The sequence below is a fragment of the Acomys minous genome (genome assembly GCF_964271855.1).
Source record: "Acomys minous genome assembly, chromosome: 17".
NCBI classification, from domain to species: Eukaryota; Metazoa; Chordata; class Mammalia; order Rodentia; family Muridae; genus Acomys; species Acomys minous.
Genome location: NC_140500.1, coordinates 56539209 through 56661104, shown reverse-complemented (window position 1 = coordinate 56661104; position 121896 = coordinate 56539209). Strand labels below are relative to the sequence as shown.

The 121896-nt window shown below is 45.6% G+C and overlaps 4 protein-coding genes across 7 annotated transcripts in view; 3 read left to right on the top strand and 1 right to left on the bottom strand.

Annotated features, from left to right (window-relative positions):
* The first annotated feature begins 1299 nt into the window (after nt 1-1299).
* On the top strand, nt 1300-21031 carry NFU1 (NFU1 iron-sulfur cluster scaffold). 3 transcript variants are annotated; one of them, XM_084766012.1, is made up of 9 exons: nt 1329-1426; nt 2743-2841; nt 4483-4580; nt 5809-5944; nt 10409-10475; nt 11971-12085; nt 13835-13895; nt 19032-19206; nt 20663-21031. In XM_084766012.1, the coding sequence occupies exons 1-9, from the start codon at nt 1368-1370 to the stop codon at nt 20705-20707; spliced, it is 855 nt and encodes a 284-aa protein (XP_084622138.1). In that variant the 5' UTR covers nt 1329-1367; the 3' UTR covers nt 20708-21031. The 3 variants fall into 3 exon arrangements, with proteins under 3 accessions (XP_084622140.1, XP_084622138.1, XP_084622139.1); XM_084766013.1 differs by having other exon boundaries at nt 1335-1426; nt 2746-2841; XM_084766014.1 differs by lacking the exon at nt 2743-2841 and having other exon boundaries at nt 1300-1426.
* Nucleotides 21032-31458: 10427 nt separating this feature from the next.
* GFPT1 (glutamine--fructose-6-phosphate transaminase 1) lies at nt 31459-84208 on the top strand. Its single transcript, XM_084765252.1, has 19 exons — nt 31459-31624; nt 39385-39492; nt 42687-42794; nt 43529-43654; nt 46370-46428; nt 47572-47706; nt 49988-50049; nt 50873-50952; nt 54496-54601; nt 56238-56401; nt 57241-57336; nt 63410-63507; nt 66370-66490; nt 67027-67184; nt 74088-74202; nt 77608-77735; nt 78485-78652; nt 79243-79404; nt 80082-84208. Exons 1-19 carry the CDS (start codon nt 31618-31620, stop codon nt 80124-80126), a joined length of 2046 nt encoding a protein of 681 aa, XP_084621378.1. The 5' UTR covers nt 31459-31617; the 3' UTR covers nt 80127-84208.
* A 15894-nt stretch (nt 84209-100102) lies between these two features.
* On the top strand, nt 100103-104702 carry LOC311588376 (uncharacterized protein). Of its 2 annotated transcripts, none has more exons than XM_084765955.1 (2): nt 100103-100214; nt 103440-104702. In XM_084765955.1, the coding sequence occupies exons 1-2, from the start codon at nt 100198-100200 to the stop codon at nt 103891-103893; spliced, it is 471 nt and encodes a 156-aa protein (XP_084622081.1). In that variant the 5' UTR covers nt 100103-100197; the 3' UTR covers nt 103894-104702. The 2 variants fall into 2 exon arrangements, with proteins under 2 accessions (XP_084622081.1, XP_084622080.1); XM_084765954.1 differs by having other exon boundaries at nt 103437-104702.
* An 8728-nt stretch (nt 104703-113430) lies between these two features.
* Nucleotides 113431-121896, bottom strand: part of ANTXR1 (ANTXR cell adhesion molecule 1) — a 203424-nt gene continuing 194958 nt past the window's right edge. The window contains exon 18 of the mRNA XM_084765254.1: nt 113431-113679. Within this exon, the coding sequence (XP_084621380.1) occupies nt 113548-113679 (132 nt within the window). The 3' untranslated portion in view covers nt 113431-113547. The remainder of the gene's footprint in view (nt 113680-121896) is intronic.

Sequence of the window (121896 nt, the reverse complement as noted above, 5' to 3'; positions counted from 1 at the left end):
CCTGGTCTACAAAGTAAGTCCAAGGACAGGGCTGTTACACAAAGAAACCCTGTCTTGAAAAACAAACAAACCCCTCTGATCTACAATGGTGTCCTGCTTGCAAGATGCGCTAGTGCAATGTTGGCACGAAGCTTGAGGGAGTCACCAACCTATATCTGATTTGAAGTAAGGCCCGTTCCTGGAGATAGAGCCAACACCTGGCCCTGCTTGGGTGACCAAGATTCTGAAACCAGATAGCCCAGGGACCAGGGTACTAAAAGAATATACCAGTAAAACGACTCTACTGACATTCTGCTAGCAGCCAAACAGTAAGCAGAGAGTAAGAGATCTTGGGACACTCAGCCCCAAACCAGACGCCCCCATCAACTCCCTCCCCTCAAGACTCAGATAACCTACAGGGCAGAAAACGTGTATGAGCCAGAGGGGGTGGAGAACACCAGGAAAACAAGGCTGTCAATCAGCAGGCTACGTGCACACCACACACAAACTCCCCGAGACTGAGGCACCCTGCACAGGGCCTGAAAGAGTCTGCCTCAGATGGGGTCCTAGAGCTGAAAAAGGGAAAGTGGACATGTGCTCCCCTATCACTAACCCAGCAGCTGTCTTCCAATTGATAACCACTGGCAAATGAAAATCGAGTTTTCTCCAAGGGAGTCTCACTGGGGAGACAAACTATTCCTAAGCATAGGCCACATGCCCAGCAGGCAACAAACTCAACAGCATCTTTGAAAGTTCCTTACCTCATAATGTTAAGTCAGGGTGTGTGTGTGTGTGTGTGATTACACCCTTTTTGATACATGCACACATATATACATATGTATATGTGTGTATATGTTTGTTTTATCTCTCTTTCCTCCCTCTCCCTTTTGCCCTATAGGTCTTTTACATGTATTTCATGGCTTCCAGTTTTGTGTTTTCATGGGATTCTTGAGCATGTGAGCAGGTGGGTCTCTGCATTTATTTGTGTTTTCTTATGAATTTTCTTAGGCTCCTTTCTTCTGTTTGTTTTTTTCCCATTCTGATTCGTTAGTTTTTGTGTTATCGCATCATATTGTATTATGTTGTATATTATATTCCCTTAGAAGCCTGTTTGTTTTCTAATGAGAGACAGAAAGAGGGAGGATCCGGAGAGGAGTGGTAGGAAAACTGGGAGAAGTAGAAGGAAGGAAACTAATCAGGATATATTATGTGAGGGAGGAAATCTATTTTCAGTAAAACAAGGGGAAAAGACAGCCCCACCGCAGTACCGCAACATGGTCCTCGACCAGTAGAGGACCCAGCTCCAGTGACCGCCCTCTCCCCGAGGCCTGAGTCTGCGTAGGACTTGGAGGAAGGCGTGTCCGCGCAAGCGCAGTAGCACTGAAGTGATGGCGGCGGCCGAGCGGGCATGGGGAGCTGCGGTCGGTGTGTCCCGGCTGTGCAGGCGGTAGGTGTCAGCGCCCGGGCCAACCGTTCCCTGCCGCCGCCCTCTCACAGGGAGGCGTCTGAAAGGAGGAGCCTTGTCCTGGATCCAGGGCCCCAGGCCGGCCACCCTCCCCGGAGTCCCGTCCCCTTGGGAATCCCGTGGGGATTCCGAAGGGGAGAACGTTCCCGGGGTCGTTTCCTTCCCTTTCCCGGAAGGCACGTCCAAGGTCACGGCTCGGAGGGGACCCCACCGCCCAGGCCTATGCCAGCCGCGCCCTGTTCCTCTTCCAGAGCCACTCGCCCAGATGTCTGTCAGGCCCGCGGTGACTCCTGTGGAAAAGGGCCTAACAGAATGCTTGAAGTTTCAAATGCATCTCGTGAGCCCCCACACCTGTCACCCCAGCAACACTTGAGAGGTGAAGGCAGGAAGGCCAGGAGTTCAAGGCCAGCCTGGACTATTTATGAGGCACCCACCCCACCCCTTCAGTTAACGGGCAGTTACTGGTTACTGCATAGTGATAACAGCTGCCACCTACTGTGTGGCCTGGTATGTGCCTGCTTTGAAAGGTGTTCCTAAGGGAGAGTGATCTAGAATGCATGGCTTTTGTTTCAAACAAGTGCTATACAGCAAACTGTAAAGGTGGGAGACGGCAAGCAAGCATGCCCTGGGGGAGCCCCGGGGACCAAGACAGTTAGCTGGGGACTGGGGGGATGGAGGGGGTCCAAGCTGGACTGTCTTCTACTTAGCCATTGGTGTCACGGGTATTTTTATGTTGTGGGACTTAACGGTACCTGAGTCTTGTATTTTGGAAAGGTGCCTGGGAATGGGTGGCTTCCCAGCTGTGTTCAGGGCACTGTTTTGTTTGGTTGCTTGTTTGGTTGGTTGGTTGGTTGGTTTTTCAAGACAGGGTTTCTCTGTGTAACAATTCTTGCTGTCCTGGAACTCGCTCCAGATACCAGGCTGGCCTCGAACTGACAAGAGATCCTCCTGCCTCTGCTCCCAAGTGCTGGGATTAAAGGCATGCGCCACCACTACCTGGCCCTAGGGCACTGTTTTTACTCCAACAATTTGCCTTCCTTCAGGCCTCAAAGGCATGGTGTTTTTACTCTTGGGCTGTTTTTCTCTTCTGTTCTTTGCCCCAACAAGGGGTCTCAGAGGACAATTTTAAGTAAACACTTAAGGCCGGTAGATTGCTGTGTGTTCAAGGCCAGCCTATTGTACAAAGAAAATTCTAGGCAGCCTGGGCTATACAGCCAGACCCTCTCAAAATTAAGAAAGAAAATTTAAAAAGTAACTGGAATCCGACTAAATTGTGCTTTTATTTCCTTTTCTGGTAGCAGTTATTTTCAAAGCTCCCTTTGTTTTTACTTTGATGAAGTGTTGAAAACAGCCCGTCAGTGCTTCTCTGCCAGAGTGGACCGAGGCTCCAGCCCTGGGTTAGTGTTTCCCATCACACATACTGACTGTGGGCAGCTCTGCAGTGTAGAGGCCATTGTTTATGTGCAGTTAGACTTTAGACTTGTGGTGGAGGGGAGTGTCCTTTATCCTAAATATATCATCCAGTGGAGTTTCCGGCTGTAGGCTTTAGGACATTTGTACTTAGTGAGGTACCAGGGGATAGAACTCAAGTGTAAACACAAGACTTATTTTTTTCATGATCTCCTTTTTCCCTTACCCATAATGGAAATTGTATGTGTTGTTTCTAGTGGGCTTTGGCAGGCCCCTTACATGAGGTCAGGTATGGAATGGGTCCAAGCTTAGAACATTTCAGATTTTTGCTCCAGGATACCCATTCTTTACTCTTTTTTTCCCCACCCCACCCTCACTCCCCCAGCCCCACCCTCTACCCCCCAAAGCTCAAACTGAGGCCTTTGCAAATTCTAGGCAAGCCCCTTATATACTACTGAGCCACGCTCCAGCTTTTTACTTTGTTGTTGTTGTTGTTGTTTTTGTTTTTCGAGACAGGTTTCTCTGGGTAGCCTTGGCTGTCCTGGCCTCTCTTTGTAGACCAGGCTGGCCTCGAACTCAGAGATCTGCCTGCCCCTGCTTCCCTGAGTGCTAGGATTTACAGGCGTGCACCATCACTGACTGGTTTAGTTTTTAACCTTTTAAAAGAAAAAGTAAGCCAGCATTGATGGCATATGCCTTTAATCCCAACATTCAGGAGGCTGAGGCAAGCAGATCTCTAAGTTATGAGGCCAGCCTGGTCTACAGAGTGAGTTCCAGGACAGCCAAAGCTACACAGAGAAAACCTGTCATGAAAAACCAAAAAAGGAGGAGAAAATGAAAAAGCAAGCCATCATGTGATTGAGGGTCTGGGGCTATTTTGTTAGGACATTTTTGTTCCTGATGCCTGGATGTTAATGTGTATTACCAGTGTTTTTATTTTTTAATTTTTTATTTTTGGTTTTTCGAGATAGGGTTTCTCTGTGTAGCGCTAGCTGCCCTGGACTTGCTTTGTAGACCAGGCTGGCCTCGAACTCACAGTGATCTGCCTGCCCCTGCCCTCCTGAGTGCTGGGATTACTGACATGTACCACCACACCCAGCATTTTATTTTATGCATATGCATGTTTTTCCTGAATGTACGTATGTGTGCCTCTACATGCCTGACACCTAAGCAGGTCAGAAGAGGGCTTTGGATCACTTGGAACTGGAGCTGTATACAATTAGGAGCTACCAGGCAGGTGCTGGGGCTCAGACCTTCTACAAGAGCAGCAAGTGCACTTACTTAAGTGCTGAGCCATCTCCAGGGCCTTTACCTTCCTTTTTAATTGTTTGTATTATTTGCTGAAGTAGAAATAATGTTGCCAATAGAAAATGGAAAGTTAACTCTCTAATGGCTTATTGCTGGTTATTCTTAAACCTTAGCTGTTTTACATACACAAGAGAAATATAAATTGACTTTAAAAGATCATATCGCCAGCTGGGTGTGGCTATCCTGTCTATGACTGCAGAGGCAAGAAATCACGGAAGTTCATGAGGCCACCTTGGTGACAGAGTGAGACCCGGTTTCAAAACAACAACCAAGCAGATTCCATTCCTTACATTGTCACTCATTGTTTGTTTTCCATGTAGGTTCTGTCATGTGACTCCACACGGCTTTAAGAAACAACTCCTGCACCAATATGCATGGAGACCGCTTTTCCCGCTGCGCCCACCCTTGTATAACTCAGGTACGGTTTCACCTCTTCCGAGAAAATTGTTGCAGAAACCCATGGAACAGTGCTAGAGATACTGATCATAAAAGACATTTTAAAGTTTTCTTTATTAAAAAATTTTTTAAATTAATTTGTACATGTGTCACACTGTATGCGTGGGCTTGCTTGAGTCGGATCTCTTTTACCACGTGGGTGCTAGGGACTGAGCCCAGGTGTTTGCCTTGGTAGCCAGCAGGAGCCATCTCACCAGCTCAAGAATTTGTCAATTCTTGAAGATTTCATCCTTCAGATTCAAAGGGGTACCTAATGAATACGGTAACCTTAGTTACGAGTAAATTATTAAGACAACAGCAAAAACACAAACAAACAAGCAAAAACAAAGCCAGGCTTGGTAGCATATGCTTTTAGTCCCAGCACTCGAGGAGGCAGAGGCAGGCCTCTGTGAGTTTGAAGCCAAGTCTGGTCTACATAGTTAGTTCCAGGCTAGCCAAGGCTACACAGGGAGACGCTGTCTCAAACAAACAAACAAACAAACAAGCAAACCCACAAAAAATGACTGGTTCAGAATAGAAAGTAGTGGCTGTTTTTCATTAAAATTTTATTTCCAAAACTGTTCCCTTTAAAAGCAGACTCTTTTTTATTGAAGGCACAGATATTTTATTTTATTTGGTTTTGTTTTTTGAGACAGAGTTTCAGAGTATCCTTGACTCACTTTGTAGACCAGGCTGGCCTCGAACTCACAGCGATCAGCCTGCCTCTGCCTCCCAAGGGCTGGGATCACAGGCATGTGTTACCACACCCACGTAGGCACAGGCATTTTAATGAAATGCTTAAGCATCAAAGTTCAAGCATTTTAACTTTTTAGGTCAGCATAGGAAATAAAGTGTGGTGGGGGTGGGGCGTATCTTTTTTCTCTAATTTGTCTTACTTCTGTTTCTCTAAAACAAGCACTTTGGGGAGCTAGAGAGATGCTCAATGGTTAGAGCACTTGCTACTCTTGCAGAAGGTTTAGGCGTGACTCCCAGCATCCACATGGTAGCTTATAGCCATCTGTGATTGCATCCTATAGGGTCTGATGGCTTCTGCAGCACTGCTGGCACGTGGAACATACACACATGCAGGTGGAGCATTCATACATATAAAACAAACAAACAAACAAACAAATAAATCCTTTTTAAAAGAGCACTTTGTTGTCCAAACTTAAACTATTTCTTTCTAGCATAACACACTTTCTCTTTTTCAGTACGACTCATGTTTATTCAAACACAAGACACCCCAAATCCCAACAGCTTAAAGTTTATACCAGGAAAGCCAGTTCTTGAGACGAGGACCATGGATTTCCCCACGCCAGCTGCGGCTTTCCGTTCTCCTCTGGCCAGGTACTGTTTCTGCTGGCTTTTACCAAGAAGCAAAGCAGCGCCTTGTGGGTCAGGCAGCCTGGCAGTGCTGGGACATTGTGTGTGGCGCCCTGTGGGTCAGGCAGCCCGGCAGTGCTGGGACATTGTGTGTGGCGCCCTGTGGGTCAGGCAGCCCGGCAGTGCTGGGACATTGTGTGTGGCCCTGTGGGTCAGACAGCCCGGCAGTGCTGGGACATTGTGTGGCGCCCTGTGGGTCAGGCAGCCCGGCAGTGTTGGGACATTGTGTGTGGCCCTGTGGGTCAGGCAGCCCGGCAGTGTTGGGACATTGTGTGTGGCCCTGTGGGTCAGTCAGCCCGGCAGTGCTGGGACATTGTGTGTGGCCCTGTGGGTCAGGCAGCCCGGCAGTGCTGGGACATTGTGTGTGGCCCTGTGGGTCAGTCAGCCCGGCAGTGCTGGGACATTGTGTGTGGCCCTGTGGGTCAGGCAGCCCGGCAGTGCTGGGACATTGTGTGTGGCCCTGTGGGTCAGTCAGCCCGGCAGTGCTGGGACATTGTATGGCGCCCTGTGGGTCAGTCAGCCCGGCAGCGCTGGGACATTGTGTGGCGCCCTGTGGGTCAGTCAGCCCGGCAGCGCTGGGACATTGTGTGGCGCCCTGTGGGTCAGGCAGCCCGGCAGCGCTGGGACATTGTGTGTGGCCCTGTGGGTCAGTCAGCCCGGCAGCGCTGGGTCATTGTGTGTGGCCCTGTGGGTCAGGCAGCCCGGCAGTGCTGGGACATTGTGTGGCGCCCTGTGGGTCAGTCAGCCCGGCAGTGCTGGGACATTGTGTGTGGCCCTGTGGGTCAGGCAGCCCGGCAGCGCTGGGACATTGTGTGTGGCCCTGTGGGTCAGGCAGCCCGGCAGCGCTGGGACATTGTGTGTGGCCCTGTGGGTCAGGCAGCCCGGCAGCGCTGGGACATTGTGTGTGGCCCTGTGGGTCAGGCAGCCCGGCAGCGCTGGGACATTGTGTGTGGCCCTGTGGGTCAGGCAGCCCGGCAGTGCTGGGACATTGTGTGTGGCCCTGTGGGTCAGTCAGCCCGGCAGTGCTGGGACATTGTGTGGCGCCCTGTGGGTCAGGCAGCCCGGCAGTGCTGGGTCATTGTGTGGCGCGGCTGGGTTTAGAAGGATTGAAGTGAAGTCACAAAGACCTTCTGCATAGCGCAGCACATTTGGCAGCTCTAGCTCTAGCAAGAGTACTTAAGTTTTTATCCTACTACTATTAATTTTACTTAAGAAAAGTCCACCAAGTGGGTAGTTATGATAAATTTCTGACCCAAATCTTTAAAATTCTAAATGTTAAAAAAAATAATTAATGTGTGTGTATATACATGGGGCGGGGGAGGGGGGGGTCCGAGTATGAGCTTGTGTGAGTGTGCGTTCACACAAAGGCCAGAAGTCAACATGGGCTGTCCTCTATCGCTCCCCATTTTATTCTTTAGCCAGGGTCCCTCACTGAACCTGCTGCTCACTTATTCAGCTAGCCTGGCTCCTCCTGCCTCTGTCCCTCAAGTGTGGGCCTACAAGTACATACTGCCAGGCTCCGCTTTCTCACATGTCTGCTAAGAAGCTGGACTCGGGTCTTCATGTTTGTGTGCCATGGACTTTATCCACCAGGTCTTCCTCAGCACTTTTCAGATATTTTTGAGATTGGCATGTCTTGCAACCTAGGCTAGTCGCAAACTCACAGGTGTAATGGAAATTGGCCTTGAGCTTGGTGCCTCCTCTTCCTTGATATTGGGATTAGGGATGTGTGCCACTCTGCCCAACTTAAACTCTGATTTTCAAGGACCATGAAAAGGTGCTGCTTTTATTTTGGGTTTTTTTTTTGGGGGGGTAGTTTTTTTTAAAAGATGTATTTATTTGTTATATATACAGTGCTGTAGCAGCATGCATCCCTGCATGACAGAAGAGGGCACCAGATCTCATTATAGATGGTTGTGAGCCACCATGTGGTTGCTGGGAATTGAACTCAGGACCTCTGGAAGAGCAGGCAGTGCTCTTAACCTCTGAGCCATCTCTCCAGCCCTGCTGCTTTCATTTTGTAAGCAAGGGTAGCTAAGGTTCTAGACTGTCATTTGGGACCATAAAATGTCTACAGTTGTCGGATGTGATGTGACCTTTTAAAATCAATGAGGACAGTTTCTAAGGTCACAAGACACATGATATGTGGCAGAGTGGTAACGCATGCCAAGCCTCTTCTGAACATACAGCCAGGGAAAGCATTCAAACAAGACACTGGAGTCAGTGTCCGCAGAGCCCCACCCCACCCCCTGACCCCGCTCTCCCTCCCTCCCTTTTTTATTCCTTCCTTATTTCTTTGTTCTGTGCCAGAAAGCAACTGACTACAGGGTCTTGTACATGCTAAATACATGCTCTGCCGCTGAGCGGCACTCTAACACCAAAGGAAGTCTCTGTGCTGACGCTGCTTGTGGCGCACATGAAGAGGCCAGCACAGGCCCCCTCCGTGATGGCCTGTGTGCTGTAGACCTCATCCAGGCCAGGCACAAGGGAAGCTCAGAAATGGTTTTTCAAATTTCTGGTTGATAAATGTGTACAATTTTTCTGACTTAAACATGCCTTTTCTCAGAATGCACCGTAGAGCATTTATTTTCTATGCTTTTAATACCAACAACAGTAGGAAATGTGTATAACTCAGTGTACATACCTGTGTGTATGCTTGCATAAAGCAAGTGTTTGATGGGTGTTTCCACGCTTTGCACTTGTATAATAGGTAATAAGTGAGGTGCTTAAGACCAACGAGTTCAAATTTTCAGCTCTTACTCCAGTTCCAAGGGGATCCAGTGCCCTCTTCTGGCCTCTTCAGACACTACACTCATGTGCATACACTCAGACATGTATACATATAAATAAAAATAAAAACTGAGCATGATGGCACACATCTTTAATCCCAGGACTCAGGAGGCAGAGGCAGGTGAATCACTGTGAGTTTGAGGCCAGCCTGGTACAAAGTGAGTCCAAGACAGACAAGGCTACACAGAGAAACCCTGTCTCAAAAAACCAAATAATATAATATAATATAATATAATTACTTTTAAAAAGAACAACAAGTAATAGAGATTATCTTACTTTAACATTTAATTTTGGTATTCAGTTTACTTTTGTTTTATTAAATGTTCTGAAGTCCTCATCACTATTTAATTGATTTCAGAGCTCCATGCTGGGTTGTTTTTTGTTTTTTGTTTTTTAAAGAATATAACTTCAGGAAACACACACACAGGCATACAAGGTTTGCCTAGGGATGTTTACATTAAAAAAATGTTAGTGTAGCCTACTGTGGTGCTACATGTCCATAAGCCCAACACCTAGGTGTCATAGAAGGACTGGGAGTTTGAGGCTAGCCTAGGCTACACAGCGAGTCTCCCCGCCCATACACCTAGGTGTCATAGAAGGACTGGAAGTTTGAGGCTAGCCTAGGCTACACAGCGAGTCTCCCCGCCCATACACCTAGGTGTCATAGAAGGACTGGGAGTTTGAGGCTAGCCTAGGCTACACAGCGAGTCTCCCCGCCCATACACCTAGGTGTCATAGAAGGACTGGGAGTTTGAGGCTAGCCTAGGCTACACAGCGAGTCTCCCCGCCCATACACCTAGGTGTCATAGAAGGACTGGGAGTTTGAGGCTAGCCTAGGCTACACAGCGAGTCTCCCCGCCCATACACCTAGGTGTCATAGAAGGACTGGAAGTTTGAGGCTAGCCTAGGCTACACAGCGAGTCTCCCCGCCCATACACACACACCAAAAAAAACAAAGCAAAACACAGCTTCACCTGGGATATAGGGCTCCCATTGAGCATGGATTAGGCCCTGGGTTCAGGTTTTTTTTTTTTTTTACCACCTCCACCAGGAAAAAAATCCTGTTTCTTGTATTCGTAGAGTTTATCATCTCCAGCTAAGCAAACTGATCTTTTCTTTGTTGTAGTCCCTGAGCTATTTTAGGGACTGTTTTTGCTGTAAATTCCTGAGAAGAGGCCAGGCTGTCTGTGTCCTCTAGAACCTGGCACTTAGCAAGTGAGCATCAGTGTGTCCCACTTGAGGAAGACTTTCAGTCGCCTTTGTCAGTGGGTCTGTGGTGGTGCCCTCTTTCTTCACGTGACACTGCCCTGCATTTTCTGCATATACCCCAGCCTTTTCACTAATTGCCCGGGCGACAGACATGTTCAGGTTGGGGGTGGAGGGGCAAAAAAACCAAAAAAAAAAAAAAAAAAAAAAAACCAAAAAACCCTGATGTTGATATTCCCGTGCCTCTTTGAGAAGCAAATGTGTGGTTGTTTTTGGCCAAATACCTAGAGTGAGGCAGGTGAGCCTGGGAGAAGCAGGAACAGCTATCTTACATCAGTAGCATTTTAACCGGGGAGCAGCGTGACATTTCTCTCTCCTTCTGCATATGTGTGCCTTCTCTCATTATGTGTATTTCCTGTTCTGTATTTGCAGGCAGTTATTCAGAATTGAAGGGGTGAAAAGTGTCTTCTTTGGGCCTGATTTCATCACAGTCACAAAGGTACAGTTATCAGAGCATAAAACAAGACTAGCCGGTTTTTAGCTTTTTCTGAGTCCAGTGCCCCGCTCCAGAATTTTCTGTCTTTTTTTTCTTTCTTTCTTTCCTTCCTTCCTTCCTTCCTTTTTCAAGACAGTGTTTTTCTGTGTAACCCTGGCTGCCCTGGAACTCACTCCGCTGCCCTGGAACTCACTCCATAGACCAGGCTGGCCTCAGACTCACAGAGATCAGCCTGTTCTGCCTCTTGAGTGCTGGGATTAAAGGCATTCACCACTACCTCCTGGCTAGAATTTTCACTGTTCTCTGGTTTTCAGTCTTATCTTTCATAGTCTTGCTGTGTAGTACAGGTTGGCTGAAACCTGTGGCCTTCCTTCCTTGTCCGCCCCTGTTGCTGACATTACAACATGTGCCACCACCCCAATGTAGACTTTTCACTTTTTGGTTTTTGAGACAGAGTTTCTCTGTGTAGCCTTGGCTGTCCTGAACTCACTCTGTAGACCAGGCTGGCCTCGAACTCACAGAGATCCACCTGCCTCTGCCTCCCAAGTGCTGCGATTAAAGGCATGCGCCACCGTGCCCAGCAGACTTTTCATTCTTACTATGCTAAGGTTTTTAATAACACATGGTATTAAAATCTCAGGTGAGGGGCTGGAGAAATAGCTCAGCAGTTAAGAGCACTGGCTGCCCTTGCAGAGAACGCAGTTTAGATTTCCAGCTCCCACACAGCATCTTACAGCCATCTGCTACTCCAGTCCCAGGACATCCAGTGCTCTCTCCTGACCTCAGTGGATACCAGCCGCACACATGGTACATAGACATACATGCAGACAAAACATCCATGCATGTAAAATAAAATAAGTACATTTTTTTTAAAACCTCAGGTGATGTTTACTTCATTTACCAAGTTAAATGAAGGGCACATGGAGGTCAGAGGTCAGCTGACAGGAGGCCGTTCCCTCCTCCCACGGTGTGGGTCCCAGGCACTGAACTTGGGTTGGCAAACTTGGTGGCAAGCGCCTTTTCCCACTGAGCCATCTTGCCTGCTCCTACATAGTATTTTCACTAATTCTTTTCTGTGAGTTGATGGAGTAGGAAGGGAACCAAGTAGGCATTATGAACAAATTACCCATGTGTCTGTCCGATGACATAGGGCCCAGGCCCTCTCTGAAAGGGGGGTGTGCACAGTCTTTCTTTTGACACATGTTCACATAAGACTGATTTCAGATACACGTGTGCATTTGCATGGTTCACTGTTCTGCAGTTGTACCGTGGCCTGGGTGTGGTGGCACACACCTTTCACCCCAGCACTCAGGAGGTGGAGGTAGGCGGTCCTCTGTGAGTTCACCGTCAGTCTGGTCTGCATAGTGAGTTCCATGCCAGTCAAGCTGCAGTCTCAGAGATAAATTAATTAATTAACTAAAGTAAGATCTGGGGTGGGGATCTGGATTTGTTTTGTACTTGGCTGGACATGTTACATGTTCCTTCAACGTGATTATAGGAGAATGAAGGATTAGATTGGAATTTACTGAAACCGGATATTTATGCAACGATTATGGACTTCTTTACGTCTGGCTTACCCCTAGTGACTGAGGAAACGCCTCCAGGAGAAGCAGGTAGCCTCGCCTTGGGTCATCGGTGCTTATCTATCTGTTACTGTACTTCCTACTTTATTTGTATTTGCCTTGATTTCAGACTTGACCAGAATGTGGATTTTGTTTTTTACTAGAATATTTTAATTATACATAATTACGGGTTTCACTGTGGCCTTTTAAACACGTATGTGATGTGTTTTTTCATAATCACCCTTGTCACTCTTTCCTGTCTTCCTCACTCCTAACAGTTCTTGTCCTTTTTCCAGCTAGCCCCGGCCCCACCCTCATGCTGTTTGGTCATGTGAGTGACTCAGGTGAGGCTAGTTAGGGTTACAGAAGCACAGGTGGGTGACCTGCTGGAGCTCTGGCACCTTACCAGTGGTGACACCTCTGTGGACAATGTCCTTCTTCCCCGGCCATAACTTCATGTAGGTCCTCAGGGAGGGTGGGGCCTCATGAGACCCTCCCCCCTCCGTGTTCAGGGACCAGAACATGTATATGGGTATTTGGCCAGCATCTACGTCCGTGTACCATTTGTGTGCCTTGAGGCCACTGTTACGTGCCAGTGGTGGCCAGGAGAGGAGTTACAAACAGTTGTGAGCCACCATGCGGATGCTGGGAATTAAACCGAGGTCTTCTGGAAGAACAGCCAGATAGTGGTCTACAGCTCTCCACTCCATCCTCCAGCCCTTACTGTCCTTCTGCCCCTCCCCCAACACCCCATGATGGGCTCAAGTCGTGCTGGGGACAACCATTTAGGGCTGAGCGTTCAACAGTCACTTAGTCTCAGCTTTGACAAGTTGTGAGTCCCTGAGTAACTTTAACCTACTGCATGAAGAAGCTTCTCTGACCAAAGCAGATAACAACCCTAATCCGTGGGCATAAACATGATTATTTCAAGAGAAAATTGGTGAGCACATCGTGCATAGTTAGTAAAACAGTTGTAGCGTCCCCACAGGGGCCCATGACCTTCCTGCCGCAGGGTTTTGACCCAGCTGCAATAGCAGATACAACTTCCCGCCTGTGGAGCTGGGCTCAGTTCCAATCAGAAAGCATTGGTTACCCCGCATCAGGCTTGCCGCTGTCTCACTGGTGGCCTGGCTGGTCAGTAGTGTAGCAGTGGGGTCCACAGCTGAGTGAGATGGCTGACACAGTTCTCCCCAGCAGCCTCTGCACGCCGGCACTGTGGGCCAGCCAGCAGCAGGGAGGGGACATCAGTCTCAGCTCCAGCTTCTGTTCTCTGCACCCTGCGACCAGTGCGTGTGCTGTCGTCAGCCGGAGGACCGTACCGTCCAGTTCTGGGGGACAACCAAGAGCAGCGGGAGTATTTTTATCCTTGAATGTATTTGTCCCTGGAACCAATTCTAGAAGGGACAAAACTTCATATAGAACTACATATAGTCTGTTTTCTCAATTTTAAAATTTGTGTGTATCTGTTATACAAAACTAAAAATTTTAATTAAGAAAATTTTTGAGAATTCAGAAAGACCATACATAAGGCATGAACTTGCTTTCACTTAGAGTGAACAGCTGTTAGCTCTTCAGGAGTGCTCCAAGGAACAAGCAAGTGTCAATTCTTCTGTAGTTGTTTTAGACTATTTTTGAATGACAGGGTTTCTCTGTGTAGCCTTGGCTGCCCTGGACTCACTTTGTAGACCAGGCTGGCCTCGAACTCACAGAGATCCACCTGCCTCTGCCTCTCGAGTGCTGGGATTACAGGCGTGGGCCACCACACCCAGTTTAATTCTCTTATTTATAATTTTTTTCTAGGTTCTGAAGAAGATGATGAAGTTGTAGCAATGATTAAAGAGCTCCTGGACACTAGAATACGGTATGTATTGGCACCCCTCACTCCACCCTCAGCCCCCTACGCCTACAACCTAGTGCTCTGGAGACAGGTCTCATTGAAGCAGGAGACTGCAGCAGAGCTCCAGATGACCAGTGTAAAGCCGTCACTGCACCTGAACTTCGAGCCTGTGCCTCAGCATTCAGTCCCGTCTTTACAGCTGTCCACATGGACAGTCTAGAGGAACTCCCCTCACAGTCCATGTTGAGGAGAGAGAGTGCACTTTGGGTTCATGAGCTTGTGAAGAGAATAGCATCACCATAGCAAGTGCCCAAAGAGGGTAAAGACAAAAGCCAGGCGTTGTGACATCTGCTTCTGGTCCCTAGGGAAACAGGTGGGAGGATCTCTGTGAGTAGGAGGCTAGCTTGGTACACACAGTTAGACCTTAAAAATCAAGAATAAAAATAAGACTAATGGGCAGCCTTTCTCCATTTTTCTCACAGCAGACTAGTAAGTTCAGATTTTTAAGAAAACATTTTCTTCTTTAGTTATTTTAAGGAACAACTTAGAGGGGCTGGAGAGGTGGCTCAGAGGTTAAGAACATTGTTTTTCCAAGGACCCTGAGTTCAGTTCCCAGCAACCACATGGTGGCTCACAACCATCTATAATGAGATCTGGTGCCCTGCAGGCACACATGCGGCCAGAATACTGTATAAATAGTAAATAAATCAATCAAAAAAGGAGAAATAGAAGAAGAAGAAGGAGGAGGAGGAGGAGGAGGAAGAGGAGGAGGAGGAGGAGAAGAAGCAGCAAGAAAAGAAAAGAAACAACTTAAAGCTGACCATGGTGCCACATGCCCTTAACCCCAGCATGCCGGAGGCAGAGGCAGGTGGATCTCTGTGAGTTGGAGGGCAGCCTGGTCTACAAAGAGAGTTCCAAGACAGCCAGAGCTGTTACACAAAGAATTCTTATCTTGAAAAAAATATAATAAAAAAAGAAAAGAAAAAGAAACAACCTAGATATGTAGTAGTAAGAGGCTGGCTAAGTGGCCAGGTGTGGTGGCACATGCTTTTAGTCCCAGTAGTTGGGAAGCAATTATTAAATTTGTTGACCTATCCAAAAACAAACAAACAAACAAAAAACCAAAAAAAAAAACAAACTGAATTTTACCTTGAAACTGAACAAAGAAGTATATTAGAGATACTGTAGCTGGTGTTTAAGATAGATGATTAAGATGTTAGATAAAATAAATGAAAAGATGAGGAAGTCCTGTGAGAACAGGAATCTGTAAGAAAATAATAATATTTATGGAACTGAAAATATAATAAGTTAAGAACTCTTTAGATTAATTTCATGTGAGATGCAACACAGCTGAAGAGCGGCTCATGTCAGAATATAGAGCAGTAGTGAGAACCGGGTGGAAGCACACAGAAAGGAGGAAGTGTCCTGAGGGTTAAATGTACAGAAGCAAGAGAAAGCCGGGCACTGTGGCACACGTCTGTTATCCCACTACTTAGGGAGGCAGAGACAGGTGGATCTCTGTGAGTTCGAGGCCAGCCTGGTCTACGAAGTGAGTACAGGACAGCCAAGTCTACACAGAGAAACCCTGTCTTGAAAAGCCAAAAAAAAAAAAAAAGGAGGGCGGGAGGGGCAGAGGAGGGGGGAGATGAGAAGTGACTTAAATTGAAGCTGAGTATGAACAGAAGTGTTCTAGTCTTGGCATTGTTTGAGACATGGGAAAAAGTAATCATTCATAGTAGAATCAAAACCAGCCAGTAGGTATGTTGAAAGTGCCCGCCGTGTAGAAGGCAGACAAAAGAGGACTTGTTCAGTGCAAGAGAATGCGGATTGGAAACACTGACAAGATGACATTGTGCCTGAGGATTTGCAGGAACATTTAAAGGTACATAGAAAGGCTAACAAAGGATGACATTGTCAAAATGTGAGAAAACCAACTACGTGCTTCTTTTCAGGACACGGAACTTCACTATAAGGACGGAAATGCACAGCAGCTAGACAGTGTAGTAGCAGAGCTACTGACGTTCCCCAGGCACCAGAAGACAGGGTGCCGACGGCTGTAGACGCCACCACACAGTGAGGGCATTTGCTACCAGGAATATACTCTAATCATCTACTAGCACAGACTCAAAATAAGTGAGGAGGGCTGGAGAGATGGCTCAGAGGTTAGGAGCACTGACTGCTCTTCCAAAGGTCGTGAGTTCAATTCCCAGCAACCACATGGTGGCTCACAACCATCTCTTCTGACCTGCAGGCAGAATGCTGTATACAATAAAAAATAAGTCTTAAAAAAAAAAAAAAGTGAGGAATGCTTGACTGAGATGAAGAGACACAATTATGTGAAGAAATCAACACTTCTCTAACAAAGCATAAAAATAATCAGGAAAGAGAGTTAAAATGTATTATTTGAGGCTGGGCATGGTGGCGCACACCTTTAATCCTAGCACTTGGGAGGCAGAGGCATGTGGATCGCTATGAGTTCAAGGCCAGCCTGGTCTACAAAGTGAGTCCAATACAGCCAAGGCTACACAGAGAAACCCTGTCTTGAAAAAGAAAAAAAAAGAAATTATTTGTATTTATGTATTTTTGAGACAAGGTCTTACCATGTAGCCCTGGCTGGCCTGAAACTTGCTCTCTATCTACGTGGTTGATCTCTAAGTCACAGAGCTCCCTCTGCCTCTGCCTTCTGATTGCTGGAATTAAAGGAGTAAGCGACCATACCCAGGCACGATAGAGTTTTAACATGTGATTCAACAATCGGGTAAATGTTGGCTTATGTGTAACACTCGGCAAGAGTGAAGTGTTACTGTCGTGCGTGCATGGCTCGTGCACTGAAGCAGCCCTTACCTAGTGTCAGGGGTTTGCTGTCTGGTGCGCTGCGAGCTCCACAAGCACGTGCTCTGCTGCGGAGCCACATCCCCAGCCCAAGAATGCCGGACCCCACTGCAGTGGACTGCAGCCTCCAGAGTGCTGTGCTGAGGCTGGGGTGTTGCTCAGCGGTAGAGTGCTGGTCAGGAGTGCCAAAGGCCAAGTCTGGGGGTCGAGGAAGGGTGGAGTGTCAGTATCATTCTAGGTCAACAAAGAAATCATGCTGGATGCTTAAGATGAGATGGCGTGGGGCCAGGGAGACAGCTCCCTGGGCTGAGGTACTTGTTGCCAAGTTTGGTGGCCTGAGTTTCATCTCTGAGACTCATATTGTAGAAAGAAAACACTGACTCCTGAAAGTTATCCGGTGGCCTTCACAGGCACACAGCAGGATATACACACCCCAAACAAATAAGTATCATACATTAAAATAATTAATACCATGTCAGGTGGTGGTGGTACACACCTTTAATCCCAGCACTTGGGAGGTAGATTTCTGTGAGTTCAAGGCCAGCCTGGTCTACAGAGCAAGTTCCAGGACAGCCAAAGCTGCACAGAGAAAACCTGTCTCAAACAATAAAACAAAACAAAAATAATTACTGTCTGCATGACCTTGGACAGGCAGATTTTGTTGCTTATTTTTTATTCACAAAGGACACAGAGAATTGGAAGAATCAAGGAAAAGACAAATTAGGCAATTGTACAATTATGCCTTTCTCACAAAAGACATTATAGTACATAGGGCTGACAAGGTGGTTTGGTGGGTGAAGGTGCTCGGTGCTCAGGTTGACAACCCAGGTTCTAGCCTCAGCACCCACAAGGTGGAAGGAGAGAACCAGTTCTCACAAGTTGTCCTCACCTCCACACGGCTGCTGTGGCGTATGTGTGCAAGCTTACACACGTACACCAAACAATTTTTTTTTTTAATTAGGAGACCAAAGAGATGGCTGTGTGGTTAGGAGCATTCCCTGCTCTTCACCCGAACCCAGATTCAGCTCCCAGTGTCCACATGGGAGCTCACTGCCACCTGTAGCACTAGTTATAGGGGATCCGATGCCGTCTTCTGACCTCCAGGCCTCCTGCTCTGTACACATACAGTACTCAGGTACATACACTTACACATAAAATAATATCTTATTTTTTAATTTTTTAAAGATATTTGTAGTGTGTAAGACAGAATACACAAGAACTAAAAATTGACAAGGGAAAAAATAAAATAGAGGCTGGAGCAAGAACACGGCAAAAGACAGTCCGCAGACAGCCGCTAACATGGAAGCGCGCAGCTGCCTACTCACGTAAGTCCCAGCCACGCTGATTGCCAGCAGAGGTGATGAGAACAGGAGGCCATGGGCTGCTCACCTCTCTGCCGGGGGCTGTAAGGATGGGTAATCCTAGGAAAGCTTTGTTTACCAAATCTATGTACTTACGCTTTTGTTGAGACAGGTTCTCACAGTGTAACTTGGACTGGCTGGGAACTGAGTTTGCAGCCCGGTCTCCCCTTGAACACCTGGCTTCAGCGCTAGCAATTCAGGCGTGAGCCTCACGCCTGCTTACATTCAGTCTCCCAGTGGCAGTGCCTATCCGTGCCAAAAGATGCCACATTGCGTGTGTATGTCAGGTACCCATCAACTGCAGGATAGGTAGCCACCCGCATTAGCATAGTGGAATACTGTGCAGCCGTGAGATGGACGGGCTCTGACACTCAACAAGAGTGAGCCATACAGAGAGGAAAAGACGCTGGACACATGAGTGGTTTCAAGTTAGAATTCAGGGCCAGTGAGGATGCTCAGGAGGAAAAGTCAATCGGTGCCTGCTAACTTGAGTTCCATTCCCAGAACCTACACAGAGAAGGAAGTGACTCTGGAAGGTTTCACCTGATTACACATGTGTCATGAACATGCACGTGCTTGCCATGTAAGCTCAGTCAAGTTCAGTCCCCAGAACTCACATTAAGAAAGCCAGCACGGGATGTCTTTGTGATCCAGTGCCGAGGGCAGAAAGAGTTTAGCCTACTACACAGATTCCTGTTCAGTGAGAGACCCTGCCCTAAGAAACAAGGTGCCCAGTGCCTAGACTGCCACTCAGGGTTCACTTCTGGCCTCTGCGCATGCTCATGAACTCCAGTGAGTGAACTACACACACACACGTACAGAAACACGTGTGTGCACACAAGCACATACATGTAGAAACACGTACACACACACACAGAAACACATGCACAAAACAATGAACAGTCTTAATCTTTTTCATTGAAGGCATCTGTTGTTTTAAATGTGTTCTGACTGTCCGTGGCCACAGGCCTACTGTGCAGGAGGATGGGGGCGACGTGATCTACAGAGGCTTTGAAGATGGCATCGTGCGGCTGAAGCTCCAGGGCTCCTGCACCAGCTGCCCCAGCTCCATCATCACCCTGAAAAGCGGGATTCAGAACATGCTGCAGTTTTATATTCCAGAAGTGGAAGGCGTAGAGCAGGTAGGCAACGTTGAGGCAGCTGGGCTTAACAGCAAAAGGGACCAAGTCTGTAACCCGTCTTTATCTGGGAACGCTCCATAGGCGAGTCTCTCCTGGTTGCAGATGTTATGAAGGGGTTCACAGCCCCACGCAGTTATAGATGGAGGGACTCACATAATGTCCCACTTCTTATCCCGCCCCTTCTCCATCTCCACCATCAGTTTTTTTTCTTTTAAGATGGGTTTCATGTAGCACAGGGTGACCTTGAACTCCTGCCTCCCAAGCGCTGGGATTACAGATGTGTGCCACCACACCTAGAATTTATTAAATTTGCTTATTACATGTATGTGAGTGTGTGTGCATGCTTGTGTATGTGGGTGTGCACACTGGAGTGCATGTGCAAGCCAGAGGGTAACTTGTGGAAATGGTTCTCTCTTTCCTCTTTATGAGGGTTTCAGGGATAGAATTCAGGCCTTCAGCCTTGGCAGTGGCTTTTCCCTTGAGCCGTCTTGCTGGTCCCAGTCTTTGTTTAATGAAATAATCTCCCTCCCTAATCTAGGCTGGCCTGGAGCTTCCTGTGTAGTCCAGCTTGGCCTGGAACCCATAATCCCCCTGCCTCTGCCTCCTGAGAGCTGGGGTTATAAGCGTGTGCCACTAAGGAAGCGTACTGCTGTACAGTGAAATTAGTACAAGTTGGGCTTTGGCTGTAGCATTTTGGGATGTTTTTTTGTCTCCAAGTGAATAAGGTTATCACAGTGACACTGAAGGGATTGTCACTAAGAAGCAGGGCTTTCTTAAGAAAAGGCTATCAAGCTGGGTGTGGTGGTGCACACCTGTGATGCCAGCACTTGGGAGGCAGAGGCAAGAGCTCTGTGAGTTCAAGGCCAGCCTAGTTTACAAATCGAGTCCAGGACAGCCAAGGCTACATAGAGAAACCCTGTCTGGAAAAACAACAACAATGACAATGACAAAGAAAAAGTTCTTACTGTGCTAGCCTGGCCACCAAGTTCTACCCTTGAAACCCACTAAAGGTAAAAGGAGAGAATTGACTCCAGTAAGCTATCCTCTGACCTCCACAGGTGCCCGAGGCATGTGCACCACCCCATCATACACACGCACGCATGCATGCACTCACACAAACACATTTTTTAAAAACAGGGAAGTTAGTTAGTCTTCTTACTGAGGAATGCCAGCCATTTTCAGTCTGCCCAGCTGAGGTGCTGCTGCCAGAGGCCTCTCTTTTGAGACTAAGAAAAGGGGCCAGGTTCTTTTATATGTTTTTATTGTTTAGTTTGTTTTTATTAACTTAGGATCCCAGGTTCTGACTGAACTTGTGCATTGGGCTGTTGATGGGTCTGTGTCTGTTGAGGAGTGTTGTGCATTGTCATAGACTATTTCAGGTAGGCAAGTGATGTTCAAAATAACAGTGTCTAACCTTTTTCTTAGCTTTTGAATTCTCTTTCTTTTCTGGCTTTAGGTGATGGATGACGATTCAGATGAAAAAGAAGCAAACTCAACTTAAATAATCTGCATTTTCTTTGGCTACAACGGTTGGACTTGACTTTACTGAGGCTGTATAATATCTGCTTTGGAAGTTGATTAATGAACTGTTTCCTTCCTCCAGAAGGATATAAATATCACTCGCTTCACCTCACAAGTTATTTATGCCATCCTGAGTCATCATCCACACACGTGGGTTTATCCAGGGATACTATTTTTGTTCTTCATCTCTGCTGGTTCTTTCTTTGCAATCTATGTGAAACAGTCTAAAATACATTTCCCATTTACCTCATTTGACTTTTTTAAAAATCAGAAATAAATAAAATGCTTTTAAAATATCCTAAAATGGCTTAGTTTTTCCTATGAGATATCTAAAATGATTTTTTTTACTGAAATTTTTAGTTATTAAAAAAAAAACTGGGTTGTGGTGATGCACACCTTTAATCCCAGTACTAAGGAGGCAAGGGTAGGTGGATTTCTATGAGTTCAAGGCCAGCCTGGTCTACACATCAAGTTCCAGGACAGCCAGAGGTACACAGAAAAACCCTGTCTTGGAGGAATAACAGAAAGAAAGGAAAAAGAGGAAGAAAGCAAGCAAGCAGGGCTGGAGAGGTGGCTCAGAGGTTAAGGGCACTGGCTGCTCTTCCAAAGGTCCTGAGTTCAATTCCCAGCAAGCACATGGTGGTTCACAACCATCTATAATGAGATTTGGTGCCCTCTTCTGACCTGCAGGTGGTACATGCAGGGGGACACTGTATATATAATAAATAAATAAATCCTAAAAAGAAAGAAAGAAAAGAAAGCAAGCACTAAATAATTCTGGTTCTGGTTCAGTGTTCTGAGAACACTGCTGTGAGATGCACAGAGAGCAGACCGCTGAGTACAGCCACGAGGAAGGAGAGCCTGGGCCATTGGAGAGCAGCCTGGGCAGAGCTCAGCTAACAGGGCCTGCCTTCCTCCTGGCGACTTTGTCTGTTTGTTTTGCTTTTGGGTTTTTTGGTTTTCAAGACAGGGTTTCTCTGTGCGAGAGACCTGGCCATCCTGAACTCTCTTTGTAGACCAGGCTGACCTCGAATTCACAGAGATCTGCCTGCCTTTGCCTCCTAAGTGCTGTGATTACAGGCATGTGCTACCGCACCCAGTTTATCAGGAATTCTGGATTGCTGGACTCTAACAGATGAAGACAGATCATAGAGCTCTTGTCAGCAGTTTTACTGGTTTGTGATTTGTGGCAGACTGCCAGGTGTCAGCCTTGAAATTAAATAAATACACACAGATTTTTTTTTAATTAATTAGAGCTAGAAACAGTTGTTCTGTTAGTGGCCAGCTTATAAACGTATCATTTAATCAGGTAATAATCTTTATTGTTGAGCCTGGTGTAATGTACGCCTATATCCCAGCATTCTAGGGGTGGAGAGGTTTCAGGTCAGTGTGGGCTACATGAAACCCTGTCACAAAGGAACCAAAATCAGTGCTAATATTGACTCAGTTGTGTTTAGCTAAAATAGAAAATAGAAAAAAGTTCCCAGAAATGTGTAAGCTATTGTTACATAAATACTATCGAAAATGCTTTAGAAAGGCCAGCTTCAGGCCTATAATTCCAGTGAAGGCAGGAGGACCACACAAGTTTAAGACCAGCCTGGGCTACTTAGCAAGGTCATGCCTCAAAAAAAATCCAAAGGAGGGGCTGGAGAGATGGCTCAGAGGTTAAGAGCACTGACTGCCCTTCCAAAGGTCATGAGTTCAATTCCCAGCACCCACATGGCGGCTCACAACCATCTATAACAAAATCTGTATACGTAGTAAATAAATAAATAAATCTTTAAAAAAAAAAAAATCCAAAGGAGAAAGATGGAGAGAGAGCAAATGTGAGGTACTGATGATAGGCCACCCACAGGATGTTTCCCTAATATGTATATAAAGCCCTAAGTTCGATTCCCCAGCACAGGAAAAACAAAACGAAGCGAAACAAAAAACAGTCAATGTAGGACAATTTGGTAGGTGCTTGAAAGTAAGATCCTTCATTAATAGCAAGATAGGCTCTGAGGGTAAAGGGTCACAGATTCTTCACAAGCCATTAAGGTTGAAATGCTGGGCAGAGGGTCCATGTATAAGGCCATGTGGGAATAATTTTGCCGACAGCCTTTGTGGCCTCTTGCCCCCCCCCCCCCCCCCCGCCCTATTCTTTTAGCAACACTTCCTCCTTTCCTTTGGAAAATTGAGCTGTCAATCACTGTTTCCCAACCCTCATTTTCACAGGAGTAGAGTATCTGTCTCACACTGGCCTTGAGCCCTTACCTAGAAGGCAGGAAGCAGGGGTGGAGGAGGTGCCTCAGTCTTGGAGTGGAAGCTACAGATGTGGCTCCAGAACCGAGGTCATTTCCCTGTCCTCATGGTTAGAGGCAACAGAGTCCTCCAGCCTTGACTGCGGCTTCTGTGTAGCTGTGTCTTTGTCTTCACACTTAATGTTAGCTACTAAGTCCCTCCTTCCTCTAGCTTACATGGGTTTCTGTTGTCATTTATGAAGTAAAGAAAAAAATACATTCAATTTTGGGGGAAAAAAATCAATACAATTATTGGTTTTCTCGAGTGTGCATGTGCATGTGTGTAAAATATGCGGAGGAAGATCATGTGCACACACAGGTACATACAGCAGTAGAGCCTGGAGAATCCAAAATCTGAAGGAAGGGCAGTTGATCTGGCATCTCAGGGCATCTGAGGCCTGGCCGCTCCCAAGGTCTTGCTTAGGGAGATAGGACTTCGTTCCAGTAGGACCTTCAGCCACCCTCAGCTGCCTGCTCTGACTACACAGAAAGACATGCTCATCTCATCCAAAACATCCTTCCAGAACCACGCAGAGTTATTTGACTAAATATCTATTTACAATGGCCCAGCTAGGCCGGTGCATACAATTAAACCATTCCAAGCCCACCTATTGTCCACTCAGAACCTTTATGTATCTCTCTCCAAACCGTAATCTCCAAAAGGAGCCACAGCTGAAACCCTGACCCCCAGAAGAGGGCGCCGAGTCCTTCCTGGATAGTGTGTAGCCTGAATGCTATAATGCAAAGTTAAATTTTATACTAATGGAGAGACAGCTTATGTTACCTGAAGGGGGTGTGAGGGGAGAAAACTTACCTGAGTGGAAATGCACCTGTATACATAGGAAACAGGACAGCCGCAGCTCTCTGTAACTGGTCACATGCTTGTGGCTGCTGTTTACTGCGGTCACACAGCTCAGATTTCCTTTGTCTTCAGCAAAGGACTCGGCTAGGTGTGGTCTTGACCCAATGAGGCAGTCCCAGCTTTCTTCCTTGAGGTGTGCCCCTATTGGCGGTCCTGTGTGGATTGCATTGTTGTTAACTTCCTGTTGACATTAATAGCGGGTGGGGGAATGGACGAGATGTCCTGCTTCCAGATGATTCCTTTTCAGTCTTGTGAGATAGTAGTCCAGTCTCTACCCCCATAGGATCTTTCATTACTACTGGACACCCTAACCCCTTTCTTGGCCTTTCCTGCCTACTGATTTAGAGGCACGAGGAGCCCAGAGCGAGTGGCAGGGTGACAGTCACCCTCTGGGTCAATGGAGTCACTATTGTGTATCCTCATATGGGTTTTCCTTCCTTAGGTACTAAGACCTCTTGACCAGGAGAGAATAAGGAAGCAGAGTTTTGTTTGTGGGTCACTAGGGATACTAGTGACTAATCACCCCCAGATGGAGCCCCTTTTCTGGCCCTTTGGCCTTGGTTATGATAGAAAAAGAGTCAACACCCTAGGAACAGCCAGCCCTCGAGCCCCTTGCCCTGGCATAGCAAGGAATTCTCTTCTGGTGCAGTAACTAAATCTTCGAACGTGATTTCAGTGTTCTGTCAAGCCAGCCGCTTCAGGTGGGACCATGGCTCAGTGAAGCCAATGAGCCAGGCCCACTGCTGCCCTGCAGCTGTGAGGTGAGTTCCCTGGTCAAAGTGCTGCTGCTGCTGTGTGTAATCGGGTGGTTGTAAATCCGTGGGTGGCGGTTTTGCAGGAAGTGTTGTATTCTAGGAAGGCAAATCCTCATCTGGAGTGTTGACTCCTGTAATAAAACACCATGACTTCCGTGAGGATATAACTGGGGCCATGGAAAGGCTCCACCGGCGCCCAGAAGCCTCTGTAGCTGGGCCAGGTATGAAGGGTGCTGGTCTGCGTTTCTGAGCCCATGGTGGGCCCTGTCCATTCTTCCACTGTCATTTTGTAGACGAGCCCATCCGGCATTGACAGAGCATCTGGGAAAGAGGCTTCCTGCTGTCCACAGAGCAGGTCACCTTCCCCGCTTTATTAGAGTTGTCCAAGGCTGGGCTTCTAGAAGCAGCCACGTGGGCCACAGCTTCACCATTTGTGGCCCAGCAAGAAGGTCTGCCCACATGCTTCCCTCCCCCCGCAGACTTCCTTGCCTCCAATGTCCAATCCTGTTTCTTCCATGACCACGGACATCTAGCCAAATCATTGTCTCATGAAAATGCCCGGCTTCTGCTCCCTGTGAGAATGTCTCTCCACCACTGTCCTCAGGGGCACATCAGGAAGGGTCTATCTTGCTGAGTGTGTCTACTTTGAGGGCTGTTGGTTATCATAGGTAACTGTGTGTAAGTCAGCCTTCTCTTCCACATCTGCTCAGAGTCTTGTCCCTTCCTGGTGGGGTCAGGCTGAGTGAGAGAAGCCAGTGCAGTCCTAATGGGGCTGGCATAGGTGGATTCCTCTTCTTTATGTGACTTGTGCTGTTGGGGCTGCTGAGTCTGGTTGCCTGTGACAGTGGAGCGCTGTCGCACGTGCTGAACATTACAGCTCAGGGAGTTGCCTTACAGGTGGTTCACGTTGGGGAAAGCGCTTAGAGGCCTGTGAAAGAGGAAGACTTATGAGCTGGGGCTTCAGCAGTTAAGAGCCCTGGATGCTCCAACCATCTTTAGTTCTAGCTTCTGGGGATCCAATGCCATCTTCAAGGCTCCACAGGCACTGTACTCATGTAGTGCACAGGCATATGTGCAGGCAAAGCACTCACACACATAAAATATAAATAAATACATTATAAAACTTTCCCCCCTGCCGGGCGTGGTGGCACACGTCTTTAATCCCAGCATTTGGGAGGCAGAGGTGGGCGGATCGCTGTGAGTTCGAGGCTAGCCTGGTCTACAAAGTGAGTCCAGGACAGCCAAGGCTACACAGAGAGACCCTGTCTCGAAAAACCAAAAAAAAAAACCAACCAACCAAACAAACAAACAAACCAAACTTTCCCCCACTGGGCGTGGTGGCGCATGCCTTTATTCCCAGCACTTGGGAGGCAGAGGCAGGCGGATCTCTGTGAGTTTGGGGGTAGCCTGGTCTACAAAGCAAGTCTAGGACAGCCAAGGCTATATAGGGAAAACTTGTCTTGAAAAACAAAACCAAAACCAAACAAACAAAAAACAAAACAAAATGAATTTTTTTCTAGGGATGAGACTATGGCGTATGGGTTGTAGTGGTTTAAAGGAGGACAACCCCCATAGGCTTATATGTTTAAATGAATGGTTTCCAGTAGGTAGAATTGTTTGGGAAGGATTAGGGGTGTGGCCTTGTTGGAGGAGGTGTGTCACTGGGTATGGGTTTCTTGCTTTCTCTCTGTGCCTTCTGCCTGTGGATCAGGATGCAAAGACAGCTACTGTTCCAGTGCTGTGCCATGCCCACCTACTCTGCCACGCTGGTCATGACCTAACCTCTGACACTGTAAGACAGTCCCCAATTAAATACTTTCTCTTAAAAGTTGCCTTCGGTCGTGGTGCTTCAACACAGCAATAGAACAGTACCTAAGACAGAAGTAAAATAAAAAGAATTTTTATTTTCCTCTAGGGTTGGAGATATGGTTCACTGTTAAAGCTTTCTTCTTCTTCTTCTTCTTCTTCTTCTTCTTCTTCTTCTTCTTCTTCTTCTTCTTCTTCTCCTCCTTCTCCCCCTCCTCCTCTTCCTCCTCCTTCTTTCAGTTTCTCTCTCTCTTTTTTTTTTTTGAGAGAGGGGCTTTCACATAGTGCTTCAAACTCAACACTTAGTCGAGGGCAGCCTAAGTTGGTCCTGTTTCTACACGTTGAGCGCTAGGATTACAGGCTTGCAGCACAGCACCCACTGTCTGTTTGTCATGCTGGGGGTCAAAGCCAGGGCTTGAGGGGTCAGGACCGTCAAAGCCCTCGTCACCGTCCTACTCTAGGACTCTTCATTGTTTCTGCTGTCTTCTCAGCAGGGCCTCCCACTGCTGTGCCACATCCTGGCATCCGCACAGTACACGTGAGACTTGTGCTCACGGCGGCCAGGACCTGTGCCAAAGTTCCACTTTTATACTGCTTCCTTGATGAGGGCGTTGGTCCTATCTTCTGTGACGCTTGCCCCGTTGTTGTAAAAGATGAGGGTAGAGGCCTGAGAGGAGGCCATGGTGGGGGTAAGGCAGGGCTGGTTCTGCCAGGCATGGCTAAGTGCCACATGAGTTGAGGACCTCATCTGTCATCCCTTTAGTTTTCTCATTAGGACCATGCTATCATATGGCAGCTTAGGGGGTGGGGGTCCTTTTTATTGAGTCATTGGGGGGGGGGCAAAAGCAGATGTCAAGAACTAAGTGTGGTAATGTATCCCTGTAGTCCCAGCACTAGGGAGATGGAGGTGGAAAGGTCAACAGTTCCAGGCTGTCCTGGACTATGTAGGGAGACACTGTCTCAAAAAGAAAGAAACAAAAAGCCAAATTGTTAAAGCTTGAGATGGTTTTATTTTCTCAGAGAACTTCTAGGGGCTCAGGATAGGTGGATTACAAGGTGCTGGAAGAGTTTGGCAGGAGGGCCACCGGCAAAGGTGCTGGAGGAAGGCCTGGAGATCTGTGTGTGGGCTGAACCCTGTGGGGAAGGTGTGGGGAGAGGTGAGCAGGTCTATATTTGCAGGGTTGTTCTGGGGAGAAGGTATGTAGGTTAAATTGGAGTAATAGTGGAGCCAAAGGGGGGTTCCAGTTCTGGGGCGTACAGCTCACTGGTGTCCTTGCCGTACTGTACTTGTGCGCGTGTGTGCATGTGTGTGTGTGTGCATGTGTGTGTGTGTGTGTGTGTGTGTGTGTGCATGTGTGTGTGTGTGTGTGTGTGTGTGTGTGTGTGTGTGTGCAGGTGCCTATGGAAGCCAGGAACAGGCGCTGTATTCCCTGCACCTGGAGTTACAGGTGTAGTGAGCCACCTTACTTGGGTGCTGGGAACTGTACTCAGGTCCTTTGGAAGATCAGCAAGCACTCTAAATTTCTGAGCTGTCTTTCCAGGCTGGTGTGTCTTTTGAGACAGGGTCTGGGGCTGGCCTGGAACTTTCGTGACAGTCAAGGATGACCTTAAACTTCTGACACTTTGCCTCAGCCTGGGTTTTGGTTTTAGTGTTTTCCTTCTCACGGGCCTCAGGCTGTTTTTCCTTTGCTATTTGCCAACCATTTTTTTCTACCCACTGGATAAAATTTTCTATACAACTCCCTAAAATTTCAAACATATGTATTCTAGCACCTATATTTTATACAATGATATTTTTATTGCTATTGGACTTTTTTTTCCACATGTGAAAAAATGTTTACATACTTTTATTGAATGTCTATGATTTACACATCATACACCAAAATCCGTCTCCTCCCCCCAGTAAAATAAAACAGTCTTGTCACAGAAGCTGTAGCCTTTTGTCCACAGATGTTTACTTTCAAATGTTCATTGCTACGAGTCATGGGTATGGTTGGAGGCCTACATTATCATTACCGGCTCCTCACTGGGACTGCTGTTGGATATCCTGTTGCTGCCGTGTGTCAAGGAGATTCTTAATCTTTGAATCTGCAGGTTTGGCCCCTTCATGTGTTCCAGCAGGGCATACATGGGGTAGATGTTGGGGTGAGGTTCACTCAGAGTCCTGGATCAGGGCCCACTCCCATGTTCTCAGGGCAGGGTATTGGACTTTGGGTAAGGGGTAAATGTAGGGTAAAGGAAAAACACCGGGACCCCAAGTTGACCTCATAACCCTGACTTCACCCCAAGACTAGGGCCAAGAAACAGAACCCCACCAATCCATAAGCACAAAATCCAACCTTTAAGATCAAGCCCCCAAGTCCTACCAGTTCCAGGCCACCCTGAAAAGCACCCTCTCCCAATCCTATATAAAACCTGCCATCGGCTGCTTCTTGATCCACCTGAGCCAAGGTAGCCACCCTCCTGGGTTCATCTTCTCCCCATAAATCTCCTGTGTGAGGTTTGTTGTGCAGTGTGACTTTGTAGTAGTCCTTGGCTGGGGATTGCCAAGATGGGCTCTTTGTGAGACACTTTGTGTCTCCTGGTGCTGGAACAGAACTGTAACACTTTAGCTGGGGGAATACAACTGTTACACTTACCTTGGGAAAGGTTCCCCCATAGCCAGCGCAGAGCTGTACGGCTTGTGTAGGAAAGCCTTTCAGAACTGCAACACTTACAGGCATCAAAAATCACAAAGATGGGCCGGGCATGGTGGTGCATGCCTTTAATCCCAGCACCCGGGAGGCAGAGGCGGGCAGAGTGCTGTGAGCTCAAGGCCAGCCTGGTCTACAAAGCGACTCCGGGACAGCCAAGGATACGCAGAGAAACCCTGTCTTGAAAAACCTTAAAAAAAAATTGCCCTGTTTGAGTTCCTGTCCTGGTTTCTTTCAGGAATAGACTATGACATGGAAATAGAAGCCAAATAAACCCTTTTCTCCCCAACTTGCTTTTTGGTCCCGATGTTTCATTGCAGCAATAGAAACCCTAACTAAGACAGAGCCGCTCCTTTCTCCAGTCCTCGTCTTGTTTGTCCTTAAATTTGTTCAGTGCTGTTTAGAGAGAGAAAATCCTTTCCCTGATCTCAGATGTTCAAGTTAGACTCAGATGGCCTCTTTCCTTCACACATCACTTACTGTGTCCTCTGGGCTTTATTTTTCTAGGCCCAGAGAAGGCAGAGATCTAGGTGGAGGAAGGGCTGTGTCTCAGCCGGCACATGGTTACAAAGCATCCTTTGTTGGGGTGCTTTAGCGAGTTTGCTCAAGGCTGGGCTGGAGAACATCGGCCTTTTCAAGTTCCCTTTCAGCTGATGCTGAGCTCCTCCTACCAAGATAGCAGTCGAATGAAGATAAGAGACAGTGAGCGATAGCAGGCAGAAACGGCCCAACAGGTCTAGTTGGAACACTTTGCTGGCACTGTTGCCATCTTCTTTGTGGCACCAACAGGTTTGCTGCCAGCAAAAAAGAGAGGCTGTGTTGGAACCACACCTGGGCTCCTCAGCAGTATCATCCGAGTCGTCTCCCAGCTGAGGGTCTTTAGACGAAGCTGTCTATCCAGGGGCCCATTGCCCGTTAGTGAGCAGTGCGCTGTGTTAACTTTGCCAGGGTAATCTAGGGACATGTTTAATGGTTTGGAATGACGAAAAGCTTTTAGATGAGACACACCTTGATTAAATGTTCTAGCCTCTATTTGAGGTAGGTGATGAAAAATAAAAACCTGAAAAGCCTTGGCCTCCTTGCACGGACAACCAGCTGATGGGGTCAGTTCTGTGCCCATGGCTTTTATCAATTGTTCAAAACATTTTGTAACATTTATTTATTCGGTGTTGGGGGTAAGGCAGGGTGTGTGTGTGTGTGTGTGTGTTGAGACAACGCCTTTGGAAGGCTCCATCGATGGGGCTCAGGTTTCTTTGAAGTGTCTCTATCCCCTGAGCCATCTTTCCAGCCACCAGAACGGTTTTGATTCATTACCTCTTGCTAGGGTCTATTACTAGGCAGGTGTTGGTTATACAAAAACTTAACCCATCATAAGGGAACTTACAAGCTTACTAGGGGTGATGGTGGGGGTGGGGTAAAAGCCTTAATACAGGAGCCTATTGTATAAGGCAAAGGATGAGACGTTAAAAGCCCTCTGGGAGCGACCCAAAGAGGTCGCATTTAAAAGTGACAGGGATGTGGGTCTCTGCAGAATAACCCAGATGTGCAGGTTTGAATGCTGGCGCAGGCAGAGGACACACAAGGCTCGGACGAGCTACTGACTGAAGAGTGGTCAATAGTGGTAACCACACCAGCTTGTTGGCCATATTCATCGGTTCCCTTTAGAGCTATAACTGCCTACATTTGCCCGAAGGTACTATTTAAATCTTGAAGCAAACGTCTCACTAACTTTTTGGGGAACAGGGTCTCTCCTCTTTTCGCAAGAGAGAGTTCATTCATGGCATGAACGATCGCGGGCGCTATGTGGCCTTGGATTTCCTCCAGTGCTCTCAGGTGGGCCGTTTTCTGAGCGCAGGCGCAGTGTTGGAACCGCTGAATCGTGGTACCCAAGAACAAGAACAGAAGGAGGAAGGCAAGGAATGGGGCGCCCAGCGCCTCGCCCACAGCTCAGGTTATCAACGGAAAGGCTGCCCCAGGGCGGCCAACAGGCTCGCGCCACCCACGCAGTTCCGGCCACGGTTCTTGTTGCACACTGACGCATCTGTCCCAGGCTCTCCTTTCTGCTCTCCTGCCTTTCTCTCAGACTCGGTGTCTCCTCCCGCCCTCCTGAGCTCACCTCGCCGGACGTAAGCTGTGTGTAAACATTCCCTTCCTGCCCTCCTCTCCCCTCCCTTGCACGTCTCGCCTTCGGCGGGCGGCTCCAGGATCCTTAGGCGGATGCCTGTCGAGCCCCTGCCACGTCTGCCCGCAGGTCTGCGTCTGCGCACAGCGGGGGCGGGGCCTGCGCGTGAGCGGCGCAGGCGTGGCCCAATGGGAGAGCCGCGGCGGCGCGCGTTACCGGGGGGCGGGGCGGCAGTTGAGGGGCGAGCCGCGAGTCCAGCAGTCGTGTCTGAGCTGTCGCATCCCGGAGTCCGTCTCATCGCCGCCACCCCGGCCTGAGCTCGTCCTTGCTTCCGACACTCGCGCCCGGCCTTCGCTCCTAGACCAGCATCATGTGCGGTAAGGGCAGCGATGGGGGCGTGTGACGGCCGCAGGGCCCGCGCAGTGAAGCCGGAGGTGGACCACACGAGTCAATGGAGCGGCCTTTGGGGCGGGGGGGTCTCGAGGAGAGAAGTGGCCTGTGGGGCGGGCGTCCTGAGGGTCCAGGGGAGAGCCGGGATTTGGAGGAGATGGCTTTCTAGGGAGAAGGGCTGGGGGGGGGCAGGGACTCCAAGATGAGGGATTCCTGGGTTTGAGGGGGCGGCCGGAGCTAGTGTGCTTGAGACGAGGGGCCCGCAGGGCAGATTGGGGGGGCCTCAGGAGTTAGAGGGGCTACTAAAGGGGATGCGGGGTGGGGGTCTGCAAGGCCATCAGGGCGCTCAGGGGCCACCTTTGCGTTAAGATCAGAGGATAGCTAAATGCCTACTTCAGAAGAGGTACGGTGCGGAAAGTGCCCACGGAGGAGTTAGGGAGGGACGCCTGCAGGGGGTCCACCAGGTGAGTGAGGCAACCTGTGAACACACTCTATGCTCTGGGGGTTAAACTCATAAAGGCAGCTTGCTAAGTCAGTAAGCTGTCCCCTAGCCACACCCCCTGGCCTTTCTTCCAATTTTAGTATGTGTGCTGCCCCGGCCTTTCTTGATCTTCCCCTTTTCTTTTTATTTCTGGGTCCCACTTGGTAGCCCAGGGTGTCCTGTCTCAGCCTCCCAAGTGTTGTGGTTACAAATATGGATGACCACGCCTGTCTGGTAGCAGCATTTCTTGAATCTATTTCTATTGCATTCTTAAACTACTAATGCTAGTCACTTTATTTTAGGCAGGCCTACTAGAACTCAAGGTAGAGCTTTGACAGTGGTATTATTACACATTACTTCCTGCCACTCACAAGCTTCTCAACAGGAACCATTACTAAGTCAATAACTTGATGAAGTGGGCTCGGAGCTGATCTTGTGGAGAAGACAGGGCAAGAGGCCTGGCCAGAGATCACATAGCATGCATGTATACCTGTTTAATATATGTCTTTACGAGAGCCGTTTAAAAAGTAGGTTCTTTTATTCCCTGGGTGTATAGTTTTTATTTTATTTAATTATTCTTTTTTATTCTTTTTTTTTTTTTTTTTTTTTTTTTTGAGACAAGGGTTTCTCTGTGTAGCCTTGGCTATCCTGGACTCACTTTGTAGATGAGGCTGGTCTCGAATTGACAGCGAATTGCCTGCCTCTACCTCCTGAGTGCTGGGATTAAAGGCGTGCGCCAACAAGCCCAGCTTATTCAATGTTTTAAGAATTATTATTTAGCTGGGCAGTGGTGGCCACGTCTTTAATCCCAGCACTTAGGAGACAGAGGCAATTGGATTTCTGTAAGTTTGAGGCCAGCCTCATCTACAAAGTGAGTCCAGGACAGCCAGGGCCACACAAAGAAACCCTGTGTCAGGGGAATTAAAAGAAAACAAAAAAACCTATCAGTAAGGACTTCATGTGCCCACCCCACCTCCTGAATAATGACAATTATTATATTTATTTTTAGTCTTATGGCACTAAACTGGGCAGATTCTAAGTTATTTTAACCTGGCCATACTGTCCTGGCCTCCTGCGTGGCCTGTCCTGGCCTCCTGCGTGGCCTGTCCTGGCCTCCTGCGTGGCCTGTTACCTCTCCTTCCTTGTCTCACCCTGGCACGCACTTCTTCATCTGTGTCTAGCTAGTGACCTCTGCCTCTCTCTGGTCCCCATCAGGGGACCCACCTCTCTCTCCACCTGGAAGTCCCACCTCCTAATCCTGCCTCAGCTTATTGGCCATCAGATTCTTATTAAAATAAATCAGAAGGTGATGGAGACCAGTGTTCACAAAACGTTGAGACAAGAGATGCTTCATAAAAATGACAGTGCCAAAGTCCGGCTGGTAATCTGATCTGCACCGGTAACAGAAACATTTGAATAGTGCAGGGATAATCGTTACACAGTGCACAACAACATCACTCCAACAGAAGGATTATCTAAAAGTATTACTGGAAGATAACTAAGAATTATATATGATACAACTAATGATACTCTAAAATAGCAATGAGCTATTAATAATCCTTAAAAAGGTATATTCTCACCTTTCTGTTTAAAATGGACAATGTTACTAGAAGAAAGCATTTTTAGAGATAGCGTCTCATGTCGTTCCTCATGAGATCACGATTCTCTTTCAGCCCCTGAGTGCTGAGATTCTAGGCATGAGCCACCATGCCTGACTCTCCAGAAAGGACACTCTTTAAAGAGAGGTATTAATATAAGAGTCGAAGCTTTTTGAGAAACATCCTTTGTAGTCTTTCTCTTGGAAGAACTGAGCAAGAGGTGGGTTATACTCATTGTGTTTTCATCTTTCTGAAAATGAAGAGCAAGTTTAAAGATTCTAGATTCTAAACATCAAAGCAGAAACACAGTGTATTACTGAATTCGTTGACAGAGAACTGACTTCCTAATCAATTATACTTTTACTATTTAACTAATGGATTGTTTTTGAAAAGCATATATAAATGATTTCCAAGCTGTAAGCAGTGAGTGTACAAGCTGGGTGATTACTAGTGTGTGGTATTTGGTAGTTAAGTGTCTTCTCCCTTGGACTAACTGCAGAGCTGAACATAACCTTGAACTCCTGATGCTGCTCCTCCCTCCAAGTGCTGGGCTGCAGGACTAATAGCAGCACTCCCCTGCTCATGAGCTGTTTGAGTGATGAGTTGTGAACCTAGTCAGGTTATTTCCTCATCTTGTTCCAGGAAGAATGGTGTTCATGTACCGTAAAACAGAAAGACAGGAGCTATCAGATCTAGCTCAGGGAAGCCTGTGAAGGAGGCGACTGTTAGTCATAGTGGCCCCTAGTGCACGGCAGCCAATAGCCTGAGTTTCACTGATGATGAGTAAGTATGCTAGCACACAGTATTGGAGGCATTTCTGGTTTTGTTTTTTGAGACGGATTCTCTGTGGAGCCCTGGCTGTCTTAGAACTAGGACCAGGCTGGCCTTGAACTCATCAAGCTCACCCTGCCTCTGCCTCCCAAGTGCTGGGATTAAAGGTGTAGCCACCACAGCCTGCTCCCAGTCCTTTGTTAACCATTGCGCCATCTCTCCAGCCTCCCTGGCTTAATCCTTTAAAATACTGTGTCCATTATATTTGTATTAATTTTGGTTTTGTTGATGATGTAGCATCAGGTTATTTAAACTACCCTGCTTTTCATAGGTTTGCTGGATTTTAAATAAATTGGAGTTGCATCTTCCTGATCTGATGCTGTATATGAATGACATTTTATAATGATACTTTCTACCCCCCCAAAAAACAGTGAGAGAACTTGCATTTTGAAAGTATCCTAAAATGAATATTTTTAAAAGCGTTATTTTTGTAATTTATACTGTCTAGCTGTTTTGAAGGTTGTTGAGGGATGCTGAGACTGGCTGCTAGGGTTTGACATCCTTAGAAGTCATGGTGGAGATAATAAAGAAGCTGCGAGGGGAATTAACGAGATGCTTGATGCTCATTTCCTATGGAGGGGAGAGGTTAATAGGTGCTGAGGTTAATAGAAATGAGCAATAGACGATGGGAAGAGTTTTGTAATACTAGTTTGTCATCATCTGCTCTGGGAGACCCAAACTTAGCAAGACTCCAGATTCTAGAAACCTTCAGAACTAAGCCTGATAACTTTGATCCAAAAATTTTAAAGCTTTTAATTAGGAAACCTTTATCTTACCTCTTTTTAGCATTGAACAAAATTTAGTGTTGTTTCCTGTGGCTTGGGAATTTGTAACTGTGTATTTCAGGTAGCTAGAAAGTATCAAGAGGTGTTAGAAAGTGCTGGATAGCATTGTCTTTTGGAGAGATGGCTCAAAGGAGCTGCCTTCAAGGGATTGTTCTTTGGTCAGAGGAAACAAATATGAATGCAGATTTAGTGGCTGCAGGGGCTGTGACAGTCCTGTCTGCAGCAATCTGAAAATTTCAGACATTGGAGAGCTGTGTACCTCTCTGTTAGACCTGGACTGTTCCAGTGATGAGAGGTCTCTTCTCTTGATGCCCAGACCAGTGACAAGGGAGGCAGTCACGGGTGGTGGTGTCTCCTTTAGTGAATGTGAGTAGAAATAGATTGAGAACTCTTGTTTTTGGGTTTCAAGGATCTAATAGAAGTGCCAAGAAGAGAGTCTACAGACTGGTGATCTGATGTAGAGCATTTTCAGGTGCGGAGGTAGAAGGGGGTGGGGCCTGCTGGTGAGTTGGCTTAGCAGGTGAAAGGAAACCTTTTGTGGTTTGAATTTTTATTCAGTAATAAACGAAAATAATTTTTATTCAGGGGGCAGTGCTTAGGAGTGCGAATCAGACAATGGACATGCAGTTAACTTCTTAGTTAACAGGGCAGGAACCCAGGTGCGAGAACTCACTTTCACAGGACTAAAAGGACTTCATTCTGACAGCCGTTGTCATTTCCACCATCCTTTTCTTCAGTGCAAATGCATATATTTCCATCCATAACATTCAAATTCTGTTACAGCCAAATCCAGCTCACTTCATTCTTTTTGTTAGTTTGTTTTTTTCTTTTCGAGACAGGGTCTCTCTCAGCTCAGTGGCTGGCTGTCCTGGACTTGCTTTGTAGACCAGGCTGGCTATGAACTTACAGAGATCCGCCTGCCTTTGCCTCTGCCTCCCTGAATGTTGGGATTAAAACCATGTGCCACCACATCCAGTCCTATATTCTAAACTTTTAAAATAATATGTGGGTTGGGTGTGGTGGCGTACACCTTTAATCTCGGCACTTGGAAGGCAGAGGCAGGTGGATAGCTGTGAGTTTGAGGCCAGCCTGGTCTACAAAGCGAGTCCAGGACAGCCAAGGCTAACACAGAGAGACCCTGTCTCAAAAAAAAAAAAAAGTGAAGAAAGTTTGAAAGTTAAACAAATAATGAATTAGCATGATTGGTTGGCAGTTGGCCAGACCTCTATGAAAGTAAACTGATTTGGATGGATGAGTTCAGCATGGCCCTCATGATTGTTTTGATTATTCTTAAGTATCGTTTCTCTCTCTCTCTTTCTTTCTTTCTTTCTTTTTTGTGATTTTTCAAGATAGGGTCTCTCAGTGTAGCTTTGACTATCCTGGACTCACTTTGTAGACCAGGCTGGCCTCGAACTCACAGCGATCTGCCTGCCTCTGCCTCCCGAGTGTTGGGATTACAGGTGTGTGCCATCACGCCAGCTTTATTTATTTCAATGTGTATGTATGTATATCACATGCTTGTCTGGTGCCCAGAGAGGTCAGAAGAGGGCATTGGATCCCCTGGAAGTGAAGTTAAGGATGGTTGTGAACCACTTTGTAATACTGGAGCAATTACAAAAGGATGACTTTTTAAGCTTTTTTTTTAAAAAGCAAGACTGCATGTTGGAACATTTGAAAAGACAAAGACCAAGTAGTGCCTTCTCTCTAAGAAGTGGCCATGTGAGTACGAGTGTCTCTGTGGCCTTGCTCTGACTGCTGAGGAGGCGTTTGTAATCATCTTTTCCTGGCTGTTTTGAGGTAACAGACAATCCGATAATCCTAACTGGTGCATCTCCTTCCTTCCTTCCTTCCTTCTTTCCTTTCTTCCTTTTTTCTTTTGAGGCAGAGTTTCTCTTGTGAGTTTGATGCCAGCCTGGTCTACAAAGCAAATCTAGGACAGCCAAGGCTACACAGAGAAACCTTGTCTCGAAAAAAAAAAAAAAAGTCAGAAGATTATATACTGGGTAATTTGATTTTTCTACTGGAAGCCTAGCATCACTGCAGAAACCTAAGAGAATGTACCTTCTTGATCCATTGTTGCCCCTAACTCTAACATTGGGGCTTTTTGACTTATGCATCCCTAATGCAAGGGATGGTGGATCAGATTAGATTGCATTGTGGAGACAACTAACTCAGAGAAGAGGCGTTTGGCCCACACTTGGGGAAAATGGGATGTTGTAAGGAGACTGCGACGTGAAAGGTGGTCCTTCGTTAGGTCTTCCTGTGAGGGGCTTTGGATACTAGGGAACATCACACTAGATGGTAATGCTGCGATTAGGTGCGATATGATTTTGTAGGAGAATCATCCTAATAAAAACTTTTTTTAACATTTCTTTTCATATGTATTTCTGATCTACCTTCATGTATGTATGTGTGGGCAGTATGCATGAAGGTCAAAAGAGAGTACTGGATCTCTTTGGACTGGAGTTGCAGATGTTGCCGTGTGTGTGCCTGGTGAGACCCTGACTCAAAAGGGTGACAGGAAGATGAGCCAGAGCATAGAAGTACTTGCTCTGAGTCATATCCCGGAACCCATGGTAGAGGAACCCACTCCCAAGAGTTGTCCTTTGACCCCCACATAGGCCCTGTGGCATGCACACACCTTCACTCACATCAGGTCTCAGAAACTAAAAATAAAAGTGCTTCCCAGTAGTGGCGACAGTTCCAGCAATTGCACTAGTGGGCATTTGAGATACCAAAGCCAAAGAGAATCTCAGCCCCAGTTTATTTACAATACAAATATATAAATCGTGCCTTTCATTGGATGAATGGAAAGGAAAGTGTGTGTTTGTACAATGGAATACTTTTCTGTCATAAAATAGTGAAACTTTGGCATTTGCAGGATCATGGGTAAAGGACTTTAGGACATTGTGTTGAGTGAAATCAACCGGACCCTGAGTGGTAAATAAATGTTCTCACTTACATGTGAAAGTCAATATCGTCTTTCTAGAAGTACGGAATGGGGGGGGGGTAGCAGGGAAAAGAGGGGCTTTGGGGATGCAGAGGGGTGCTAAGCTCTTAACAGGAGCCACACCCCAAAGACAACTAAGTGATTCTCCCTCAGAAGCCATCAGCTGTTCATAGCTCTTCAGTTAGGGGTTCATGAACCCCTTTCCACTCCATATTAGAACAGGCAACCACAGTTACTATGCATCCATGAGTACAGGGGTTCTGTCCCATGTTGGAGACACTGTTTTGCTCTAGTCCTTCCCCCCCTACCCCGTGCCCGGCTTCTACAGTCTTCTCTTCCACAGTGGTACCTGAGCCTGATTCAAGATATTATGAGGCAGTTGTTTATTTAAGTCAGATTTTTTATTACTAGATTATTTTATTGGGTTGTAATTGAATGGTAGACCACTTGACTTAAAAGAGGTCTCTAGCTCTGGGAAAAATTTAGTTGTGAGCTTTTGTTTTGTTTTTAAACATAATTTATCTCCAAGCTTTATTGATTGTAGAAGTAAACAGTCATTTTAGCTATATAGTTGTAGGAAGTGTTTGTGGCTGAAAATACTTAATAAAAGGTATGTGTGTTTAATGTAATAGTATATAGGATATAGCCCAAAATTTGCTTAATTTTTAAAAAATACAATTTACTTGACAAAATGGCAGTTAAGGAAATAAATGGCCAGCTTTATAAGCTTTGTTGAAAACAACTAGACATTTATTTTAGCATATTTTTGTTAATCTTTTTTTGTTTTTGTTTTTTTGAGACAGGGTTTCTCTGTGTAACCTTGGCTGTCTTGAACTCGCTTTGTAGACCAGGCTGGCCTTGAACTCACAGTGATCCGCCTGCCTCTGCCTCCTGAGTAGTGGGATTAAAGATGTGTGCCACCATGCCCAGCTTTTGTCAATCTTCTGTTTACAAAAAGTTCCCCTTTGAAAAAGTTACATAATTTGAGAAAAGGGTTTATTTTTAAAAAATGAAATCTAACTTTATATTTTTGATAGCCTAAAGATAATTATGTTAAGTTTGATTCATAGTTGTGTATTACATATTTATTTATTTTTTGCAGGTATATTTGCTTATTTAAATTACCATGTTCCCCGAACAAGGCGAGAAATCCTGGAGACCCTAATCAAAGGCCTTCAAAGACTGGAGTACAGAGGATATGATTCTGCTGGTATTTCCTTTAAAAATATATTATAGAGTTTGCAATGGTTCTTGAATCTAAATAGTATTTTTATTTATTTATTTTTTTAGGAGACTTAACTGTGTGTTTGCTTTGTTTTGTAACTCCAAATTTTTACCTTTTGTCATGTCTAAGGGTTTGTGCGTGTCATTTCAACAGTACTATCAATTTATGTGGATATTGTTTCTTAGTAATTTCCTTTAGGAAGAATGTCACTCTAAGGCTGGGGGTGTGGCTTAGTCTTTAGCATACTGGAACCTTTGGGTTCATCCCTAGCGCCACATACGCTGGGTTTGCTGCCTTATACCTGCGGTCCCAGTCCTGAGGAGGTAGAGCAAGAAGATAAGTTCAAAGCCATCCTTAGACTTATACTAAGTTTGAGGCCTGCTTGGGCGACAGGAGACTTTGCCTCAAGAATCAGAGGTTAGTTTAAAACATAAATTATGGGCCATTTTTGTAGGAACAAGTTGTAGAACACCTTACTCTATAAATTATTTGTCCTTTCTTTTTGAAAGGTTTATTTGCATTTTTGTGTGTTTGCACACATGCGTGCAGGTGTTGGAGTTACATGTGTTTGTGAGCTGCTCGACATGGGTGCCAGAGACTAAACTCAGGCTTCCTGCAAGAACAGCTCTTAGCCTCGGAGCCGTCTCTCCAGCCCAGCTCTATAAACTGGTTTTTCTTTCTGTGCTAGAGATTAAGTTCAGGGCATTACGCATGCTCAGCGAGCACTCTATTACTTAGTGATATCGCTGGCCCAAGGATCTTCCGTTTTATTTAAATGCCAAGCCAAGTGAAAATTACTTTCTGGCAGAGTCTGATGGACTCAGGCTCCCTGTGTCGGGGTCCACCAGAAGCTTGCGTTGCACGGTTCCTAGTGACTCATGAGTCTCAGCAAGGAGCCATGGCTCTATGATTCACTGCAGCAGAGGAGTCCAGAGCAAGATCAGGAAGGGGAGCGGGCGTGGGCTGGTGTCTACGGGGAGCAGCAGCAGTTGAGATAGTACAGGTGAATGTTGTCTGCCAGTAAACTGGCGCCGCAGAGCTCAGAGCACAGTTTGCCAAGCACTTAGCGCAGGCCATCCCATCCCAGAGGGATGCGCTGTTTCCGTGAACAGTGTTGGCACAGGAGCCACACTCACCCCTTTCAGGTGGTAGGAATCCTCCTGAAACCTAAGATCCTAGATGCCAGTCAAGGGCCAGCCTTGAAAGTCTGTCTGAGGATAGCAGTGTTGTCTTTCCTGTTTGAGTGGTCCTGGGATGGAAGGCAAGCTCGCTCGTGCCAGGGGGTGCTGTGTACTCACAGTCCTATTCCTGTGTCATTCAGATGCTCCATGGTGAGCTTTCCTAACAGCACAGCTCACGGGGGTTGGTATGTTCTGCCAATTTTGGAGGTTCCTTTTCTCTTTTTTTAAAGTTGGAAGGTTTTTTTTTGTTTTGTTTTGTTTTTTTTTTAAGATTTATTTATTATTATGTATACAGTGCTCTGCTTGCATGTATACCTGCAGGCCAGAAGAGGCATCAGATCACATTATATATAGATGGTTGTGAGCCACCATGTGGTTGCTGGGAATTGAACTCAGGACCTCTGGAGGAGCAGCCAGTGCCCTTAACCTCTGAGCCATCTCTCCAGCCCCGAGGCTCCTTTTCTTATGTCTGTTGCTTAAATAGGAATTTAAAAAAAAGATTTATTTACTTATGATGTATACAGTGTTTGGCCTGCATGTACACCAGAAGAGGGCACCAGATCTCATTACAAATGGTTGTGAGCTACCATGTGGTTGCTGGGAATTGAACTCAGGACCTTTGGAAGAGCAGTTGGTGCTCTTAACCTCTGAGCCAACTCTCCAGCCCATAAATAGGAATGTTTTTTAAGATTTTTTTTTCACTACTTATTTGAGATTAGGTCTTGCTCTATATAGCTCAGGCCGACCTTTTCTCTCAAGTGCTGAGATTACAGACGTGAACCACTACCCCAGCCACTGAGGTTGTTTCCTTCGCTCACTTGTCTTAGTATTTTTGTGGTGAGATGACTCAACTCTACATTGTGATTTACAGTCCATGTATTTTGTTTGTTTAAAGTTTTTGAGACAGTCTTTTGTTGTAGACCACAGTGGCCTCAAACTTACCATCCTCCTGCCTCAGTCTCTGGAGTGCTGAGATTACAGGTATGTGCTACTACATTTGGCTTATGTAGTTGTAATCCAAATGTACTTCTCAAGGTGCAGCCCTGCTTCCAGCTGCCCTTCAGAAGTGCTTCCTGGGTCCCACAGCATAGTGCACTTTCAGGTTCAAAGTTGAATTGAGTACACTGTAGTCTTCACTACGTCCCTTACTTGTCTGTGTCCCCTCTGTCAGCAGTCATCCCCCAGTCCTTTGCACCCAGGAGAGAGCCTTGCCTGCTGTCTCCTCATATCCCATGTAGGCCCTTCTGGTCCTCTCACTCATCTCTTGAGTAAATCAGGCCTTCTACAATTTTGCTTTGCTGCAGCTGTAATGTCATCTTTCTCCCTCGCCAACCCATCCTCCTCTCTGTGCCATTTCAGAGCATTTGCTAATCATTCTTGCCATATTATTTTTGTTTGGAATGACCTTCAAGATCTAAGTAAGTTTTCAAGTTCTTAGTAACTTAAGTAAAACTTCACAAGATGCTTTCCGGACCTCCTTGTTTTCCCTTCAGAGGTGTATGCCTCACTTCTGCACTGTTCCCTTATGCCTGTGGCATTTTATAATTTATGTAGCAATTGCTTATATATATAATAATTTTGATTGTCATTATTCTGAGTCTGTCTGTTTTTTTCAACAGACCGTTAGACAAGAATTGAGTGCTCCTAACCCCTTTCCTGAACTCGCTTCTTTTACCTTCTTTCTGGTGCTGGGTTTGAATGCAAGACCTGTTCATGCTAAATAAGCTCTTTACCACTCAGCCTCACTCCAGCCTTATTTTCACCTTCTGTTTTAAGCAGCTGTCACTTACCTCAACAATAATAGATTTTCAGAAAATCTACTTGGTAAATGAGTTAATTAGATGTATGTATAATTTTCTTAAGTTGTTGTTACTACTGTTGTTGTTGCTGTTGTTGTTGTTATTATTATTATTATTATTATCATCGTTCGTCTCATATTGATACTCTTAACAACCAGTTTCCAAGTCTTGCCTTTGTGCCTCCCTCCTGCTACCTTAGGTGTGGGACTTGACGGAGGCAATGACAAAGACTGGGAAGCCAATGCCTGCAAAATCCAGCTCATTAAGAAGAAAGGAAAAGTTAAGGCACTGGATGAAGAAGTTCACAGTAATGTACTTAATTTGATTTTTCCCATCTTCCCATTTTTTGGGACCCATTTTTAGGAAGACTCAAAGATTGAAGAAAAGGAAGAAAAGTCATTTTGTTACTTCCTGGGTTTAAATTGTTTCTGAGTTTCAGGGGAAAAAAAAACCGATCATAGCAACAAGGAAATTAGGTAGAGTGGGTCCAGGGCAAGCCACACCTCCCAGTGGACAAGCTTGAGACCGCTGTCCTGAGGACAGGCAGGGAGCCTGCTCGCGTGTGTCCACGTGGCATGGAGTTACTCTGATTGATAATGGTCCCACATGCAAGATGCTGATACTGATTTGCTGGTCTGCCAGAGAAGCCAGAAGGTGCTTCTCGTGACGGAGAAGGGGAAAGGCCTTAAAAAGGAAAGAAGAAAAATGAAATGCTGAGTTTGCTAAGAGTGTGGTAAGGAGGAACCTTCTGTCTAAAATGGAGAAGAAAAAAACCAAATTGGTGCTCGTTCCGCTGTCAGGTCCCCAGCTGAAAAAGCTGTGGCCACAGGCCTCTGTGTGGTCCATTAAGGTGGAACACAGAATGCCACCGCAAGGAAAGGCACGCTGTGTTGAGAGCTCAGTGCCACGCGCGTTCTCAGGTGTCTGCTGCATATCTTGAACCAGAAACCTTGTGGATAAGGGGCTGGGATAGTGACATTTAATATAACTTATATCTACAGCATTATCAAATACTGAGATACTACATTTTATCCTCTACAGAACAACAAGATATGGACTTGGATATAGAATTTGATGTACATCTTGGAATAGCTCACACCCGTTGGGCGACACATGGAGAACCGAGTCCTGTCAATAGTCACCCCCAACGCTCTGATAAAAATAATGGTACGAATAGATTGTGTGTGCTTTCAGCTGATTTTAGTGGGCCAGGAGTGGGGGAAAAGTGAGGTCGTATGTTATTATTTTAATTTGATTTTCATCTGGGAAATTTGAAACACTGAGAGAGTACAGAACTTAATCCCATCCTCACACTCCAGCAATCATCCCTGTGTAGATTATTTTGTGATTCCACCACAATAAAGATTGGTACTCTTCAACACGTCATTCTTTTAATCCCCTTTTCTTGTAATTGAGTGTTTTGGTAACCGGTGAGTTTCCTGTAGTCTAGGTATTGCTAATTATATCTACTACTGTTATTTATTTGTGTCTTTAATTTTCTGTCTTTTTTGCTTGTTTGTTTTTAGAAACAGTCTCACTCTGTAGGTCCGGCTGGCCTTGCCCTTGCGTTGCTCCTCCTTCCCCTGCCCCCCGAGCACTGAGATGATAGGTGTGTTCCCCCTCACCATGTGGGCCTTGGGTGGCCTGGAGTTGCCCACGTGGATGAAGTTGGGTTCACAGTTACCGAGACCTGCCTGCCTCCTGAGTGCTGGGATGAAAGGCGTGCACCACCATGCCTAGACTTCTTTTTATATTAACGTTTAAATTAATTGTTCCATCATGCTCTGCTAAACAGACGTATTATTTTACTTTTATCTTCCCGCTCTTGGCTATTGGACCCAGGGTGTATTGATACCAGGCAGGTCTCTACCATGAGCTGGGTCTGCAGTCCGAGCATTTCTCATAAATGATGGCTGTGGTTATTTGCACATGGAGGTTTGCAGTGTTCTTTCTGTTAGCCATTGGTGATTATTGCATAAATGATAGGGATTGTCGAATGCCAGGAGTCTGATACCTTAAGTCCTCTTTCTGTTTTGACCTCTGGCAGGTTTATAAGGAGAAGTTTCTGTCAACTTCTTGGTCACCCTGAGGTTTAGCTTGTATGTGAAAGGCAGGGTGAAGGTTTGTTTCTTTGCCTTTATTTCCCATTTTTCAAACATGAAGTGATGCTAACATTATCCTGAACAATGTTTTTCTTTCATGTTATAAACTCATGGCAATTGTTTTGAGGGCCTTTAAAGTTGATTTTTGAGTTAGCATACAAAGAATGTGTTTCTGTGTGACATTCATCCATGTCTTCTTCTTAATGTCTCCTCCTCCCGCACTGACTGCACGCTGTCATTCACCCCCCCCCCCCATAGTTCCTGAGACGGATGCAGTATGCACTGCACGCCTGAGGTACCTCCGAGTAGTCTGTGGTAGGAAGGCTTGATTTCCTTCAGTGTACTGCTGTAGCCCTCTGCAGTGCTGCAGCAGCAGTTTTCCTGTTTTGCCCCACTGGGAGCTTATTCCAGTGGGTCCCTGTTTGTTTTTGAAGTGATCCCAGTAGGCTCAGTAGTCTTGATTACTTTTCTTTCTTTCTTTCTTTCTTTTTTTTTTTTTTTTGAGACCCAAATGTGAGATCTTTAGATATATTGAGAACATTTTGAATACTGTAATAGAAAATTAGACTTAGGTCAGGTGTAGTGACATATGCCTCTTGTTCTGGTTACAGAGAAGGCTTGGGCAGGAAGAGTCCTTGAGTCTAGGAGTTCAGGCCTGTCAGGGCAACAAAACCATTGTATTCAGTAATAGTAATAATAATAATAATAATAATGGTGGTGGTGGTGGTGGTGGTGGTGGTGGTGGTGGTGGTGGTGGTAGTTGTTGTTGTTGTTGTTGTTGTTGTTGTTTTGACAGGGTCTTACTTTGTGGCCCTGGCTGGCCTAGAACTTGCTATGTAGATCACGTTAGCCATAGAAATCCTCCTGCCTCTGCCTTCTGAGTGCTGGGATTAAAGGCGTGAGTCACCAAACCCAGTCATAATTATTCTTTTGATATGTGAATTAAAAGCCACACTGTGTGCTGGCATGGCTGCACATAGTAGTGTCAACTCTTGGCTATCTATTTTTAACATTTTTCAGTCATCATTTAATTAAAATAGATGAAATTGATCTCAAGATTATATTTATTTGCTCTTGGAATGCTACTCTGACATTTTCATGTGACATTCCAAGTTATCTGGACCTTACACAAGTCAGTTTATAGAACTTGGTAATTATGGTATTAGTTCTTAGACTTTATTTAGTGCCACTCAGATTCTTTTAGTTGGAAAAGACTTCTGTTTAAACTTAACCAAAGAATACATGAACAGAGAACCGAGAGTATTCAAGGTGGGGGTGTTCTGCATGTGAGGGTACAGGCGAGGAGACCTGCTGCCTTCATTCCCTTATGTTAGGGTAGTAGTTTAGTGTAGCAGAGATCAGAACATGTGTTTTTCCCTCATGTACATGCCCACGACATGTGTGCAGCGGCATGGACAGTGCTGCTGAGCTGCCTGATAGCACTCAGGGACACCTGCTAGTGGATTACTTTTTGACTTGAGAAAAATCTACTTGACCAGGTGTGGTGGTGCATGCCTGTAACCCAGCACTTGGGTGACAGGCTAGGTCAAAGCCAGCCTGGGCTACACAGTGAGGCCTTGGCTCAAGAAAATGAAAGAGCAGGGCTGGGAGGTCGTTCAGTGGCTGAGTGCTTGCCTAGCCTGTAGGAGTTCCTGGATTCAAAGCCTAGCTCCACCAACACAGCAGTAAAGGAAGTACAAAGGGAAATCTATCCATAATAATAGCTATTCACAGCATTTGTCAGATTCTAATGTTTGGTCAATCCTTTTCTCTCCTATAGAATTTGTTGTTATTCATAATGGAATCATCACCAACTACAAAGACTTGAAAAAGTTTTTGGTAAGTGACTGCAGCGACCCGCCTTTGAGAGTCGGGAGGTAGTTGGTTGGGATGGTCTTGAGCTGCGATGCCTTACTGTACTTCTCTGTTGACGGTGGAGCAGTTCTGATGTCTTACATGGCGTTTTGAGGACTAGCTATGTGCTGTTCTGTGACAGGGCCACCGCAGTGGCGTCTGTTGGGTTTCTGCAGTGATGGGAAACTGTAGCATAGTGGGAGCTGTGCATATGGGACCGTTGAGCTGCTGTGGCAGAGAGACTGGATTTTAAGTGTAAAGTTAAACGGCCATGTATAACTAATGGCTTTTTATTGAACAGCTGAAGATCACTAAAGACTTGTTATTCATGAAATTGTATTTTGAATATTATATATTCCACTGATTTTAATTATTTATGATTTAACTAATATGAAGCATATATAAGTTAAGTCTTTTGAGTTGTACTCAATAACACGTTATTTTGAGTTCTCTGGAATCAGACTTCAATGTTTATTAAAATTAATTTTAATAAATTTTATTAATTATATGAATTGAATCATATTTATTAAATTTATCATTATAAATTAAATTTAATAAAATTTTTGACTAGAATAGTTTCTGTATGACAAAAAAGAAGTTGGTAATTAATAAGATCTCAGGGGCTGGTAAAGGTGGCTCAGTGGGTCGAGTGTTTGTAACTGAAACTTGCCAGCGTTGGGTTCGTTCACTGAAACCCACATACAGCCTCCAAACACACCCTGTGACATCCTTCTGCCTGTACTGACATTCCATACGTGCACAGACACACACATGTGCATCACAATTAGAAATGTATTTGGTTTTTGAGAAAAAAAAATTCTAAAAAACATTTTCACGGGGCTGGAGAGGCGGCCCAGTGGCTAAGAACACTCGTTGCTCTTGCAGGAGCGATGCATGCGGTTCCCGTCACCCACCTCGTGGCTCAACAGCTGTCTGCAGCTCCCCTTTCAGGGCCTCTGCTACCCTCTGCCGACCTCTGAGGGCACACACGTGTGCAGGCATCTATGCAGGCAAAATAAAATGAAACATCTAATAAAAATTTTTAAAAAGTTAACAAAAAGGGACCATTAAGTTAAAAAAAATTTTGAACTTACATATATTTAAATGTCTTTTTTTCTCTACTTGCAGGAAAGCAAAGGCTATGACTTTGAATCTGAAACAGACACGGAAACCATTGCCAAGCTTGTCAAGTACATGTATGACAACTGGGAAAGTCAGGACGTCAGCTTTACTACCTTGGTGGAAAGAGTTATCCAGCAATTGGTACAAAAGCACACTTTTAAAGATTCTGTGGTCAGGACTGAGGGAATGGCCCTGTGTGTGGGGGGGGGCAGTGAGGAGGGGGGCAGTGAGGAGGGGTGGGCATGCAATGCAACTGTGAGGATGAGAGCTTAGGTCCCCAGCGCCCACATACCTGCTGGGTGCATATGGAAGCCTTTTTGTAGTCCCAGCTCCCAGGAGGTGGAACTGGATTCTGGAGCAAACCGTCTGCTTGGTTATACTAGCTGAGCGAGCAAATTGTGGATTAAAGTAAGAGACACTACCTTAGTTTATAAGGCACAGAACAATGGACGAAGATGGCCAGCATCGAACCTCTGGCCTCTACCTATACTCATACACGTGCCTGCACACCTGCATATGTCACCACAACCATGTGTGTGGATTCCCTGCACACACATACCACACACACACACACACACAGAGTAATTATGCTAAGACTAATTTCAAGTACCTTTCTTAAAATGAGGTTTGATGAACAGGAACTATGCTGATTTTTTTTTTTTTTTACTCAAAGGACCTAAGACTAGACAGGTAAATTTATGAGATATTTTATTGTCAGCTTGCATACATGTGTGTGTAAGTGAAAGCTGGAGGCTTGTGTTGGGTATATATATATTTTTTATCTTTATTTTTTGTTTTTTTGAGATAGGGTTTGTCTGTGTAGCCTTGGATATCCTGAAACACTCTCTGTAGACCAGGCTGGCCTCAAATTCAGAGGTCCACCTGCCTCTACTGCCCGAGTGCTGGGATTAATGGCATCCACCACCACGTCTGGCTTGAATATCTTTTTTTTTTGTCTCGAGACAGGGTTTCTCTGTGTAGACTTGACTGTCCCGGACTCACTTTGTAGACCAGGCTGGCCTCGAACTCAGTGATCTGCCTGTCTCTGCCTCCTGAGTGCTGGGATTAAAGGCATGCGCCATCACCACCCGGTCGGGTATCTTCTTAAAACTGTGTCCTGGACAGCTTTTTATGTGAGTACTAGGGATCTGAACTCAGGCTTGTGTGACAAGCACTCTACTAGCTGCGCCATCTCCCTGGCAGCATCTCTCTTGGCTGGTTTCTAGGCTTTTATTACACACACTTGGCGCTTGCACGTGCATGCGCACGCGCGCACGCACACACAAAACAGTTCAGTGCAGAGAATTTTGAGAAACGGTTGTCTGACATTAACTTGTTTTCTCTGCATTTACCATTCCATCTATTTCAAAATAGCTCTACTCTAAGTATTTCGCTCTAGTTAGAGGGTAAAAAGTCAATTTTGACTGGCAGGGTGACTCAATAGGAAAAACACGTGCTGTGCAAGTCTGACAACCTGAGTTTGATCTCCAGAATCCACAGTGGGAGGGAACCAACTCCAGAAAAGTCTACATGTATGATTTTTTAAAGGATTTTCCCCCCCCTTTGGAGCGGAGCGGTGGTGTTACACGCCTTTAATCCCAACACTTGGGAGGCAGAGGCAGATGGATCATTGTGAGTTCTAGGCCAGCCTGGTCTACAAAGTGAGTCCAGGACAGTCAAGGCTGCACAGAGAGACCCTGTCTTGAAAAACAAAACCAAAAACAACAAAAAAAGATTTTTTAAAAATGGAGGTGGTTTTGTGTGTGTGTGTGTGTGCATGCGTGCATCTAAGTTACACACGTGTGGAGGTAGGTGTCAGCATTAGTGTCTGTGGAAGCCAGAAGAGCTAGAGGTTCATGCGAGCTGCCCAGTGTGGGTGCTGGGAGCTAAATTCAAGTCCTCTGCGCCAGCAGCACGGGCTGCAGACAGGGAGCCATGTCTCCATCCTATTTTAATAACTATGATTGCATATAGCTTTCAAGTCCAAGACTGGGGCCAGAAAGTTGGTAGTGGAGTGTGGCGCTGACAGCCGAGGGTGGCTATGGATGTGGAGCTTGGATCTTTGCTAACTCTGTCCTCCCCGAACAAACTAGTAGTCTGAGAGATACGTGTGCGTTGAGAAGTGTGCCGTGCACACAGGTGACTTTCCAGGTGCTTTGCCTTCACAAGGAGTGTTTGAAAGTAAGCGTAGTGATAAAAGATGGTCTCTTCCTCAGAGCTCAGCGGTCAGTGTTAGTAAAGTTCGGGTTTGGGTGTTATGGAGATCTTGCTGAGTCATCTTACATGGAGACTTTTTGAGAACTAGTGCAAAAGAGCACTAGTGTGAACAAGAAGTGTCTATGTAGAAGCCAGTGTGATTTAAATGTTTTTGTTTGGTAACTGCTAACAAGAAATATTGCTGATGTTCCCTTTTCCTCCGTAGGAAGGTGCTTTTGCACTTGTGTTTAAAAGTGTTCATTTTCCTGGGCAAGCAGTTGGCACAAGGTATAGTAGACTTTTTAAGGACTAACGATGACATGCACTTTGAAACATTCAGGTTACAGGATAATCTTCAGAGGCCTGTGAGCGGCCCCTCGCTGTGTCCTGAGAGGCGTGGCTGTGCTCAGTCCTAGACACTCTTGCTTCTTTCTGTACTACTCTTTAACAGAACCTCTGAGGGAAGGGAATACATTTTGGCTTGTGATTTGTCTTTGGTGAGCACAGTGGGTTGTTTTTTTTTAATCAGTTTGGATATGGGATATTCTTTAATTTCAGACCCAAAGCATTAAGTTTCTTCATATATATTGGAAACGTGTGCCAGACAGATTTCCAAGGAATTGCACCACCAGTGGCTTTGCAAGGACATTTAGAGATGATTGTAAAGTTCTCAGAGCAGTAAGGACACGCACAGCTTTAATCTGGAGGCAGGGTGCTGAGGATATAGTGGTGTCTGTGGAACTGAAGGAAAAGACTCACTCTCTTCCTGAGTGGGTCAGGGAGGGAATGCTTGAGTGTGTTGCGACGCACGGCCTCCCTGCCCACGCTCAGAGCTGCTGTCAGGCGTGAAGGCTGCAGGAGAAGGGCCTCACTGTCTCAGTGAGAATTCAATGCAGTGGTAATTTGCAAGTTGCAAACTGTTTGCTACAAGCAGGCAGGTGTGGCCTAGGGACTCAGTTTTCTAATGTAGTTTTTGTTTGTTTGTTTGTTTGTTGGTTTGTTTTTTGTTATATCTTTAGTTCAATTCAGAGGGGAAATTAAATCATTTGAACTTCATTGTTAGTGCTTCATTTATGAAAAAGGTTTGATTCTGACTCGTCTTGCCTTCCAGGCGAGGGAGCCCTCTCCTGATTGGGGTGCGGAGCGAGCATAAGCTTTCTACAGATCACATCCCCATTCTATACAGAACAGGTAAGCCGTGGCATTGCCGTGGATGTGCAGCGCAGCAGCCGAGAGCCCTGCTCCAGGCGCTGCAGTGCGTGCTGGCCGCTCAGATCTGTGTGCACACGTGCCTACAGTCACACAGTTCTGTCTAGGCTCGAGAAACGTGTTGTGAACACTCTGACAGGAGGATTTTTCTCTCTTGTACATCCTTAGCTAGGACTCAGATTGGATCACAATTCTCATGGTGGGGATCACAGGCAGAACGAGGTGGGAGTGCACTCTGCATGACGGAGGGCGTCACCTCCTTCCTTCAGTTACTAATTTGTTTTTGACATGAACCGAGGCTCTAAAAATGTGCTTATTTTATGGGGAAATGTTTTGACAATTTTCTAATGTGCAAAATATATTTTGTTTGTTTGCTTTTGCCATTTTGGAAGTTGCATTATTTAACAACTTTGTTTTTTTTTAAATGGGAGGTTTGAGGGCTATTTCATATTGATTTTTTTTTCTTTCTTTTCCTGTCTTAAAATCATGCAGGCTGCCTACTTAGATTAGGAAAGGAACCCTGAACCTAGGCAGCCATTTCCTGGTGATTTACCTCACTTTCAGCTGGACTAGATTGAAGTGGTCTTTATTTAGTGCATGACGTTTTACATTTTATATTTACATTGGTATTTTGATTGTTGTATTTTAATTTGGAGTCATTTTATTATGTTTGAGAGTTTGTGACTATTTATTGGTCCTGGGGTGTGTTTTTAAGCCCAAGCCATATGTACACTAGGCAAGCATTCTTCCACTGGCTTGTATTTCCAACTCCCAGGTTGAATTTTTTTTTTTAAAGATTTATTTTTAATGATTATTTATTTTTATCACATGTAAGCATGCATGTCTGCATGTGGGTGTGTGCATGAGAGTGAAGGTACCCTGGGAGGTCAGAGGCATCAGATCCCCTGGGGCTGGAATTATATATGGTTATGAGCTGCCTGATGTAGATTCAGGGAGCCTAACTGGGTCTTCCTGAAAGAGCAGGAAATGTTCTTAGCTGAGGAGCTATCTCTCCAGTAACAGTTTCTTTACTTCTTTCTGTTTTTTTGAGAGGAGGTTGAAACAGGATCTCGTATATAGTCTGCACTAACCTCAATCACGCTGTGTAGCCAAAGCTGTCCTTTAACTCCTAATTCTGCTGTGCCTCCTGAGTGCTGCGGTATACCCCACTGGCATGTCTCTATGCAAATCGTCTTATTGAATTACACAGAAAAAGAAAACAACAGTGTCCTTTTGTTTACTTAATGCCAAGAGCTTTCCATGCAGCAGGTAGGGGAGTGCTGTGTTCAGAAAATTGAAACTTTAATGACTGATAATGTAATTCTTGCCTTCTTGACCTGCTCATCTTTGGACAATTACTTGCACATTTTACTTGAGAAAATTATTTCCTTAAACACTCTTCAGTGCTTGCTGTACTCTCTTTTCCTGCTGTGTCACTTCTCTCCCACCCACCCCAGAAGAAAGACTAGTCCACCAGCGAGAACGCGGACTCCGGAGCTGCGGTTCCAGAGTCCTCTGTCAGTAGTGCAGTCTTGTAGGCGGCTTTAGAAATAATACTTGTTAAAAAAATTGGCTGAGGTCTTCAAAAGTTGGAAGAAGCATTTATTCTGGGAGGTGACACTGGATAGCTGTGTTTCTCTGGTTCCACTAGGTAGATGGTGTGGGGCTCGGTGCCACGCTGTCAAGAGAACAGTCTTGGTGGGGGAGGGGCCTCTCAGGCTTTTGTGATAGTCTCCAGCTTAAAGCCACCTCTTTACGTGAAAAACAGGTGATGCTGTATTCCATTTCAGTTAAGTGAGAGAATCCCCAAATGGGAAAGGATTTAGACATTTATAGGCAGTGATGCCTCAGCTTCTTTGAAATATTTCAATCATATACACTTCTCTTAACAATGAAATTCTAAATATTTGGAGTGATTCTCAGCTTTAGGACATGTAGTAACCAAGCTAGTTGTATTTTTGTTTTTGTGTTTTGATTTTCGAGACAAGGTTTCTCTGTGTTGTAGCCTTGGCTATCCTGGAAATCACTCTGTAGACCAGGTTGGCCTCGAACTCACAGAAGTCCACTTGCCTCTGCCTCCTGAGTGCTGGGATTAAAGGAGTGCGCAACCATCACCCAGCTAGTTGATTTTTAAAATGTTGGTTCTGAGCTTTACTTTTACTTGTTTTTCAATTTAGATTGTGTGTGTTGGCTACGATTGGTCTCAAACTGTTGATTTTCCTGCCTCAACTTGCAGAATACTAGGATTAGGGGCATACACATGTGATTTTGCTCTTTTTAGAAACAAACAATTTAGTGGGCTTTTATTTAAGACTTATTAAAGTTTTTTTGAGATTTTATTAATTTTATGTATATGAGTGCCTATACATGTCTATGTACCACATACATGCAGTATCCATAGTGGCCAGAAGAGGGCAGTGGGTCCCCTGGCTCTAAAGTTACAGATTGTGAGCTTCCTTGTGGGTGCTGGACATCTAACCCAGATCCTCTGGAAGAGCAGCCAGTGCTGTTAACCAATGAGCATCTCTCCAACATCTCGCTACGTAGGTCTGACAGGCCTGGAACTTGCTATATAGACCATGCTGGCTTTGAACTCAACAGAAATCTGCCAGCTTCTGTCCCCTCAGTGCTACTAAGCTCCTTGGCCTAAAATTCAATTTTTTGATTAGTTTTAAGACTTTTTCCAAAGGCAGGTAGCTATTTAATTAGCACTGCAATGGAATCCCCTGGAGCTGTGCCTTTGTGAGCAGTTGCTGCCTTCCTATAGTAAGTCAGTGTCTACTTATGTTTTAAAGTTGGACAATCTTCTCTGCTTTTGAGTTTGACTGGGAAGTGCTGTTTTGGTTTCATTCTTAAATTATTCCAGATAGTCACACTGGACTCATTTTATAGACGGGGCTGGCCTCAAACTCACAGAGATCCGCCTGCCTCTGCCTCCCAGAGTATTGGGATTGCAGGAGTGGACCACTGCGCCCGGCCCTACACTAGTCTGTCTTTATGTCTTCATTTTCATTGCATAATATTGATCGTGTTTTTTAATTTAAAAGTTTTATTTTGTGTATGAATGTTTTGCCTGCCTGTGTTTATGTACATCACGAGTGTACCTGGTACCCAGGGAGGCAGGAGAGGGAGTCTGGATGCTATGGATGGATGTGAGCCCCCATGTGGGTGCTGTGAGCCAAACATGGGTCCTCTGCAGTAGCAGTGAGTGTTCTTTGTCTCTGAGGCATATCTCTAGTTTGAAAAGTTATTATTAATATATTGTTGGATTTCTACCTGAAAGGAATTAGCATTGCAGAGTTCACGATGCGGCACTGTGGCCTGCCACGAAGGCTTTGTAGTTGCTCTTTTGTTCTTACTGGCTTATTGCATGGATTTCCAGTGAGCTACCTCACGTTTGAGAATTACCGAATTAGTTTTCTGTTGCTCCTTTTTTCTTTTTGTTCATGACTTTATGAACATATTTATGACATTTGTAGCGTGATTGTCAGTGCTTGCTGATTTTATCTTATGTGTGTGCTCTAGGCAAAGACAAGAAAGGAAGCTGCGGTCTCTCCCGTGTGGACAGCACGACATGCCTTTTCCCTGTTGAGGAAAAGGCAGTTGAATATTACTTTGCTTCTGATGCAAGGTGAGCTTACTTCATTGACTTAAGAGAATTTTAAGGAAAACTTCCCCAAACCATGAAGCCGTTTTGTAAAAACCTATGTGCTGTATCACTTAGTCTACCCTTAAGTGTTGCCTCACTCAGAACTCTCTTAGTTAAAAAAGTATTGGCCACCTTGCTAGACATGGGGCAGTAAAAGAATGGTTTTCCTTAGAGATCTATTCTAGTGCATTTATTTTGGATGTTTTTGTTTTGTTTTATTTTTAGGAGGTGTACCCAGAGGTTACAGGGAGGAGACACTGCTTTTCTACCAGTTAGAGTTGCTGAGATACTGCAGTTCGGGTCTCATGCAGGCCTTTAGCTCTTACAGTTAGAGTTAACTTACAGCATAATTCCTCTACAAAAGAAGACTGAAATTCTAAAAGAAAGCATAGTGGAATATTTAGAGGCATTGGTAATTCAAATACTGTAGGAGTAAAATAGAACCACCAATTGTCTGCAGATTCTTGATTCATTCACTGTGATTGAAAATAAAAGGAAATAAGAAAGAGAAAATGATACCACTTAGTACTTGAGGGAATGTGTTATCTGAGTGTCTCTGCTGTCATTAAGTGGTTTGCTACAGAGAACTGACAGTCATGACTGAACTAGAAGTTGCATTAGCATATCAACTTTTGATTCATTCTTACATGCTTATTGAGGAAAGCTGTACATATGCTAGCTTCAGGAGAACGGTAAGATGAACAGACTACTTGGTCTGCCATAGTGGAGGAGACATTTTAAGGCAAATGTGTGGAGTTCCTACTGTGACAAGAGCTACACAGTGCCTATAACAGGGTCACTTAACCCCTTGTGAGGAGATCTTTTTTAAGGGAGGGAAGCTCAGTGTGAGCTAAGAGGAGATCAGGAGCTAATTAGGTGAAGGGTTGGGGAGGAACATTGGCGCTGCAGGTGGTACACCTGTGAGTTTGGGGATGCATTAAACAGCGTGACTAGAGTGAGATGGGCATGCAAGGCAACTGGAAGTTTTCCTGAGAGCCAGAAGGAGGCAGAAAAGTGATTTGTTGGGTGAAGAAAATTTTTGGAATAGCATCACCTTTTGCTGTTGACTTGGGCAGAAAAGGAGAACAGGTGGCAGTAGGAGACAGTAGAAGGTAGCTGTGGAACCAGAGAAACACAGCTGTCCAGTGTCACCTCCCAGAATAAATGCTTCTTCCAACTTTTGAAGACCTCAGCCAATTTTTTAACAAGTATTATTTCTAAAGCCTCCTGCAAGACTGCACTACTGACACACTGTACTGCAGAAGCCAGACAGAGAGCTGGCAGCAGCTTGTACTCGTCAGTGGCGATGACATGGAAGGAAGCTTTTAGAAACATTTAGGGGTTAAGATGGTAGGCTTTGCTGAGAACTGGAATGAGGTGGAGTTAGCCATGCCTTCCGGTTTTGTCTAATTGGTGTTTTAGGTTACTGTGCAGAGCTCCACTTTATTTTTTGTTCACAATGACCACATCCTTAATATGGCCCTGTGGGAAGTGAAGGCATTGCCAGTTCACATGAGGTGTAGGGCGAGGTAGTGCTGGAGCGTGGTGCATATGTTAGTATCCCTGGTGACAGCATCCTTGCTCACTGAGAACACCTCTCTCCCCGACCATTTTGTAGTGCTGTGATAGAGCATACCAATCGCGTCATCTTTCTTGAAGATGATGATGTTGCAGCAGTGGTGGATGGCCGGCTCTCTATCCACCGAATTAAACGGACCGCAGGAGACCATCCTGGCCGAGCTGTGCAAACCCTCCAGATGGAACTGCAGCAGATCATGAAGGGTGGGTGTCTTGTGATGCTGGGACGTGGGGTGCATTCTGCTTCTCATACTGCTGATGAAGCTGGTGAAATCATCGTGTGATGAGCGGAGGGTCAATCCAGAAAAGGATGACTCTGGAGAAATTATCTGCTGGTTTTAGAATAGTTCTTGAAACTAACTTATGGCTTGTTTTTAACTTTGTAAGATGGACATAGTACCAAGCGTTTATGAGGATGCTCTGTAAGGGTAAATAGCCTCCCGTCTGTTCAGTACCCTTGTGTTTTCTCTGTATCTCAGCCTTCTCATGTATTAAGAGAGGAAAATAGAATCCATCTCAATAAGGTTATGTTGAGGATCCAGAAAGCTGATGTAAGAACAGTGTCTGATAACAGTGTGCCCTCCATAGTGTGTACTGCTGTTAACTGCTAGGAGGTTTAGTCTCCTTTCTGATTGGAATTACACTGTAGAACTACAGTCTGTACAGTTCCATGAGCCACACGACAGGCCACACTAAGAAGTAAGTACTGATCTTACTTATAAGTAAGGAGTTTTCCTGGTGACATAGTAAAGGAGAGCTTGAAGAATTGAACTTAAATTTGACTCAAAATTTTATTTTCATGCTCCTCTTCTGTGAACTATGAACTTCCAGCTATTAAGCAAATAAAAGTGAACTTCCTTGTTCATTTTTTTTATGTAGCATAAAGTACTCATCCAGGCTTTTTGGAAGTCAGTCTGAATATTCCTTATCACATGACCTTTTGTTTCATCTATCAAGATTATGTGAAAAGAGATAGACTTAATTGTGTACTGATTTCTTAGCTGCTTGCTCTTGTTTTAATCCTATACTTTCTGTTTTTGTAGGCAACTTTAGTTCATTTATGCAGAAAGAGATCTTTGAGCAGCCGGAGTCTGTTGTGAACACAATGAGAGGAAGAGTCAATTTTGATGACTACACTGGTAATGACGCTTGTATTTGTCATTTCAGTCTCTTGTGGGAGCGCCATTAGCAACCTGAAAATGTATTGTCTTTTTATAGATCTATGGGACAACTGAGACCGCCAGATATCAAAGTGTGGCTGCCCCTTAGGGTGGAGTCAGAGTAATCAGATTCAGAGACAGGAAGTGGGTGGGAGCAGGTGCTGGGCTGATGGTGGAGAGTCATGGTTTCCTAGGTAGTTTCCCCTGGGGATGATGGAAAAACTCTAGAGTTGTTTAGTAGGGATGGGAGCCCAACAGTGTGATATGTGTAACCCCACCAAGTGGTAGACTTAAAAAATGGTGAAAGGGGTCGCGTCCTGGGTTCCTGCTGTGGCTGTCAGGGCCAGTTCTTTGTATGTCTTGGGCACTGTGGATTCTGAAAAACAAAACAAAACAAAAAACTGTCTTCTTGTTCAGGTTTCATGTGTCAACCAGGCTAGGTTTCTTTCTAGAATTTTCTTTCAGATCTATTTGTTTTGTGTGTGAGAGAGTGCTGCCTGCCTGTGTGTTTGTGCACCACATTCATGCCTGGTACTCTTGGTGGTTAGAAGAGGACATCAGATCTTCTGGAACTGGAGTCTGTCTAGTTGGGAGCCATCATGTGGGTCCTGGGAACAGAACCGAAGCCTTGTGCAAGAACAGCAAGTGCTCTTGACCGCTGAGCCATCCCTCCAGCCCCTAGGTTTCTTTCATAAGTTGTGAAGCATGAGCTTCTTTCTGCAGAGGTCTTTCGTGTTTGCACTTCACTTCACTTTGAAGGTAGAAATCAAAATGCAGCACTGGTCTCTACAGCACACATCACAGGAGCTTACAGACATCTATGACCATGGACTCTCGTCTTCAACTCGGGTCAGAGGAGTAGACCGTAGCTGGTGTAGTCTTGCCCTCAGTATTTTAATCGTGTGCCATGTATAATCATCAACTTGAATAAAAGTAAAACATGATCCTAGCACTAGAAAATGTGTAGAGTTGAATATTGAATTTAGGAAACATGGAGGAAAAGGATGCTGCGGTGAAGGAAGGCCTCACGAAGTAAGAAGGTACGGGTTTGGAAGCTGTGAGTGAGTGGCGGTCGGATGAGAGCGCTCCGCAGGCTGGAAGAGCGTTAGCTGAGGGCACTGCTGGGGACTGATCAGGAGGCTGTGAGTGCAGTGAGCTGTGTGTACAATATGCTCCAGAGCTGGTGTTTGAAGAGTTGCAGAAGAAAGTACGTCTAAGAAAGAAGGGAGAGGAGCTGTCCAGAGGAGGTGGATGGAGGCCGGGGCTCAGTGTGGTGCCTCTGTTATAGATGGGCTTTAAATGACCACTGGGTCAGGGAAGAAATGGAAAAAGAAATTGAAGACTTCTAGAGTTCAATGAAAATGAAGGCACAACATACTCAAACTTATAGGACACAGTGAAAGCAGTGCTAAGAGGAAGGTTCATAGCACTAAGTGCCTTCATAAAGAGATTGGAAGCCGGGCGGTGGTGGCGCACGCCTTTAATCCCAGCACTCAGGAGGCAGAGGCTGGTGAATCGCTGTGAGTTCGAGGCCAGCCTGGTCTACAAATTGAGTCTGGGACAGCCAAGGCTACACAGAGAGACCCTGTCCCAAAAAAAAAAAAAAAAGAAAGAAAGAAAGAAAGAAAGAAAGAAAGAAAACAAAACAACAACAACAACAAAAAACAAAACAAAAAAACCAAAAAACAGAGATTGGAAACATCTCATACAAGCAACTTAACGGCACACCTGGAAGCCCTAGAGCAGAAAGAAGCAAACACACTCAAGAGGAGCAGATGCAGGAAATAATCAAACTCAGGCCTGAAACCAATGAATTAGAAACAAGGAGAACACTACAAAGAATCAACAAAACCAAGAGCTGGTTCTTTGAGAAAATCAGCAAGATAGACAAACCCTTAGCCAAACTAATTAAAACAGAGAGACAGTATCCAAATCAACAAAATCAGAAATGAAAATGAGAATAAAACAAACACTGAGGAAATCCAAAGAATCATTAAGTCTTCAAAAACCTATACTCCATAAAATTGGAAAATCTAAAAGAAATGGATGATTTTCTTGATAGATACTACCCACCACAGTTAAATCAAGATCAGGCAAACAATGTAAATAGACCTAAAACCCCCAAGGAAATAGAAGCAGTCACTAAAAGTCTCCCAAATAGAAGGAGCATTGCCAAACCTGTTCTATGAGGCCACAGTCACCCTGATGCCTAAACCACACAAAGACTCATGAAAGAGAATTTCAGACCAATTTCCCTGTTGGCCTCCTTCCCCCCCCCCCCCCTCTTTTCTTCTCTTTGTAGCCTTGGCTGTCCTGTTGTAGACCAGGCTGGCCTTGAACTCACAGAGATTCACTTGCCTTTGTCTGCTGGGATTACAGACGTGTGCTACTGTGTCTGGCTTCTTGTCCTTGATCTCCAACTGCAATCCTAGCCTCTCTATTGTTAGACTGTTTGCTCTTTTGGGAGGTGTGGGGAGGAGTGTAGCCCCAAATGGCTTGGAATTCACTTTGGAAGACCAGGAAAGCCTTAGATGCACAGATATCCAGCTGCCCCTGGAATTAAAGGTATGCCCCACCGTGCTAGTTTGTCTGTTTTTATATTGTTACCTAACTAGCTTTTCTATGATCCCACCTCAACCTCCAGTCTTTGGTTTTGTTTTGTTTTGTTTTATAGCCATACATTTGGTTTTGAATTAATGAGTTTATTAAGTATATGGCAAGCCAAAGAAAAAGAGAACAGAATACTAAATTGGGCACTCAAACATCTAGCAGAAACTGACGGCGAAGGCCTCTATAACACAGTCAGTTGGGGTTCAGTCAGGGTAGAATGGCTCCTCAAGTGAGGGAGGCTTCCAAGTAACAACAGAGATGACATCAAATTGGGTACAGCAGAAACTGACATGGGATGTTGTGGCGATCAGCTGACATTCCCATTTTAGCTTTCTCACCATGGCTAAGCTTCTGTGGCTAAGTTTTCAGCCTTTGTTCCCCCCTTGGCAGTAACAACTGTTAGAAGGAGCTTTTCCTTGGAGACAATTTTATTTCTTTTTGTTTACTCTTGGACTTTTTACTGTTTTCTTCTCTTCCCTATCACAGAGATGGGGCGGTGGGGCGACCCATCTTCAGATTTTAGAGAACAAACATTCTTGTGTCTGCAGTGGTGTGGAGGGGGGTAACCCCACTTCCAGAGGTAATTTCTTAGTGGGTTCAACAGTACACAGCAATTTCCCAGAGTAACACATGTTACATTTCTTAAGCCCTCACAGCCTACTCCAAGGCTTGTGGAAACAGTGTGCTGCTACACTGTGGCTTGATTAAGAGCAGGCCCAGGAGGGACCCAGGTAATGATCACAGGGGACTTGAAAACCGTAAGCAGTGTGGTGCATGTGCTAAGTCAGCTGGGAAACCAGTAGCACTTCCTGTTGCTTTGTTTTGTTTTCTACTTTACTGATGTGTAGGGATCAGGGGGTGTTAGTATATGCGGGCAAGTGTGTTTGTATGCATGTGGAGGTCAGAGGTCAGAGGTCAGAGTCTGTCTCCACCTTCTCAATGCTGGATTACAGACACCCATCATACGCCCGGCTTTTCATGCGAGTACTAGAGATCCGCAATCAGGCCCTCAAGCTTGCACAGCAGACATCGCCGCCGAGCCATTACCAGCCTGTTTTGGTAATTTAAAAAAAAAGTTGCTGAGAGAATGTTGGGGTCATCGATTTTCATCCAGAGAATTTCAATAGAGGGCTGTGGTAAGTGTGCAGAGAGGAGAGATGTCCAAACAGTTCAAGTGATGCCAACATTGGAACTGGAGCAGCTAAGTCAGTGGCGATGACAAAGGCTGAGAGACGAGTGGGTTTGTGTACAAACAGCACTGCTGGGTTCCTACGTCAATACCACGTTAAAGAGCCTCGCAGGGAGACCAAAATACATCAGTGTTGCATCAAGGAATGAGAACAGAAGCTCCCTATTAGAGTAGTTTGACCAAGAATGAGCTCAAATCTGAGTTTTCTGCTTTCCCCCGTGTCTTCTGTCTGTGGCTGCTGGCCTGTTGGTGGCATGTCTGTTATATATGACTGACCGGTCTGTCAAGATTGCTTCTCTTTTGTGTCTGATCTGTCTGCATGTGCTGTCCCTAACAAAGGACTTTGTTGAACAACATAGAAAACACGGTATGGGAAAGAAATGAGTAATCTTTATACAAATCTTTTGAGTTTTACAAGGGAGGAAGTAACTGGCCCAGAACAGCACTCAAAACGACAAACAGCCTTATATGCACATGTTACTTTCAACATATATGTGATATTTTGTTTAAGGTTGCTTTCAGCCTGTTTGCTGCTTTTGGCAAATGATTAACTACAACACACATGCATTATTCTGGGTCTGATCCATGACCTAGTACATAAGGGTAAGGCTATGCATTTAGCTAAAGTTGTAAAGCTGATTGCATGGGATTCCAACACATAATAAAGCTGGTTACTTTATTCTCTAAGGCAGGGTGAATGCATAGTCTTAAATGATCTCAATGCATATTACTCATTTGGCTGCAGGGTCTGGCAGTAGTTTAGTCTCTTTGAAGACAAGAAGTATTTTTAGAAAAGTGTATCACCATAATTTGGAGTTTGTTATAGGAATAAACATAATAAAGCTCATTTTCTAGGTAGGTTTATTGAACTAGACCTAATAAAAATAATGATTTTGTATGTTTGATTGTATTTACCCATGCTCGTGTGTTTAGGTAGGAGGCAGGGGTGTGTGTACATACAAGTGTGCCTGCGTGTGAGTATGTGGAAGCCAGCGGTCAACCTTGGGTGCTGTTTCTCGGGCTTGTTCCACCTTGTTTTTGTTTTTATTTTTTGTTTTAAGGTAGCGTCTCTCTCTGAGACTTGGTAGCCAGGCCCTGAGCCCCAAGGATCCTTCTGTCTGCTCTCCCCAGAGCTAGGATTGTAAGCATGCCCCTCCACGCCCAGCTTTTTAAGTGGGTTCTGGGGGCCACACTCATGCTTATGTGGCAAGCACTTGATGGATTAGCCCATCTTCCCAGCCCTGCACCTATCATTCATTTTCTTAGCTTGGCTGGTGTGTGTATGTGTGTGGGCACATGTGTAGGCTATAGGTAGAGGCCCGGACAGCAGGCAGGCGTTGTTTCCCTCCTTCTACCCTGTGGGTCCTGGAGTAGAAGTCGGGTCGTGAGGCTCGGCAGCAAGTGAGTGCCTTTACTGGCTAAGCCATCTCACCTACCCGAACCATCATTTAAAAACAACTTTTAGAAAAGATTGACTTATTTTGTGTGTACGGGGTTTTTGCCTGTGTGTAGGTGTGTGCACCGTGTGCATGCCTGTGCCAGAAGAAGGTGTCAGGTATTCTAGACCTGGAGTTTAGAAGGTTGGGAGCTGCGCGTGGGAGCTGGCTACTGAGCTTCTGTCCGCTGCAAGGGCAGCAAGTCCTCTTGACCACTGAGCCGTTGCTGCAGCCCTAACCTCATCACTCTAAATGTAGCATTCTGTTTAATTTTCTTTCTGAGACAGGCTCTTGCTATGTTGCCCAGGCTGCTCTTGAGTTACTAGCATCAGCTGACTCTGTTGCCTCAGCTTCCTGATAAGATTTTGGGTTTAACAGACCTTTGTAGCAGTCACAATCATGATCTCAGCAGAGTCACGCCAACAGCTCGGTCACTCTGAAAACGTCCTTATGCCCTGTTGGCATCCTCTCTCCCAATCCAGCTTCAGTACCAACTCATCTGCTGCCTCTGTCCCTGTAGTTTTTCTTTAAGGTAAATTTTAATCTACAGAGAGGAATGAAAAGTGACTAAAAATAGAATTGATGCCTGTTTGTACTCCTTGGTGGTTGAGTGGGGTGAATGCAGATTCGGTGAGGAGCCAGTAAAACCTCGAACTGTTAATTTACATAACTTCAGCAAATAAGTCTTCCAAAAAGGAGTGTGAATTGCTTAAAACAGTATTAAAATTTCAAACTGACAGTGGATACTGATAAAAAGTGATTGCCTGTCTTATACGCTTCTTTTCTAAGTAATTATATACACAAATTTCTATTTCAGTGAACTTGGGAGGTTTGAAAGATCACATTAAGGAGATCCAGCGGTGTCGGCGGTTGATTCTTATTGCTTGTGGCACAAGTTACCACGCTGGTATGGCAGTAAGTGGCCCCTACACATTTTAGTTATGCTGTGGTGAACTCAGGATATCTGCGGATCAGTTGTGTTTCTGGTAGCATTTCAAGGCTGAAAGTCTGTGAAAGGGACTTATGTTGGCTGTCAGTAAAGACAGGGGGACATGCTGGCCTCTTAGCTAATTGGATCCAGCTGTAGTTACTTCATAAGGAAGCAGGACACACACTGACATATACAGGTCTCTTGCTTTAAGATTGATTTCCAAAGTTGTTGATAATTTTTTATTTGCTGCAACACTAGTATTTATCTCTTACAGTGTAGGAGCCAATTTATTTTCCTCCTAGATAGAGTTTCTCTGTGTAACCCTTAGCTGTCCTGGAACTCAACTTTGTAGACCAGGCTGGCCTTGAGCTCACATGCCATACCAACTATTTAATGAATGTGTTAAATTGTCTGGCCGGCACCTTCGCATGTCAGCAAGCTTTACTTTTCTCCAAAGATCCTCTCCCCAAATGCTTCCTCACCTGAGAAAGTGGTATTTTAAGCATGAAGAGAGAGTAAGGTAAAGATACTAGTGAAGCATTAAGGAAGATGTGGATGAGGTCAGCGCTGTGTCAAGTCCATTTGTAACCTAGTCGTCTGCTCAGAACAAAGCATTTGATTACATTCTTCATTCAACACTAGCCCTCACTTTGGATACAAAGTATTGCTATGCTAGAATTCGCCCAGTAGTTTATCCTCTCTAAGAATGAAGATAAAATTAAGGAAAACACGTAAGAAATGTCTTGTGGGTAGAATATAAAATAATGCTATTTATTCTATTCATCCTAGACTGCATGTTTAATTTTATGATAGAGTCAACTGCGAGTAACAGACATATGTGACTTCTTTCAGTGTATCTGGAGCACAACTAGTAACAATTGCCTGTGCTCGAATTGTTCTAAAATTGCATGCTTTGCAAATTTTAATTACCTTCTGGGTTTTTATTGCCATGTAATGGAATTTGCAGCATTGATAGTTATTTTTGCAGGTTAGGATGAAAATGTTTAATAATGTGTATTTGTAAAGGATTGCTTCATTAACATATATTATTTGAGATACTTTTGAGTTATGCTATGTTAAAATAAATATTTTGTAGGTTAGGTTTGTTTGTTTGAAGATAATTCCAATGTAATGCATCTGTAATCTAGGGTACAATTTTTTACTTAACATTTGTTTGAAGGAAGACATCTAGTTTGCTAGTGTCAGTAACTGATTTACAAATAATTATAAATAATTAGACCAATAGGAAAGTAATTAAAAGTAGGAACACTTAATTTTCAAATACTTGGCATTCATACTGCTGTAATACTACTTAAAACTGGCGAAACTCGAATAATTGTGGAACCAAACAAAACAAAAACAATGTTGTTTCAGTCGGTGGGCAAGCAAAAGTTCAAGAATTGTGAAATAAGGATAAATTTGCAGGGGCTTTTTGGTTTAAATTTCTGTGTGGGGATGCGGGGCAGATAAGTCAGAAGGGCGTGTAGGATTCCTTGGAACGAGAGGTGGGCATGGTCCTCTGGAAGCAGCTCACCTGCTCCAGCCTGTGGAGAGGAGGCTAGAGGTGGGCAGGGTGGGGCTGGACTGTGGAGAGGAGGCTAGTGGCAGGCAGGGTGGGGCTGGCCTGAGGAGAGGAGGCTAGTGGCAGGCAGGGTGGGGCTGGACTGTGGAGAGGAGGCTAGTGGCAGGCAGGGTGGGGCTGGCCTGAGGAACAGGGGAAGAGCTGCTAGGAGGAAAATGTCTGTTGTCAGTGTTAAAGTACCACCACATGACTGCACATCTGTATGACTTAAACAATTTTGGTGCCTAAAAGCGTGTGTTCTGTTGTTTATAACTAACTTTCTTCTTTCCTTTCTTTCTTCTTAAAAAATGATTTGTTATTTATACAGTGTTCTGCCTGCACATACTAAATCTTATTATAGATGGTTTATAAGCTACCATGTGGTTGCTGGGAGTTGAACTCAGGACCTCTGAAAGAGCAGCCAGTGCTCTTAACCTCTAAGCCATCTTTCGAGCCCGTTTGTAATTTCCTAACGTTTAGAACTTAATGACAATGAGCTTCAGTAAAAGGACCGAGTTTCCCTTGAAACAGAAGTGTATTGCTTTCTTCTCTTTCACACCATGCTCTAGTGCTCCAAGTTGAAAAGAATGAGCTGCCTTAAACAGAACTTCTAAAATGTATTCACTTTTTGAAATAGTTTTATAAATATAGTACATTTTTTAAAGTGTTCAAAAGTTTACTAATTGCAATATTAAAAAGTTATGTTAAAAAAGTTATGTTTAATTTTAAATATTTGGAATTAGAGAATTAGTGATCACATACAAATTGACTCAGAATAGTGCTTTTTCTGCTCAAAATGTTTCATACTCGTGTATATATTTGCTTATAAGAATGTTTGCATGCGCTTGAAATTATGACTCACACTTGTAGTCCCAGCACTCAGGGAGCTGAGACAGGAGCCTTACTGCAAATTTGAGGCCAGCTTGGACTACATAGTGAGGTCCAGACCAGTCTAGCCTTACATAGAACATATGGATTGTTCTAAAAACTTGTACTAAAGAGTTAGCAATGCTTATCTCTTGAGTAGGGGGATGCTGAATACTTTTAATTTCGTCCTTTAATTTGTATTATTTAATGTTTTCCAAATTTATGCCTTGTTTTTCTTGTGTCAGTGCTGGGGTTGGGACCCAAGGCCTTGTGCATGCTAGGCAAGTGCTTACCACTGAGATACACCTCTAGTCTGTGTGCTAATTTTACAATCAGAAAAGTAGACACTGTATGTTAAGAGCAAAGAAGTTCAATGAAAAAGCATGCCTGAATGCGGATTGTGTTCTCTTCTTTGTAGACCCGTCAGGTCCTGGAAGAACTGACAGAGTTGCCGGTGATGGTGGAGCTCGCCAGTGACTTCTTGGATAGAAACACTCCAGTCTTTCGGGATGATGTTTGCTTTTTTATTAGTCAATCAGGTGTGTTCATTTTAGACTTGAAGGAGAAAAAAGTCATTTGAAGTCATTCCTATAATTCCTAGCATATTTTATAAGAACTGATACTTAAACTTGTATTTCAGATGACCTGGTAAATACAGACTGGCTTTAGTCACACTAATGCATTCTTTATGACTTAGTAAAAATGAGCAACATTTTAACTTAAATTGCTTAATTTAAAATAACTTAAAGAGCTTAATTTTCAGGAAAGAAACAAAAAGAGATCCTAGAAAGCCTACATCTTGTAAATGTATGGTTCTTATTGTGGTTTGAGATGGGCTCTCCCTGTGTAGCCTTGGCTGGCCTGAACTTGCGAGGTAGACCAGGCTGGCCTCCAACTCAGTCATCTGCCTGACCCACTAGGATTAGCTGGCTAGATCTTGTAAATTTAGTAAGAGCAAGCCTCATGCTTTATTTAAAGCAAGTGAGAACACTGAAAGTGTGGCCAGTCGCCTTTTCATGTAAGAACCACATCCCCTGAAACTGCGCTGTGTGTCATTTCTGTCCATTTTGCACAGGTGAGACAGCTGACACCCTGATGGGCCTTCGCTACTGTAAGGAGAGGGGAGCCCTAACCGTGGGGATCACAAATACAGTCGGCAGCTCCATATCAAGGGAGACAGATTGTGGGGTTCATATTAACGCTGGTCCTGAGATTGGTGTGGCCAGTACAAAGGTAAATCCTTGCTTTCTTCCATAGAAGTTACTTAGCCATACTGTTGGTGAGTATGTGGTGGTTGTGATCTGTGGGCCAGTTAATAGGCTCTTTTCCTTACAGCTTGACAAGGACAAATGTTTAAAAGTCTTCGGACAAGATCTCCGTTAGTTTTTTCTGTTCATCACTCACAGTCCACTCCCTCAGCACAATGGGTGTATACATCCTAACACCTTCCTGTTACCTGGTGTATTGGGATTAGAAAAGCAGCAAGTTAAAGATGCAGTTTAATCCAAATAATTATTGATGTTTAAAAAAAAAAAAATATATATATATATATATATATATATATATATATATGTATATATATTCCTAGTTTCCTTAACTATGTCATAATGTGACCCCACTTTTGAAATTTTATAATCAGGAATATACTTGGTAGAATTGACAATTAAAAGAAAGAGCTGGGAGCTGGAGAGATGGCTCAGAGGTAAAGAGCACTGACTGCTCCTCCAGAGGTCTTGAGTTCAGTCCCCAGCAACCACATGGTGGCTCACAGCCATCTATAATGTGATCTGATGCCCTCTTCTGGCCTGCGGGTGTACATGCAGGCAGAGCATTGTATACATAATAATAAATAAATAAATCTTAAAAAAAAAAAAAGAGTTGATTGAGAGCTGGGGAGATGTCATTTCAGAATGCTGCTGTATAAGCTGGAGACCTGAGTTCAAGCCCCTTGCACCCATGTAAAAAGCCTGGCCATGCCTGCCTGTGACCTTTGCTGTGGTTGTGGGTGTGTGTGTGGAGACGGGAGCATCCTGGAGCTTGCTAGCCACCAGCTTAGCTCCAGACTCAGTAGCGACTATGTCTCAAGGAGTAAGGCAGGAGTGACAGCAGGACACCGATGGCCTGCTCACCTTTGTACATGTGTGGATTCATGTATGTACACTCACAAATGCACACATCTCCCTCCCCACACAGTCAAATAAATAAAGCATTTTTTTTAGCTTTCAAAAGTAGACATTATATGACAGTGTCTGTTTCTACTTAGATAGTGCATCTGTTGAAGCTTAAGAATACTTTTGTTTTAAAGGTGTATAAAGCTGCTTTGCTCTCTGAAGTTGAGATATGAATAAATATAAGAAATATCAAACTCTTTGCAAGTGTATTGAGATAAAAGATTAACAAATATGTTACTTTTTATGACTTTGAAATTTCAATGAATCTGCTTTTCTGGTAATATTAATATTTTATGTGATTCTATGATATGACACATGTCAGTGGTTTAGGCTTCTACCCTCAGTGCTCTTACAGAAAGCTAGATTCTTGTGTTTAAAACCCCAAGTTGTTTGTCTTTGTTTTAATTGAGAGCCTTGTTATTACTATAATTTGCACATAGATGAAATGTGGATTTTTCTCACATGGTGATTGAAACATTGTACGATGCTGTTCTCAGGACCCATTCTGTGCATGATTGACAGCTCTGACCAGTGTGGGAACACACGGCTCCTTATCCACAGCACATGGCAAACCAGTGCGCTTGAGCATGGTGTAAGGATATAGGGTGATGAATTGAAGGGAAATACTTAAAGAACTCTTAATTCTTTACCCGATGAGAACTTTAATTTTCCTCCATCATTTTATTATGGAGGTTCGCATGCATGTAGTAGTTATGACGGCCTAACACCCATTTTTCCGCCGCCATTAATCTTTTTCTACAGCTCTGTGAAGTTTGCCCTGTCCTGTGGTGAACTTGGTTGTGCAGCACTGACCACATAAGTTTAGGAGACTTGCTCACACAACAGCGTTTGTTCCTTGGTGCCCTAGCCAATCAGTGCCTACCTCATCCTTTAGCCTCATGCTCATAGCTGCTGCTTTTGTTTAGGAACTGTGCCATTTTCCAGGTACTTTTCCTGAGTGAGTTTTATGATATGCCTTCTGTAACTGGCTTTCACTTAGCATGAGGCCTCTGAAGCTTGTTCATGTTGTTAATAGTATCAGGAGTTCTTTCTTTTAAAGTGAATTAAATTAAATTTTTAAAAACGTAAACAACAGATTTATAGGAAGTTGCAGAGTTCTGTCAGTCAGCTTCACATTGTAATAACAAAATACCTGAGGCAGCTACTTTTGAACAAGGTTTATGTTGGTTCATAGCTGGAGTTTCAGGTCTAAAGTTAGATAGTCCCATTGTTTTGTGCCTCCCTCTGGCAAGGCTGTCACATCATGGTGACAGGAATGAGCCAGGAAGCAGAGATGGTCTCATTGCCATAGGTAACCAAGGCACTCCTCCCTAGACCAGCTCCCTCCAAGAGGAGGAGGCCTTACCAGGAGTGCCGCCTGGGGACCAAGCCTTAGCGCGTAGCTCCAGTGCAGAGACGTCTCAGGTGCTCTTCACGCAGTTCCCCAGTGCTGCTTACATCTCGGATAAAGAAGCAAACATCTCTTCACTCTATGTGGTTTCTTTAAAGACGGTCAGTTTTAGTAAGAGTGAATATTGGCAAGATGGCTCAGCAGGTAAAGATACCCACTACCAGCGTCAGCCGAGCCTGATGCTTGGGCTTGCCTCCCAGAGCCTGGGAGGGGAGGGGAGAACTGACTGACTGTAAGTTGTCTTCTGACCTCCACGCCCTCTAAATAAGCCAATATAAACATTTTTAATAATTATGGCAATATAACATAGTTTCATTTTTCTTGGATTTCAAAGTAATTTTGTTTTCAACTGTCTTAGATACTCTTGGCTTGGAGTTTTATAAGATAAGCTTTGGGATATTTATTACAGATTATTACTGAATGGTAAATGTGAGTTTTTATGTTCTAAGTAGTCACAGAAGTTGATCATTGCTCCCCATCACTGGCTCAGCGACTGTATGCAAGTTTCTAACTCTGGAAAAATGGTTGGTTTAGAGGGCTGTTACTGACTTTCACATAATATCAGACCATAGATAATGTGGTGTTTCTTTAGGAATTGATGGTGTCTGTGTGCAGAGTTTGCAGTTTTTGTTATTGCAGGTGTTTAAAATCTTAACCACACTGCTGACTTAGGGTATTTTTTTCTTTTTTAAAATGTGTCCAAGTAATTTTGCTTTTGGCTGAATACAAAGAAAATCAAGTTGAAAAGTTCAGTCATCATTTTCTGGCCAATAATTTTTTTCAGCTCTCAGTAGACTGTAAGTGTGAGAGGTAGCTTATTTTTATCGTCATGAGCGTCTTGCTATGTACTGAGGAGATGAAGACTGGTGACTGGGATCCACACGCACTGGTAGAGGAGCAGTTTAGTGGTAGTCTGGAGGAGCGACAGAGTCCTTGTTACCAGATAAAAATGGATCTGAAACAGCCTTTCAATCTAAGGAGACCAAGATACTGGCCGCCGTTTGCCCTGTTGGTGATTCTCTGCGACCCACAGTGACAAGAGGGGGTTCAGCCCTGGAATGTAGAACGGGGCTCTGTGGTAGGGGGCAGGGGCTATGTGCACACTTCAGTCTGCTGGGGGATGCGGTGGCACAGGTAGCTGTGGAGGCTCCGGCAGAGCTGCCAGGGTCTCAGGTGTCTCCTCAGCACGACAGGAGCACAGTCAGTGAGGAGTTGATTCAGGGAAGAGTGCTAGGAACTGACCTGTGCACAGCTCAGCATGCCTAACAAGTTAGTACTGAAAATTAATTAAAAGCTTCAAAGGCCTAAAACATGCAAGCTTCCTTTGAAATAATAGTCAGCCGGGCATGTGGCACACACCCTTAATTCCAGCACCAGGGAGGCAGAGGCATGCAGATCTCAGAAATTAAGGCTAACCTGCTCTACAGAGAAAGTTCCAGGACATCCAGGGCCACATGGAGAAACTCTGTCACACACCCCTCCCCAAAAACAAAAACAACAACAAAGCCATTGTGGTGACTCACGCCTTTAATCCCAGCACTCAGGTAGGCAGAGGCAGGTGGATCACTGTGAGTTTGAGGCCAGCCTGGTCTATAAAGTGAGTTCTGGACAGCCAAGGCTACACAGAGAGACCCTGTCTTGAAAAAACAAAACCAAACAAAAAACAAGGAAGGAAGGAAAGGAAAAGAAAAGAGGAAAGAAAGAGAAAAAGAAAACCATGAATAATAAAATTGTCAGAAGACAGAATATGAGATAGCTAACACACATGAAGAGAAATCTTAATTTCCTTGGACTGAAGCTGAGCGGTGGCTGTTTGGCGGCATGCACCTGCGGGCTCAGCTGCTGGGGTGCTGCAGGTGGGGTCACTTGAGCCCTCAAGTTTGGGGATCAGCTTAGCAATAGGGAGACAATGTCTTAAACGGGGTGAGTGCAAGTTGGCTCAGTAGAAGAAAGAACTGACTCCCACAAGGTGTCCTCTGACTCTCACATGCCTGTCAGGACAAGCCTGTGTGGCCCAACTCCAAATAAATATTTAAAGAATGTCAAAATGGTAGTCATTTGTCTAAAAGATAATTCTGACTTTTTGACAAGATGTGACAAACGGGCATCTTGTGTTCACATACAGCTGACAAGAAAGCAGCTTGTAGCATCTGTAACTGCAAGAGTCACACTGTATTCATAGTAAAAGAAATGTCTTTCAGTGCAGGTTTCTGCCAGCGTGCTTTGGTGTGTCTGGTCAGGAAGTGTACTGGTGTTTTCTGTGTCTGAGCTAATTCTCATGAGTAAGTTCTTGAACCCTCAGCATATAGGGCATCTGAGGCTATGGGGGAAAACAGCTCAAAGTTCTTTCACACCACTAAACAAGGAAGGTGCTTAGGTGTTAAGGGTAATAAGCATTATAGAACATTATAAAATACTAGATTTCTACCACTCGTGCCTATTTTTTTTAACTGAATAATTTTTGAAACAGGATCTCATTTGTCTCACTCAGGCTAGCCTTGGCCCTGCCTCATAAGTCTTGGGATTATAGGTGTGTACCACCATGTGTGCACTCAGCTTAATAATTAGCTTTCTTTTTTTTATTGAAAATAGATTTTTTTCATACTTAAAAAAAAAAGAAAAACTGGGGCCAGCAAGGTAGCCAAGTGAATAAAGGAACAGGCTGCCAAGCCTGATGGCCTAAGTTTGATTGTTTGGAACTGACTCCTAGAGGTTGTCCTTTGCTCTTCATTTATGCTCAGTAGCGCGCGCGCGCACACACACACACACACACACACACACACACACACACACACACTGTAAGACTGAGACCTCCAGAGAGATCTTTAGTCTATTCCTGGAGTCCCCACTAAAAGACGGAGTCTGTTGTTGATACAAACACATAGGAATTAATTGAGCCCATGCGACGGGGTCTGCCCAGCTCTTTCAAGCTGCAGACCCCGAGAAGCAGAGGCATGGGCCTTTTATAGGTTTTAGACAAAGAAATGAGTTTTACAGTATGTGACTGGTTGGCATTTGGGCAGAAAAGCTGTAAGCAGAGAGTTACAAGCCTTGGTGTTTTGTGGTTGGATAATGGGTGGAGGGGCAAGTTGACCTATGGAAAAGATTGGTTGAAGCAGTCACAGGGACGTTTAGGAACTTTTTTAGTTGGGGAGGGTTAGTCGAAATTTTTAAACACAGCTGGTTGTCCTTGAGTCAAGTTGGACTCTTCAGGGTTTTTCCTATCCCTGCTACACATACACAGTGATCTGATAGCTGTCTGTCTTTGGTTCAAGCTGGACCCTCTAGAAATTTACATGCTTTGGCCTTAATGGGGTCCTTAAGGGAGGACTGGGTAGGCTGACTTTTTCTAGACTTTGGCCTTAATGGGAGTCCTTAAGGAAGGAGGGCTAGTTCCTCTCTCTCTCTCTCTCTCTCTCTCTCTCTCTCTCTCTCTCTCTCTCTCTCTCTCTCTCTCTCTCTCTCTCACACACACACACACACACACACAAATAAGTAAATGTATAAGTTACAAATATGTCATTGCAGGTTCTTACACATATTTAGACTTACTGAATTTTTTATTTGTTAAAAAAAGTAAGAGCAAGGATCTATGCGGGGGATGGCTCTGTCAGGACGGCACTAGGCAGTCAACAGGAGGATCTGAGTTCAATTCCTAACACCAACTTTAGCAGCTGGGCCTGGTGGAGTGTGCTTGTCATCTCAGCACTGGGGAAATGGCACTAGCTGCCTCCCTGGGGCTTGATGTCCCCAGATAGAATAACCAATGAGCCCCAGGTCCCAGTGAGGACCATGCAGGCAGCTCCTGAGGAACACCTGAGGTGACCTCCGGCCTCACATATACACAGAGGTAAACCTTTCCTCAAGGTGCCCTCTTCCCATAAACTCAAACACAAAGTGAAAATGAGCTAAGTGTGGTAGCTCTCGCTTCCACTTTTTGTACTTGGAGGTAGGAGGATTACTGTGAATCCAGCCCAGGGTAATGGAGTATGACCCTATTTTTTTTAAATATATATTTTATTCATTTATTCATATTACATCTCTATTGTTAGCCCATCCCATTCCTCCCTCCCTCCCGCTTTCTCCCTACTCCCCTCCCCTATGACTGTGACTGAAGGAGACCTCTTCGCCCTGTATATGCTCCTAGGGTATCAAGTAGGAAAAAGTGAAAATGAGGAAGAGCTAGTAGGCAAAGGTTGAAGGTGTTTATAGCTATTCAACGATCTGTAGTTCCAGGAGCCCTGGACCTGTCTTTTGCTTTGCTGGGATAGGCACACTCAGGCTAGCCGTGCCTTCCTTCGGGCTTTCCCCCTTTCCTTCCTTCTCATAAGTGTTTTGTGAGGCCGTGTGGGCCTGAGAACAAGAGTCAAGCACTTCGTAATTAAAATAGAGATAGAGTCCCAAGGACTGAGGCAGGCCAGCTCACGGGCTGTTCCTAGAGATGGGCAGTGTGCACTGTGAAAGGATTACGGTTTGATGTCCATTTTTTGTTAAAGTTTCTAAGTTCTTAAGCTTCACCTGGAGCTAATTCTTCTGTTTCCTGTGGTGTTTCAGGCTTACACCAGCCAGTTCGTGTCCCTTGTGATGTTTGCCCTCATGATGTGTGACGACAGGATCTCCATGCAAGAGAGGCGCAAAGAGATCATGCTTGGGCTGAAGCGGCTGCCAGGTGTGAGATGCTCATATTTTTAATGGGTTTAAAATATAATTTTTTCTTAGCACAGAAAATAATGTTTCTTTCTTTTCTTTCTTTGTTTTTTGTATTTTAATTTTTCAAGACACAGTTTCGCTGTGTAGCTCTGGCTGTCCTGGACTCTCTTTGTAGAGCAGGCTGGCCTTGAACTCACAGTGACCCCCGAGTGCTGGCATTACAGGCGTGTGCCACCATGCCTGCCTGCCTTCCTTCCTTCCTTCCTTTCTTTCTTTCCTTCATTCCTTTCTTCTTTCTTCTTCTTCTTCTTCTTCTTCTTCTTCTTCTTCTTCTTCTTCTTCTTCTTCTTCTTCCTCCTCCTTCTTCTTCTTCTTCTTCTTCTTCTTTCTTCTTCTTCTTTTTTTTTTCTTTTTTTTTTGGCGAGATGGGGTCTCACATAGCTAAGTCTCAAACTTAGCTCCATGACTGAGGATGATCTTGACCTTGTGCTCTCCCTGCTTCTCCCTCTAAGTGCTGAGATCACAGGTGTGTCGTCATGCCTGCTCTATGCAGTGCTGGGGACTCAGCCTGGGCTGTGCACACGCTAGACAGGCTGCATCCCAGCTCTGGGCTGCTCTCTGACTGTAAATAGGGATCTGCTGGGTCACAGGTGGCAAAGACTCACTGTGGAGGCTGTTTCTTCACCCTGCTCATTGTTTTCTTTGTTGTGTAGAAGTGGTTTTAACTAGCAGTAATCACACCCCACGTAAACCTCCCAGCTGCCATACTGCATGTGCAAAGCTGCAGCAACAGGGATTACACGTGTGGTCATTCTCTGCATTAGCGGGGTCCTTTTGAGGAAGTCCTTGCCTTTGCTTATGGCAGTATATTGAGATATTCTCACAATATGCTTTTCTCTAGTAATTTCAGAGTTTCATATCCAAGATATAGTCTTTGGTTTATTTTGAGTAGGCTTTTCTTCAGGGTGATAAATAATGGATCTAATTTTATTTATATGTCAATATTTAGTTCTCCCAATATGTTTCTTAAAGAGGTAATTTTTCTTCAGAGGTGATTTTTCTCGAGTGTATTTTCTTGACCTTTTTGTTAGCAATGTTGGCTGCAGCCATGTGGTCTATTTCTGAGTCCTCTGTTCTGTTGCTGTACACGTTGGGTTTAAGTCTGTGCCGTGTGTTGGTCACTGTCAGTCTGCAGTGCAGTGTGAGATTGGGTGCTGTGAAGCCCCCTACAGTACTCTCTCTGCTTAGGATGGCTTTGGATAGCTGGAGTCTTTTGTGCTTTTTTTTTTCTTTCTTTTTTCTTTTTCTTTTTTTTTTTTTTCCCGGAGAACAGTGCTTCTCAACCTTCCTAATGCTGTATCCTTTCAATACAGTTCCCATGCTGTGGTGCCCCCAACCATACAATTATTTTCATTGCTATTTCATAACTGTAACTTTGCTACTGTTACGAATTGTAATGCAAATATCTGTCTTTCCTAATGGTCTTAGGTGACCTCTGTGAAAGGGGGGTCATAGCCCACAGGCTGAGAATGCTACAGCTTCAAAGTTCCTGCCTCTGTAGGAGTGAACAGCAGAGCTGGCCACAGCCTATTAACATCAGAGTTATTTACAGCTAATGAGGTCAGCTAAACAGTGCTACCTTTTCGCAGACACTTCACTGCCTGGACTCAGCCTCCTGCTGCCTGGAATTTTGTCTTGTCAAGAGTCTAGCCCCACGCTCTCCAGCTGCCTCCCACTGCTGCCTCTCAGCCGGTGTGGGGCAAGTTGAACTCCGGCTCCCTGGCATGTGATTGTTCTCTGTACTTAGACCCAGAGTAGTTCAGTCTTTAAATTTAATTATGTGTATAGGTTTTTTTCCTGTATGTACATCAGTGCACCATGTGCATGCAGGTACCTTTTAGATGCCAGAAGACATCAGATCTCCTGGAACTGGAATTACAGATTGTCATGAGCTTTAGTGACAGTTTTGGAATTTTGGTTTCTTTAAAAACACAGAAATATTATAAAAATGTGTTATAGTTTTAATCTCAGGTGTGGGATATAGGGCTGCTTCAGACTGTCCACAGTCTGTGATTTGTCTCATGCTCTAACTGAGGTGTGGTTTTGCCAGTTGCATATAGTTTCTGTGATCATGTGACATTTGGAATATAATCCTAGCGCCCTGATAGGTGTGGTTGGTGGTCGTTTAGGCAGGCTGGTTGTGGTTTGTTAGTGTCATGGTCAAAGAAGAAACAGAAGGAAAGAATCAGATTCAGGGATTTTCCTAATTCCACTCTCCTCTCTATCCTTTCTCTCCTATCTAGTGTTAGGGGGCGAAATCAGGAGAATAAAGGATGGGGAAAAACAAAGTAGCCAAGACTGCCTATAATGAGCTGCCTGTGGGTGCTGGGAATTGAACCCGGGTCCTCTGAGAGAGCATCCAGTGCCCTTAGCCAATAGTCTGTTTCTCCAGGCCTGGTTAGCTCAGTTCTAGGTAGAGTTTTTTCCTAAGATGGCGTCTGCCGCTGCTCTCTGAGCCATAGAGAATGACAGCACGGAACCGTGTTGCGGGCCCATCTGCTGTAGGAATCACTGTCTGCACACTAGGGCCTGACTGGGGGCCTTGCGGGCTCCAGTTTGTCCTGTGGTAGGCCTTCCCGTCTCTTGTCAGGGATGTCTGGCTCACCTCTTGGATGAAACTTGTTTCCCTTCTCCCAGCCTGGGAGCCACGGGCCAGAGAGCTGTGCTCCACGCTCCGTTTGCTTCTGTTTTGCCTGGTGGCTCTTCTGATTCTTTGTGTTTAGAAGATCTGCCTCTCTCTCTTTGTAACAGTGGGTGTTGTGTTTTGTTTTGATTTCTGAGACTGAGTCTCACGGCCTAGGTGGACTTTTACTCAGTGTGGAAGAGAGGGTGACTTTGAACTCTTGATCCCCCTGCCCTCCCTCCTGAGCACGTGGATTGCAGGTGTTCTCTACTGTGCCCAGTTTTATGCAGTTATGTCGAGTGAACCCAAGCCTGTGTGCATACGAAGCAAGCAAACAAGCACCCTACAGCACCACAGGTCCCTTGAGTCAGTTCTCCCCGCCCCCCTTTATTTCTAACTTCTCCCTGACTGTGTCACAGGAGGCAGCTAGCTTCTGGCCCACCATCCTACTTGGAAGTCCAAACAAAGGCTTTTTATTTTATTTTCTGTACATTAGATTTGTAACGGAGGGAACAATGGATGAAATTCTCATCTTACTCTTGAAGCTGTGGTTTGTAGTTGCAGAGTTAATAAGATCTTTTCTGGTTTTGCCTCCATGTGTTAAGAGCATTTCCTACTGATAAAGCACAGAAGAAAGGAAACACTGGTCATTTTGTTGTTCGCTACCAATATACTGTTGCTGCTTTCTCAGTTGGGTGTATTGCTCATTCTCATAGACTGGGCTAATCTTTATCTTCACAGACCTGATTAAGGAAGTGTTGAGCATGGATGATGAAATCCAGAAGCTGGCGACAGAACTTTACCACCAGAAGTCAGTCCTGATCATGGGACGAGGCTATCACTACGCTACATGTCTTGAAGGAGCCCTGGTGCGTTTCCTCACTTAGAGTCGATTTTCCTCTGATGACTTCGGACAGGGAGCATACACTTCTATTTATTATGAGGGCTGGGGATTTAACACAGAGCAGGCAGCCACTGTCTCACCGAGCCTTGCCTTTCATTTCTTTAGTGTGTATGTGCCCTTCTGTCATGGGAGTGGGTGGGAGGTGGTGTGCCACAGTTGTCTCCTTCCACCCTTCGAACCCTGGGCAGTGAACTCGGATTGCCAGCCTCGGTGGTGGCATGCACCCTTACCTGCCGAGTTATCTTGCCGACCCCCTTACATACTTATAGAATAAGAGAACTGAAGTAGGTAGAGTGGGTAAGATGCCTCTGTGTGTGTTCGTTGTGGTTTATTTACCTAAGAACATGGCACGGAATTAATTCAGAAGTGAAAGCCAAGAAGAGTGTTTACAGGATAACTCGGGGTTAGCAGTTTAAGTTGGGTGTACATCTACTGAAGTATGAACAAGGCTGAGATTCAGGAGGTAAAATATAAGGCGAGTGGACGAGTGTTTGCAGAGCAGCGTGACTGCTCTTGATGTCTGAAGTCCTAAGAATACACCTGTGGAGCTCCAACACTGCTCGTTGGTGTTCTGGTCTGTTAACCTGATAGCTGTGGTTACCAGTCAGCAGCCCTTTAATTCTTCTCGGTAGACTAACCATGTCAGATGCTTTGCATCCTTAAAAGCGGAGTGTTGGAAAGTGAGCTAAAGGCTTGCCTGTTCTTTCATGCTAGAAAATCAAGGAGATTACGTACATGCACTCTGAAGGCATCCTTGCTGGTGAGCTAAAGCATGGCCCTCTGGCCTTGGTGGACAAGTTGATGCCTGTCATCATGATCATCATGCGAGACCACACTTACGCCAAGTGCCAGAACGCTCTGCAGCAAGTGGTTGCACGGCAGGTAGGTCCGGTGCTGGGCGGGCACCTAGAGATGTGAGTGGGTTATTTTATCCGGTAGACAACTACAGAACACGCTCACTTGTCAACTCCTGTACTTGGCTCTTATGTATGGGGAGCCAGACCCTTGGTGTTGATGGTCAGGTGCCATCTCTCTCATAATCAGCTCTCAGACTAGAAGAACCAAATCAAAACTAGGCCCTAGTCTCCAGATTCTTTCTCCTGTCAGTTAGAACAATGCTTTCTCCTTTTACCTTAACATTATTATTTACTTAGAAAGAAACCCTAATGTTTAGGGTTTACACTAATATCATGAGTGCTGTGGCTGATAGCCCTCACCTCAATCAGCTGGTTTATGTTATAATTCCAGAAGATACGTCTCCCTAAGCACAATGTACTGGAAATAAACTTGAACTTCAAAGGCAGACTAAGGAAGTACTAAGCTTGACGTTTATGTCTTGTGTAAACTTCTGAAAGATCTGCTGGGTCCACAAAACCTGTTTGTGCCTGTGTAAATCCACAGTCTGAGCATTTGCCCACCTGTTGCCCGGCATCTACTTCCTGGTGACTGTCTGCATGTGGGTTTCTTCCTAGGGGCGCCCAGTTGTGATCTGTGATAAGGAGGATACCGAGACCATTAAGAACACAAAAAGGACAATCAAGGTGCCCCACTCAGTGGACTGCCTGCAGGGCATTCTCAGTGTGATCCCCTTACAGTTGCTGGCTTTCCATCTGGCTGTGCTGAGAGGCTACGATGTGAGTGACCACCTCTGTTGAACTTGGGAATGGCTTTTGACTTGGGTATATTTTGGTACCCAGGATGTTATTGGCTTCTCCCAACTTTTTTTTTTTAAACATTTGTTTGTTTGTGTAACAGTTCATGGGCGAAGGTGTGGGGGGGGGGGACAACTTGCAGGAGTTGGTTCTCTCTTTTTACCTTGTGGGTCCTAAGTAGTGAACTCAGGTTTTGTAGCAAGCACCTTTGCTTACTGCATCATCTCACTAGGCCCTCCCAACTTAAGAAAAATCTATCTGGTTTATGTTAATCACCTGCTGTTTTTTTTGCAGCCAGTTCCTAGTTTACATGTAGGACTTGAAGAGAGCTTGGCATTCACTCCAAGCCTGACACGCCCTGGGGTGGGGCTGTTTTCTTACCAGGCAGTGATTGGTATTTTGGGGTGGGAAGTCTATATTGTTTGGATCTGTCCCACAGTAAGGGCTGTAAGACTTGCAGTGCTCTTAGTCCTCTTGCTGTTGTGAGAATCAAAATACCTGGTTGTGTTTCCAGGGTCCCCAGACAGGGCCGCTGCCATAGAGGGACCAAGGGAGCTCCCCCCGTGTGTGTTAGCACCTTTCTTCCATCGCTTTTCAGTCACTTTCCAAGATCAATTATGTAGTTATATTTTCTAATAAAGTTCTTTTTTATTTTGCAGGTTGATTTCCCACGGAATCTTGCCAAATCTGTAACAGTAGAGTAAAGGAAACCTGAAGCTTAAGACAGTTAAGCAACACAAGACACCTTTTGTATTTAAATTTTTGATTTAAAATATTGCCTCCTAAAAGCCTTTTTTAGTAAATTCTTATTTATCAGTTATAATTATCCCACTCAACTAATGATTTTTTGTGCAATTGCCTCACTTTCAATAATACATGGGGAAGTTTGATTAATAGAATTTAGATCTGAATCTAAAATCAGAGAGATTTTAGCTATAGTTTGTTTAAAGAACTGGATAATGAATTTCCAGGTCCTCCACTTCAGGCAAGGAGGACTGCTGAGTGTTTGAGCTCCCTGTTGTTTGCTTTAGCATGACTTGATTCAGTCAGACTGATAAAAGACCAGTGCATTCAGTTGGGATAGTCCAAGTCAAAAGCCAGTGTGTGGAGTGCCTGGACATCCTTGGAGGCTTTGCTGTGTCGTTTATAAACAGAGGATGCTGTGGTTTATCTCGAAGCTTAAAGCTTGTTTCCGTTTTGTTTTTAAGTCAAACTGTACACCTAAAAACTTGATGAGATTTGTATCTAAGTGTAGTTAAATTAATTCAGACCTGGCTGCCATCTCTGTAGCTGGAACACAGGGAGCAGTGTGTTACAGTGACACTTGACTAGAAGTTCAAGTGCGGAGTTTTGTGGCACTGCAAAGCTGACCTGCTTTAGATACTGACATGTGACTGGACATTTGAAGATAGGGCACGGGGCATCCGACTTCTTGTTCCTTCATCTCCTAAGAGTAGTTGGCATTTCCTTGTAACTGGAGAGCTTAATTAAAAAAGAAATACTGATTGCCATTGAAATCTTAGCCTAGAGTTGCTAGCAAGCATCTCAGATTGATACTGGCATACTCAGTTCTTTCTTCAGCTTTGTCCGAGGAAGAATTTCCTGCAGGTAAGTTTAGCTTCCTTCCCTGCCTTGCTGCATCCCTTTGGTGCCAGTTTGGAAGTTCTTTTTAATTGCTTGGGAGCTTTGCACACTTCGCCTGGTCATTTGACCTTCAGTGTTTGTGGTAGGTTAGGCTTAGAACATCACATACTTTGCACTGTGGAATGACATCAGATTTAGGGTTGCTTTCCAGATGTTTTCCTCTGCATTGTTTTGACTCCTGATTAGGACTGAATGCAATATACATAAGTGATACTGACATGTCTTCAGCTGATTGTGTCAGAAATGGAAGTGACGATTTGAATAAAATATCTAAAATAGAATATTAGCTTGACACCCCAAAAATGTGCAGAGTAATTCACAGAGCTCTTTGGGCTGTAGGGTTGTGTGGGCTGTAGGAAGATGTGTTTATGCAGGCCATTTCCTTCAAAAGCTTTTACGTTTACATCATGAAAGTGCATGGAGTTGGTAGCTCTTGCTGTGTGTTTGAACTTGACAGTAAGCAGTTAAAACTATGATCGAAGTGCAAGCTTCTTGTGGAGAGGGTTGAAGAGAGAGTTTGTGTAATTTTAGGCATTTTGGAAGGTTTCACTCATTCAGGGAGACTGGAAACCTTACTTTTAAAAACGTAAGACAGACAGAGCTACAGTTTACACCCATGTAGCCGCTGTAGTTATATTTCTTTGTTCTAATTCTTAGTTTGGTATGTGTGGTGCCATCTTTATGTCTGATGTAGTTGCACTGCTGCTCATGCTTGTGTGGTTTGGTTTTGGTTTGGTTTTTGTATTTCTTGTGTTGCTCTGGAGCACAGGCTGACGTTGGTACGCTGAGGCATTATGAAGCAGCGCAGTGTTCACAGGTCATCGTCACCTCAGTCACTGACCCAGAGTCCTGATGCAGCTCTTCCTACCTAACTACCCAGCTCAGTTTTGCTGACCACCCTCCGTGTGATGGAACGTCAGAACTCCTCTGTCCGGCTCTGCCTCTGCACCTGTTCACCGGTTTCCCTCCCATACACACTCGAGGCTAGAATAAACCCTAAACCAAACAGTCAGAAGCCCAAGTGAAGACCGGAGGAGTATTTTCTAAACAAATATTCTCCTCTCTGTCCCATTTTACTTTCTGCCCTAAATTCTTTTATTAATTCTTCCTGCCCCCCGCCCCAGACAGATTTTCTCTCTGTAGCCTTGGCTGTCCTGGGCTGGCTTTGTGGACCAGGCTGTCCTTGAACTCACAGATATCACCTGCCTTTGCCTCCCAGAGTGCTGGGATTACAGGCATGCGCCAACATGCCAGGCTTTAAGTTAATTAATGCCCAGATATTTTAGTGAGGCAAACCACTGGGTGAGTGAGTGGGCCCAGCTAAAAACGGTAAAATACAGGATATGGAAATTAATTTCTCAAAACAAAAATACCATGCAAAAGGAGGCTTTCTATTAAAGTTCTTTATTTCCCCTGCTTTGGTTTTTTTAAGACAGGACTTCTCCATGCAGCCCTGGCTGTCCTAGAACTTGCTCTATAGACCAGGCTGGGCCTTACAAAGAGATCCACCTGCCTCTACCTCCCCAGTGCTGGCATCAAGGGTCTGTGCCACCACTACCCAGCTAAAATTCTTTTATATAGTGTGTTTGAAAGTTTAAGTTCACACATACACCCTTACTTAGGAGTGCTCTCTAGGCAAGGACGACTGTGAGGCACCTGACACATGGCCTAATTAATGGTTATTACTTTGAAGTCAGCTTTTAAAAAGAAAATCTTTGCCACAAGAGTGAAAAGGTTATAAAAAGTACACTGTTGACTCTTAGCCTGTGACTGTCAGCAGGTGTGTGTGAGCACCTGCTATGAGCAGGTTGTTGTGCTGGGCAGCAGAGCTACGTCCTCAGAGCAGGTCTGACTGTCCCCAGTGGACCTGTTCTTGTGAGGCACCAGTGGGAGGGTGGAAAGGTGGAGCTGGGCTGAGGAGCCGAGTGCTGTGAATGGGTTTACAATGGTCCACACTTTAGAACGTGTTGATAAGCAGTTGTCTGTCCATGGTAACGTGTATCTATGGTACTATAAAGAACAGCGGTTAATAATATGACACTCAGCTGTGCGTCCCTGCTCCTCAGAGGGTTGTCACAGGGTACTGTGCAGGAGGCTAACACCAGCTTCTCTGTGCGAGGCAATGCCGTCATATCCCTTTGAATCCAGGGCTCTTACCTGTGTAGTTCTGAAGATGGGAGGAAAGGAGTCCGTTTATGGTCCCTTGTAATATTCCTCTGACATCATTTTTGTCCTTCTTTAGAGAAGGAAACTAGCTGGTCTTTAACAAACACACTTTCAGTCTTTGGGGGTTAGTCTTTTATCTTTTTTTATAATTAGGATATTCTAGAGCAATAAAAGAAACCAAGGTTACCTGTTTATTATATACTATAACTGGTAAGATTTTTCTAAAAAAAAAAAAAAGCACAATGTCATTGGAAAGTGTTTATTTAAAAAAAGAATTTATAATTCACATTGAATTTGGGAAGGCCAAAGAAAAGGAAAAGAATGATAAAGTTGTTTTGGTTTACCATATCCATGTGTTTAGTGAGTTGTGTAACAGTTCTAGTATTTTAAGCTTGGAGACAGATTTCACATGGCTTTGTTTACTTTCAGATTTAAAAGTTTTAACATAGTTGGTCTTACTGTATTTAAAGACTGTTACTAAGCATTTCAGTATCTTCATAGCTTGATGAATTTAAACTTATCTTCAGATTTGGGATGTGACAAATAATAAAAGTAGCAACATTGGCTTTGAGTAGTAGTGTCCATAGTTAAGCAAGACTGTTGAGTTCGGCTGTGTTAACCGCAGGTTCACACTGGCTTGATAGTGATGCTATAAAGGCTGCTGAGGACATCTTAGGAAGCTCTCACAGCACCCTGCCTTCTGTACTGGTTTCCAGAGTGGCTGTAGAAATGGTCCTGTAACTTTTTGAAGGTTTTTTTCTGTTGAATGTGTTTTTCCATTAATAAAAGTTTTGATATTTGTTTAAATTATACTTCTGTGGGATTGGGGGGGGGGTTAGAATAATCATTGCTCTGTCTTGACTTTGTATTCTTTTAAATGAATGTTTAGTTTTCTGAGCCAGATGGTTATTTCATCCTTGTGTCCTGTTAAATCCAGTGACTGCACCGGAACTGTGAATAAATTACCTAAAACCTTGCTGTGTGTTTTCTTTTCCTTTTTGGGGAGGGCATGCCGGGCTGACTCACACCTTCGGTCACAGTCCTAGTGTTTCATTTTGAAGGATTTATCAGTATTTGAAACACACACATACATGTAGCATTTTAAAATTAGTGGTGTGTTAAGCAAGAATCTAGTCAGGGTTTTACTTTCATTGTTAGTAACATTGCTGATGTTTCATTTCTGTTGCTTTAAAAAAATAAATGATTGTATGAATGTCCAGAGCCACATGTCTGGACCCCAGCTTCCCAGTAGTTTTATGAAGAATCACTGGATAAAACTCTGGTACCACTTTCTCATAGCACTTTACTTTTTTTTTTTTTTTTTTTTTTTTGAGAAGGGTTTCTCTGTGTAGCCTTGTAGATCAGGCTGGCCTCGACACTTAATGTTTTTAAAAAATAATTCTTAGCAGGTTTATTGAACACACAGTGACCGGGACATTTAAAGTGCATTGGTAGCTGCAGGGGCAGGGAGCGTGAGGCGAGAGCTGTGGTCATACCTGGCCTGGCAGAGACAGGATGCCCTTTCTAGAGCTCCAGGGATCATGGACCCTTTAGCCTCACCATGGTTTTGATATAAAACTCAGTTTCTTTAAATTTGCTTCAATTGAGTGTTGGTTCTGCTGGGCTCTTACTAGAGCCGGGAAAGTACAAGACAGGTTAACTCCTGGCAACACCCAGCCTACCTCACAGAAGATGATGAGCATCAAAGAACCTCCTTATAGAGACGGCTTCAAATGTGGCAAACCAGCCACTGAACAAAATGTCCTCGTTTCAGGCACAGACAGAATTCTGCCTGAAAATGGGCAAGCTTGGGTACAGGCAGAGTCGACAGCCAAACTCTGCTAAGACAGGGTAAGAAGGTCCTCAGTAGTTCCTGTCTCACAAATATGTCATATATACTGGGCCAGAAGGCTGAGGATGATGCTCCAACGTTATGGAGAATTTTGGGTGACTGTTCAGTCAGCAAACTGTCATTTTCTCATTTTGGAAGCTGCTAACCTGTACTTCTTGTTTTTTAGGTAATTAAGTTTTATTCCTCCTCAAGTCTCTGATGAGGTTGAAGCCCAGATAGTTTAGTTTTACAATTAGGCTTAGTTCTTTAGGGGTTAAGATGCTTTTAGGTCTAGATAGCTGTTTTAAGTTGATAGAGGTGAGATATAATAGATACTGATTTACATTCAGAATTTTAGACTCACCAAGATAGGAAAGATGTTTTCTTTAAGGCTGCCAAATGCAAATAGCCAAAACACTATGAATGTAGCATGTATATAATTCCTGATTATTTCATGTTCCTTCTTGCTGTATGTAGTTTATTATATTTATGTGTAATAATATAAATGTATATGTAAAAAAAGAAATATAATTAAAAAATTTTTTAAAATCCACTTTCTCTGAGGTGGTGCTGAGAACAGGGTGGTTCTTAAGCTGCCTGGTGACAGGATGCCCCAGCGGCAGATTCCTCACTGGTCTCAAGGTAAATTAGTCTCTCTTTGTTTCCAGTTTACTAACACTGCACCTGCTGAAGTCACCAGAAGCCGTTGAGCTGTGAGCTGCTTGCCCTCTCCTGCTTCCAGGAAGTGAGTATGTAAGGTGTGAGGTAGCCATTCTGTCACTATGAGCAAAACAAAGCAGTCCCAAGACCGCAGGGCGCACAGGTTGCACAGGGTGCGTGTCCCCGTGCACTCTGTGTTAACCCTTTGCCTCAGATGCCAAGGTTCACCTGGGAATTCTGTCAGAGACCAGAAGAGAGGGGATCCGATTCCCCAGAGCTGGGAGTTACAGGCAGGTGTGAGTGGCCTGATGTGGGCGTTAGAAACTGAACACTGGTCCTCTAGAAGAGCAGCAAGTGCTGTTAGTGGCTGAGCCATCTCTACAGCCCCCCAAGATATTTTTTAATGGTGTGTATTATAAGTTATAGACAATAATGGTTCCATACTCCCCCCCACACACAGTATCTCTTGCCCTTTCTCACATACCAGTATCTCTTCCTCTTTTCTCAACTAGCTTCTTCTACTTTCTAGTCTTTTTGTGACTTAGTTTCATTAGAGTTGTTTATAGGAGCACAAGCAAGGGTTTGTAAATACACATGGGCCCTTACCAGTGGCTACACCACCAGAGAAATGTCTGTTCTCTCTTCATATAAATCATATAAATCCTTAAGGGTAGGGTGGTGTCCCGTGAGTACCTTCTCCCTCCACGACAGGATGTTGACAAGCCCAGTCCTGTGCAGGTAGGAAAGCCCAGCTGCTGTGAGGTCAAGAGTGCCACAGCAATGTGATGCCCAGATGTCAGTGCTCCAACCCCTCCCTGTCCCCTCCAGCATTCAGGTGCTTTGCCCTTCCATGATCCCTAAACCTCCAAGAGGACGCTTTAGAAAACGCGGTTAGTGCAGCCATTTCTCATCGCTTTAACCAGCGGTGGGGTTCTGTGTTTATTACTGGCCCGTCAGAAGCTTGTCTGACGGCAGCTCTCTATAGATGTAGCATACTTACTGAGAAGGCAGTCTGACTGCAGCAGTAGGTCCCTTACTAGGGCCTATGGCCTCCCCAGCCCTGGGCCTCTGAGTGGCTCTACCAGATGTGAATTCCCTTCTGTGGAGAAGTCTCAAAACCAATAAAAAGTAATTTTTTATTGCCCTCAACTGGCAGACTTGCCGTTTGCGCCAATGGGCCCATTTACTGATAATTCCCCCTCAGCAGTCTGTATTGCACCTTCCAGCACTTGGAGGGCTAGCCTCAAGAAAGAGAAGAAAGTTACCCATTGCCTGTATTTTTCAAGTGTTTGCTTAACATACAAATGCCCAAGGGTTATGGTTTTATATATACACACACATAGCCTGTTGTGCACCGTGTCTTGTGACTCCTAGGAGACCAGGATGTGAATTTTACCTTTCTAGCAAGGTTGTACTGTAGAGTGTGTGTGTGTGTGTGTGTGTGTGTATAAGGACGGCAGTACTGTCGGATGGGCAGGCAGCCAAAGAAACTTCTTACTCAGAAATCTTAGGCTGGATAAAAAATGAAAGCAAAAAGGAACTTGAATCCCCCTATTCAATTCAATAGATAATCTGTCAAGAAAGAAAGGCATTCTAAGAAGCAGCACCAGGAGCAGCATCTTTGAGGTGTCTTATTTTAGTGGCTGTACACCTAGTCAGGAAACAGGTGAAAGCTGAGAAAAGACAGGAAGTCTGAGCAAAATAGAACATAGCATCCTAACAAGGTCATGCTACAGGCGAAGGTGCTCAGAGACAGGCATGAAGGGGAGAATGCAGGCCTCAGCACGAGTGGGAAATGACTCCTGTCAGAACTCGGGACCAGATGTTCCCTTCCCATTGTAAGCGGAAGTTTCCTGACCTGCATCCTGAAAAGCCTTCAACTGAGGGCTTTATTTACTATGACTCTCCTAGTTCCCCAGACACTGACGAAAAACAACCACAAAGTTCTAGAATAATATACCTTAAACACAAGCTTCAGGTCAGTTCCACAAGCTCAGAATCCAGAAAACAGGATGACAAATGATAGACCCAAATTCCCAGAGCCTCCAAAATTGTGTCAGAAGCCACAGGAGTAACACGGCAGAGGGGTAGAGTCAGGGAGACCTCAGCGACAGCCCAAAGGAAATCCAGACCTGCAGTAAGAGTGCAGAAGGAGACAGTGGGAGAAGCTGAGCTGAAAGGACATTACACAGAGCAGTGTTCCCACACGGATGACACTATTCAGTTCCAGAAGCGTGGGGTACCCGCCCCCACCCCCACCCCCTCACCCACCCCCAAAAGGATACCACCGAACTGCACCTCCAGTCCCAGGAAGTTTTTAAATTAATCCTTTACTAGTTTTGCTTTTTGTAAGGTTTTTGGTTGGTTGGTTGGTTTGGTTTTTTCTTTGCTGTTTCTCCTCCCTCCTTCCCTTCTCTGTTTCCTTTTTCTTATTTGCTTGTTTGAATGACAGGTTCCCTGAGTTGTAGATTGTCCTTGAACTCAATGTACCTGAGAATGACTCTTAATTTCAAATCTTGCCTTTTGCTGGGATTACAGTTGTACACAGTGGTAAGCAGTTTATACACTTCATGTATGCTAGGTAAGCACTTTACTAACCAAGGGACATCCCTAGCTGTTTGTTTATTGCGCACGCGCATGTGTGTGTGTGTGTGTCCTCACAGTCCTGCCTGTGCAGACAGAGGCTAGACATGTTGTGTGACCCTCCACCTTACTCCTTTGAGACAGGCTCTTTGACTGAACCTGGAGCTCTGTTTTGTTTTGATGAGGTTTGCTGGGTCCTCCTGTCGCTGTCCCCCACACCATTGTTTGGGGTGTTGTGTGGCAAGACATGTCTTAGACACAACACACATCTGCTCACCCCAGATAAGAATCTTTGACAGACCAAAATAGAGACACCGCCAAAGTCCAATTTGGTGAGCTAGTGAGTTTTATTGGGGTTACTTACAGGAGTGTGGGTGAGGGGTGTGGTGGCTTGAATAAAAATAGTTTCCTTAGGTCCATAGGGGTTGGCACTCTTAGGAGGTGTGGCCTTGTTGAAGTAGGTGTGGCTTTTGGCGGGAAGTCTTAGAAGCTCAAGCTAGGCCTAGTGGCTCAGTCCTTTTCCTGCTGCCTGTGGATCCAGATGTAGAACTCTCAGCCCCTCTCCAGCACCATGTCTGCCTGCGTCCCGTCATGCTTCCCGCCATGATGATACTGGACTAAACCTCTGAACTGTAAGCCAGCCCCAATGAAATGCTTTCCTTTATAAGAGTTGCTGTGATCATGGTGTCTCTTCACAGCAATAAAAACCCTAAGACAAGAGGTTACTTACAGGAGCAGAAATAATCCAGACAGCTGTTTTGTCAAGGTACACCCCAGCATGGTTGACCTAGCTCACTAAAGCTGGGAAACGTGGAGCACAGTGCTCAACCAGGTCAACGGGTTGGAGACTGTCCTTTCCAGGTGGCTCTGATCTAAACCTCTCCCAGGCACCTGGACTGGTTTCTGCTTCCCTGAAGCTGGTCTGATCTTCTTCTTTACCGTTCAGCTTCACTTACTCTGGCAGGGAGGGTCCCAGTGAATCTGCTTAGAATTTCAGGGACTTCCTGAAGCTGCTTTGAGTTGTTTACCTTCCTGTTGAAAGAGTTGCCCCTCAGGATGGAATGTTTCATTCTTAGCGGAAACTGTTGCACAACATGGGCTTACAGGTCCACCACCAAGCCTAGCTTTTATCCGGAAGTTGGATGACATTGTCTTCTGGGATAATCAATTTGGTTGTTTTGGGACTACAAATTTCCATTTATGTGTTGCTTTACATTATAATGTACGATATCTGAATTAATCCATTACGGATATGTTCAAATTGGCAGTATGAAGCTTTTTTTGACTCACAGTTAACTTGCATGTGTTTCCTAATTTCCAGACATGTGGCTTTGTTTATCTCCTTGTCACTGAACTCTAGCATGGCCAGGGTATGTGCTCTGGGGTGTTGTCAGTTCCATTCTTGGAGCTCACCAATGTGTTGGATGGACAGTGTTTTCAAGTGTTTCTTTGTGTTAGAGTTTCATACGGGAGTTCTGCTGGTGCCCACTGGGTCGCCTGTTATTTTTCATGCTGTCTTCACTGAATTCTTCTTTTTTATATACTTGTTTTTTTGAGACAGAGTTTCTCTGTGTAACAGCCCTGACTGCCCTGGACTTGCATTGTAGACCAGGCTGGCCTCGAACCCACAGCAATCCGCCTGCCTCTACTTCCCAAGTGCTGGGATTAAAGGCGTGCGCCACCGCCCAGCCTTCATTGAAGTCTTGTTGTTGTATCAGCTACTGAGAGAGGTGCTTTAGCATTTCTATGTGTGCTTGTCTTGTTTCTTCTCAGGTTACTATTGTGTGTGCTTTTTTTTTTTCTTCATGTTGATACTATTTTTTGGTACATGCACATTTAAAGTTGCTATGAATTTTTCTCGGGAAAGAGATTAATTAATCTATTAAGTTATAATTTCCACTTTAAAAAGTAGTTGTTGACTAGGAATGTAATTCCCTAGCTTCTTCCTGGTTGACCTTTGTGTACAGATACATATTTTCATTATTTGTTATTTAGTTTGTTGGAGATAGGTCTCACTAAATAGTTCTGCCTGGCCTGGAGCTTACAGGAGCATGTCCACCTCTACCTCACAAGTGCTGGGATGACAGGCGTGCACCACTCCAGGCTCAGCTGCTGCTCACTAGGGCTGGGATGACAGACGTGCACCACTCCAGGCTGTTTGAATCTTTATCTCAGACAAGGTATTACTGGGCTGAAAAGAGCTTGAAATTATCTTTTACCTGTAATACTTTTACATTAAAAACACTTTACATCTGTGATCTTATTTGTGTTTTCTGTCCGGCCCTGTATCCTCTTTCTGTTCGTCCTCTCATTCTGTCATTCACAACATCTCGTTCCAAACCCAACACATCCAAACCTCAAGGTCACTGCTTTGCTCTTCACCTCCCAGCGAGGATGACCTCAGAAAGCATCCTCCATATGTCTTCCTTACTCATGTGTCATTGATAACGTATGCATTACATCCCTACCTACATCACCTTATGCTGTCAGTGTTTATTTAGTTCTCCCCACATTTTGCCCTCTCTTATCCTTCTTGTATGCGATGGTGTCCTTTGGGTGTTCATGGTACAGGTGTGCCCAGAGGTCAGAGGTGTTGGATTCCCTGGAGCTGAATTTACAGGTGCTTCTGAACCGCCTGCGGTCGGTGCAGTCTGTGCACTTGACTGCCGAACCTTCTGTACAGCCCCATCAGGTCTGTGAAGAATCATTTCCTGTGCTGTGAGTTGTGAGCGTTCTCACAGCACAGCACTGCGGTCCATGCGCTGACTCTTAAATGTCGGTTATCAACGGGCTATGTTTGTGTTCTTTTGAGGCAGGGTCTAGGCTAGCCTCAGAGTTGCAATTCTCCCACTGTAGCCTCTTACACCTTACTCTTTTTTTTTTTTTTCTGTACTTTCAGCTGGGTTTATTTTGTTTATGTGCATCTTGAGTCATTTCCCCCCTTGAGGCTATTTCTGAGTTCACCATTTTTACTTCTTTAAGCACGATAGGCATGATGTTTAGGTTAGGAACAGGTATCGTGCCGTTCACACTGTCTGATACTGGGCCCTAGTGTTTGGTCTGTGTGTGCTTTATTGTTCTTCGGAAATTACTTCTGGGAATTCTTTGAGAGTGTTTGGTTTTACGATGTGCCAGAGACTCCTGAGCCCACAGCTGCCTTCTGCCCTCATGGCTTTTGGCTGCACATTTCATGATGTGAATTTGGGTCTCAGATCTGCACAGCTTTGCCTCCTCAAAGGCTGTGGTGATGTCCTGGTCATCCCTGGTTCCCAGCACAAGTGCAGCGTCACAGAAAGAGCTAGCTCTGAAACGCTGTTGTGTCTCAGAGACTACAAAAATGGGAACAGACTCCTGGTGGACAGGAGAGGCTCCCTGGTAGGAATCTGCATTTTTATCAATCTCCAATGATGACCAGATATAGTCTGCAGAGGTGCACTTTGAGAAACCTCATCTTTTGCTCTCAAACTTGAGTCCACAGTTAACAAGAGTGTGCAGGAGGCACAGCTCCCGATCTTACTGCAGGACTTGCAGTGAGTACTGTTCACACACATGGGCGGTCAACTCATGTCTATTCGGACCTCCAAGTCTCTGAGTGGAGGGAGTCTGCAAAGGAGACCAGACCTTCCTTGCCCTCATGCTCCAGTGTTTGCAATACTTTGAGGAAAGTAATGATGCAGAAATCCTGGCAGGTTCCAAAAAGCCTAGCTTCTCCCTCCCTGCCAGAGCAGAGCAGTGGTGTCCTTTCCTGTCTATGGGACCGAACCTCCGGAGTGTGAGAATACGTCTCTGCCCATCTTGATTCCCAGCTACCCGTGATGGAGTTGGGCATGTGTGGCTGGGTGCCTGAGCTCCAAGCAGATAGCAAACTGGAGTCTTTTTGTTTGTTTCGTTTTGTTTATGGTTTTTCGAGACAGGCTTTATCTGTGTAGCCCCGGCTGTCTTGGACTCACTTTGTAGACAAGGCTGGCCTTGAACTCACAGCGATCCGCCTGTCTCTGCCCTCCCCAAGGGCTGGGATTACAGGTGTGCGCCACCATGCCTAAATATAAACTGGAGTCTTAAAGCTTTTAGATGTCTAAAAAAGGCCTCTTGGTGCAGTAATGTAATGTAACACATGGGAGGTAAAGCTCATTAAAAACGTGAATGGGGAGTATTTGAGAGGGAAGGCCTGCTTCTTTATGAAGAACTTTAAAAAACTTAAAAAAAAAAAAGAACATTAAAAAAAAGAAAGAAAGGAAGGAAGGAAGAAAGAAAGAAAGCAAAACCATAGGGAGCCAAATAAGAAAAGCAGAGAAACCCAGAATCTGACCAAAGTTGATAAACAACTGCAACTTGATTTATTGCAGTATCATTGTGTGCAGGTCTGGCTCCATGCCTGCACATCTCCCGGTATTTCTACGAGGGAGTCAGGTCAGCGCCATCTTTCTGCTCAGCCATAAATCTCACACTTTATGTGTTTGAAGCTAATAAAGTTCTCCGTCCCATTGACTTTCTGTTACTAATGCGCGTGTCCTTTAAAAAGTTGGACTGTGGAGCGCAATGTGGCAAACACTGAAGTGGGACGCGCCGTAGGAAAATAATCTGCTGTCAATTTACTTTCCTCTTGTAGCAGAGCAACCCTTTCCCTTTGTTGCCAGGTCCCAGCTCTTCTCTGTTCCATCAGATAATCACAGGGTGGCTGTCACTCTTGCATTCTTCAGTGGTCCCCTGTCACACAGACAAAGGCATCCCTGCTTGGGGCTAAGGCATGCTTCCAATGTAGCTACCTGGAAGATTCCAGAACCCACGGGCAGTTGTGTGCAGGGGACACAGACCTAAGAGGAGCTGTCATATCCTGGCCATTTGGATGGATGCTGGGGTCTCTGCAAAGCAGGGGTGCCTGAGTGCAGTGTAAGTCTACCACAGGAAAACGCCAACACGACACAGGGCACAGCCTGTGACACACACAGAGGGGAGGCATTTTTCAGAGCCGCGTCACGTGTCATCAAATCCTTGGCTTCTGGGAAGATCTCAGCATTGATGGGAAGTGGCTTTTTGTCAGTGCCACCTCTGGCCACCCCCCCCCCCCCAGAGTTCTCAGGAGTATGTGTAGGAGGCTCATAGCCTTTGTGAGGAGGTAGAAGGAAAACTAAGAGAGAGAAGAGTCATTATGGGTCACATGCTAATGCCACTGGCCCTGAGAGCTTTCCCCAGGATACTTGGGTTACATAAAATAAAAATTAAAAAGGAGAGGCGTACTGTAATTTGGCAGACAGATGTGCCTTTGTGTGTGTGTGTGTGTGTGTGTGTGTGTGTGTGTGTGTGTGTGTGTGTGTGTGAAGTGACTTTCATTTAGAAGTGTTGGCAGTGGTTTCCACTGCATCCCCAAGACTTTTAAAATGATATTTTCTGGGCTTGGAAAGCAGGCGGGCAAATCATGGAATTTTGGCTTTGATGTTTCTAGAAATGTAGGCAAGCAGAGAGAAAGGCTGCCATAATTTGGCTTTGAGGCTTCTATGGGTTGCAGAGCAGACCAAGCAGCGTTACCATGGCAACCCTTGTACTGTTTATAAAAACAAAGTTTTTTTCCCCCCTGACAAGCATACTTCATATTTAATAAACCTCAGTCCACAGGGGCCTCTTCATGCCATTTTAACTTGGGAAGAATTTTATTATTGCAGTTGCTTTCCGACACCCAAAACACTTGGAACTAGAGTGTTAACTACTGATATCTAAAAGGACAGAGTAAGAGGTGCTTGTGGCGGGAGCCATGGGTGAGGGCCAAGCAACATGAAAACACAAAGCACGTCTTTCACAGAGCCAGAGGCTGCTGGGGGCTGGCCCCCAAGTGAGCTTTCAGAAATAGCGACTTCTCCTTTGACTCTGCACATGTTTTGTTCAGAACCTATATTCTACTCACCGGTTCCCTCTAGGGCCCTGCAGCCTTCATGGGGGGGGGCACTGTCTGGAGGTGAACCCCCTCCCCATTTAAAACCCTGTCTGGTTATCTGTGAAGTCATAGGTGCCGGTCTGGCTCGTGCGTGGCATGTGATTCTAGCTCTCCACTGCTGGGCGGTAGCCCAGGAGCTTTGAGATGGGCTCTTGTAACTGAAAAGGGTTTAATTTTTGGATCGCATAGCTGGAGAAGACAGAGATCAGGGACCGACGGATCCTGCTTCAGCTATGCACTCAGAGTACCAGAGTCTGCCCCACCGGGCACTGTTACCGCCACTACCAACTGCGGTCACTAGAAGGGCAGTTCCCTTGTCCCAGTTCTGGGGGGTGGGTGGGTCAGCGCCTCATATATGTTGGGCAAGTAAGTGCCCTGCTGCCAGGCTGCACACTTCAGCCTAAGTTTTGGAATTTTAGGTCCCGAGGAAAGTGCTTCTGGCCATCTTTGACCTGGGAACTTACAAAGTGGCCAGAAATGTCAGCGGCTGGAGCAGACCCATTTGCATTTCGTCCAGAATAGCCCCCCTCTCTCAGCCGGCCAGGAGTTGGAAGCAGCTCACTACCCTCCCAGGGTCCTTGTCCTTCCTCTGGAGCCTCTAGGCCGGTAGGAAGCTGTGACGGCCCATTTCCAAGCCCAGACACTGATTTGTCCACAGAGACCACTGCTGGAGGTCACAGTCCTTCCGGGAAGACTAGGGCTGGGATACCTTGTCATCACTCACCATCTTTGTCTTTTATGTTCAATCAACACTTTAATAACCCAAAAGGGCTGTTGCTTTAAAATGTCAAAACAGAACACACTTATAAATCTTAGAGGTTGGGTTAGCCTAAAAGGCCAATCTGAGACCCATAGTGGAGCCGTTTTGCCGGAGCCTTTAGAGAAGAAGCCATCTACAGGAAGCAGCAGCGGGCATTGGCAACCCCTTATCTCTAGCCACCGTCACTGTGTGAAAAAAAAAAAGCACAGCTGGCTGTGGTGATGGAGATTGAGGCAGTGTTGCTCAGACTTGAGCTCTGGAGAGAAGGGAGGGCGGGGCAGAGGGGGGGGCTACTCCAACACCCCTGATTGGACTGTACTGGAGGCCTCAGCAAGGGCAGTTTGCCAGGTGGGGAGGGCGCAGACAAATGCTATTTCCTGGTGTCCTTGGGGCCCTCTCGCATGCACCCACCGCCAGGGCAGTAAGGCCCTGGATAGGGTCTCAGGGACTAAGAGCTGGGAGTGTCTTTCAAGATAGGTTGGCCAGCAGAGGGCAGCACCTTACCAGTCCCGGAAAACTCGAAGGGGGACAGCATCCCCTGACCTCAGCGGGAGCAACCCCTGAAACAGCTGGGACACCTGGCCCAAAAAAGTGGGGGTCTCTGGACCACCCAGGGCAGACGGACCCGCCTCGAAGGAGCCCTGCCCAGCATCTGTCTCTCTCGAGGGAGCTCCTTCCTGTAAGAAGAGACAAAGTTACCTCCCTAGCTCCGGCTCCCCTGTTGCCTTCTTTACCTGTACCCAAGCCGAAGGCGCCCTGAAGAGGGTCCTGGCCTCCCGCATCTTGGCCCTGTTTTAAGTTCCCGACCTCTGAGGGGACCGAGAGCTGTAGGGAGCGCAGCCGCCGCAAGAGGGCGCCTGAGTCTGGGAGCCCTAGTCCTCAGTGCTCAGGCAACTATATAAAATGAAATTATTATATAAGAAAAGAATCTATTTTTAATAAAAAGACCACAAAGATCATTAGTAAGAATGACCAATGTTATTGTATGTAAGAACAGAAGAAAGTTTTCTCTAACAGAATTGTTATTTAAATAAAACTTTTTAAAATAATATTTATAGACTGAAGACTGAAAAATCATTAAAAAATAAAATTACTACAGCCGCAGGAGGATGGGTGTAACTGGGGACCACTGTGTTAAGCGAAATAAGCCAGACTGCAGAAAGACAAATGCCCAGTGCCTTCTTTCATATGAGGAAATAAATCTACATTTAAACTTATATAAAGACATAGGACATGGAAGTAGGGGGCTAGGGATGACACTAAGAGAAGGTAATGGAACACATGCGCACAGGGGGTGTGCCTCTTCTTCTACCCCTGGCATCAGGTAGAACTCATCCATGTTTGCCCACAGCTTCTACATCCAGGGTCCAAGGGGCTTCGCGGTATCCTGCAGGGAACCCAAGCTGGGCCTTTGCTTCCATGCAAGAGTGCTTTCCCAGGAAAAGGCAAATCTGACTCCAGGGTAGCTTTAAGTTATGAACACAGACAACCAGTGTGTGGGGTGGGGGAGCAACAGGGGGAAGGTTTAAAGGAGGAGGATGGTAAAAGCAACGTACATAGGAAGCACACATTTCCTAGGTGTATGGAAATGTGACAGTGGAGCCGTTACTTTGTAAGCAGTCTCTTTGTAAGCTAATCATACTAACATATATGTGGTCCCGGCAGCAGAACAGGTCAGCCTGCCCTCGGAAGGCCCCACCCCTGAGCACAGAGACCCAGCAGCCATCTCCAGCCAGCTCTGGGCAGAAACTGTACCTACACTGAGGCCCTTCCCGTCCCTTCCCGCTCTGTGGCTTTCTCTCTGCCTCCTCAACTGGAGCAGGAAGGCAACTATTCCCCCACTGGCTTCCCAGGGGAAGAGGAACAGCTGGCTCCGGAAGTCCTAGGTGTTGAGGACTCTCTTACAGCATTCAGCTCAGAGCCCCTCTTCTGTATTTTGCTCCAGACTCTTGGATGCTCTTTATTAGAAGGCTCCTTGGACTGACTTTGGGAGGCGAGCCCAGGGCACCAGCGGCAGTGTCCTCCCGGTTAGAGGCATCTGACATCTGAGGTCAACTTTGCATCTTCCTAAGGCTTCGGAGGTCAAAGGCTGAAGGCAAGAGTGTGAGAGCCCCTTGCACGGATCTTTCTCAGTTGTTTTCACACTGCCTTCTTCTTCTTGGCTTCTACTCCCTCTGGCACCAGGAAAGCAGCTGGAGTCAGGAAGGCTGGGACTGGTTCCCAGGCCACAGCCCATTAGGGTCCCACAAAGAATGTTGGTGACTCTGAGGTAAGCAGGCTGCTTGCTCTAGAAGCTCTGGGGTGGAGGGGGCGGGGCCGGGTGACTCGTGCTTGCTCCTCAGTGGATGGTGGTGACAGAGAGAAGGGCCAGGCTCCTGTCCTCACCTCCTGTGTGTAGATCTGCTTCTGCTGGGATTCTTGGCAGTGGGATCGGGTCACCCACGTCCTGGGGACAGCAGCCACAGGGCTCAGATGTATCTCTGTGGCCTGGCCCTGCAGGCTGGGCACTGTGAAGGCACGGTGTGCCATCCGCATGGGGGAGGGGTGCCCCTCCTTCTCCCTTCAGCATCAGGCACAGCATCCACAGGCAGGGAACCCAAGCCTGGCCTTTGTGTCATGCAAAATGGTTTTTCCCAGGAAGAGATAAGTCTGACTCTGGGACAGGTTTAAGATATGGACACAGGACTACCTGGAGGCGTGACACGCAGTGTGTGTCGTTTCACTACCTGGAGCCGTGACACGCAGTGTGTGTTGTTTCACTACCTGGAGGCGTGACACGCAGTGTGTGTCGTTTCACTACCTGGAGCCGTGACACGCAGTGTGTGTTGTTTCACTACCTGGAGGCGTGACACGCAGTGTGTGTCGTTTCACTACCTGGAGCCGTGACACGCAGTGTGTGTCGTTTCACTACCTGGAGCCGTGACACGCAGTGTGTGTCGTTTCACTACCTGGAGCCGTGACACGCAGTGTGTGTCGTTTCACTACCTGGAGGCGTGACACGCAGTGTGTGTTGTTTCACTACCTGGAGGCGTGACACGCAGTGTGTGTCGTTTCACTACCTGGAGCCGTGACACGCAGTGTGTGTCGTTTCACTACCTGGAGGCGTGACACGCAGTGTGTGTCGTTTCACTACCTGGAGCCGTGACACGCAGTGTGTGTCGTTTCACTACCTGGAGGCGTGACACGCAGTGTGTGTCGTTTCACTACCTGGAGCCGTGACATGCAGTGTGTGTCGTTTCACTACCTGGAGCCGTGACACGCAGTGTGTGTCGTTTCACTACCTGGAGCCGTGACACGCAGTGTGTGTCGTTTCACTACCTGGAGCCGTGACACGCAGTGTGTGTCGTTTCACTACCTGGAGGCGTGACACGCAGTGTGTGTCGTTTCACTACCTGGAGCCGTGACATGCAGTGTGTTTCTCAAAAGTTCTCTAGGCTCAGGCCTTCGCCACAGCATCCCTTTGCTTGAGCTTTCCTGACCACACCTGTCTTCCATTCTCCCACCCGGGCTTGTAAAGCGTTGCCTTCTCCTCAAGCCTCCCATTACATCATCTGTATCCCAGCCCCCACCCCACCCCACCCCACCCCCCACCCCCCGATTCGTAGAGGAGTGGTAGTTCCCCCCCCCCCATCCTTCCCTGTCACTCTGGAGAAGGCCCGTGTCCCAAACCAGCCTCTCCACATTCAGGAGGGTGCCTGCATAAGAGGCCTCTGGGAAGTTTCTGGCCTCCATCTTGCCTGTCAGCTGTCGCTTGCTTTGTAGGAAGCTGCCAGGCTGGGAGCTCCAAGGCCTTTACAGCTAGACTGGGTATGCTGCTCAGTAGCAAGTGCTCCCCAGTGATGCCACAAGCAAAACAGAAAACGCTTTCAAAGCCTCTAAATAATAGGACCCCCTTCACCTGTGTGGATGCCCTCATCTGACACTGCCCCCCCCAACTCTAGCATCCCTGAGACCCCAAGATGCACCCAGCTATGCCAGTGCTAGCCTACCAGAGCTGGGGAAAGATAAATACTGATTTTTCCGTTTCCAAACTCGAGAGTGGTTATCACACAGATCTTTAGATCACTCACACAGCAATTGTCATGCTTGTTAATTCCTCACTCTAAAATTTTGGAAAAACCTGGGGATTCCCCTAAGAAATTACCACCTTTTAAAAAGGTGATTTTAAAATATTTTTATCTATCTATCTATCTATCTATCATTTATTTGTGTGTATGTGTATAGTGTGAGTGTTTGTAGTGTGTGTGTGTATGTAGTGTGAGTGTGTGTGAGTGTGTGTGTATGTATGTAGTGAGTGTGTGTGTGTATGTATGTATGTAGTGAGTATGTATGTGTGAGTGTGTGTGTGTGTGAGTGTGTGTGTGTGTGTGAGTATGTGTGTGTGAGTGTGTGTGTATGTATGTATGTAGTGAGTATGTGTGTGTGTGTGAGTGTGAGTGTGTGTGTGTGTGTATGTATGTATGTAGTGAGTATGTGTGTGTGAGTGTGAGTGTGTGTGTGTGTGTGAGTGTGTGTGTGAGAGTGTGTGTGTGTGTGAGTGTGTGTGTGTGTGTGTGTGTGTGTGTGTGTGTGTGTGTGTATGGTGTGAGTGCTATAAGCCATGGAGGCCAGAAGGTTTCAGATACCCTGAGTCTGAGATGTTGAAGGCAGCTGTGAGTCACGTGATCTGGGAAAACAACCTATCTTCAGGATGTTTAATTACCCAGGGACACGCTGACACTAAAGAGATACGGCCACCAGGATGTCGGTGTAGTTTGCTTGTTATCTCACATGAAACTCTTCATGGTCCAATGACTTCATGACTATCTGTTAAGACTTTTTTTTTTTTAATGACAAAAACTGGGGCGAGGATTTCACTGTACCTTATTGGGGTGTTTAATCGGGAGTAGGGCTTGGGATTTTCCTTTAGGACCTCTGCGCTAGCTACGTTCCGAGTCAACTTGACACAGACTGGACTCTTTTTTTTTTTTTTGGAAGACTGAACCTCAGTTGAGAAAATTTCCCACCAGATTGGCCTGGTGGGAAAGGCTGCAGCCCATTTTCTTGATTGATGATTGAGGTGGGAGGGCCCATCCCCCCAGCAGGTGGTCCTGCCTGGCATAAAAAGCGCCTGAGCAAGCCGGGAGGAGCAAGCGAATACGTTCCTCTATGGCCTCTGCGTTGGTTCCTGCCTCCAGGTCCCTCCTGCCCTGACGTACCTGGATGATGGACAATAAACTGTAAGATGAACTAAACTCTTTCCTCCACAAGTTACTTTGGGTGACGGTGTTTTACCACAGCACTGGGGCCTTAACTAACTAAAATGACCCCCTTCTATCGGCTGGACCGCTTGTCCGTTTCTATCCAACCAGGTGTGGGCTGCTGGCAGCGCTAACACAGCAATGCCACAGTCACCACAGTGTTCCTACCGTGAGCCTCAGCCTGCGGTTCCAGATCCGCTCGCCAGGGTTTTTTTTTTTTGAAAGACCGTTACACGTCTGCCATCATTCCCGTCTCTGCATTGTCATTTTGCTCATGTTTTTGGTGACATCAGCGATGACATCACTGAGGCTGTGGACTCAGGGTGTCTCCCCAGGCTCCCTGTGACAGTGGGTGCCGCTGGCACTGTGGTGGTGGAGGGTATGCTGGGACACCAGCTGCAGAGCTGGGAGCCCGAGGCAGTAGACAGCAACCGGTCACCTCCACACTCCTGTGTGGGTCAGAGCTGTTCGGGCTCCCTTTTATTTCTCTGGACTTCCGTCACAGAACGGTCTTCCAGATCTACGGCGAGTTCACTCTGGAATGCATGGCTGGGGACCCCTCTTGTCTTTCCCTTCAGTTTGCCCTCCATGAGGCAAGGTGATGATTTGACTTTCTCTTTATCCTCTTTCCTAAGCTCAGCCTCCCTTGTCCCACGCAGCCCAGGTCGGCCTCTGGACGATGCCGGTTCCGGTTCTAACACACGCCCCTCTCCTGGCCTCATTTCTAGGAGAAGCATGTGTGTGTCACAATACGCTATAACCAGCGTCATCTGTGGGGACAGTCTGTTCCTTAGAGACCCTGCCATGTTCCTACTGGTTCTTTGCCAGCCCCCTCCTGTCTGCCTGCCCATCCTCCCCTCCGCCCCTTTTCTGAGCTGTCCTGACCTCTGACCACACGGCTTCTGCTCTTTTATTCGCTGAGGTTTGGGACCAGGTGGTACCTGTGTGAGCTATCTGGTCCACACCTGTGCCTCTAGCAGGTTCTAGCTGCTCAGGGCAAGGACTGTTTGTTTCCTCTGACACAGAGTCTTTGGTAGCCTAGAGCGGCCTCGAAGTCACGATGTAGACCAGGCTGGTGCTGAGTTCTGGGGTTACATGTGTGCCCTGCCACGCTCCGCTTCTGTGGTGCAGGGTTAGATAGAACCCAGGAAGCGTGCGTGTAAGGGAAGCACCCCACCACATGACCTATGCTCCTGGCCCAGGAATTGCTGGCTTATTCCTTCAGACACACTCACACGGCCCTGGGGAGCACATAGGCATTGGAAGGCAGAAGCCAGCTGGGCCCCACACCTCGGCCTTCCCTCAGCTCTCTCCGAGCTATTTATATCATGTCAGCTACGGCAGGCTGGCCCCAAGTAACTGTAGATTTGATACTCTCTGGGACAGGCACAGCACAGCTCTGTCCCTGCAGGCGGCCATGGTATAGATTCTCATCCTGCGGGTTGGGAACCCCCTTGGGGGTCACACATCAGATATCCTGCATATCAGATATTTTCCTTATGATTCACAACAGTAGCAAAATTACAGTTATGAAGTAGCAAGAAATAATTTTATGGCTGAGGATCACTCCAACATGAGGGACTGTATTAAGGGGCCACAGCGTTAGGAAGGTTGAGAACCACTGGAATAGACAGAGCTCCTCTCACACTGGCCTTCCCTGCTCACTTGCTAGGGCCGCTAGGATGTCAGCACTTTCCAGGCTTCCTGGTGAATTGTTTTTCCATCCTTTATGGAGAACCGGGGCAGCCGCCTGGGGATGCGCCCAGCCTGAGGAGAGGGAAAGAAGTCTTGTTACCTGGCTCTTCTTAGTCTCCTGCCACTTGGAAAGGATGGTTGACTCTCTGCTTTGAAGGACGGAGCAGCAGGGCAGGGCTTGGGCCCTGCAGAGTGTGCAGGACTGGACGGGGTGCTCCGGGTGGCTGTGGGACTTCCAGACTCCCACGGTCAATAATACCACTCAAATTCTCACAGAAGAAGTCAGTCACAAACAAAACAAAACAAAACAACAAAAAACAAAAACAAAACAAAAAAACCCTAGCATTCTCTTTGTCTACTTTCATCACTGGCGAGTGCATGGGGCATACCTTCTCATCTTCCGGTCTTGTTTCCCAAAGGATGGTGGTCCAAGACCTATAAAGTGGATGTCCTACGGGGGTCAAGATGTGAGGACTCGAAGGTGGAACATGCTAGTAAATGCAGCACTTGGGAGGTGAAAGCAGGAGGATCAGAAGTTCAAGGCCACCCTTGAAGTCCCAGTGGATTTCTTACTTTACTTCAGCTAGTTTTCCTATACAATCCAGACCCGCTTGCCTAGGGATGGTGCCACCCACAGTGGTCTGGGCCTTCCTGCACTAATTAATAGTGCTTTGTTTTGTTTTGTTTTTAGTGCCTCATAGACATGGCCACAGGCCAGTCTTTTCTGGGCGGTTCCTCCAGGTTCTTTCTTCTCAGGTGACTAAGTCTATGTCATCTTGACAGCTGAAGCTAACTGTGGCAGTAAGTGCAAGGTCAACCTGGGACACAAGAGCTTCCATTTCCAAAAAGCAAGCAAGACAAAAAACCAGGAAGTCTACCTAAGATAGGGTACATGCATACTCAGCCTTGAGCGGAGTCTTCAGGTGAAGCCATGAGCCTTTGATCTTTCCGCTTTTAGCTATCTATGCAGAAGAACACTGACACTCGGGCAGTTTGGGAGGGCGTTTAGAATCTGAACTTTTCAGAATCTGCTCCCCTGAATTACTGACTTTTCTTGGTATCACACACTGGAGAGACATCTTTATTTTATTTTTTATGTTTTTAAAAGATTTATTTATTATGTTTTACACAGTTCTGCCCGCATGTGTATCTACAGGCCAGAGGAGGGCACCAGATCTCGTTATAGATGGTTATGAGGCACCATGTGGTTGCTGGGAATTGAACTCAGGACCTCTGAAAGAACAGACAATGCTCTTAACCTCTAAGCCATCTCTCCAGCCCTGGAGAGACATCTTTAAGCACTGCAAATTCATCTGTGATCCTTAAGCCTGCTTGACCCAGAAAATGTATGTGTGTGTGTGTGTGTGTGTGTGTGTGTGTGTGTGTGAGAGAGAGAGAGAGAGAGAGAGAGAGACTGTGTCCTGCTTTTTTTTTAAACAAATCAAATAAATAACAAAACAACAACAACAACAAAACAAACCCTGAGATGTTTTCTTTCCCAAACAGCAGATTTGGCCGCCGCAACTGCAGGAGTGACACCAGCATTAGCCCCAGCAGCAGGAGCAGCTACACCACCAACAGCTACAGCAGCAGCAACAGCAATAGTGACACAAGCTTCAAGCCTGGACTCGGCCGCAGAGACATCAGCACTAGCAGCAGCAGCAGCAGCAGCAGCAGTAGCAGCAGCAGCAGCAACGACTACAGCACCAGTAGCAGCAGCAGCAGCAGCAGCAGCAGCAGCAGCAGCAGCAGCAGCAGCAACAACAGCAATAGTGACACAAGCCTCAAGCCTGGCCTCAGCTACAGCCAGAGTAGAGATGTCAGCACTAGCAACAGCAATAGTAGCAGCAGCAGCAGCAGCAGCAGCAACAACAACAACAACATCAACAGCAACAACAGCAACAACAACAGCAACACCTCCACCAACAGCAGCCACCAGCGCCGCAGCAGAAGCTGCCATTGAACAGCGTAGGGACAATTTCTCAAGGGCCTGCTGCTGAGTTTCTTGAGTCTTTCAGGCCACATGTACTTTTTTTTTTTTTTAAAGATTCTTGCCTGAGCATCTTCCCCAGTGGCCCGTGGGGATGAGCTCATCCTTTGAACTTGGCAGGCAAGAAACATTCCAGTGTAGTTCAGCACAGGCCCAGAAAGGTGACTGTTAAGCAGAAACTCTCCAGTCAGCAATCAGACAGAGCCAGTCCCCTCCCCCACCTCCCCCACCCCACCCTCACCACGTGCCCCTCAGAAGACACTGGCCAGCTTCTGGAGAAGCGTCTGCTGGCAGGGTTTGCCTAGACCCATAGATCCTGGCCTCCGTCAGAGGCTATGAGATCTGGTTGGCTCTGAGGCCCTCTACGGAGGAAAAGGGGGAATGGAAACCAAATCAGAGCAGTTACTGGAAGCCAGGGCTGGAAGAGCAGGGTTGGTCGGAGAGCAAGGCGCCCAGGCGCTGGGGGGAGGGTGTGCCTGTCCTGCTGTTGTTGGGTGGGTGTGGGGACCAAGCAGATGACAGTTAAGGCCTTGGGTCAGGTCGACACAGGAACCAGAACAAGAAAGCAAACAGCTGGGCAGTCAGGGCCTGAATGCTCAAGTGAAAGAGGCCTGGGGTTAAAAAACCAAACAAACTAAACAAATTGCCCATTGAATCAAATTGGAACGATGTCATGAAAGCTTTTCCTGAATGCTTTTTGTTGTTATTGTTTGCTTTTTACCAGCTTCTGGGGGAGGGGGGGGAGGGAGGATCTGTTTTCAATAAAGAGTCTTTTATTTTTATGTCTATGAGTGTTTTACCTGCGCGTAATGTAAGTATACTGCATGCATGACTAGTGCCTGCAGAAGCCAGAAGAGGGCGTAAGGTCCTCCTGGAGCTGGCGGTCCAGATGCCTGTGAGCTATTCTGTGGGTGCTGGGAACTGAACCCAAGCCTTCCACAAGAGCAACAAGTGTTTTTAATGGCGGAGCCATCTCTCCAGCCCTAAAAAAAAAAAAAAATAATAATAATTTACACACCAAGAGATTTTTTAAAATTTATTTTTATTTTAAATTATGTTTGTATATGTATACTAGTGAGGTGCCAGTGGAGGCCAGAGGCATTGGATCCCCTGGGCTGGACTTAACAGGCAGCTCTGAGCCACCTAATATGCCCACCGGGAACTGAACTCGGGTCCTTTGCAAGAGCAGGGCATGCCTTTGAGAGCGGAGGAGCATCTCTCCAGTCCCTGTCTGAGAGATTCTGAAGCCTGAGGAGGTGCCATGGCTGACATCCTCTAAACATTACGCCCACATGCAAAGACCAGCATGCAAGATACACGTGTGGACACTGAAAATTGATGGTCGCCAGAGAGTTCTGTGGGAAAATAAAAGCTCAGGCAAAGATGAGTTTTTCAGAAAGCCAGCAGGGAAACTCAGGAGTTTATAGATGGCGGCAGCGGCGGCGGCAGCAGCAGCTCCAAGCATGCAGTTGGAAATCCAGCCTGGAAGCAATGGCAACAGACTGCAACTTGCAAGAGTGCAGGAATTACTAAAGAGAAATAACCACTTTGTCTCAAAAAACAAAACAAAAATGAGGTCCCAGCACGTTGCCAGGAGTGGTGGCACACGCCTTTAATCCCAGCACTTAGAGAGGCAGAGGCAGGTGGATCTCTGTGAGTTCGAGGTCAGCCCAGTCTACACAGAGAAACCCTGTCTTGGAAAAAAAAACTCAAACCAAACAAAATAACAAGGAAAAAACCCCAAAACCAAACAACAACAAGAAAGAATAAAAGGTTACCATTGTCTAAGATGATGGGAAAAATGGGTCACGTGACATCTACAGGCAAAATCATAGAATTGATGCTAGAATTCATCAGCGTTGCTGGACGCTTGATCGACAGTAACTGAGATAAAATATATTTGTAATAATAACAGCAAAGGCCAAACCCATGAACTGCTAGAAGAAAATGCAGGAGTGTGAGACTTTTGTGGGGGAAGTAAGGGTGGTTTACTTATTTATTTTAGAGACAGCCTGTGTAGGCCAGGCTAGCCCTGAAGTCTCTTTATAGACAGTTCTTAACCTCTGACCTCCTGCCTCTACCTCCTGAGCACCAAGATTACGTATGCCGTCACCATGTCTGGTGTCTGTGGTTTGGGGGAGGAGATCTAGACTTCGGGACAGGCGAGGTAACTGGACTCCACTCCTTGCCCAAAAGCAGTTTATTTAAAAGGCGTAAAGTCAGTCCTAACTAGTTAAGAGACAAAATATCACAGACAGAAAAGACAATATAGGAGGTAACAGGTTTCCCCCCAATTTCAACAAAACTTCTTAAGATAATTATGGCATAACTGGACAAAACATATCCAAAAATTCAAGAAACAAACAAACAAACAAACAAAAAACCTCTCATTCTGGCAATGAGAGATCTGCCCTGCTTGATTTCAATTCAAACACATACACAAGCCGCAGTGGCAGAAATAAACCTGCTAGGCCGGAGGAAGGCTTTGGGGGCAGACAGCAACAGTTTGACTCTCTTTAGGGAGAGAGCTGATGTTCCAGGCACATCCTACTGTCCTGACTAAGGATCTGAAATCTGGTCCATGTACCCCAAACCTCATCCCCAGCCTCCATGCTTCCTGGCTTCCTGACTCTCACAGCACAGCGCTCACTCCACTGGCCTGGTTCAGTCAGGCATGGCTTCCCGCTGCCTGCCCCTCTGGGCCCAGGTTGGGGAGGGGCTTAGCTTCCTGGCAGCAGGGAGCAGTCAGGCGGGGCCGCCCAGAAGAGGTTCAGCCTTTCCACTCTGAGGCTCCCTGGGCATCTGGTCTTGTCTCTTCAGCAGGATTCCTTACAAAGGCCTCGCTCTGACACCCACTTCCTCAGTCTAGTCGGAGAAGGCCTTGTCTGGCTGCGTAACAAAGCAAGGTCTCGCTGTGAATCTGGATGCCATCGAGTGTGGGGGACTTGAGATCTTAACTCATTCCCCCCACCCCCACCCTCTGTGTGGTTTCTTGAGGAGCTCAATTCTCACGGGTTATGCTGAGCGAGGATTTGTCAGGATTTGGGCTGAAATCTCACTTTTTCCATTCCTCTCTTCCCAGAGACCTGGGGCTGGCATTGTGATAGCCATGTCTCCTGGGAGCCAGAGGAGAATCAAATTTTTGGGAAAACACACATACACACACCACACACACACACACACACACACACGTATGAAAGAGAGAAGAAAAAGGAAGCCCAACTTGGATCCATTTTTCTGGTCAGTGTAGGAACGTGAAATATTTAAAAGAGCACCATTGGGCGTGTTGGCCCGTGTTTGTGTGCCCGCCATCTCAGCACCTGCCTGTGACAAAGAACATGCTGGGGGCTTTTTCTTTGTCCTCATTAAAGGCTGGAGTACGGTCCTCGAGCACCCCACAAGTACCTCAACAATGCCTTGTGTAGGTCAAGCATCCTGTTGGCATCTACGCCTCCTGCAGGTGTTTATACTGCAGGCATCGACTCTGAACTGTCCTTTCCCGTCCAACCCTGGCCGCGGCTGAAGTGCCAGTTGTTCCTCGAATCTGCAGGGCCCGTTAGACTTCAACGTGCTTCTGCAAAGAGGGCCAAAGCTGCAAGCTTCCATTTTCAATAGATTTTCCTTTGAGGAATTACAGCTTCTAAAGAAAATTATAAAACTGAGACTGTGGTGTGTGTGTGTGTGTGTGTGTGTGTGTGTGTGTGTGTGTGTGTGTGTGTGTGTGTAAGGAATGAACAAGCAGGAAATACGGCAGAACTGACTGTATTTCTCGCAGTGTCACCTCCCACCCCAAATTCTCCCTCCTTGGGGAAAACGTTTTTAGGGATTTATTTTTTATTTTACTTTTATTGATTTTGTATTAGTTAACACACAACATAATCCCTCTTATTTCTTGCCTTTTTTATAGCTGTAGTTAAGTCTCCCAACATTAGTTTGAATAAAAGCAGAGAGTGGGGACTCTTGTTTTGTTCCAGTTTAAAAAAATTTATTTATTTATTTATTATTATGTATTCAGTGCTCTGCTTGCATGTACACCTGCAAGCCAGAAGAGGGCACCATATCACATTACAGATGGTTAAGTTGCTGGGAATTGAACTCAGGACCTTTGCCAGAGCAGGCGGTGCTCTTAACCACTGAGCCATCTCTCCATCCCCTTGTTCCAAGTTTTAGAGGAGATGCTCTCTGTGTTTTTGTGCCACTTGCTGAGATGTTAGTGTCTTGGTTATTTTTCCTTGTTGCTGTGATAAAACACCCTACCAGAAGCAACTTAAGGAGAGAAACTTCGCTTTGGCTCGCAGTCTGAAGGGGTCCACCATGGCGGGGAAGCCACGGTGGCAGGAATGTGACATAGCTGGTGGCGTTATGCTCATAGTCAGGGAAAAAAGGAGGGGCAATGGCTGCCGCTGGGCTGTGCTCTCATTTTTATGCAGCCCAGGACCCGGGTCCAGGGCACTGCACTGCCCTCCTATGCAGAAAACCCCATACAGAGGTGCCCAGAGGGCTGTCTCCTCCGTGACAGGTACCAGAGCCCAGTGACGACCCGTACCACCACAGTCGCTGTAGGCTTGCTGTAGAGAGCCTTTGCTGTGTTCAGGCACATTCCTAGGATTCCTAGTTTCTTCAGAACCTTTTTCAAACAGGGATGCACAACCTCGTTGGAGGCATTTTGTGTATCTATTGAGAAGACTGTGATTTCAGTCTGTGAGTCTGCCTATTGGCTGCGTTGCATCTATTAATGCATGTGTGTCAAACCATCCTTGCATCCCGGGAATGAGATCGCGGTGTATGGTTTTCTTGAATTCAATTTGCAAGTTTTTATTGCAGATTTTGGCATCAGTGTTTAGATTCATGCTTTTCATTTTATTTCTTATTGTTTCTTTGACAGGGTCTCACTGTAGCTCCGGCTGGCCTGGGGCTCACTTTGTAGCCTAGGCTGGCCTCGAGCTCACGCAATTCTGTTGCCCTGGGCTGAGATTAAAAGTGTTACAAGACCATTCCTGGTCCCCTAGGTTTTATTAATTTTTATTGTGTCTTTTTTTTCTGGGTTTTGTATCAAGGTAATAGTTACTTCATAGAATGTCAGACATGTTACTTTTCCTTCCTCTTTGTGGAGCAGTCAGAGGAGTGTGTGTGGTTAGCTTTATTTATTTATTTATTTATTTATTTATTTATTTATTTATTTAGACTTGGTGGAATTCAGCAGTGGCTCCTTAGGATTTGGCTTGTGGTAAACTATCCCTGCTTCCATCTCGTTGCCATTCATGGGTGTGTTTAGGTTGCTCGTATCCTCCTGATTTAATCTTGTGAGGGTATCCGGGAATCGCTCCATTTTCTTTTAGACCTTTTGGGAATTTTCTGTGATTAAGTTTTAGAACCTCTCTCTAACAGCCCTCTGGATTTCCCTGAGAGCTGAGGTAATGGCCTCTTTCTAATCTCTAGTTTTTATTAACTTGGGTCTCTCTCTTTTGTTTAGTTTGGCTAAATGTCCGTTTCTTTGTTCCCTGACTCTGATCATTCTTTTACTACCTTTTTTTCCCCCACTATTTCAAAGGATTTATTTTTTTTAATTAATTTATTCATATTACATCTCGATTGTTAGCCCTTCCCCTGTTTCCTCCCATTCCTCCCTCCCTCCCACTTCCCCCCTTCTCCCCTCCCCTATGTCTGTGATTGAGGGAGACTTCTTCCCCCTATGTATGCTCTAAGATTATCGAGTCTCTTCTTGGTAACTTGCTATCCTTCTTCTGAGTGCCACCAGGCCTCCCCATCCAGGGGACATGGTCAGAAAAGGGGCACCAGAGTTCACGTGAGAATCAGATCTCACTCTCCACTCAACAGTGGAGAATATCGTGTTCGTCGGCTAGGTCTTGGTAGGGGTTCGAAGTTTACTGCCTATTTCTCCTTGGCTGGTGCCTTAGTTTGAGGAGGACCCCAGGACCCAGATCTGCCTGTCATAAAGTTCTTCTTGTAGGTTTCCAGGACCCTGTGGGTCCTATTATTTCCCCATTCTTCCATGCTACTCTCGCCTAAAGTCTCAATAGTATGTCCTCTCTTCTGACCCACTTTCTTGGTAAGTAAGGTTTTTCATGGGACGTATCCCTTGGACTAGTGTTTTGAAATAAGTGAGTATATACCGTTTGTCTCTTTTTGCTTCTGGGTGAACTCACTCATTATGATAATTTCTAGGTCAATCCATTTGTCCACAAATTTCGGGAATTCCTCGTTTTTAATAGCTGAGTAATACTCCATAGTGTAAATGTACCATAGTTTCTTAGTCCATTCTTCTACTGAGGGACATTTAGGCTGTTTCCATGTTCTGGCTATTGTGTATAAAGCAGCTATGAACATGGTTGCGCATATGTCCCTGTTGTGTGTTAGGGCATTTTCTGGGTATATTCCAAGGAGTGGGATAGCTGGGTCTTGAGGAAGCCCTATTCCCATTTTTCTGAGAAAACGCCAGATAGCTTTCCAAAGTGGTTGTACTAGTTTGCATTCCTACCAGCAGTGAAGGAGTGTTCCTCTCTCTCCACATCCTCGCCAACATGTGGTGTCATTTGAGTTTTTGATCTTAGCCATTCTGATGGGTGTAAGATGGAATCTCAGTGTCGTTTTGATTTGCATTTCTCTGATGCCTAACGAGGATGAGCATTTCTTTAAGTGTTTCTCAGCCATTTGATATTCCTCTGTTGAGAATTCTCTGTTTAGTTCTAAGCCCCATTTTGCAATAGGGTTGTTTGGTTTTGTGGTGTTTAATTTCTTGAGTTCTTTATATATTTTGGATATTAAACCTTTGTCAGATGAAGGGTTGGTGAAGATCTTTTCCCAGTCAGTAGGCTGTCGCTTTGTTCTCTTGACAGTGTCTCCTGCCTTACAGAAGCTTCTCAGCCTCATAAGGTCCCATTTATTAATTGTTGACATTAAGGCCTGGGCTGTGGGTGTACTGTTCAGGAAGTTGTTTCCTGTGCCTATGTGTCCCAGGCTCTTCCCCACCTTTTCCTCTAACTGAGTTAATGTCTCTGGTTTTATGTTGAGGTCTTTAATCCACTTGGACTTGAGTTTTGTGCATGGTGACAAATAAGGGTCTAATTGCATTTTTCTACATGTAGACATCCAGTTAGACCAGCACCATTTGTTGAAGATGCTATCATTTTTCCATTGAATAGATTTGGCTTCTTTGTCAAAAATCAAGTGAGCAAATGTGTGTGGGTTCATCTCCGGGTCTTCAATTCAATTCCATTGATCCACCAGCCTATTACTTTGCCAGTACCATGCTGTTTTAATTTACTACCTTTTAAAAAAAAAAAACTATTTGCTGCTCTGACTTTAATTATGGCTGTCCACTAACTGCTTTGGGATTGTTATTGTTTTCCTAAGACTTTGGTTTGCACCATTAACTTATTTGAGATCTCTGATCTTTTAAAATATTTATTTATTTATTATTATGTATACAGTGCTCTGCCTGCATGTACACCTGCAGGCCAGAAGAGGGCATCAGATCACATCATAGATGGCTGTGAGCCACCATGTGGTTACTGGGAATTGAACTCGTGACCTTTGGAAGAGTAGTCAGTGCTCTTAACCGCTGAGCCATCTCTCCAGTACGAGATCTCTGATCTTTTAATGTAAACTTCACAGCTATAATTTTTTTCTTTGAACTGCCTTTGCTGCATCCCAGGAGCTATGAAAAGTGTGCTTCCCACCAGGATTTCGTCAGTGACTCACTGGCCACTCATCGGGGTCATGTTTGCTCTCTCGTGCTTGTGCAGGTCCTATGGTTTCCCTTGCTGTTTATTTTCTCGTGTTATGCCTCTATAATCTGATGCAAGGATGCATTCTGATGCTTTTGTATCTGTTAACACTTGCTTTGCGTCCTAACATGTTCATTTAGAGGAAGCTCCATGAAAATGTGTGCTCTGGCTGGGCTGTGGTGACACATGCCTTTAGTCCCAGCACTTGGGAGGCAGAGGCAGGCAGATCGCTGTGAGTTCGAGGCCAGCCTGGTCTACAAAGTGAGTCCAGGATAGCCAAGGCTAACACAGAGAGACCCTGTCTCAAAAAACAAACAAAAAATAATAATAAAAAATTAAAAAAAAGAAAGAAAAGAAAAGAAAAAAAGAAAGAAAAATAAAAAGAAAGAATGAAAAAAAGGAAAATGCATGCTCTGTAGCTATTAGGCAGCATATTCTATAGTTGTCTGTTCAATCTGTGCAATGTGTGCTACAGTTTAAGTCTGAGGTTTCCTTTTTTAAAGATTCGTTTTCATTATTTTAAGTTACATGTGTATTTGCACATATATGTGTGTGATGCCCTCAGAAGCTAACAGAGGGTGTACCCTGAGTTACAGGCTAGTGCAGGTCTGCTGACGTGGATACTCTCTGTACTTTGAACTCAGGTCCTCTGCAAGAGCAGTGTGTGCTCTTGACCACCAGGCCATCTCTTCAGCCTGAAATCTGAAGAGGTTTGTGTGTGTGTGTGTGTGTGTGTGTGTGTGTGTGTTTGTGTGTGTATGTGTCATCGTTGTTGTTGATTTTCAGCTTGGATGAACTATCTATGATGAGAGTTTAAATATTAAATATGAGCCACACAACAGATACGATATGGAGAAGTTTATTATGGGGGAGGGGCACCCCAGAGAAAGCAGGGGGGACGGGGAGACAGGAGGAGAGAGAGACATCAAGAGAGGAGAAAGGAACAAGGGAGGGAGGTAAGAGATAAGAGAGGGAGAGAGAGAAAGAGAGAGAGAGAGAGAGAGAGAGAGAGAGAGAGAGAGAGAGAGAGAGAGAGAATTGAGGTGGGTCTGTCCTTTTATATAATTCTGGGCAGGGGCACACCTAGTGGCAGGCAAGTAATGACATCATAGGTTGCTAAGCAAACTGGGAGTAGGTATGCAAAAGAAAATTCTGAAGACGCCACTGTTACGATATTAGGGATTATCCCACATGCTTTGTTCATTAATATTTGTTTTATGAAATGGAGAGCCCCAGTATTTAGTGCATATATGCTTATAATTGTTATTTTTTTTCTGGTGGGTTGTTTTCTTTATTGAGATGTAATGCCTTTCCTTAGGGTTTCTGACTTGTTCTGACTTGGAGTCCTCTTCATTAGATACCCAAGGAAGGTAGGAAGGTAGCATTGGAAAGAAGTTCTGAGGTGGAGAGAGGCCCGCGGTTTGACTAGAGCGTGGGTGAGGTAAGGAAGGAGGCATCCCACACTGGCCTGTGTGCTCTTAGCTACTCTCAGCCACCAGCCTGCTTGGCCAGTGAAAAGCACAGATCGTCAGGGTGGAGCCTGAGTCCTTAAAGTGTAAGCTCTCACGGACCGAACTCATGTCCACAGCCGCTGAAGTGTAAACACTCACGGACCACGGCTCATGTCCACAGGCGTGCATCCTGCTCCTCTGCGGACAAGCCTGTCCAGACACGGTAGGGTGAAGACAGAGGCCCCCTGTTTAGACCCTCCTTCTGTTTTAGCTGGAATGCGGGGAGCAGCTCCACCCCTCCATCTGTTCTGATGCCAGGGCAACGGGTCGCTGCTGGCTCTCATTCAGGGCAGGGCATAAAGACTGTGTGCCATGCGTCCAGGTGTCTGGGCCATCACACACCTGGTGCCATAGTCACCTCAGAGGCCTCACACCAGTGGGAGTAAGTCTGGAAGGGTATCTATCCGGCTGGCTTCCAGGCATCTTTTGTGTGTGTCCCACCTTTCCTGAAGATGCTCTGATACTTTGTCCAGTAGGCAGTATATTTTTCTTGCTTGAAACTGGAAAAAAGAGGAAACTCAGATCACACAAATACCATGTGGGGGAAGTAGGCATTTTATTAAACTTTTCTTTTGTGGGAGTGATGTAGCTCAGTTGGTACAGTGTTTGCCTGGCACGCATAAAGCCCTCGGTCAATCCCTGGCACAGTGTTAACTAGGTGTGTTGATACAGGCTTGTAATCCTAGCGTTTGGGGAGATGGAACCAAAAGACTAGGAAGTCCAAGGTCATCATCAAGGTCATCCCCTGATGCACAGAGAGTAAAGGACAGCATGGATTAAAGCAAAAACAAAAACAAAAAACAAACAAACAAACAAACAAAAAACCCACCACCACCAACAAAAACAAAGAAACAAAGAAAAAAAGAGACCCAAACAAAACCCAAAACCAAACAAAAATTTTTCTTTTGATTTTTTTTAGAAAAGCAAATTATGTATATATGCGTGTTTCTCTGTGTGCATGTGAGTGCAGTACCCACAGAAGGCAGAAGAGGGCGGTAAAGCCCCTGGACTGGAGATCCAGTCCTTGAGAGCAACCTGACATAGGTGCTGGGATGGGAACTCTGGTCCTCTGCAAGAGCACTACAGTGTTTTTAACCACGGAGCTCTTTCTCCAGCCCCTGTTATGAAGTGTTTTAAAGAAGCATCCAATGACTGTAACTGAAAACTGGTAAGTGACTGTAACTGGTAACTGATAGCTCTTTCTCAACCACTAGCTCTCCAGGACTCCAGTGTGAAACCGTTTTCTGCATCTGATTTTCTTAAGAGAGAAGGACACATTAACACGCACAGCAGAGGCTCAGCCTTAGTCAGGGTTTCTGTTACTGTGATGAAACAGTAACAGCCCAAGCAAGGGTTTATTTGACATATGTTTCCACATCATAGTTCATCACTGAAGGAAGTCAGGAATAGGAATTCAACCAGGGCAGGAACCTGGAGGCAGGAACTGATACAGAGGCCATGGAGGGTGCTGCTTACTGGCTTGCTCAGCCTGCTTTCTTATAGAAGCCAGGACCACCTGCCCAGGGATGGCACCACTCACAATGGGGGGGACAATAACCCGATCTTATGGAGGCATTTTCTTTCTTTTCTCCTCTCCTTTTGTCCCCTCCCAACCCCTCCTCTCCTCTCCCTTCCTCTCCTCTTTTCCCCTCCCCTCCCTTCCTCTTCTTCCTCCCTCCCTTCCTTCCTTCCTTCCTTTCTGTTTTGTTTTTTGACATAGGCTTTCTCTATGTAACAAAGCCCTGGCGGTCCTGGACTCCTTTTGTTGACCAGGCTGGCCTCTGCCTCCTTGAGTGCTGGCATAAGGCATATTTTTAACTGAGGTTCCATCCTCTCAGACGACTCTAGCTTGTGTCAAGTTGATATTAAACTATCCAGCACAGGCTCTGAATCCCTTTCCTGAGGTCTTTTTCTCCTGAAGAGTTGCCACTATTTAAAGCTGGCATTTATTTTTTCCATGTAGGTGTCAGCATTTCTTTGTATGTATATTGTATATGTGTGTGTACCTGGGTGCGTGCCCAGGTGTCTACCTCAATGTCAGGTGTCTACCTTGATTACTCTGCAGTGATTCTCAACCTGTGGGTCGCAGCCCTTTCACAGGGGTCGCCTAAGACCACTGGAAAACACAGACATTAAATTATGACTCATAACAGTAGCAAAATTACAGGTATGAAGTAGCAATGAAAAAATGTTATAGTTGGGGTCATCACCACACGAGGAACTGTATTAAAGAGTCACATTGTTAGGAAGGTTGAGAACCACTGCTCTGGGCAGGGTGTTTCTCACTAAACTTAAGCTTACTGATTCAGATGGGTGTGAGTTCCAGGGACCTGCCCATCCCCATCCTTGCAGCACTGGGATTCGAGACCCGTGCCAGCACATCCTACTGTTAACACCAGCGCTGGGGATCTGACTCAGGGCCTCAGTCTTAGGTGACAAGCATTTTAACTGCCTGAGCCATCTTTCCAGCTCCAAGTGTTTGTGTTTCTATTAAGTATATGACTACATATGAAAACCAGCACATGGGTTAACTTTCATGTTTTCAAATAGTGAATAAACAGCACCAAGTGTTGTATTTATTTCTGATCTCTTCCCCAGTGATGAGGGCAGCGCTCAGCTGCCTTGTGCTCAGCTGTCAGCCTCTGTCAGCTCTGACACGAGGAGGTCACAGGCTCCGGAAAGCTCCGTGTCTCACGGGTCTCTCTGTCTGTATGAGTCAACGCCCCAACTTCTGAGTTCTGAATGTGGATGTTTAGGTCAATTTCCTCACTTCCGTGGGTAATGTTACAGGCTTTATTATTGGATGTTGTCTTGGTCAAGAATTATTCTTGCCAAACCATTTTGTGTAATGGATAAACCATGAGCAATATTTTCCACAGTGCAGAGATGGGGTGGGGGCACGGGGAGGGAACACACAGCTTTACCATACGTTCCATAGGACTGCAGAAGACAGGGCTCTGCCACAGCTGCAACACTCCCAAGGTTCCGTCTGCTCTTCTTTCTTCTTAATGAAAGGGCTCCCATTTGGCACACACACGCACACACACACACACACACACACACACACACACACACACACACACACAAACCTTTCCTTGTATTGGACCCGACAGGAAGTGGGATGTTTGGGTTTTGTGGAAGGCTATTTCTCATGTTTTGCCTGATATTTTCCATGAGTCAAGGAGTATGAAATAAAATCCTACACCCATGTTCATCAGCCGTGAGCTTCTAGCCAGCAGTGATGTCCACTCTCCTTCCACAGCCCCTTACTCTTCCTTTGTGTTGTTTCTTTTCCTTCCTTCCTTCCTCCCCCACCCCCCTCCGTCTCTGACATGGTCACTATGTAGCCCTGGAACTCACTATGTAGATCAGGATGGCCTCACACTCACAGAGATCTTTCTGCCTCTAAGTCCTGGGATGAAAGACCACCACTGCCCAGATAAGTTTCCCCCGGCCTCGTCAAGGTCAACAAACCTTAGAAAAACTAAGAAACATAGATGTTTCAGGAGCAATAAAGATACAAGATAGCAGATACCACAGACACATTAATTATCACGGGGGCATTAAGGATAAGTGTACACCGACAAACTGGGTAACCTTAAAGACAAGGGTAATTTTCTGACTTGCAAATTATCAAAATGGAATGTGAGGAGAAAATCTTAACAGGCCAATGAATGTAAAAGAAGAGATTAAGTCAGTAATACAATAACAACAACAACAACTAATAATAATAATAATAATAATAATAATAATAATAATAATAATAAAATAATAAAAATAGTAGTAGTAATATTAATAATAAATCTTTCATCAGTAAAAGCCTAAGGATCTGATGAGTCAATGGGCCAGTTCTACTAAACACCCAAAATACAACAGGAGCTTGCTGAGTCTCCCACGAGAAGCCGGTCCTCAGCTCTGCTGTGTCTGACTGTTCTCCTGAGTGCATCTCCCTCTGTCAGCACCTTGCTTGAATCGCTGTTAAAATATCTTCTTGGCGAACTCCAACAGGCTCTACACTGCCCCAGGAACCTGGCTTCAGCTGCTTGGAAGTCTCTGACTCATGGAGTTGATTGATTTTTATTGAGCTTTATCTGGATGACTCTGGGCCTTCAAGGACCTTCGGAGGACAACATCATGTACATCCGCAAACTGTTAGCAATATTTACATGTCCTTTTCAAACGTGATGTCTGGAAATGCAGAATGCCTGGAATTTTCATCAGCGATATTGAAATTTCTGTCTCTACCGGGAGCACAGTCATTGATGGGCACTTGCTGTGCATGTGGCTGGCTACTGGTGCCACTGAGGGACTGATTGTAACGTTTACATATTTAAATCAGAGTACACACCCGCGGCTAGGGAGGTTGTCCTGGATAGCAGGGGGCTGAAGGCATTATACCAGCGCCTGCTGCCAGAATCTCTAGTCTTACGTCAGAGGGTTCACATTAAACTTTCTCTTCTTTTGTTCCAAGCGCAAAGTAGATACTGCAAACGGAACAGCCTGGATCCGTCCTCGCTCAGGGCACTGTTACATGGAACTGTTCTTCCAGAGTCTTCTGCTGGTCTGCTGCTTGTAGTCAGCAAGGCTTTCTGACTTCATAGATGTTGAGTACCGGGCATTGTTGGCACAGCTGTCTATACCCCATTGTTGCCTGAGGCCCCACCTCTGTTCACTTGGCCCACACACCTCAAGCCCTCAGCCCTTTCAATTCTGCTGCCCTGGGCAAGGCATACCTGTGACTACCCTCTCTTCGCCCATCCTGTTAGTATCTGCATCCTCTTGCATCTCTGCAGCCACAGCTGCATCCATGCCCATGTCTATAGCTCTAAGGACATGCGCGGACCCCTCAGACAGGTGTATTCTCCCATCTAACTACACAACAGTGGTAAAGATCATAAATAATATGAACACAGAACTATTACTGAATCTATGGTCCTCACTCAAGCTTCGCCAGTTGCTCCATTATGCCCCGTGCAGCATCATAGACTCCGCCCCTCTTTCCCACCACAGCACTTTTGATCTTTCCCGCACGTTCGAAATCATGGGCTGTTTTTCTCAACAAGCCCTATCTTATTGATGAGGACAGTGTTCATAGGTGTATAAGTTGCTCTACTGTAGAGTTTTATATCAACTTGACATAAGCTAAAGTCATCTGAGAGCAGGGGAGCAGGCTGAGTAAAGCCGTGAGGAGCAAGCCAGTCAGCAGCACCCCTCCATGGCCTCTGCCTCAGCTCCTGCCTCCAGGCTCCTGCCCTGTGCTGAGTTCCTGTCCTGACTTCCTGTCCTGACTTCCTGTCCTGACTTCCTTCAGTGATGAACAGTGCTGTGGAGGTGTGAGCTGAATAAACTCTTTCCTCTCCAAGTTGCTTTGGTCATGGTGTTTTATCACAGCAATAGTGACCCTAACTAGGCCCACTCATGAGGTGGTGTTTGACACAGTCAAAATAATAAGATTTTTTTTCTACAAGTTCAGTTGAAATGCAGACTGTCCTGATGTTGTTTTCTCTTTCAGTCACTTTTCGTTCATTTAGCTTCTGCAGTATTTTCTCAATGTCTTTCTTTCTTCCTCTGCTTCCCTTCCAGCCTTACTAAGCTCAGAGGTTCTGAGTAAAGCCATGTTTTGTCTAGCATGTGGAATAACAGTGCTCTCAAAGGCTTCAAAGTGTAAATTGATACAGAATCTGGGAAAAAAACCCAATCACCATAGATTGATGTGGGAGAGTGTGTATCTTATGACCTAGCAATTCCGTTCGTTGCAATATTTGCAGCGTCTGCGTGGTGTAATGTGGTAGCTGCTGGCCACATGTAATTCTCGAGTCTGTGAAATGCAGCTAGCTAGCACAAAAACACTGTAAATGTAAAACGCCCAGTGGGCTTTGAAGATTTAATAGGAAATAACTAAACTATCTCTTTTCAATTTATTTTTAAAAAAATACTGATTACATCCTGAAATGATAAAGCTTTGGGCATAGTGACTTGAATAATCACTTTTATTATATTTTCAGTTTTTCAAATGTGGCTGGTAGGTTGTTGGCACAAACAAGCGAAGGGAAGTAGATGCGCAGCAGAGGTATAAGACGCCTTTGCTGATGCAGGGGAGTTCCAGAGCTAAGAGTCCTTGAGAACATTCTGAAACTGAGGCAAGGGGGAGGTCTTTGTGGCACTCTTCCAGCTAGCCCGTGGCTTCTGTCTGTCTTAGGAGGGACTCAGCTAGGAGCCGTTAGCCTTGATGTTCCCAGAAGCTTGGAAACAGGGTGCTGGCCTTGCGGAAGGGTCCTGGAGCAGAGAACCCACTCTGCCACAGCTGCCGTTGGTGTCATGCCCTCACAGCCACTCTGTCTCTATGGTTCTAATCTGTCTCATTTTCTGGGAACTTACGTGAGAAATAATTGATGGAATGCATTAAACTATTGCTGCCGTAACTGGTGCTGAGGCTGACGTGGGTCATCCCCACCCTCATCTTCTGCAAGCAAAAAAGCAAAAAAGGGGGCTTGACCCCAATCGGCACGGAGTGTATGTACACACTGAGAAGTGACCTGGAGATTTCAGGGTTAACGAACTGTCAGAGGGACCCATTCAGTACCACCTAGGGAGAGCCCATATTTGGGGATATTTAGATATTTGCTTGAAGAGGATGGGGAACTGAGCTCCAATTTATTACTCCTGCGTGGGCGCTCTCTCCCTACCCTCTCCCTTCCCTATGCCCACCTTTGTGCATGCACAGTTGTGGTACCTGTGGGCAGAGACCAGAGGTCAACACAGATGTCTTCCTTGATAACTCTCTACCTTATTTTTAAAATTACATGATTGCTTTACAGGTACACATGGGAGTGCATGCCAGAGCCTAGTGTGAAAGCTGGAAAACAATTCTCTTTTGGGGAGTCATTTTCTTTCCTCCACTCCGAGGGTCCCAGAGATGAAACTCAGACTGTCTGGTTCGGTGGCAAGTTCCTTCACCCACAGAACAACCTCGCCTGCACATCCCTGATACTCTTTGAGACAAGGTCTCTTATTGAACCGGACACTCACCAATTCAGCCAGGCTGGCCTGTGAGCCTTCGAGCCCCGCCTCCCCGTGCCTGGATCGCAGACACACACTGAGTCCAGATTTTATGTGGGGGCTGGGAATCCAAACTCAGCCTCCATGCTTGCCTAACAAGTACTTTCTGGCCATTTTTTTTTTTTCCTGAGACAGAGTCTTACTGCGTGGCCCTGGAACTTACCGCGTAGACCAGGCTGGTCTGGCACGTGTAGATTCCCCTGCCTCTGCTGAGACTGAAGGCAAATGCCTCCCCACTGGTGACCCTAAGTTCCTGAAACGAAATCCCATCCCAGAGGTAACTTGGAAATAAGAGTCCTTATGTATGTTTAGCTGTTCAGCTGACTCTGAGCAGCAATCGTGCCGCAGGCGCTGGGTGTGTGGAACTGTTGGTGTCTGGACAGCACCGAGGCTCCGCAGCTGCGGGACAGATAGCAGCAGCAGGACCCAGGCTCCTCTGACTTCCCACGTCAGCCACAAACAAGGCCACTCCTCTTGGCCCTCTTCTTGCTCAGCCTGCCTGGTTTTCAAGATGACGAGAGCCTGCAGCTACAGGGTGCTTTGCTAAATGGACGCAGTTATTGCTAATTAGAAGAACAACTTTTTTATTTTTTTTGAGACAGGGTTTCTTTGTGTAGCTTTGGCTACACAATTTGTAGACCAGGCTGGCCTCGAACTTACAGCAATCCTCCTGCTTCTGCCTCCCTGAGTGCTGGGATTAAAAGCTCTTGGCTGAAGAAAACTTTTGCAACAGCGTAAATGCTTTTGGAATTTTCTACACAACAGAGTTAGGGGTTCCACCTTTTCTCTAGTCCCCCTGTGATCACGGCACTGAGCCAGACAGAGCAGACACCAGCCATGGCCGAGAACGGCTCCTGCACCAACGCTTGTCTGGAGGGAAGGAGACGATGCAGGGTTCGGATTGGGAAGGGTTGTTTGTGGCAAATGCATGCCCGTTTGAAGTGAGGAAGAAAACGTCTCTTGCTGGAGAGATAACTAAGCCTTGCTCCACTCCTCTGCAAGGCGATTTGCCCACTGGATGACTGAGGTCCCCAGTCTTTGCCATCATTGGGAACCTGGGGAAAAAAGTGCAGTGGAGCCTGGGCAGAAGCCGATCTCCAAGACGATGGATCCTGGAATGGTTTAGCTCTGTCTTGTACATGGAACACTCAGGATTTGCCTGAAATCCTTATCTACATGATAGCGTGGCTGGCAGCATTGGACATCACTAACTCTGGCTCATCCTTAAAAAAAAAAAAAAAGACTTTCTTTCTAGTACATCTTCGTTTGACATGTGCCTGTGGGTGTGTATGTGTGTGATATGTGCATGTTCCCAAGGAGTCCAGAAGGGGGGCATCAGATCACGTGGCAATGCAGCTATAGGATGTTGTGAGCTGCCTGACGTGGGTGCTGGGAACAAAATTCTGGACCTACGGAAGAGCAGGAAGCAAGCATTCTAGTCCCCAATTTTTTCAGCACTTAATTGGTATCCTATAAATAATAATCAAGAATAAAGCTGAGCAAAAAGCCATAAACTGTGAATCCTGCAGAGTGGGCGTGTCACTATGCTTGTAACTCAAAGACTGTGAAGATGGGCAGGGCAGGGCGAGGTTCTCTCAGGGCTTTGCATGGGCTGATGGGCCCCTCATCCTGGGACTTTCTGTATTAGAAGAAAGCAT

Coding starts and splice junctions, on each gene's coding strand:
- NFU1 (XM_084766012.1), top strand. CDS start 1,368: ATGGCGGCGGCCGAGCGGGCATGGGGAGCTGCGGTCGGTGTGTCCCGG. Junction 1,427..2,742: donor GTGTCCCGGCTGTGCAGGCG/GTAGGTGTCAGC, acceptor CTTTTCTGGTAG/CAGTTATTTTCAAAGCTCCC. Junction 10,476..11,970: donor ATTTCATCACAGTCACAAAG/GTACAGTTATCA, acceptor ACGTGATTATAG/GAGAATGAAGGATTAGATTG.
- GFPT1 (XM_084765252.1), top strand. Junction 50,050..50,872: donor GGGCAAGCAGTTGGCACAAG/GTATAGTAGACT, acceptor CTTGCCTTCCAG/GCGAGGGAGCCCTCTCCTGA. Junction 79,405..80,081: donor CTGTGCTGAGAGGCTACGAT/GTGAGTGACCAC, acceptor TTTATTTTGCAG/GTTGATTTCCCACGGAATCT.